Source organism: Meles meles, chromosome 21 (genome assembly GCF_922984935.1).
Source record: "Meles meles chromosome 21, mMelMel3.1 paternal haplotype, whole genome shotgun sequence".
NCBI classification, from domain to species: domain Eukaryota; kingdom Metazoa; phylum Chordata; class Mammalia; order Carnivora; family Mustelidae; genus Meles; species Meles meles.
Window position 1 is genome coordinate 20,601,510 of NC_060086.1, and position 101,813 is coordinate 20,703,322.

A 101,813-nucleotide genomic window follows, 5' to 3' on the forward strand; every position below is an offset into this window, starting at 1 on the left:
CGGCGGGTGGGAGGGAAACGGGTAACCGTGAGCACTGCTGCCACCTAGTGGGACAAGCCTGTTATTTCTCCTGGCTCCCAACTCCAGGGTCGTCCTCAGAGGAGCACTAAGGGACACCCCCTATGCCCTTGAATCTGGGGACACAGGCAGGGGGTTGCCTCAGAGGGGAAAATGCACAGCCCTGGGAAGTGTGCGTCGCCCACGTTACTTTGCTCCTCTGTACCTTGGTTCTCTTTTCTGTATATTGAGGACAGGCTAGCTGTGATGGGTAACGGAGTCCATGTAGAGAGTGGATGGGGGTGGGTGGGGGTACCTGGAAGTGTTTATCTCCGCCCCTCACCCCAGGAAAGACGGTGGCTGCTACATAAAGGCACCTCTCCTTAGTCCCAGCTTCCAGCAAGCTTGTCGCAGGTCCCTCCTATTTCTAAATGTTGGGGCTGCCCCGTTACTGTTTTATCATTGGCATCACCCCAACGATGAAGGCCCTGGGCGAAGGGGGTCCTAAAGCGTCTTCTGATGTGGGGACTTGGGGGAAGGGTCCCAGCTCTCAGTGCTTTCTCTCTCCCCTCCCCCCAGAGCTCATGCTCAGAATGACCCCAGGCTGTGACATCACAGAGCCCCCAACCCTGTCACAGGAGTGGAAGTGTCATGAGGCTGTGGCAGTGGGCGCGGGCATGGGTGTGGCTGGTTGGGCTGGGGGCCGTAGAAACAGGTGGGAAGCTGTCCTGGGAGCAGTGGGGAGGAGGAAGTCTTGGGGTGAAGGGTCCATCTGCCTTAGGAGCTGGGAGGCTGAGGAAGGGCCTTCCTCTCCCTCCACATGTCTCTCCCACCCTCCTCAGCCTTCGCATGGAGAGCTCAGTTGATCCCTGAGAAGTTCCTGGAACAAAATCAAGCCCCTCCCCAGCCACGCTAAGGCTGTGTGGCCTGGCAGGGCCCTGGGTCAGCCACAGCTTCCTGGGATGGAGGGCAGGGGTCTGCTTGATTCTTGACATAGACTTTGTTCCCTAGCACCCAGCCAGGAGAGCACCAACACCTTGGCTCGGGGAGCAGAGTCTTTGTACTTCATAGACAGACCCGACTTCTTTGATTACCCAGACTCAGACCAAGCCAGGCTCCTGGCTGTGGCCCAGTTTATTGGAGAGAAACCGGTCATCTTTGTTAACTCAGGTATGAACCCACTTGAGAAGGGGCTGCCTTCCTTCCCAGGGCCCAGAGAAGAGCTGCCCTTGGCCCTTCCATTGGAGAGGAGACCAGGTCCCCATCTCCTCCTCCTCTGACAGGATCCAACTCCGAGTTCTTCCATCACATCTTGGTGGGCGCTCTGGTAGTGGCCTTCTTCTTCCTGCTTTACCAGTTCTGCACACACATGTAAGGTCCCCCCCAACCACCACACTCCCCGTCCGCTGGCCCCTCCCACCTCAGCCTCCTACCCCCCCCCTCCGCCGGCCACCCCCAACCTCGGCCAGCCCCTCCCATCTCCGCCGGCCCCTCCTACCTCAGCCGGCCTTGGGCGAGGCTGAAGGACCTAAAAATCCTAGGGAGGCAGGGGTGAGGCCTCCCACTTCTGTCTCCATCCCATAGGAGCTGTGAGAGAGGGGCCTGAGGAGCCGCACAAGGGCCCGGGACTCTGCCCTGAGTGCCCAAACCCACCCTCCTCTCCTGCTGATGAATAAAAGTCTACTTTTTTCTTCCCTGACTGCTCGGTAACTAGCAGGGCTTCCTGCCCCGTCCTGGGGTCATCCGTGCTTTCTACCCCCAGACCCCCCACCCTTCCCCGCACCAAACAACTGGGTGAAGAGGGCCTTGCTGGCGTTCACGCAGATCAGATCGTCTTTATTAGCGGTCTGGAAAGCACCTCCCAGGGTCCCCTGACCCCAGACTGGAGGAAGCCTTGAGAGGTCTGTAGCACCAGGGACATGCCAGGGCCCGAGGGCAAGATGTGCAGCCTAAAGGGGAAGGGACGGGTGCCCCCTCACCTGCCCCCGGGATTGCTCAGCACTGGGAAGGTGGGGGAGTAGCAGCCACCTCCCTCCCCCCACCCCCAGAGACTAGTATGGATTTGGGCGAATAAATAAAATAAGATTCCTCAGGCTGGCCTCCCGGAGAGAGGAGCAGTGGAGGCAGGTAACCCCAAGCAAGGCCTGCGTGGGGGGAGGTTGGTTAGGGTGTCCCCTCCCTCCCGGATGGTGGGGAACTGAGTGGAGTCTGCAGCAGGGGTTCTGGCTGGGATGGCCTTGGCAGCAGGGCCTCCCCCACATTCTCTGAGTCCTGGTCTCCTTGAGTCAGTTTCCCCGCGGCCCTCTAGCCCTCGGTGGATGGGAAGTGATGGCCCCTTCCTCTGTCCTTCGCTTCCCCAGGGCCCCAGGTTTGGTGATGGGAGAAGGGGTGCGCAGGAAGGGTTAGCTACCTTCGGCTCAGGCACTGCTGGGAGATGAGGGTCCCCTCCCTGCCTGTCACTGGTCCCTGTCCCTCGGCCCCTGAGGGGAGATGTCCTACCCCTTTGCTGTCCACCTGTCAGTCCCGGGGCTGTCCGGGCAAGAGACTCCTGGCTCCCACCCTCTGCCCGGCAGCCCCAAAGCCCCGTCCCCAAGGTAGGGGGTGGGATGGGGCAGTGGAGCGCCCCACCCCTGGGCCCCACCCTCAGTCCTGGGTCTGACAAGGAGAGGGCGGTCGGGAGCCCCGGGGCCGGAAGAGGCGGCAGGCCCCGCGGCAGATGAGGAAGAACCAGTAGAGCTGGGGGGCCAGGAGCAGCGCGGCGCCCAGGTTGATGTGGGCCGGGATGGCGAGGGGCACGGCGAGCAGCGGCAGGCCGGCGTGCCGCCCGTAGGCCCAGTACAGGTAGGGGAAGAGCAGCACCCGGCAGCACAGGAAGCTGATCAGCATCAGGGCGCCGTTCACCTTGTGCAGCAGAGTGTGCTGCTGCTTGTACTGCGGGGCGGGCGGGCAGGTGGGCGGGGCGGTCAGAGAGCGGGCGGGGCCCCGACTCCGCCCCCTTCCCCTCCTCCGCCCCCTCCCCGGACCCCGCCTCCCCTGACCCTAGCCTGCAGTCCCTCCCAGACCTGGCCCCTTGAAGAATCCCTGGAGCTCCCTGAAAGTGCCCTCCCCTGAGGCTCACACACCCGCAGGCCCCTCTCACCTGGATGAGGATCTTGCCAAGGCAGACGAAGGGGGTGCTGACCTCAGCCATCAGCAAGCAGCCTAGGAAGAAATCTCCCTTGCCCTGACGCCACACCTGCGGAGGAGAGGGAGGAACTAGCCTGGCCTCACCCTGGACTCCTTCCCTTCTCTTCTCTGGGGCCACTTTTAGAGATGCTCAACTTGGAAAGTCTGAACACCTGTGTTCACCTTATTCACGGGAACTCCCGTATCCCACCAACCATCCTGTTACAGACCTGTTACAGACAAGGGAACTGAGGCCAAGAGACCTGCAACAACGATTCCCAGGCCCCATGGTTGGGCATATCCAGCCCGGGCCAGGGGATTCCAGACCCTCTCAGTGCTTGGGGCTAGCCTGGTGCTCAGGAAACCCTCTCCATCCTGGGACTGTCCTGCTGCTGGGGAACCTGGCCACAGGGTTCCCTGGGCTCCTATAGCGCTGGTGTGAGCAGGACAGGGAGCCCTGGCTCTCAGCACCCCGACTCACCACCGACAGCGGGAAGCACACAAGCACCATGACGGCGTGGTGGAGAACCATGAGGAACTCCTTGTGCAGGTAGCCGCGCGCCACAGCCCAAGTGCTGCCCGGGGCTCTGGGCCCCCCTTCATCCCCTCCATGCCCCTTGACCTGGTGCTTGTGCCAGTGACAGAGGAACATGGCGTAGATGTCATAGATGAAGTAGGGCACGGCGAATTGCGTGTAGGCAGAGGAAAGCCAGTGTCTGTTGGGCAGAGAGAGGGGAGGGGAGATCAGAGAGGAAAGGAGATGGACAGAGCATTGACCAGGTGCCTGGGTCATCCCTGGACATGCCACTGGAGTCAGATCACAAGTGATATTCACACTTGTGGAAGTGTGAGTGGACTCTCGAGATCCGTGGTGTAACCCAGGGGTAGAGGGCAAGAAACTGGCCCAAGGTCAGATGGTCACAACACTGGTAGGTAGGAGTGCTGGGAATCAAATCCAGACTGTCTGACCTCAGAACACACCCATTTTTCATATTCATTCATTCATTCATTCATTCATTCATATTCTCTCTCTCTACAATATGGAGAGAGGGGAGATAGGGAGAAGACACCAAAGGACAGCCATAGACCACAAGGCAGTGACAGAATGCGAAAGCAAGCTCAGGCAAGATCTGAGAGACAGCTGAGGTTAGGACAAATGACAGCAGAAGAGGCAAAAGCAATGGAGACGGATTGTACTGGCGATATCCATTGACACGCAGGCACTGATCTAATACCCAAAACCTTTTACATGCCTAAACATTCACTCCACCACAGAAACCCTATACAAAGTGGGGTTGGTTACCACCCCCATTTTACAGATGAGGAAGCTGAGAGACTAGGTAACTTGGCCAAGGAATAACCAACCATGGGAAGTCTGGCTCCACTGTCCCTAGAAGATTCGAGACAGGTATCACAGAGAAGCCTCACTGGGGACTTGGTGGTACTGTCAATGCTGCCTGTTCTGCCTGAATATGGCCCAACCTCTTGTTGTTGTTGTTGTTTTCAGGTACAGCCAAGCATTATGAAGAAAATGCTGAGCAAAAGGAGCCAAGAAGAGAGAAAGTTCTGTGTACTTTGAGAGTAAACAAAAATGAAAAGTGCATGAATATGCAACATTGCATTTTTCTTCTTGACTCAGCACAATGAGCACTTTCTCTTAAATGCTATAGCCGCATGGCAGGTCTGAGGTGGGAGTGCGAGGTCAGGGAACTGGCCCAGCTAGGTGGCGGGATGAAAGCAAAGTCAGCCGGAGTAATGCAGAGAAGGAGCTGAGACCACATAGGAGGAGCTGCCCAAGGGAGAAGAGGAATGAGGGTCTTGGGGGTGGGAGGCCAGCGAAGGATCGGGTGAGAGGGAGACAGAATGCAAACCCTGGGAAGACCAGCCAGCAAGGGGACAGGTAGCCCACTCCAGGAGAGATGATTTGGGGCAAAGAGAATCTGGGACCCATGTTGGAGCATGGAGAAAGGCAAAAGGGAAAGGGAGCAGCAGTCCAGGTTAGACAAGCAGGGCAGGAAAGCAGGGAGAGCCCTGGTGGAAAGGGGTTCGAATGGCCCAGGGGGAGTTGGAGCAGGAGTGGCTGGGAAAGCTAGCCCCAGGGGCCAGTGTGGCTTGCGGGGGGGGGGGGGGGGGGAGGCGGGGGGGGGGGGCGGGAGGGAGCAGTCCTGGTTTAACCTGAAGAGTTAAACCCATCCCCACACTCTCAGCAGCTAGGTGTTCAGGAGTAGGAACAGCTGTTGTCCCTGGATTAACCCTGATCTTCCCCACCCACCTGAGGATTACAGGGGAAGGGACAAGAACAGACCCGGGGAGGGGGGTAGGAAATATGAGTGGAAAGGTGACCTCTGTGTGAGAAGGCTCCTCTTAGGTCCAGGGGTGGAGGAGAAGGGCAGAAGGGAAGAGGAAGCCAAGTGTTCCAGTGGAATCTGAAGAAAGAGTTAAGTGCCCACTGTGCAAGGGGCAAACTGCTTTGGGCTCATTCAGCTCAATGCCGCCTCAGGGCAGCCCTTCCAAGAAGGGATTGTACCTCACTCCTCAGAGAAGGGAACTCATCTGTGGAGAAAGAGGGGCGCCGCCAGGTCAGGGTCCTCCAGACTGTGCTCCTACCACCCGACAGTCACCAGAAAAGGGGGTCAGGACCAGAAGTTAAGTGCGGGGTGTCTGTCTGCAGCACCCCGCCGGGCAATACTGCAGCAGCCCATGGGTTACCTGGAGCTGGCCTGTCAGCACCACGGACAGGGCCCCTCTCCTTCCACCTCCCGCCCCAACTCTCCGGCCTGGGCTTTTCTGGCAAGCACCCCGCACTGCAGCAGCAGCCAGTGCCAAATTCTGGCCTCTTCACCCTTCCCCTCCCCCCACCCCCCCACGGCCCAACCGTTAGTGGCCTTGTCTCTGTCATCTCGCTCCTCTGTCTCCCTCTTGTGCACGGAGCTGGGACTGGACACCTGGGTTCTGGGAGGGGCACAGGGGTGAGCCTGGCATGGGAGGGAGCCCCCCCGCGTTGGGGTGCTGGTTAGAAAAGGGGTCTGAGGGATGTAAGGGGGGGAGGAAAAGGCACAGAGGACTATGATATGAGAAGCCAGGAAGCCTAGGAGCCGCTCTGACAATCCTTTCTGATCCCCTCTCCTTTTCCCCCTGGCTCTGACCTTTAAGGACAGGACATGGATAAATTTATCCCTGGGTGTTGAGTTGCAGCTAATGCAGTTAACTTGCTCAGTCCCAAGTGAAGGGCTTGGGGACCACTGAAGGAGTCCCCCAGAAGACCTGGGGTCCTCGGGAGTTACACGCACACACGGGCTGCGGGAACCTGGGCAAAGTTGGTCTCGCGGCACTTACTGGTCATCAATGACATGCTTGCAGGAGGTGGAGACGATGTAGCCAGCGGTGGAGGCCATGACCGCTTGGACAGAGGACACTAGCCTGGGGAGAAAGAGGGAGCAGAGGTAGAGGAAGGAGACGCAGCCCTTGGTTTCTCTTGTCTTTACTCTCCAGTTCTTGTGTCTCGGGCCACTGTCTGCCCATCTCTGCCTGAGGCCGGCTTGCCCGGGGCTCGCCCCCCACCTCAGGCTCCGGGACCTGTCCTGCTGCTACTCAGTACACCCCGCTCCTCCTTCCCTTGGTCATTCGTGGACACCGGGTGGTCGTCCTCTCAGGAAGACACCAGGGAGGTCATCTTGAGATGAGACAATGCTGTTAACAAGGTGTTTTCCTTGGTTGGGTCAGGACAGGGACAGCACTGGATGGCGAGGAGATGCCCCAGGGCTGTTCTAGCAGCGCTTGGCCATCCGGTCACCATGACACCCCTTGGTGACCCCAAATTCCCCCAGCCACTTTCCCGCTCACTCTTTCACTGTCCCCATGCTTCCCTCCCCGACTCTGGCCCTCATTCCAGCTTGTACAGAGTTCTACTGTACACTCCTCTGTCCCTTGTACCCCCAAACATGTGCCCTGACTAATACACAGCTCTCTGCCCCTTGCCTTATTCCCTAATATCTTATAGGAATGTTTTAGTCACATGCTGGTCCTGTTTTGGAGGGTGGGAGGGTGAATGGGGGAGAGGAAAGAAAAGCAGTCTGGATACTAGTAGACCAGATGGCTGGGCTTGAACGAGGTCTCCTGGGACAGTGAGTAAGGCAATGAGGGGGGCAGGAAGCTTGGAGGTAAATCCCACCAACCACTTCAGGAACCCCCAGTCCCTAATGGGCCAAGGGTCCAGGAAAGGACTGGGGTACCTTCCACCCCTATAACGCCTGAGAAGGGGAGAGGAGCCGAGGGGAAGGGATGCAGTTTACCTGGCTGAGACAATGACCGCGTCAGCCTCCTCCCAGCGCAGCTGGGGCAGCCGCTGGAGCGTGTTCTTGGAGAGGAGGAAGAGTCCGGGGAATACCACCCCCCCAGCCACCATTGGGGTCAGCATGGTGGCTCAGGCCACGGGCAGGGAGGCTGGCGGCCGTGAGGGGGACAGGGAGGCCAAGCTGAAGGGAGTTAGAGGTGGAGAAGGGACACCAAGCCAGGGAGGGAGAGAGAAAAAGAAAAAGGGGCACAAAGGGGACAGGGCGGGGACGGGATGGGGCAGGCGAGTCAGACCAGAGGAAGGGAGAAAGGGAGTTAAATGAGACTGGGGAAATGGGGAGAGACTGGGTAGCGGGAGGATCCGGGAAAGGGAGCGGGAGGAAGCTGGCTAGAGGGCTGGAAGCGAGGCAGGAGGAGAGGACTTGATAAGAGGACAGACAGGGAGAGGGTACCGGAGGAGGAAGAAGATGTGGGTGGGGGAGGGGAGGGAGAGAAGAGGCAGGTGGGGAGGGGGGGCTTACGTGGAGAGGCTGGGAGGACCCGAGAAGGCGGGGTGGGACTGTGGTGCCAGCCCTGGGAGGGAAGGAGAGAGGGAGGGAGGGAGGAAGGAGGGAGGGAGACAAGAGGAGCGAGCGGCCGGGCAAGTGGTCAGCGGTCAGCACTGCTCTCCCGCCTCTCACTGTCTCCACGGTCCCCGCCGCCCGGCCCGGAGGCTGTACGGGGCATTATAGAGAGTTCCTGCCCAGCCCCCTGCCCCCTCGATGGGGAGGGGGAGGGGGAGGGGGAGCCACCAGCTTGGGGAGGGCGGGGGAGGGGTGGGGAATGATGGCACCGACCAGACACCAAGAAACCGGACCTGCAGCAGCGTCTCCCCATGCAGCTCTGAGCCACAGCAGCGGCTGCGACAGAGATGGGGGGGAGCAGAGAAAGAGGGAGGGGGAGGCCCTTAAAGAGACAGCAGCTGCGGCACAGGGGGCTGCTGGGGACATGGGCCAAGGGAGGGTTGGTTCTCCTGTTGGGGAGGAAGGTGTCCCTGGGATCCCTGGCCAGCTGGGAGGGGGCTTGGAGCCCCCAGATGGGGGCTGGACCCTGTTTCCCACCAGCACATTTCACATGCCTGCCATTTCTTCCTCCACCAGTGCCTCCCAACGCTTGCCCCTCAGTGGTCCGCTGGGGTCCCAGGTCAGGGGCGCTGCTCCAGCAGAGAGAAAAAGGGTTCCTTGGAGGAGGGAGTGAGACAAAGTGGTGCAGCTTGCTGTCTCTGAAGGATGAGTTTAAGGACTGGAGGAGAATAAAAACACCTCAACACAGCCTCCTTCAGGCTCAGAGACCCCTCACATCTTTACTGCAATGGGAAGGGGGAAAACGGGAAGGTACGGGTGAGGTGCCCCTAGGTCCCATCTTGGCTGCAAGCCTGTCCTGTGATCTTGTCTAACATTTGCAAAGCACCTCTCCCGCTTTAACAGGCCAAGGAGTGGTCTTGAAGCCTTCGGTGGCCCTCCCCAAGGCCACATAGTTAGGAGAGGCAGGAGCCCTCCCATGCTGGGTATCTGAGTGGCTGCGGGGTTTGAAGAGGGTGAGGAAAACTTGCCTCTCTGAAAACCCACCTGGAATGGGAGGATGTTCCTGCCCCTGTCCCTCAGGCTGCCTGGCCTTTCCTGGCCTCCCCTAAGCACTGGTCACATTCTTTTCCTTCAGGTTTATTACCTTCCAGTCTCCCCTTCTGGGCAGGAGGGGGGGTGGGGCTTCAAAGAACAGTAGTTTCCAGGGACTTGCTGGTTCAAATCTCTCATTCAACCGTGAGGAAAGTGAGGCACAGTGACTTAGCCAGGGTCATGCTGGATGTCCGTCCAAGGCCCTGCTGGAACCCCACTGGGGCTCTGAGCTGCTGCTTGGAATTTGGCCTTCCTGTCATGAACCCCACTGTCCTCCTGACTTCTGCATGATGTGGGGCCTGTATCTAAAACGTACTTTGGTTTCCAGGCCTATCCTATGGTACATTTCAATAAGCAACCCTGCGGGGGTGCCTGGGTGGCTCAGTAGGTTAAAGCCTCTGCCTGCCCCTCAGGTCATGATCCCAGGGTCCTAACATTGAGCCTGCATCAGGCTCTCTGCTCAGCAGGGAGCCTGCTTCCCTCTCTCTCTCTCTGCCTGCCTCTCTGCCTACTTGTGATCTCCGTCAAATAAATAAATAAAATCCTTAAAAAATAAAAAAAAAGCAACCCCGCAATTTGTCTTTGCCTGTCCAAAGACCTTTCCCTTTGCTCCCCAAAAAGAGGTGCAAAAGGCTGGATTTGCAATTTTGTGCTGCCCTCTAGTGGCACGCAGAAGGAACAGACCCTAAGAGGTCTCTAGCCTTTGGCGGAAGAAGTTAGGGACAACTTAGGGATAATAGTGGCCCTAGCTTCTTGACCTCAGGGCTTCCCCTAAGAGCGGGGGTGGGGGGGAAGGACCCAACTTCTTCTTTTCTAAAAAAGATTTATTTTTTTATTTATTTGACAGAGATCACAAGTAGGCAGACAGGCAGGCAGAGAGGAGGAACCAAGCTCCCTGCTGAGTAGAGAGCCCAATGTGGTGCTTGATCCCAGGACCCTGGGATCATGACCCGAGCTGAAGGCAGAGGCCTTAACCCACTGAGCCACCCAGGCGCCACAGGACCCAACTTCTTAAGTGTTTACTATGTGCTGGGCAAGAGGCAAGGTAGTTTATGTTCATTCTTAATTTAATTTTCCCAGATGGTAATACCTGTTTTATAGACAAGAAACGGGCTCAGAGATTTAAGGGAGGGGGGAAAAAAAGATTTAAAAAAACTTGCCCAAGACAACACAGCTATGAGAACTGGCAAAACTGGATAGCTCCAAAGAACAAAGTTGAGTTTGGGGGGAGGATGGGAGATCGTAGGGCTCCTTGTCTACTTGATTCAGGACTACAAACCTGGTCAAGTCATGGCTTCTCTTTGGATGACATGAATTACAGCAGACAGAGACACTTTCCTGTCTTCCAGGAATCCACCTAGGCACCCACGTAAACTCTGCCTTCTGCCTGCTCCCCCTCCCGCAGGTTTCCATAATAGCTCATGTATATATTAAGCTATGGCGAACAGGTCAAAAATTGGCAGCAGAAGGGCCCAATCCAGTCCACAAACATGCTTTGTTTAGCCGTATGGTGCTGCCAGGATAGTATTTTCTTAAATTCAACTTATTTGTCAGTGTTTGAAAATTAGGAGATCTCACATCAAAGCTCAACTTCTTTTAAGAAAGAATCAAGTCATGGGGCACCTGGGTGGCTCAGTGGGTTAAAGCCTCTGCCTTTCGCTCAGGTCATGATCCCAGGGTCCTGGGATCGAGCCCCGCATCGGGCTCTCTGCTTGGCAGGGAGCCTGCTTCCTCCTCTCTCTCTCTCTCTCTCTGCCTGTCTCTCTCCCTACTTGTGATCTCTATCTGTCAAATAAATAAAATCTTAAAAAAAAAAAAGAAAGAAAGAATCAGGTCAGACAACATGGAGCCCCCATTCTAGTTCCGTAATATTTGGTTGGAGTCGACCAGCTGCTGCCCCATGGATGGGCTAAGTGTGGAGTCCTCAAGCTCACCAGGCATCCCCACAGAGCCTACAGCCTTGTTCCTGCTTCTGCTCTCACCACTAACTCTTCCTGAGAGCAGGAGCCCAGCTCCACCAGCCCTGGCCCAGGAAGGTTGCCCTCACCCTGCCCTCTTACTTGGACGCCACTGAAACAGCCTCCGCTCTCTTCATCCGCAGGTTGGAGTGGCTCTGCAGGCCCCAGCAGAGGACAGTGAAGCTCAGTGGGAAGAAAATGCAGCCCAGCACAAAGAACAGGGCCATGTCTGTCTGGGGTAGAGAAGGTGAGAAAAGATGAGCATGAGAACACACAGTGTCCCTCAGACCCGAAGACTCCCTTCACCCTGATTACTCAACGCCCCATGGGATCTATCCATCTGTAAGCCATCAGGCATTGCTCTCCCCTAATCTCTTTGGGATCTTTTTTTTTTCTTTTAAAGATTTTATTTATTTATTTGAGAGGGAGAGAGGAAGCATGACCAGGTAGGGGGGAAAGCAGAAGGAGAGGGAGAAGCAGACTCCCCATTGAGTCAGAAGCCCAAGGTGGGGCTCAATCCCAAGATCCCAGGACTGGGAAATCATGATCTCAACTCAAGGCAGATGGTTAACTGACTGAGCCATCCATGCACTCCTCTTTGGGACCTTTATTTCACTTTAAATATCCCTCATCCAGGACAGTTGGACATCCTGATTTCTTTTTTTAAACAACCGATTCCGACAATTTCATTTCCCCCCTGTAATCCCTGGAGCTGGTCTACACTTCCCAATCCATCTCACACCTTAAAATTTCTTCTCTTCATCCTTCAACCCTAAAGATGTGTGCCTGCTCCTTCTTAGGAACTCCACCCTACCCCATCCTCTGACGTCCCCCAAGCTCTTCCCTTCACTTTTCCCTTCTCCTGGGTTCTCACCTCGAGAGGCAAAGTGGAGGCTACAGAGGGAGGCTGGTGATTCTCCCCAGCATCCAGAACTCAGAAAAAGGAAAGAAGGTGTTCAAATTATAAAGATACTTGAAATTTTAAAATAATGCTTCTTAAAAAAGAAAAACCAAGGCATTATCCCATTAACAAAGGGAAGAAAAAAAAACAAGAAACAACACAACCCCTGAAAACATACATATTTACATATATGTTATTTTTGTCTGGAAGAGCCTCCCCTCCCATCCACTGCAGGGAGGGGAGGGGTGGAGAAGGCCCAGGGGTAATGCAGGGAGTTGGGGCCCGCCATCCTGCATCTCTTAGGCAGCTTTGAGGGGACCTTCTTTCAGGACACAAGGAAGGTGTCAAACTGCAAGGGCACGAGGCTGAGGCAGCTGGGCGGAGGCAGTTGAAGGGGGCGGGAACACCTTGCTCCCATTCATTGGTGGGCGGGTGGACGGTTTAGAACAGGCTCTCCTCCCATTGGCCAACCTCTTGAAACATGTGCCCTATCAAATGCTTCCTGGCAGAACGGCCTCTTCTGGCGGGGGTGGGCCTTGCGGGGCTTTCTAACGCAGAACTGACCAATTAGAATTCGTCGCTGGCTCGATGGACAGCTTCGTTTCAGGCAGAGCTGAAAAAGGAGTGAGGAAAGGGGCGGGGCGGGGGGGGGGAGGGATACGAACACCCTAGGACTCGTGGCTTTAAAAGGCAGTACAGTATAGGATAATAGTTAAGATGGCAGTTTCTAGGGTGGGACCATCTGGGCTTCAAAAGCAGACTGCGGATAATAAAAGAAACTGACTGTATGCCTCCATTTGGATCAAGTTCAAAATGGGCAGAAAATCTTTGGTGGAAAATCAGACTAGCACTTAACTTGGTGGGGAGCTACTGACTGAGAGGAGACCCCAGCGAGCCTTCTGAAGTGTTGGGAATGCCCTTATTTTGATCACGAGTGTACACATAGGTAAGCGTGCCCAAGGCGTACCCTTAGAATGCGTGCATTTGATTTAAATGAAGCTGGAATTAATTTTTAAAATGCTAAATAAATTTAGGCTCTTCTATTCCCAGAATGATGGTGGGCCAATCTCTGTGGACCTCAATTCTTCATCTGTGAAGCTGGTATAAAATGAAACCAGGTCATTAAATGATACTTACAGAACATTTACTATGGGCCAGACACTGATCTGAGTGCTTACAAATAACTCATTTCCCCATTAGCAGAGGAACAGCTTTGCGGGTTGTGTATTATTGTGCCTATTTTAAAGAGATGGGAAAACAGGCACAGAGAGATTTCATACCTTGTCCAAGGTTACACAGGAAGAGAATGAGGATTTTTAAAATCCTCTTTTCTGACTGCATTGTTCTCTATAATTTTTAAACTCTTTTAAAGATACTTTTTAAAAAAGATTTTATTTCTTTGACAGAGAGAGATCACAAGTAGACAGAGAGGCAGGCAGAGAGAGAGGGGGAATCAGGCTCCCTGCTGAGCAGAAAGCCCCATGAGGGGCTCGATCCCAGAACCCCGATCCCATGACCGGAGCCAAAGGCAGAGGCTTTAACCCACTGAGTCACCTAGGTGCCCCTGTTTTTGTTTTTTGTTTTTAAGATTTTATTTATTTATTTGAGAGAGAAAGAGAGCACAAGCAGGGGGGAGGGGCAGACAGAAGGGAGCAGAGGGAGAGGGAGAAGCCGACTCCCCACTGAGCAGGGAGCTTGACCCCAGGATCCTGCCACAAGATAAGATTGTTAAAGATGAAGCCTTTAATGGCCTAATTAAACATTCTCCCAACCATCTTCTCCTCACCATCTGATGAGGACCCCTTGCCCTGACTGCATAACCCATCGTAGATAACAACTCAAGTTGGAAAAATTTGGTTTAGAGCAGTGTTTCTCCACCTTTTTCCCGCCAGTGTTCTCCCCTACGCAGCCTTTTTGAGACATTTTGTTTCCTAATCACCACTCATCATGAAATTTTGGTAACACAGATAAACTGCATATCTGTGCTTAGTATACTAAAAAGAGGTTTTTTTGGTTTGGTTTGGTTTGGTTTTTTTTGCCACCGAGAATCTATTTGTGTCCCCATGGGGGCGATATTAGCCCTGTGAAGATCCATTAGAGACACCATACCCACTCAGATTCTGAGCCGGAACACCTGAACACACCATCTCAACCTCCAATAAAACACTGTTGGTCCCATTTCACAGACGCACGCGGCGAGACGTTGCATTAATTATCGAGGACTGAAATGGCTGGTAAATGCATTAGGAATCCAGAGACCTACGGAGATCCTAGCTAAGCCACTTAATTATCTTCTTCAAAATTGCACTTTGTCACACGGAACATGGTGGGATTGGTCCAAAGAGGTCTTCTCTAAACCTCAGGGTTTGGTTTGTCCATTTGTTTTTGCCCTATATGACCGGATAATAGCAAACGTCTGTACAGTGCACACTAGCCCTATACAGAAACTAGCTAATGGGGCCGTCACAATAGCCTGAGGAGGAGATACTAAAGATTATATAACCTAAATATTATTACTTTCCGTTTACAGAGAGAAAATCGAGGCACAGAGAGGTTGCGTGATTTGCTCAAGGTCACACAGGCAGTTAAGTGGCATAGCTAGGATTTGAACCTAGTAGTCTGATTGGCAGAGTACCCACTCCTAACCACGCCCTTGAAAAGGAAACTCTTTATCACTACCGAAAATAGAATACCAGCATCACTTGCGTAAATAGAAAGTAACAAAAAAAATTAATACAATGGAAAAAAAAGTGTTCTAACCTTCTAGCTAGATACTTTCACCTGCTAGGAATTCTAAGCTGGAGGCCTGCACTGTGTTTGTTAAAGACAAGACAGGGCAAGATAAGCACGGATAGAGAGGTGTTAAAGGGCTTCTGGCAGCAAAATGAGACATGCTCCTGGAATAATCAGAAGTGTTGAAGAGGAATTGGAAAGAGGATAGCTTGCGCGCGCACATGCGCGCGGCACGCTGTCCTGCAGATGGGTGTGGAGTGTAAAATAAACCCCAGATCGGACGCGTTCCACGCACCGTGATCCCTCGTCAGGGCGTTCTAGGGGTACCTGAACTCCCCGGAGGAGGAGGGGAGGCCGCGCCGCCCGTTCTGGCCTGCGGAGCAGTTGGGAGGGGGGAGCAGCCCTTGGGACCGCGCCCAAGGAGAGGGGCCCTGTGGGTGGCCCTCCCCCGGATGCCCGTCCAGGGACTCGCTGTTTTCCGCCCCAGCCTGGCTCGCCAGAGGCGTCTCTCACCCCCGCCGTCCTAATACACCTGTCACACAATTCACGGCAGGGGGCGGGGAGGGGGGCTGCAGTTTACCGGTTCCTGCTACTCCAGGCTCCTATGTCCAAATGCTGTCTTGGGCATCCTCTCCGCCTGGGTGCTCAGAGCCTTGGCCCTGGGAGGCGGGCGTGCAGGTGTATCACCGAAGGCCGTGAATAAGTAAACAATAAGCAGCCAGAAGTGGCCTGTTTCCCACATGATACCCAGGGAAGGGTCCAATTCCCCCTACCCGCGCTCTGGGGAGAGTCGCACCCAGTGTGCCAGAGCATTTATTATTTAGTACCTTTATTGTACCTGTGGCAGGCTAGGCACTGTTCTAAGCGAGTCCAGTCCCACCCTTTACCTGTGCAGTAGAAAAAGCGGAGGGGCCCCATAGGTGAGTGGAATGAGAAAAGGAAGAGTCTGGCGAGGCCCTTTTGTCTCCCATAGACCGGCTGTGTGATCTTGGTCAAGTGTCAGAACCTCTCTGAGCCTCAATTGCATACACACCAAGTTCTGTTGCCGGGGTCAAATCCTAGCTTTGCATGAGAACTCATGCAAGTGATTTATGGCTTCTTAAAATAAGGATAGGGACAGGAGCAGTCTCCTCTCTCCCTCGGGCTGCTAGGATGAGTGAATGAGATGTGTGTAAAGCACAGTTCCTATGTGGGCCCTTGTAAATCTGTGATACGCATTTCAAGTTGTTCTGGTTCTTTTTTTTTTTCATGAGCCCTTGTTCTATGCTGGGGACTCCACGTACCTTTCCTCCGATCATCACGAGCCCTTCTGGATCTTAGGTGATCCCTGCTTTCCGGATGAGCGAGACTCAGGCTCGGTGAGATCAGCTGACTTGCCCAGGGTCACATGGATACACAGTGGCACAATTAGAATCCATTGCCTGTCCTAAAATTCTTTTTCAACCGGGTCAGGATTCTTTTCCATCCATAAAATGGGAGTAATGAGGGGCACCTGGGTGGTTCTGTCTCTTAAGTGTCTGCCTTCGGCTCTAGTCATGATGGAGCCCTGGGATGGAGCCCTGCATTAGGCTCCCTGCTCAGTAGGGAGTCTCCTTCTTCCTCTCCCTCTGCCTCTCCCCCACCCCGTGCTCCTACTCTCTCTCTCTCAAATAAATAAATAAAACCTTTTAAAAATTAAAATAAAATTAAAGTAAGATGGAAATAATGGTTCATGCCACTCAGGTCTGCTGTTAGGATTAAGTAAGAAAAGGGAGAAGGGCTTGATTGATGCTTACTCTGGCTCTGGTCACCCTGACTTCTTATTCCCTGGGAGTGACTACCTGAGCACAGGCCTTTCATTTTCCTGAAAGGATGCTGATAACCTCCTCTTAGTCCCTGGCAGGCAATATCTGCTGATGTCCACAGGATGGGTGGAAAGTCTAAGATCAAAATCCGAGCAGCCAGGTTCCGATCCCATGCCTGCGGGCAGGCCTGGCCGGGTGTCTCTTACCTCCTGGGTGTTGGGCGGGTCTCAGATCTCCCGCCCGCCCCATAAGGACTGAGAGCCCGTCATCTTTTTCTCTCCATCCTGGGGGCTGTGCAAAACGCCACGTAGTCCTATCTGACATCTCTAGCTTTAACCGGTGGGAGAGGGAGACCTTGTGGTTGTGCGGCCATCATGAAGTCAGTTTCTCCCTGCCTCCAGCAAATGGTGTGATGTGGGCAGAAGTGGCCTTGGCAAAGTGGGTGTGTACGTCACTCGTCCTATTGGTTTGTCTCGCCCAGAGGAGACCCGGCGTGCTGTCCACCATCCTACATAATGTATGAGCCGTGGTAGGAACAGAGTACCATCAGCAGCGAGTCTGACCACTGCAGGCCGTGGACGTGTCCAGAGGCCTTGCCAAGGCTGACGTCTCTTTGTTGGCAGGAACAGCACAGAGGGAGGGAGTCTGTGTCACCTGAGGCCTTTCCTGGGGCTGGGGTGGGAACTGGCCTGGTCTTGGGCCTCAGGATTCTGCAAAGAATACAGGGCAGGCAAGACGGCCCCAAGAAGCCAGTCTGGCTCTAGAGGCAACAGCGGTGACAGTGGGGACAGCTAGCCTCCGGTCTCCTGGCCGGAAGCTCCCTCTGAGTGGGCTGGGGGTGGCGGCGCCATGGTGGGTGGGACTCTGCTAGTGTGGCAAGGAGAGAAGGGAGATTTGGCACAAACCCTGGCAATTTCTGGGGTTGCCTCGTGGTGCCAGAAATCCCCAGGGAGAGCAGCAGAGACGAGGTACGTAGGGGTGGAGGCCATGGACAAAGGTGGGTATATGGTGTTAACTGCTGATGTGGGAAACAAAGGCGGAAGAAAAATTATTAAATTTCCTATAGCCTGTCGACAAGTCCTTGAAACTGGCAGAGTGACATTCCTCTCGGGACTCAACTGCCTCGAGGGCAAAAGGCAATCCCAGCCCACCCCCCACCTCCCGGGATCCTGTAAGCCTACTTTAACATTCAAAAATTCTTCGGGAAACTTCCTTTATCTCTGAGTCCCCCAAGATGCATGTTGGCAATCATCCTCCAAGCATATCGCCCATGGGTATACAGCTGAAGGGTCTCCTGCCTAAGGTTTTATTAGACGGCATAAATGACCTTTTCCCAACAACAGCTGGCTCCCTCAAGGTCCTGGAAACCTTGCTTCCAAAATTCCTTAGAGACTTAAGCTATCTCAGACCCCCTCCCAACTTCAAAGTATACAATGGGCCACTCCTCATCACCCCAGTGTAGCTCTTTCTGCCCATAGGTCCTGTCCCCTGCTTGAATAAAATCACTTTTTTGCACTAAAGACGCCTCAAGAATTCTTTCTTGGCCATAGGCTTGGAACTCTAACGTTTTTTTCCTACATCACTGTTTTCAGGGGACATGCCCACAGGCAGGAATTGTAGATGAAGCCTGAGTCCTCTGTGTGCTTACGTGAGCATGCAGAGTGCAATCATGTATGTGTAGATCCCAAAAGGGCAGGAATGCAAGTGGGGAGTCCAGGTGGCTTGTGAGCCAGGGGAGGACTAGGGCATCTCGGGAATAACCCTTCCTTGGTGGATGGCACCAGATTTGATTCATTCATGGAATCAGTTGAGTACTTGCTGGAGGCCCCCAAGATCCTACCAACCGCCAGGGCTTGGGATATGGGAATGAATCGGATCCAGGCGCTTGCCATCCAACCGTCCGTCTAACGGGGAGCCAGGCACCAAAGGGGAGAATTCAAAAACCTTGTCATCAGGGCTGGAATAAGCTTGTATATAAATTAGGTGCCCAAAGCAGCCGCTTCCACCTGTGGTTGGCAGTAGGTGGGGAGTCCTCCCTGAAACAAAATCCCACAGAGGCTTGAGGGATGAGGGAGTTCCTCAGGGGAAAACCAAGGAAGGGTGTTGTTCTAGCAGAGGGAACAGTATCTGCAAATGCGGGGAGCTAGGGAAACCTTTGCACTGGCTCAGGAGCCTCGCCCAGATCCTATCAAGAAAGACTGGAAAAATGGGGAACACAGAACTGTCTGACTTGTTTACAGATCATCAGATCCTACTCCCCCAGGGGAATGTGCGCATGATGTGGGCAGGAAATTTGCTTTATTCTCTACTGGAGGCCCAGAGCCTAGAGGAGATATGCGGTTAATGAACAAAGGGAAGATAGGAGTGGCCCAGATTGGTTGAGGTTGGCCCAGACTGGTTGAGGTAGACAGTCCATTAAGCATTTGGACTTTGTCCTTTGGAGGTTTAAAATAGAAAAGACGCGGGATCTGAGCTGGGTGGGGGGAAGTCCCTTTGCCTGGGACCTGAAGGTTGAGGAGACCCCCCCAAGTCTTTAACTGGAGCACTGCCAAAAAAAACTGAGTGGGGTAAAGTCGACGGAAAAAAAAAAAAAGTAGAATGCGCTACGATTGACAAGTTAGCTTTTTTACAACATCCCCGTAAGGCAGGAGGTTTACAGGGGCGGAAATGGATTCCACGAGGTTCGGTGACTGCGTCAAAGTCACGCAGCCCCTTGGTGTGTAGCCCCGGGCTCGGTCCGCCCTTCGCGGCGCCGCAGGACCCAGCACGACATGAGGGCTCGACCCCGGCAGCTGGCAGCGGGAAATCGCCTTTTCCGTGCAGCAGCGGCGGGAAAACCCGGCCAACCGCAACTAAGAGGGGCGGCGGCCGCCCAGGATCTAGCGGGGAAAGAGCGACGTGCGGCGGCGAGAAGGAATTTGGGTCTCGGCGGCCGCCGTAGGAGCGGCGCTCGGATCGCCATGGCTACGGCCAGAAGCCGCGGGAGCTTCTGGGCGGTGCAGCCGCCGCGGCCCATTGGACGAGCACTGCGCGGAATCCGCGAACTGCCCCCGGCCCCGAGGGTGCAGGTGCTGGGGACCGGTCCCTGGAGGGAGCCAGGGTGTGGGGACAGCCGGGGGTGTGGCCAGGGTTAGCCTGGGGCCTGCGAGGGGGACGCCTCCCCGGGCCCCTGATCCCCACTGTGTGCACCAGGACGATGTTCGGCCTCAGTTTCTCCAAGTGGGAGTTGGGGGGCTGGGTAGTGGGCACCCCCAATCCGATGGCCCCTCTCAGCCTCCGAGACCCGGACTTTCTCTTCTTGCAGGTCCTGGACTGACGGCGTTGTCCTGACCCATGGACGTGAGTCCCGGACCCCTCACCCTTTTTTGGAGCAGCCCCCTCAGGGCCTTAAGCTCCACTTCGAGCCCCAGCCCAGACTGGAGAGGGGACTGTTTACCCAACAGAGACCCTTTCGAGCTTAGAGCTCAGGACCCGCTGTGAGAGCATGCCTGGAATACACAGACCTCACGTGGAGAGCACATTTCCGCTCTTCCTGGCAAGATGAGAACCTTGCCAAGGAATCAAGGAGGAAAGGCATCATGGGCTGAGGGAACAGCTTGGGCAGAGACTCGGGGGTGGGAGAGAGCATAGACCTTTGGGGAGCTGCTAGGACTTCAGTCTGGTTGGAGTACAGAGGAGGAGGGAGGGAGAAGTAGGCAGGGTTGGATTGGGGCTTAGTCACTGAGATAAGTTTGGACTGAGTCAGTGGGAGCCATTGATGGATTGTAAGGAAGGGAGGAATGCGCAACAGAGCTGGTGTGGAAAGGGGCAAAATTGCAAGTCGGAAAACACTTAGAAGTAACGTAGCCTGAGGGGTGGCACACTAGAGCCGAGGAATCAGAGATAATAGATACATATGGAGAGGCATTTTGAGAGCAAGATCAACAAGTCCTGGAAAATTCTTAAATGACCAACAGGTACTGATGGTCCTGAGAAGGGGATGGGAGGGAAAAGTCCCATTTGGTAAACAGGAGAGTGTAGCCCTAATGAATCAATCCCCGCCATCCAGTGACTGTTCCTGCCCTCATCCCAACCACCTCTGGCTGGGTTGTCCCTCCTGGTATTTTTGTGTTCCCCACAGCCCCTCCCACCTCCTTGTCACCCCTTCCTCCTGTGCTTGTCCAGGCCTCCTCTAGCCCGTGGAATCCAACCCCGGCTCCCGTCAGCAGTCCTTCCCTGCTACTCCCCATCCCTGCCATTGTGTTCATCGCTGTGGGCATCTATTTGTTGCTGCTGGGCGTCGTGCTGCTGACTAGGCACTGCCTGCTGGTGAGGGGCCTGGTGGAGGCCGAGGGGTGGGCTCCGGGAAGAGGAAACGGTCCGTCAGTGCCCTCATCTGCAGGCCTTTACCCTGAGGCTCCTTTGCTGTTTAGTCCCTGCATCTATCCTTAGCAGTTGTGTCTCCCCACCCCCCACGTCCCCCCACCATCTGGCTCAGATCCTAACCCCCTTCCCATCTCCTCCCTAGGCCCAGGGCTGCTGTGCCGACTGCAGCTCCCCCTGCAGGAAGCAAGGGGCCTCTAGGCCCCAGGACTATTGCTGGACCTGTGCAGAAGCCTGCGACTTCCCTCTGCCCAGCGCAGCCCACTGCCTGGATGCCTGCTGCCCCCAGCCCACGGAAGCTGTGAGTTCTCATCCCAGCCCTGACCTGGGCCCTCTCTGGGCATTCTTTTGTTGGTGGTGTTCAACAGACGTGGATTGCTGGGCATCTGCTTCGGGCTGGGCTCAGTTCTGGGGACTGGGTCAGTTGGGAGACAGCCAAAGACACCTCAAACGGCAGTATGTTACATACTTTCTTGTGCCAAAAGCTACTTGGAGAAAAGAACACAAGGGTGGCAGCTGGGGGCAGGTGTGTAACCTGAAGGGCATACTGGGTTCTGAAAATGGTGGTTACAAGAAAAATCAGCCCAGCCCAGAAGCTCCTTCTGTTCACTGAGTGAGTACGATGCCCCGGATCCTATGCCACTTTATTGACATTATCATTTACTCAGCAACCCTGAGAGCTCGGTATTTTTAAAAACCTGGATGTATATAGTTCTGAGTATGAAAAGCGTTGATTACAAAGTGTGCATGTAGAAATACATAGAAAGCACTGGCGTAGAAAACAGCTCACTAACCAAGGCCGCTACATTTTGTGTGTGCCCCTCGTATACTAAGAGACTGCTGTCACTGCTCTGGTCCCTGCCAGTATTTGGCAAAGATAGGGTCCTGCCACAGATACTCTTTCGTCCCTTCTGCTACTTGCCCTTTTTTGACTTGACATCACACCTTGACACCCCCCCACACACGCCCCCCACCCACCGCCACCAACCATCCTGTGCCTGTGTATGTAGACAGGTAAGTATTTCTGTCCTTCTTTTGTGGGGCAGGGAGGCGTTGGCTGCGGGAGGTTTGGTCACTTCTACAATGTTACATAGTAGAGTCTGGCACAGCAAATTGCTCCATTGTGTGTCAAAACAGAATCCTCGGGGAGAAGCCTGGCTCCCGGGGAAGAGGCCATTTTCGTTTTTGTGGGTTGAAAGACGGTAAATGGAATTGACCACCTTCCTATTTTGGGCTCTGATTTAGGCAGCGACGCTGTTGTCCTTGAAGTGGTGACCTTGCCCAGGAGGAAAGAGGGAGCATAAAAGATCAAGCAAATTCATAACTTGGGCTCACTGTAGTTGGTCAGATTCCTAGGAGATGTTTTGAGTTTTGACGGAAATTATGGGGCCAGAGGCTCTTCTCTTTAAAAAAAAAAAAAAAAAAAGTTTTCTTCTGTTTTCCTGGGGTGGCTTGGAAAGGGAGCCCAGGATGAGGATAAGGGGGCAAAGGGGGAAAGAAGACAACCCTGGGTCCTAAAAACTCCCTATTTTATAGGAAATGCTCAATTGCAAGACGATTTCTGGCCCCTTGTCCAGGGGATGCTGTCCCTTGCCCCCTCTTGTCAGTCCGGGCCTCTTCTCGGGCAGCGTGACGATAGAATAAGGTGCAGGGAATTCCAGACCTGCACACTCCAGGACCTGATCTACCCGGCTTCTGCCAGCACCAGGAAGGAAGGATTCTAGAATGGCCACAGGGCAGGGCAGGATCGTCGGTCCTTGAGCTGTCTTTGCACAAAGTACAGTAAGATGTCTGTTCTTCAGTTTCCTTGTAGTAACAGTAAGAACCACAAATACGACAAGGCTCTTGCCTACTTGACAGCTGTTAGAAATGGGCTTCCAGGGGCTGGAGTGACTTAACTGAGGCCCAGGCTAGGACGCAAACCCAAGTTTCTCTTCCTCTCTGGGGGAGACACCTGCCTGCCCTGCTCTTTTCGCCAAGCAAGTGGCAGAGATCTGCGCTCATTCCCCCACTCCTTCACCTACTTAAGGATCTACGCAGTCATCGCCAAGGCCCTGTGCCAGGCCTAGGGGCTCTGCAAAACAAGCTGGACTGGGCCCCAACCCACATAGGGCTTCCATGGCAGCAAAGGACAGAGAGGAAGAAGTGGGCAGTTACACGGGAGCAGGAGAAATGAGGTGATACGTAGTACGATGGCTGGTTCTCAGCCCTGTGTGTGATCAGAGACGTGGAGGAGACAGGCACAAAGCCAGGTCTCCGGGCCCCACACCCAGGAGGTCTGGCTGGGGCAAGGGGGGCACGGAGAGCTGTGGCAAGAATCCCTGCCTTTTCTCGAGTGCTCAGTATGTACTAGGCAGCAGGCTTAGTTCCTTCCACTGATTCCCCACCGTGAGCCTCTGAAGCAGGCATTCTTACTTGTTTCAGAGATGACCAAACGGAGGCTCAAAACAAAATGGAGTAGCCCCAAGGTGGGCGTGCATTTGGTTCAAATCCAGGCCTGAGCTCTGGACAGCACAGTGTTGCAAAAATCCGGGGAAAGGGAATCGAAGCCGAAGCTGTAGGGTCTCAAGAGGCACACAAGGGTTAACAGGCTTGTGGCATTCTTGTTTATGTACTGAAGTAGCAGATTCCTTCCAGAAGCCACATGGCTGCTTGTGAGAAATCCATTAGACAGTTATTAATGACTCGCTCTAACCCCTTCCAGTGGACAGAGCCCAGAAATGCTTTTAACACCCTGTCTCCGAGGTGGGGGTGGCAGAGCACACAGCGCTGCACACAGAATGACGGTGTGGGCCCCCCCAAACCCACAGAGCCCACTTCTTCCCAAACTGGGACTCCCCAGGGATGCCCCAAATCACCCCCTCATCAGATACAAGGAAACCGCTTCACTCCTCCTTCTGCCATGGGGCTTCCAGTCTCCTCCTCCTGAGACAATCCTGCTGACCGCAGCGCCAGCCCAGTTCAGACCCCTGTCCCTGCCGCCAGCAGATCCCCTTCCCTCACTGGAGCCCCTAGTGATACCTGATCTCCCCAGTCATCCGACACCGCACCCCCAAACCTCAGCTGTTGCAAAGGTCATTCCCCTATTCCTGGCTTGGCCTGGCATCTGATTGAGCCTTGCAACTGCGGCTGTCAGCTAGCTGGGCCTCAGGCCGCAAGGAGCCAATCTCCTGGCACATCCTGTGTGTGTCCCACTCCAGCCGCTTGGCCGGGCTCCAGTCCATGCGTGAAGCAGTCGCGGATCACCCCTGTCGCTGGGCAGGAGAGGAGTAGGTTGAAATAGACCAGTTCTCTCTTGTCATGAAGGGCATGCAGTCCCATTCCCCAAGAGACAGACCTTTCTTTTTCCCCTGGGAGCTGAGGAGTGCTCTCTTTTCCCAAAGAGGGGAAAATGCTTTGATTGATCCACTCATTGAGCATTCACTTGTGCCTCACATACCTGCAGAGGATGAGTCCTCGTGCTTGCTCAACGGGGACAGGAGATGAACTGTCCCCTGTCCCTGCAGGAGCTGATCGTTCTGGGCCTGGGAGGCAGTGGGGTCAAGGGGGATATCCATCTCCGAGTCTCCACTCCCTCTTTTATAAAGAGGCCTCCATGCAAGGTTCTGATAAATAAGAGAGTTGTGGCTCTTGGAAACATTTTTTTAAAAATTTGCCAATTACCATTTTCAAAGACAACTGAGATTTTTCAGAATCATTCATGATTACAGTCTGTGCCTTGCAGGGAGCAGACGCTCAGAAATAATGGACGGGGTCCTGCAGTTTGGTCTCACACCAAGGAAGAAAACAGAACCAGGTTATTTTTGTCATGGAAGGAAAATGTGTGTGTGCTCTCCCTCATCCCCTCCCTTGGAACTGAGTGAGGCCACAAGGATATAGCAGAACCAACTTTGAGCTGAATGTCAGTACTTCATGGAACAGGATTACTTGATTTTTCAGTCTCCTTGCCTATAAAAGGGGAAGAAGGAAAGAAACCCCCCCCCCCCCCCCGAATAATTTCTTCCAGCTCCTGGACTCAGTTGTTTGGAACGCTGCCTCCCTATTCATTTCTCAACAGCGCAGGGAATTGATTTGTTCCCAAGAATAGTAGATGGTACCCTCTGTTCCACTGGGCAAATGCGGCTTCCCAGGCCTCTCTGTTTTTCTCCCTGAAGAGGGAAACAGCTTAGGGGACTGGTTGCCCTTCTCTCTGCCCACCTCCCTCACCCATCTCTCCTCTCCCTCAGGGTTGGGCCCCTCGCTGTCCTCGCTGCTGTCCGCTCTGTGACTGTGCCTGTGCGTGCCAGCTGCCTGACTGCCAGAGCCTCAACTGTCTCTGCTTCGAGATCAAGCTCCGATGAGGACCCGGAGTCCTTGCCCCTTGGAGAGTGGCCAACCCCCAGGGCCCCCACGCCCTGTTCCCTGACAGGGTCTCCAGGCACCTTTTTCCAGGCCCCTGGAACCACGTATGGCCTGCCCAGCTCATTGGGCTGCGCAGAGCCTGGCTCCCAGCAGAGCAGGACTCAGAGAGCCCTTGGCCATTTGGACTGTCATTTGGAGGGCCAGGAGGGAGAGAGGCTAGCGCTCTGGCAGGGGACCCTGCCTGCCTCTCCTCCTCTCCATGTAAACCGTTATCATTGAAGGTGAGGGTGGGAGACACTGCTCACCACAGACCACCTATGGGACAAACTTGAACCTGGAGTATGAGGATATAGGGCTGCCCCAGCCACACCTTGGCTGTGGATTCTTGGTTATCTTGAGGTGAGTGTGGTGCCTGCATCTGCTCTCCCGCCAAAGGAATGGTCTGCCCAGAATCAGAAGAGCCTCCTTCAGGGCCCAGAGGGGAGAGAGGATAGAGGAGGAGGCCGGGAGAGCCACAGATCCCAGTCTCCTTTCCTCTTCTCCCTTCCCACAGATACCTGTGCAGAGATCGATTTCTCTTGACCACCTCTGAGGGCTTCAGGCTGGATTTCCAAGAAAATTTCCTCTAAGGTACTGGTGAGTGGGCAGGACCCACCCCTGCCCCGCAACTAGGGCAGCCCCAAGGCTTCCTCCCTTTTCTCACTGTAGGCCCCACGCTGGCATGAATGTCAGGGGCTTCAGGTTTCCCTAAATATAGGTCCCTGCCAGGGGATCCGTGGCAAGGAAAGGGCAGAGGTCACCGGAGGAAGTTGGGGACATGGGCTGGGGGGAGGGCAGGAGCTGCCTTATAACCCAGCCCCGGAGTGGCCTGGCTCACTCGCTGCTGACCAGGCTCTGCCCGCTCCTTCTGCCTCCTCGCAGGTGGGCGCCTCCGACGGGACACAGCAGGGATGGGGTCGGGGTCGGGCTTAATGGGTCCGGTTTAGGAAGGGAAACCTGGCCGATAGGATGAGGGGTTCAAAATGCATCGGGGGCTAACCAGCTAGGGACAGATTTTATTTGGACGGGGAAGTCAGATTCCAGGGAGGCATCTTCACAGGCACTCTGGCGCCGCATCCCCAGACTTGCTGGGGCGAGCGGTGGCTGCTGCGGGCCGGTCCGTGCCGGCCGCGGGCGGAGAGCGCCTACGCACGCGTGGCGAGGCTGGCGGGACGGGCGCGGCCGCGCCACCGGGATCCACGGCCCCGCCGCCCAGTACGAGAGCAGCCACTCTTCCGCCGGGGCTGGTGACCCTGGGAGGGGCGGCCCCGCGCCGCTGAGCCCTCAAGGGCAGCCTGCGGGCGAGGCCGGCAGACGCCCGACCTCTGGGCCCGCCCCCGCGTGACACACGCGGCCATCAGCGCAGGCCGGAAGCGGGGACTGCCCCGCGCCACCCGGCTGGGCCTGGGAGGGGAGGCTGAGCCTCCGTCTTTCCAGGCTCTTGTACCCGCTTCCCCCACTCCCCATTTCCTCCAGTGCCCCAAATCGGCTGAGTCACGGTGCCCCAGAACGCGCCAACTGGTGGGGGGGTGAAGGAGGAGGGGGGAGGAAGAGGGAGGGTGGGGAAGGAGAGGGACGGGAGGGCTCAGGCAACCCGCAGGATGTGGCCCGAGTCACGTCCTAGGGGGGCCGGGGGAGGGATCGTGTTCTCGCCGTGCTGTCCCCGCCCAAGCGCCGCCTCCGGGCTTCGCCTTTCGGGGGCGGCCTCTGCACAGTTCCTCGCCTGCAATTGGACGCCAGGGCGCCTCCGGCCCCCTTCAAGGGAAAGTAACCGGCGGAGGCTGGCGCGGTGCCTTTATAAAGCCCGGCGCCACCTCCCTCCTGCCCGCCCCCTGCGCCGCCCCCTCGGGAGCTGAATAGGCTGTGTTCCTCCTGGAACGCGCCGCAGAACCAGAGTCCTGGTGACGACGGTCGCGTTCCCTCCGTTAGTCTGCTCGCCCGCGCGCCGCCGTCCACCGCCGCACCCCGCAGATCCGCCCCTTCCCGTGCCAGGTGAGCGCCCCTCGCCAAGTGCGAAGGTCAGGGACCGTGGAGAAGGATTCTGGGGGTAGTAGGCAGCCTGACCCCATCTACCCCACCACAGTTCGGGCCCAGCATCTCGTCCTTCTCACTACCACCTACACCTAGGCTCCTGGCCCGGACTCCGCAACCTTCTCCAGCTTGAGCGCGCTCGGTTTGCTGCGCAATGCAGTGGCTCCGCGCGCTGAGTCATGGCGGGGGGAGGAAGCCGGACGAGATGGAGGGCCATTCTCTCTCTCCGCTTGCTGGGACCCCAGGTGCAAAGCATTATGGCTCCTTCGCCTCTGCGGGGGTCCTAAGAGGCAGCGAGGGGAGGGGGCCAGGCCCTATACTGCCTCAGCGTTCGGGAGAGCGTGGTTGGGCCCTGCGCTGGGAGGTGGGCGCCCCCGACGAGGGGGGAAACCCCATGGAGGCGCCTGATGCCCCATTAACACTTCTCGTGTCTTTCCTTATTGGGTGACCTTGATTGTGAGCCTGGAGCAGCTGCGGCCGTGGAAGGGGTGGGCCGCTTGCGTCTCTACAATTTTCTCAACCTCTATGAGCAGTGAGATGGATAAACCTTATTCCTAACACCACCCTGGGCTGGTTTCCCTCTGCTGCCCTTCCCTGGGCTTCTGATTATTCTCCTGTCCTTTCTTTTAACATTATTTAACACTTTCCTCCAACCCTGGGGGGAGAAGCTTGACCTTGGGATGTCCTTGAGGCTTCGGAGCCTGGGCCAGCCCTGGGATCTTGGGTGGATTGGAAGGCCCTGACAGAGGATCTGGGTTCTAATCTCAGCGCTGGCCCTTGTGCTTGTGGGACTTGAAGCACCGAACTTTTCCTTTTCTGGGCCCTTGGGTTGGGCCCTCTGCCTGTGTGTCCTTCTAAATTCTAAAATACTCCGGTTCGGTTCTGCTTCTAGGCAAGGTGACCCCATGGCAGAGCGCATGCAAGAAGGGTCCGGCTTCTACATGACCCGTCTGTCTATGGCTCTGGCCTATTGCATTGCCCCAGATGCCAGTATGCAACCCCACCCACAGCTGGGAAACACCCAGCAGCAAACAGAGTTAGGAAAGGTATTGGAGGCAGGCCTAGTATAGGGAAGTTGGGTGCAGGGGAGGGCTGGGGACAGGAAGTGGCCAGAAACCTGCTAGTGTGGAGCAGGGGAGGTAGGGAACCTTTGTCTCGATTTCCAGGAGAGGGGTCCTGCTGGTGGGGAGACCATGTGAGACCCAGCTAAGCAGTTTTCCCCGTCTGCTGCCTCTGCCCAGGAACCGACCGGCACCATGCCTTACCAATACCCAGCGCTGACCCCGGAGCAGAAGAAGGAGCTTTCTGACATTGCTCACCGCATCGTGGCTCCGGGCAAGGGCATCCTGGCTGCAGATGAGTCCACTGGTACGGGCAGAACACAGGAGGAGGAGTGCCTAGGGTCAAGGATGACCGGCTGATACCCTTATTTCCGCGTGCTGCCCCTTTGCAGGGAGCATTGCCAAGCGGCTGCAGTCCATCGGCACTGAGAACACAGAGGAGAACCGCCGCTTCTACCGCCAGTTGCTGCTGACCGCTGATGACCGCGTGAACCCCTGCATCGGGGGCGTCATCCTCTTCCACGAGACACTGTACCAGAAGACAGATGATGGGCGTCCCTTCCCCCAAGTTATCAAATCCAAGGGCGGTGTTGTGGGCATCAAGGTGAGGGGGCGGGGTCTTGAGATGTGAGAGGTGAGGTAGATCAGGGGGAGAGAAGGCCAGAGTTGTGTTGTAGGGTGGGGTGGGGTGGGGTGGGCATTGGGTTGGGAGTCTGTCCCAGGTCACTGCCAAAGCGTATGTGAGAAGAGCTAGAAAACTTCGGGGACCTGCTTGGCTTTTTTTTTTTAAAGTAAGCCCTACATTCTTTGTGGGGCTCAAACTCCCAGCCAGCTCTGAGATCAGAAGACACAGGCTCCACTGAGCCAGATAACGTGCCCCTGCTTGGCACTTTCAATCCTTGTAATTCTCAGAGCCCAGTATTCTTTTCGTCGTACAGACGGAAACCAGAAACTCAAGGCAGTGACGTGTGTGGCTCACCGGGGTGGTAATGGCGAGGAGCCCAGGCTTGCTCTGATCACATCCCCATGTATTTTCCCCTCCGGGATCAAGTATTGTGACTGAAAACATTTGCAAAGCGAGGTACCTGCTGCTCGAGAGGTTGAGGAAGGTTGAGGGCAGAGTGGAGTGCTAGAGGGCACTTGGCCCATCTCACATTGTTGGGCACTCCCCCGTAACCCCAATAGGTGGACAAGGGCGTGGTACCCCTGGCAGGAACAAACGGCGAGACTACCACCCAAGGTGAGAACTCTGCTCCCCCCCCCTGCACCAACCCATTCCAGGCCTGACCCCCCTGGGTGCTACCTGTCCCCTCCTCTGCCATGCTCTGACTTCTCTGTTCCCCTTCCAGGGCTGGATGGGCTGTCTGAGCGCTGTGCCCAGTACAAGAAGGATGGAGCTGACTTCGCCAAGTGGCGCTGTGTGCTGAAGATTGGGGAACACACCCCCTCAGCCCTTGCCATCATGGAAAATGCCAATGTTCTGGCCCGGTACGCCAGCATCTGCCAGCAGGTGGGCTGGTGGGTCCCCAGCAGGCCACCTCCCACTTCCTTTGGTTCCAGAATGTCAGCTAGCCTGCTGCTCATCTGTCAGGATACATACCACACTCGTGTACAAGACAGCTGTTCTGGAGCCTCAGCAGGCGTCCGGCTTGGGCCCATGGAGGAGGATACCCAAGGGCTCTGTGGCTGAGGGTGGGGGTGGTTCAGAGGAGATCCCTGTCTTCTGAGGTCCACTGTGGGCTATGAAGCCATGAGTTTCTGTTGTCACGGACAAAAGGTCTTGGCTGATGGCTGTGGAGAGCGGTAGGTGGGCTCTGGGTTAGGCGGCCTCGTGGCTCCCCTGTCCTCCCCACAGAATGGCATCGTGCCCATCGTGGAGCCTGAGATCCTCCCGGATGGGGACCACGACTTGAAACGCTGTCAGTATGTAACCGAGAAGGTAAGGTGCCTGCCTGGTGGTGTGGTGGCTAGACAGCTGGGCTGAGGGCCTTGGGGCTGACCTCTGTCCCCACCCTGCCCCCAGCTCCACCCCAATTCCCCTGTGGCCCTGCTCTGCTCTAGGTGCTGGCTGCCGTTTACAAGGCTCTGAGTGACCACCACATCTACCTGGAAGGCACTCTGCTGAAGCCCAACATGGTAACCCCAGGCCACGCCTGCACCCAGAAATACTCCCACGAGGAGATTGCCATGGCAACTGTCACAGCACTGCGCCGCACAGTGCCCCCTGCTGTCACTGGTGAGACCCATATCCTCTTGACCTGTGGGAGGTAGACGAACTGCACCCACAGTCCTTAGGCCCATTGGGTCAGATTTCCAGGTCAGATTCTAGAAGCTTCCACCAAAACCCAGGTTTTTGCCTACAACCACTTACTGCACTTTATTCTTTGTTGGGTAGGGATCACCTTCCTGTCTGGAGGCCAGAGTGAGGAGGAGGCATCCATCAACCTCAACGCCATCAACAAGTGCCCCCTGCTGAAGCCGTGGGCCCTGACCTTCTCCTATGGCCGAGCGCTCCAGGCTTCTGCCCTGAAGGCCTGGGGTGGGAAGAAGGAGAATCTGAAGGCTGCCCAGGAGGAGTACATCAAGCGAGCCCTGGTAAGGATGGGACTGTGTGGAGGTGGGCAGGGTACCAGGGCAACTGGAATTCTGATGAGACCTCACTCTGGCTCCTCTCCTCTCTTAGGCCAACAGCCTTGCCTGCCAAGGAAAGTACACCCCGAGTGGTCAGGCTGGGGCTGCAGCCAGCGAGTCCCTCTTCATCTCTAACCATGCCTACTAAGCGGCGGTGTCCTAAGGCTACCCCCTCAACACTCCAGCCCCTGCCCCCTCCACCCTCACTCTTGAAGAGGGGGGCCTCAGCGGGGCTCCAGGCTGCTGTTTCCCATCACTTTGCCTCCCACGTGACATTGGTGTGTGGTGTTGTCTGTATATGCTAACTCTGTCGCTCTTTCCAGCCCACTGCCAATAAACAAGTATTTAAGGGGGAGTCTGCTATCTGTGTCTGGTGTTTGGGTCAGGGGAGGGCCAGGAGGTGGCAGAGCCTAGAAGAGTCCTTGTTCTCCGTTTGTCCTTGAGAGGCAGGAGAAAATCGAATGGGTTTGGGAGAGGACCTTCCTGCTTTGTTTCTACCCTTGCCCCAGGGCTTCAAGAAGAGACCTTGTGTAATTTCCTCCGCCATCAAGGGCTTTTGCCCCTTTTTCCCAGCAGCACCCAATAAGGCTCACAGTTGGGGACTACGTGTGAGCTGTTAGGCTCAGCTGTGCTCTCAGACCCAGAAATTACAGATGCAGAAAGGCTCCTGTGAGAAAGACAGTCACTGACTAAAGCTAACGTTTCCTGAGTGCTGTGAGCCAGGCCACACAAGTCTCTCTGAGTAGGTGTTCATGCTTAAAGGCTATACTGCTTGAGATGGCACTTTCTTGATGAAGACAAGATTATTAATACATATGTCCTTCATCTACACTGTTGGCTGTTTTGTTTTCCCATCTTAACAGGAGATGAGATTAGAACTGGCTTGCTTAATCTTCTTTGGGGTGGGGAAGCCCTTGAGAAACCCAGAGTCCCTTTCCGACAGTGACCTCAGCAACACATACAGAACTGCGGGGCTCAGGTTCCAGGTTAAGCCCTGAGCCAATGCAGCTGCTGTATTACATGAAACCAGAGTGAAGGTCCTGCGCTTGACCGGTGCCATGCCCTGAACCCTTCCCGCTGGGGGGGAGCAGTTAACCTACATCGGATCTGACCTGTTAGGTTAGGTTCTGGTCATAACAAGGGACCTCATGAGTGAGTCTGCCATTTCCTGAATTTCTTGATAACCGGCCCTTTACTGTGTCAGCTTCCCTCGAGAGAAAAAATCTTGACTTTTGTGGTCTCTCTCGACCTAGCAGAATCCCTGTACTGATGCTCGTAGAACTGACTAGGACCTTGTAGGAGTTCAGGGACTCTGTCCGTCCTTCAATGCACGTTTGCATGTTGCCTACATAGAAAACCAAACCCACGCTTAGTGCTCCTCTAAACTTCTGCCTCACTTCTGTGCCTGGCTTCACTTCAGCTCTCTGTGAAACAAAGTCAAGAAAAGCAAATAGAAATTGAAGGTCAACAGAAGATAGCAAAAAGGACTTTGCTATACTTTTTTTTAAGAAGATTTTATTTATTTGACAGACATCACAAGTAGGCAGAGAGGCGGCAGAGAGAGGAGGAAGCAGGCTCCCCGCTGAGCAGAGAGACCAACATGAGGCTCGATCCCAGCACCCCGGGATCATGACCCGAGCCCAAGGCAGAGGCTTTAACCCACTGAGCCACCCAGGTCCCCCAAAAGGACTTTTCTAAAGGGAGCAGCCTGTGCAAAGGCTCAGACACCACGGAGTAGGCTTAACAGACAAGCCGTTTCCTTCAAATGTCAGTTTGGGGTTTGGGGACCTTTTGTAATAACAGTGAATTCCAGAACGTGTAAGTGATAGATGGAGGAGAAACTAGAACGAATTCCTTAAAACGGACTACAGCTTCCAGACAAGAAGAAGCAACGGAGGGATGGATGTCTGGGACTATTCTGGAATCGGGTCACGTTGACTGAGACGTAAGCTAAGTGTGAGCAAGGTGGCCTTTCTGCCTCTCACTAAGAGGTCCTCCATGGCAGGGATTTCTCCGCGGCCGTGGAAGGAGGTTTGGGCAGGATTCCTCTATCCATTGAACTTACACTGAGCTTATGCGTGCTGTGCTCGTCCGTGTTCTAAGCACTGGGGCTGCAAGGGCGACCCTCCGGGATTGTAACGGGGGAGGCCGACTCAGATAAAACGTGCAACGAAGTTAAACGCGGAGCCGCAGCTCAGCTTGCTTCCCTCACTGAGACTGGAGCGGAGCAGACTGAGGTGTCCACTTGCCTGAGCAGCACCTGCCCGCTCCGCCCGCGGTCACCCCCGACCGGAGGCAGCAGACATCCGGTTCCTCAGCTCATTTCCATTCTTAGGCTCGGGAGGTGGGGTTAGGGGCGCGGCGCGGGAGGGGGAGGGTGTGTATGACGCCACATCCGGCGTGCGGCGGAACTGATCCCCCCTTGCTTCCGCGGCGGGGCCGGAAGTAGAAGCGGCGGTGGCGGTGGCCCAAAGCGAAGGGAAGGAGGAAGGCAGGGAGCCCGGGAGCGGGAGCCAGAGTCGCGGCGGCGGTAATAGTCTGAGACCCCTGTAGGCCACCGTCCCGAACGCGGGATCGCCGGGTTCGACGGGAGTTAGCGGGGAGCAGCCAGGGCCTTGGGACTTCGGGGGATCGGGGGCCGATGTGAGAGGAGGCGGGGGTGGGGGGGTCGAGCCAGCTCCAGGATCGAGTTGCCTCCTTACCTCCACCCCCGGCGCCCCCTACGGACAGTCTGATCAACGGGCTCGTCTTCGCCTTTCTCAGGAGACCCCTGTGCGGTGCGGAGGGGGCGGCGGCCCCGGCTCTGACCCGCGCCGGGGGGGTGGGCCATGGCGGAGATCAGCGACCTGGACCGGCAGATCGAGCAGCTGCGGCGCTGCGAGCTCATCAAAGAGAGCGAAGTCAAGGCCCTGTGCGCTAAGGCCAGGTGAGCCCAGTGGTTCCACTCTTCCGGGGTTCCGGCCTGGGGCAGACCCAGCTGAGAACTTGGGGCCTCGCTCATCCTGGAATCTTTCCCAGAGAGGAGCAGAATAGGGTCACTTCCCTCGAGGAGCAAGCAGCCTGTTGGGAGAAGACAGACCTGGAGAAAGACGCTTAAAGTATTAGGTGATGTGTTTTCAGTGGTGTTAGAGAGTTTTAATAAAAAGTATTTAAGAAGCTCAGGGAGACAGCCCTACTTGGGGGGAACAGAGGTTTCTTGGAAGAACTGAACTTTGGGGACAGGCCTTGAAGAGTAAGATGATAAAAGGGAATGTCCACGAGGATAAAAGTTCAAGGCGGAAAAGCTAAAGACTCTGGTTTATAAAATTCTTTTAACTCTAAAAACAACTCCTAAAGGCGGGTGGTACTGTCCCCGTGTTGCAGGTGAGGACTCACGTCCAGAGTCAACCAGCAAGTAAGGGATGGAGTCTGAAGCCAGCGCTCCACGTCCTGTCTCTTTCCAGGCCTTAATGCGAGACCGTGGAGTTGGGTCACCTCGTGTTCTGTGTGAAGTGGTAGCAAATGAGCCAGAGTAGAGTCAAACCTGACGTGGCGGGAGACCCCTGGGAAGAAGGATGACGTGGTGGTTAAGAGCTCAGGCTTCGGAATGCGATGGTTCTAGGTTGGAATGTGAGTGCCGCCACTTACTGGCTCTTTCGGTGATCGTGAGGTCTCTGCACGGTTTCTTCATTTGTCAGGAGGGAGTAATAGTATTTAAGAAGATGGTGGTGAAGTACCAGTAAACTGGCGCTTGGGACGAGCTCGGTACCGCGCGTTGGTACAACGTAAGCGCTCAGTAGTCTTCAGATGTTGGTGTTAGTACCGAGTAGGACGAGGCTACTGCCCATAAGGACTGACGTCACCAGGGAAGGCCTCCAAGAGCAGGTGGAGTGGAGGCTCTGAGATGTGTGGGCACCAGTGAGAAGACCACTTACCCGCCTCCTCTGAGGTACTCTTCGTGGCTTGTAGCACACTGGGGATGATGGGGAAAGGGCCAGCAGAATGACCCTACATTTGTTGAACAACAGGCCCGCTGTTATACAACAGGCCTCACACTGACACGCAACTTCTGTCTTCCTCACAGCAGTCTTTTTGAGGTTGGAACTATTTGCTCCCTTTTACATGACTCCTAGAGGCCTTGTGACTTGACTGAGGTCACCCAGAGAGAAAGTGGCCGCTTGACCTCTGAACTGTGGCTCTCAGCCCCTTGCTTGGCTTTACCTCAGACAGACCCACAGCGGCCAGACCAGGCCTGTTTGACGAACAGGCAAGGCCTCGTTTTAAATGCGTGTCTGCAACTCTGTGTTTTGCCAGCTCAAGAAAATTTCCCTGACTGGACCGGCCCCGAGGTGTTTTTAGTCATCCCTGTTCCCTCAGCCTTGAGAGGCATTTTTAGGAACTCAAACCAATTGTTGCTTGGCACCCTTTTTTTTCCTGTAAGACTCACCTTGCCTGAGGGCCTGAATTGACTTGGTGGTGCTGGTAGCTAGTGCTTGCATCTAGAGAGCTAGTCGCCACGTTCTCTGTATGGATTAGCGTAGTAAGAGAGCAGAGGGTTTTTTTTTTAAAGATCTTACTTACTTGAAAGAGTGAAACAGAGGGAGAGACCACCAGTAGGGGGAGAGGGAGACTCCCTGCTGAGCAGGGAGCCTGACGTAGGGCTCAATCCCAGGACCCTGAGATCATGACCTGCGCTGAAGCAGATGCTTAATGGACTGAGCCACACCAGTGCCCCAGAGCGGAGGGTTTGAATCAAGTGGTCTCCAGTGAATTCCAGCTTTGTCACTTGTAAACAGTGTGACCCTAGTCAAGTCACTTTACCTCTTCAAAACTTTGATGTCATTATGGAGCTCAAATGGGATTCTGGGTATGCAGGGACAGGGACTGGGATTTCGGCAGGCACTTCCTAAAGGTGGCATTTGTTGTGGAAGTAAAGGTGGGCAGGTGTGAGCCCTGAGAGGGCAGATGATGTGCTGTGAGTGACAGAGCTGGGGTCGGAGGCTGGCCCCTGTTCCCAGAGTGTGCTGGGCCCTGCCAGCCCCGGGTCGGTGGGGGCGTTAGACCCGGAATCTGTGGATGAGACTGGCACGGATTCTTAGTCAGTTAGGCTTCTGAGTTCTACTTCTTTCACTCTCCAGCTTTGTGACCTTGATCCTGCCCTTTTTTTCGCTAAGCTTCGGTTTCTCTGTCAGATGAGGACGAAAAGAACCTCAGCTGGTCAGCTGGGAAGGTCGTCACAAGCAGTTGATGTGGAAAGATGCTGGACACAAGAGCCAGTCCCGGTGGGAGGGCCTGGTTGCCAGATGGGCCCTCAGACCCAGGCCAGGGCTTCTTCCTGTTCTCAGAAAGCCAAGCAAGCACACTTCCTTCCAGCTGCCTTTGTCAGAGAGCGTACGCTCGGGGACGTAGGTAAAACCACCTGAGCTCGGGGGGCTCCTAGTCTGCTAGGAGGGCTGGCAGGGAAAGGTAGGCAAGTGCCCTGGGCCCTCCCATACCAGAGCAGTTTGATAACAGCGCCAGACCCCAGAGCCAGGCGTCCTGGTTCAGGTCCGCCCTGTTGGACTGTGGCCAGTTTACTCATCTGAGCAGTGGGCGGCACCACAGTGTCTGCCTTTGGGGTGGGCTCTTCCATCGTGTCATGGACGCAAAGCTCTTACTACGGTCCCAGGGCAGGGCGTGATCTAGAGTGGTCGCTGCTGCTGTCATCAAGGTGGAAACCCGGAAGCATGGCGCCTCTTCTGTTGGCTGTTACTGACCGAGTGGTGTTCTGTCACGAACTCCCAAGTAGTAATAGACTCCACTGCAGGGAGAAATGAAAGAACAAAGTTGTCATCCCCCTCTAAATAAGGAAAAAGCACAACGCAGGTCTTTGACGGTGTGTCTGATGACTGGGTGCCTTCGGACGGTCTGGGCGAAGCCTCCGTGATGGGCAGAGAGGGACTGTCAGCTCAGCGGGGGACACGGTCTCAGAGTGCTCCAGGCCGAGAGAGCGGCATGAGCAGAGGGCTCTGTGCGCAGAGGAGGTCTGTTTTCTGGAATGAGCCCTGGATGTGTGAAAGAGGGCAGCAAGGAGGGTCAAGGCTCAGAAAGCCACTGCCTCCTTGGAAGGGCTTTGGATGCAGTAAGAGTCTGGGCTCTGGCCTTGGGGAAGCACGGCCAGCCCATCGTGGTTCAAGGACTACCTCTTAGCCTCCCCTCAAAGAGATGAGGAATCGGGCTGGGCTGGCCTGGCTGTGGTGACCCTGGTCTTCTCCTGTCTCCAGAGAGATCTTGGTAGAGGAGAGCAACGTGCAGAGAGTGGACTCGCCAGTCACAGTGAGTACCGTCTGTCCTTTCAGAGCCCAGCTTGGGCTTTCAGGTGCGTGGGCATTCCCCTTAATCTTGGCGGCTGCCGAGATCTACCCCTCATCCCTGAGAGCCCCGAAGGCTGTGTGTCTGCTCCCTCTCATGTCTTCAAGGGAGCTTTGCTATTCGAAATGGATGTTACGGGAAGGCTCTTTTGATTCGTTGGGGGGATGCGCTTGGCCTGAGCAGAAGGCCTCTTAATATGGGAGTGATTCTGCTGCACACGTTCACGTAGTAGCTTTCGTCTGTCTGGGTTCTTTGAGGGGAAGAGGGAGAGGAGAGGCCCAGGTCCTCCAGAAGCTGTGGGTCTGGCTGGAAAGACCCGGCTCTAGCTCTTCCCCTCCCAGAGCAGTTGGCACTCCATGTGGGATGGGGTATGATTCTGGACCAGGCGAAGTCAGGGTAGGAGAGTAGATTTTTGGCCCTGAGAAGTCGAGACTTGGCCAGGAGTGGTGAGGAGCTCCCAAAGCCGCGGGTGTTTTAAAGGCTGGTCTCCGGGAGCAGAGCTTTCAGACTCTTGAGTTCCGACCCACCTCTCCTCACCTCCCAGGTGTGTGGCGACATCCACGGGCAATTCTATGACCTCAAGGAGCTGTTCAGAGTAAGTGTGGGGCGACTTGGGGACAGATGACCTGGGGGCTGGCTGGGAGCCCTCCCCCCCCATTGAGAGCGGAAGCTTTGAGTTTGGCGCATGGCGGGCAGGTGAGGGGCTCTGGTTAGGTGGGCCATCGGAAGGGGGCTGCCGCTTGATTGGCAAACAGGCCACCATGGTGTGGGACATTTTGGAACCAACCAGAATTTTCCTACCTCCCCCCAAGGTGGGTGGCGACGTCCCTGAGACCAACTACCTCTTCATGGGGGACTTTGTGGATCGCGGTTTCTACAGTGTCGAAACGTTCCTCCTGCTGCTGGCACTTAAGGTGGGAACCCAGGCTTCGGGTGCTCATAGCTGGGCCCTCGGGCCTGACCTGTCTCCTTTCTGCCCTTGTCTCCTGACCCATCCGTCCCCAGCTCTGAGCTGTGCTGCTGGGGTCCGGCTTGCCAGGGGGTGGGCAAAGCCACTTTCCTTGCCTCGAGGGGCCCCTGGAGGAGAAGCAGGAGCTGTGCATTGGAGGGGAGGGAAGAGAAGACCCCCGTGTTCAGGCAGTGGCAGGGCATGGAGTTCGCCTAGGTGTGGTGTCCATTGGTGGGCGAGATGACAGGGCACCGGGGGGTCTGGGTAGGGACCTGTTGGTGATAGAGGAGCCAGTGAGTACATGGTTGATGGAGTGGGGTAAGCCTCAAATCCCCCAGAGGAGGGACATGGGCCTGTGAGGTGGGTGCAGCAGGATTCCCGGCGGTGGCGGGGGTGAGGAGGACTGGGAGGGTGGTGGTGTGTGGCTGACACACGTGGGGAGCTCTGGGAGGGGTGCATGAGCTGACATGGGAGGGACCGAGCCCAGCCCCCAGCCCCGTGTGGGTGGCTTCCCGCAGGTTCGCTATCCTGACCGCATTACCCTGATCCGGGGCAACCATGAGAGCCGCCAGATCACGCAGGTCTATGGCTTCTACGACGAGTGTCTACGCAAATACGGCTCAGTGACTGTGTGGCGCTACTGTACTGAGATCTTTGACTACCTCAGCCTGTCGGCCATCATCGATGGCAAGGTAGGCCAGCCACCAGGCCCTGCGGGGATGGGACGGCGAGGAGAGGCACAGGGAGAGGCATGGGGCTCAGCTCGCCTCTGCTCCATTCTTGTCTTCCTGTAGATCTTCTGCGTGCACGGAGGCCTGTCCCCCTCTATCCAGACCCTGGACCAGATCCGGACGATTGACCGGAAGCAAGAGGTGCCCCATGATGGGCCCATGTGTGACCTGCTCTGGTCTGACCCCGAAGGTGAGGGCAGGCTGGTCGGCAGGAGGGCGGGTCCCCTTCAGTTTGGCAGGAGACCGAGGAGGTCCTGTGGTTAAAGGGACAGTTAAAGGTGACAGTGTGGAACGGACAGTCAGGCGAGGCGGTGGGGAAGAGAGGAGCGGGGCCGGGTCTTCATCAGTACCCTCGGTGGGGACGGGGAGCATGGGCTGAGCTCAATCTCCGAGAGGGGTTGGGCGTGTGTCTCATCGCTCAGAGGCTTGTTTGGGACAAAATCATCTGAGCTCTCAGTGTGGAGGGGCTTCTGCAGCGGGTGGACTCCCGGAACACTGGCCCTGTGAGGACCCCTCATTTTGTGGGGTTCCCCGGCCTGTCTGGAGCAGAGCTGAGACTGAAAGCCGAGTCTTCTGAATCCCAGTCCAGAACTCCTGTGGTCACACAGCTTCCGCTCCCTCACTGCCCTGCCCGCGTGCCCGACCAGCCCTCCCAGGGGGGCGGGAAAAACCTCTTCACACCGACTGGACGCGCACGGTCATCATCAGCACTTCCTTTTACTTTCGGGTACACCTGTTATGGCCAGTAAATCACATGGTCACTCTGATTATGGGGTAGCTCCAACTATCCGAACATCTGTCTCCTTTGGGTCTTATCTGCTCCAGCACTTGCTGCCCTGTCCCCAGGATCCCCCAGAACACACTCGGGCCCTGGGCACTGGCCCCATGGACCTGATTGGGAGAAGGGGATGGGATGTTCTCTGTTGAAGGGCGGTGGGTACTGGAGAAGCCTTGAGGACACCCTTTCCCCTCATCCCTACCTTCCTTTGCCTCAGACACAACAGGCTGGGGCGTGAGCCCCCGCGGGGCTGGCTACCTGTTCGGCAGTGACGTGGTAGCCCAGTTCAATGCGGCCAACGACATTGACATGATCTGCCGTGCCCACCAACTGGTGATGGAAGGTTACAAGTGGCACTTCAATGAGACTGTGCTCACTGTGTGGTCGGCACCCAACTATTGCTACCGGTGAGCCGCCCGGGGCCAGGCGGTCGGGGTGGGGGTGGGGAGCCGGGCCGAGCCACGTCACTGACCCACCGCCCTCCCGCTTCCAGCTGTGGGAATGTGGCAGCCATCCTGGAGCTGGATGAGCATCTCCAGAAAGATTTCATCATCTTCGAGGCTGCTCCCCAGGAGACCCGGGGCATCCCCTCCAAGAAGCCCGTGGCCGATTACTTCCTGTGATCCCTCCAGCCCCCTGGCCCTCGGACCACTGTGACTCTGCCCTCTTCTCCAGACGGAGGCTGGGCATCGGGGGGCTGTCTCGGCTCTGCTCTCCCCCCGGAGAGGGCACTTCGAGGGTGAGGACTTTTCTCTGGAGAGGCTCGGAGCCTCAGCTCCATGCTCCTCTCCTTTCTCCCCACTTGAACCATGGAGTTTCCAATAATTTTCTGGTTTTCTTTTTTTCCTTTTTCCTTTTTTTTTTTTTTTGTTTGTTTTTAGATAAAAAATTTTGAGAGAAAACAAAAATTCTAATAAAAGGAGAAAAATGGCCTTTGGGTTTGTGTCAGACTTAATCTGTCACAAGCAGCAACGCCAGCCTAGGACTTGGGGGGCACAGAGGACCTTGACTGCCCCGGAGACTCCTGGTCTATATCTAGTGACAGTGACTGTTCCCAGAAGACTTGCCACATGCTAGGTAGAGGGCTGGGTTCTCAGAAGCAGCCTCATTTAATTCTCAAAACAAGTGAGCATCAGGACATTCTGATTTCCCCACTTCCCTGAAAAGGAAATAGCCCCAGAGCTGTTGATTCACACGCATGAGGTCAAGCAGCTGGAAACTGGCAAGTCAAAATCGGGGCCCAGGTCTCCCCACAAAACCTTCACTCACCCAGCCCCGCCCAGGGCTAAATAGCATTAGCTGATGTTTTTAGAGCACCGAGGTCTTTGGAGTTTTATTAACAAAAATACTCTGGTCCTGAGAGCAGACCGGTGTGGCTTGCACTGGGGCGAGGGGGTAGAACTTGCAGAGCCCAAGGGTGAGGCCCAAGAGGTGGGAGTGTTGGGCAATGGCCCCATTTGGCCAGGCAGAGCCTCCCTCCATTCACACCGAGGTGAGAGCCTGGAAGGGGAAGCTGGCCCCAGCTGGACTCCCAGCAGCTTAGCCAGAGCTTTGAAGCTGGGGTGGGTGGGAGTGAAATCAAAGTGTGAAGTGGGGTGGGGGAGGCCCCAGGCAGCCATTTGGCAGGGGGGATGGGGCCAGTGGAAGGGATGGGGCCACAGGCCTGGGGGAAGGGCAGCAGAGGTCCGTGATGGAAGATGGGGTGGGGTGGGGGGAGGCAGAGGGCCCAGGGAGACCTCAGTACATTGGTTTGGAGCCCACATCCAGGTAAGCCCCAGGGCTGGGGTAGGCAAGGGGGAAGGGGCCCCCCTGGAGGAAGTGTGAGGCAAAGGGTGCTGGGGGAGCAGTGGCTGGGTAACCCGAGCCCCCTGGCCCAGGCTGCAGCTCCAGGAACGCAGCTGAGTAGGGTGCTGGATGCCCCGAGTCTGGAGCCTCAGGGAAGCTGGGGTTCCTGAAGTAAAGAGACGTGTCAGAATGGGGGAAAGGCACCCCCAACCTGGAGGAGCCGAGCTCTTGTGCCCTTGTCCAACTCGCCTGGTTGGAAGGTGACTGGGGGCTCCGTGAAAAGCCGCAGGGTGCAGCAGGTAGGCTTCAGCGCTGGAGCCGCCGCACGGAGGAGCTGGGGCCGGGGCAGCTTTGCGGGGGGCCGGGGCCTGCTCTGGATCTGACTCACGGACGTCCCCACCCAGTGTGGAGTCGCAGGGACCGCCTGGTGCATCTGGGCAGATGGAGGGGACAGACCGGGCTAAGGAGGACTGGCACCTGAGGACCGGCCCCCGTCACTACTGAGACTATGCTCACCTCCGCTCCCATAGGCCTCTGCGGCTCCAGGCTCTGGACCCCGCAGTTTCCTCTTCACACGGGCATCTCGCTCCCTGGAGAACAGTGATGATGATGATGATGATGATGATGATGGTGGTAATAATAGCACCTGCGAGGTGCCAAGCATTTCACCCTCCCAGGGACCCTGTCGGGCAGGTGCCATAATTATACCCATTTTACAGATGAAGGAACCGAAGGCCAGAGAACTAAGTGACTAGAAAGTGGCAGAGTCGGGTTCGATTTCCCCCTTAAAACTTTCCAGTGGTTTCCTGCTGCGTGTATTGCATTTGGGAAACGGTTTCCCAAGCTAGAAGGCCAGGGCATGGTCTGAACCCAGCTCACCCCGCCCGGCTTGCCGAGTCACCCTTAGCTGGCGTCCTCTTCCGTCTGCCCCTCCTCACCTCTTAGCTCATCCTTGTCTCATTCCCCTTCTTGTCTCACTTCCTCAGGGAAGTCCTCCCGACCTCCCATGGCATGACACAACCTCCCTCACGACATCTGTCCACGGTTTACATTTGTAAGGGTGACCCTTTGATGGATGGCTCCCTGTCTGTACCCGCCTTGAGGGCAAAGGATGGCTCTGAGGGAGCTGAACTCTACTCAGAATAGAAGCCGAGTCCTAAATAAACCTCCACTATCCAACGTAACGTGGCTCCCCTTCACCTCTGACTTGCCTCTTCCTCTCCAGTCGCGCTGCAGGCGCGCTCCTCCCTCATGGCCCTCGCACAGGCTGTTCCCACTTCTTGGCCCACTCTTCCTCAGATACCCACTCTACGTCCTCCAGGACTTGACCAGGCCTCTTAAACTAATACAGACCTCACTCCGGTCCTTCCTATCTTCCTTCCTGCCTTTATTTCTTTTCTCTTTAGAACCCATCCCTGGCATATTATATTTTACTTATTTCTCTCTGTTGACCTGCCTGCTCTGTCCCCTAGAGGACCAGTCCCATCAGGGCAGGGCCCTTGGTTTTGTTCACGGATGGGTCTCCAGCGTCTGGAACTGTGCCTGGCACACAGCAGGTGCTAAATGGGAAGCCGCGAGGGAATAAATGTCTTTACTTACGGCTGTGTCCCTGGCACACGGTGGTCGGCTCACAAGCATTTGTTGAACGAACGAGGGAATGAATGAACAGTGCCCACCTCTTACAGTTTCTGCCGTTCTCCCGGAAGCCCTTGGCAAAGGGATTGGCGGCGATCTTCAGTTGTGTGATCTGGAGACACACATCCAGGGTCAAAGCTCCCACCGCCCAGGGCAGAGCCCACCCCTCCATCCCCTCCCCACCCACCCACCCACACTCCCCGAAGCTGGGTCACTCACCCGCGGGTTCTGGTAGGCTGTCACAGAGATGAATGCCGTCTCAGGGAAGCGGAAGGAGGCGACGCCCCCCCAGTGCTGGCTGCAGAGCTGGGCGGCCCGCACCAGGTGGATGCGGGGCTGGTACTTGTGCATGGAGTGCAAGATCAGCTGGGAGAGAAGGACCGAGGTGACTCCCTGCCCGCCCAGGGGGGCCCCCACACCCACCCCTCAACTTGTCCTCCCCGCCAGCTGGGGCCTCACATGGCCATGGGGGTCCAGGGTGCTGTTGGTGAGCTTGACACGATGGAAGGACACAGGCTGCCGCATCCAGTGGGCACCCGTGGCAGGAGAGTCGGGGTGAATATAGACGCGGTCAGGCAGGCGGGGCTCCGCCTTGCCGCTGGGCTCCCAGCGCCGGCCCTGCCAGCGGTAGCGAGCCCCGTCCACTGGAACCACATCCAGAAGAAACAGGTAGCGGGCCTCGGGGTCCAGGCCAGTGACTGAGACTCGGCAAGCAGGGAACATGCGCCTGGACAGGGGAGGGGATGGGAGAGGCCTGGCACTACCGGCTGGGGCTGGGAGGGGACACAGCGCCGGCAGGGGGCACAGCCGCCGTGGGCTCACCCAGCTTTGGCAGAGAAATGTCCACGGAGGTGGAATTAGAATTCAGAGGGCAAGGTCTTGGAGCTGGAGGCATGTCTCATCCCATTTTACACTTGGGAAACAGAACAGACAGGAGATCTGACCAGGGTCACAGGGCAGATTAGGACCAGAGCCAGGACCCCTGACTCCTGGCCCCTTCCAACTCCATCCACAGAAGCAATAGTGACACACTTCTGTCCCTATAATCTTGCCAGGAGTCTGCTGCTCTCCACTCTGGTCTCCTCACCTAATCTCCAGCACCAGAGTCTACACTGCTGGCCAAACCTGGTTCAGGAAAAAAAAAATGTCCTGCCCGCATTGGGACAGAGGACTTAGCATGCTCGGGCCTGAGTTCCCGGCCTGGAAAGACACAGGCCACACACTGGCCACATCCCTGCCTCCAGGGTGACCCCAGACCTAGTCACATACTGACTCTGATTCCGGCCAGACTTCCCTGAATGCTGGTCACTGGCTGGCCCTTGACCCTAGTGGTAGTGTCCATGCTGGCCCTGGCCGCAGGCTGACCCCCGATTTGGGCCACAAATGAACCTATCACCCAGCCAGACTTTCTGACCCAGGCCCAGACCGACCTAGGACCCGTGCTATATAGGTTGGTCCCTAAACCATCTACAGATTCCACAGACTGACCCTCAGTCCTTGCCACCAAATGACCCCGATCCAGCCCTAGAGTAACCCTTGACCCAGGCCACACTCACACCCTGAACTTAGGCAGAGCTCTAGACCCTCTAGCAACCCCTAGACCTAGCCCCATCACCAGGAACTCTGCCTTTCCCAGAAGACCCCCCAACCAGGCACACACTGGGCCCTTTGACCCTGGCCCAGTCCCTCACCTCCCAGCTTTGGTGATGATCATCTCTGTTCCCACAGAATTGAACTCTTTCCACAGCTCCCGGTTCTCCAGGCTCAGGCTGACTCCGGGGAGTGAATGAAGGGCCTCGGGGGCTGGGGGGGCTGGCTCGGTGCCCAGGGCTGGGGGCAGCGGGGGCAGGGGTGGGGCAGCGCCCAGGGTGCAGGGAGCAGCCTCAATCCCTGAGAGGAAGCAATCCAACTTGGGAGTGTCCAGATCTGGAGAAGGGGTGGGGGGCAGAATGAGGAGCCAGCAGAGGGCCACAGCCCCCAGCGGTCCCAACACAGGAGCTGGTCCCCATGCTCACCAGGGTAGCGGTAGCCCTCTGCCAGGGCAGGCGGGAAGCTGGAATCTGTCCCCGGCTGGGGGGGCCCAAGGCGGTAGCCTGTCCCCAGAGAGGGGTACAACTCTCGTGGATGGTACATGGTGTACTCCCGTCTGGCCTCAGGTCACGCTGCCTAGAGTCAGTCCCCCGGTGCTGAGAAATGCCCCCTTTATAGCTCACAGCTCAGCCCCTTCCAGACCCAGGATCACAGCCCCTCCCCTATTTGGGGCCCTGGAGCTGGGCTGGGGTGGAGACCCCTGGGGCCTGGAAGGGGTCTAAGAGGGGGCCGGATACCTGGGTACCCTCCCCTTCTCTCCCCCCACTCCAGGCTTCATTAGCTCCGACCCCCTGCCCCCTCATTACATAATTAACTCCTCGGCCTGATTGATCCCCGGGGCTCGACAGGGACGCAGTTTGGCGCTTCCGGCCAGCTGGTCCCCGTTCCCACGGGGGGAGCCCCGGCTAGGGATAAGCTACTGAGGGGCGGGGCCTCGACCCTGGGATGGAGCCTAGAGTCCTGGGGCAGACCTTGGCGCCCCAGACTTTTCTAGCAGGTACCCCCTGCCCCCTTCACTTGGAAGCCAGGGCTCAGAGGGATGAAGCATGACTGGAGGAAAAGAGCAGGGCTGGAGGAACTCGGCATGAGCTTGTTGTTACGCGGGGCACTGGGGACCTCGAGGAGTCCGCAGCCGAGGCCCGAACCCCTGGAGTCCTTCCTTCCTGTTTCCCGTTCTGCAAAACCTCTACCCTCCGCAGAAACTCCGAGGTGCAAACGCACGCACAGCTCGACAGTCTCTGACTGCTGGCGCCGGGATTTCCCAGAAGGTCCCGCGCGGGGGAACCCTCGGAACTACACTTCCCAGCAGGCCCAACGCGGAGATTCGGAAGAGGGACGACTGGACAGATGCCGCTGGGGCCGCTGGAATGTGTAGTCGAGACGAGAAGGGCGGTGGAAACTGGTGGCGCGCTCGCCTCCCAGGAGAGCTTGCCTCTAGGCGGCGGCAAAACGCTAAAGCTGAGAAGGCGCAGATCAGCCGAGGTCAAGGCCTCAGTAGGCCTAGTGGGGTCGGGAAGATCCGGGGCTGTGGGATCGGTCCTGGTTCTCAGGTGGCTGAGCTCCCGGAGCGCAGACTCCCGACTTTGACCGCAGTGCCTACCCCATGCCATGTGGGGCCTAGAAAAGAACAGGTCTATAGAGGCAGGAATCTGCATTTGAGTCCCCTGTTCCAGGATTCCACGTGAGCCTGGGGCTGTCTCCACTCCATTGTTTTATTATGTACAAACGCTACAGAACGAGGGGAGCAGACAGGCGTGGGGTAAGAGGGGCCTGGTGGGAGGAGTTCACAGGGCAGACAGTGCACTGGGGCCGGGGGAGCAGCACATAGGCCATATCTATAGGGCAGGCGGGGCACGAAGGGGTTAAAAACGAGATCCAAGCCAGCCAGATCGCAGGGAGGTGCGGGGGTGTCTTCCACCTTCTGATCGCCCCCCAAGGTCACAGTGCATGCAATAAAATATATGTACAGGAGCTGGATCCTTCCTCTGCAGGGGCCCTGAGGGTCCAGAGCTCCCTTCTCGTGGAGGGAAGCCAGTGGCGCCCCCTGGCGGCCAGGCCGGGCTCGAGCCACATGCGGCAGGAGCAGGGGTCAGTCCCAGCCGTTGTCTTTGATCATGTGGTTGAGTTCAATGATGTACTTCCCCTCTTTGTACTTCTGGCTGCTCTCGAAGGCCTGTTCCTGAAAAGAGGGGAAAGGACGTCATCTCTGGAGCAAGGGCTTTACCAAAAGGGATCAGGGTTGAGGAGCAGGTATGACCATGCAGAGAAGCCAAACCACCTGGCCACAAGACACAGAGCTAGTAACTGACAGAGCCAGTCTCTCACTAATGGGACAGACTGAACTTTCTGAATTACCGGTAGTTTTTAAGTACCAATGCTGGTTCCAATAGAGAGACTATGGAAGTTTCTAAAAGGTCCAGGGATTACAGACTGGTAGCTAAAGGCCAGTTTTGACCTATGCATGTGTTTTGTTTGGCCAGCAGAGTTTAGAAAAAATGACTTTGAAATACTAAAATACAGGTGGGCTGGGTTCACTCCATTTTTGCTACAGACTGCCCCGTCCCTCCCCAGGGCTATGTTGTCCCTTTTGCAGACCCAAAGTATGCAAGCTTGCATACTTGCTTAGACCTGCGAGCCCTTGAGTTTTTGACCCCTGGACTGGGCCATCTCTTTATCTGTCAGCGGTCCAGAGAGGTTGAGCCATCTGTCTTGGGGCACAGAGCAAATCTGTGGCTAGGCCGAGGGTGAACTCGGGTTAGGTGAACTGTCTCCACCTGCGACATCCACCCCACAGAGGGCCCACAGCTCCAAGTAGTGCCTGAGGAGTCCCGGCTCTTGCCATTTCCCAAGAGCGTCTTCTTCTGTGGCATCTAATCTGATCCCCATAACAATTTTGGGTGCCAGGTTGTGGCCTTTTCCTCCACTGCCAGATAAGGAAATGAGATGCAGGTAGTGAAATTAGACCCTGGACAGCAGCTGTGGCGATGAGGGCAGTGAAAAGGAGGCTCATGGACCCAAGCTCCATGTTGCTGTGGGGTCCTGGGCAACTTCTCTGAACCTCTGAATGGCAGTGGAAGATGGCCATCAAGGATGTGGAGTTAAAAACAAACACACCACCAGGATTCTGGTCCCTATGCTGTTCCTTACGGCTGTGTGACCTTGAGAAAATTACTTAACATCTCTGGGCCTTCTTTGCTTCTGTAAAGTGGAGTTAACAATAGACCCTACCTATAGGATTGTTATAATGATGGAATGAGAGAAAGTGTGCCAAGCACACACAACAGTGCATGGCCCATAAGCCCTCAATAAATGGTCACTCGGATGATGGCCTCATCTGTAAAATGGGCATGCGTGTGTCTGTGAGGAGAGGAATGGGTAGAGAGAAAAATTCTAAAAGCCCTTGCAGGATGTGACAGAAGAGAGCATGGTCAGGGGATAAAAAGACAGCCTGACTTGTGGGAGCTGGTCCTGTGGGCTCTGAAAGATTACTGCGTGACTGCTTGTGAAGAGGAGGTGATGGGAGGTTGGGTCAAGGGGAGCCTGGGGTCAGAGGTCATGGACTCACATATTTCCAGCCCAAAGTCGTCTTGCAGTTCTCGCAGTGGATGTCAGCGACGGCATGGAGGCCTGTCAGCAGCACCCGCTCCTCGGCTGGCCCGCAGCCCACGTTCACCCTGCGGGGACATGGGGGGAGTGCCAGGGAGGGTCCCGCCATCACAAAGCCCCCCTTTAGCTTGTATCCAACTGTGTCTGTCCTTAGCATCCAAGAGAAGGGCGATCGCATCTTCCAACTAGAATCAGGAGACTCTGGGAGTCTCAGCGTGATGCCGGGGGTCACAGGTCCCAACAGAGGTCACGGAAAGAAAGAAGGGGAACCGAATACTCACACAGAGTTGAAGAGGTAGGCACGCCCCTGACTGCCCTGGAAAGACTAAAGGGTGGGAGGGAGAAAGGAAGGGAGTCAGGGCCATTGGTGGAGAGCTGCCAGGTAGCCCTTCTAGTCTCTCATTCTAGCCCCAACGGTGACCTGGTTACCTTGGAGATGAGGTCGTCGTGGTTGGCCAGGTGAGCGCGGCAGTGGGCACAGCTATACCTCCGGTGACAATCATCCAAGTAGGCCTGAAACGTCTTGGGCTTTGAAATCCGCACCATGGCGGGGGCCGGGGGCAGTGGCCCCACGCGGGGAGCAGCCCACGGGGAGCAGAGGGAGCCCAGTGCCTGCCAGGGAGGGAGTGAGTGGGCTGTCAGGACCGGGGCCACGCACTCGCAGGCACACCCAGGGCCATGGGGATGCTCTGTCACACTTGGCTGCTGTCTCCTCTCCCCAGAGCCAGCAGCTTCTCCGGGGGCCAGAGCCAGCTCAGTCTTGACTCACTGAGGAGGCCTCAAGTTGCATCATGGGGAAACTGAGGCTTGGAGGAGCCTGAGGTGAGTCACCCATCTACTTCCGGCCTCACCCCTGCTGACCTGACAGCTAAAGCTGGAGGAAGGGGCTTCAGAGTGGATGAGCTGTCGGTTCTGGTTTAGGGGTAAAGTATGGAGGGATTAGGAACTGGATGGTCCTTAGGACCTCACCTGAACTGCCAAGGGCGGGGGTAGGGTGGGGTGACGCGGCTCCACTCGAGGTACAGGGAATTCACCTGGGAAGAGGGTACCTCACCTGGAGAAGGCAGAGGCCCTCACTGAAGGTGGAGGGTGTCACCTAGGAGGGGAGGGGCTCTTACCTGGGGGGGGGGGGCGCTGAGGCCTTGTCTGTGCCGAGGGGCTCTTACCTGCATCGCGGAGCCTTACCTGAGACCCTGGGGCTCACCTGGGGCGCTGGGGTGGGGGACGGGCGCCGGGGGAAGGGGTCAGTCCTCACTGGCTGGGCGGGGGCGCGGGGCGACGCGCAGCCCTGATGATGCGGGCCTCACCTCGCCTGGGCGCGCGGGGGCCCGGTCCGCCGGGGTGGCCTGGCCTGGGAGTGGGGGGCGCTCCTGGTGGGCGCCGTGCCCCCCGGCCCGGGTTCGCAGCCGCCGCGACTTGTTTACACCGAGACCAGCTGCTGCCGCCGCTGCGGCGGGAGGGGGAGGGGGCCGGCCTCTGGTCCCGGCGGTCGCCGTGGCCAATCGGCGCGCCGCATGCAAATGAGGGGGCGCGTCACACAGCGGCCAGCGCAGGCCGGGCCTGCCCTTCCCCCTGCTCCTCGCTCCGGCCCGCCCGGAAATGCGGCTGCTGCCCCGCAACCCAGCCGGTCGGCCCCGCGGCCTGGGTCCGGTGGCGCGTCCGGCCTCCCGCGGTCTTCGAAGGGGCCCGGCTCTGCGGTGCCAGACCCGGCGCGGGGTTAGGAGGGGAATGGTGTCCGGACGCGCGCCCCCGGGGAAATAATAGCCGTAATTATCCGCGTTTAACCACCGCCCGTGCCCCACTCTCTTAATCCCCGCAGCGATCCTATGAGGCAGCTTTCGTTATTGTTCCCATTTTCCGGGGAGCGGAGGTCAAAGAGGTCCAGCAGCTCTCCCGAGGTATCCAGCTGGGAAGGGACAAAGTTGGGATTCACTTTGGTCGGATTCCACGGTCTTCGCCCTAGCAAAAGGCACTGGGGAAAGCCTCTCGGAACAGAAGAGCTAACCGTGCCCACCTGCGCTAGGCCTCTGGGAGCCAGAGCCTCGGAGCAAGCCAGTTCCTGCTGCTAAGCATCCTCCCTTCCAGGAAGCCTTCTTTGATGCCCTTGCCTCTGCAGGCTGGGTTAGTTTACCCAGGCGTCTACCCTACAAGACTCGTCTTACTCCCTGCCATGGCCCCAGGATGCTGCCTGGCCTAGAGCAGTCAACAAATGGTTGTGAGATGCGATCTGGTCAGTGAATTAGGTACTAGGGCTGGAGAGGGCTGAGGAGTTTGGGGCCGCTTTTGGCTTAGACCCAGGAGTGGAAGGCTGGACCGGCTGAGGCAGGAACCAGGCACCGAGGACTCAGCCACTGAGGCCATGTCTACCTTCCGCAGCCTGGTGAGGAGCTCCGCAGGCCCAGATGAAGTCCCTTGCTGTGCGCCTGGGATTCTTCATGTCCTCAGGAGAATGGAACTCATGGCTCTGAAGGGACATTCCTGAGGAAAGTGGAGGCCAGATTGGCACAGGGTGTGGCATTACTCTGGGTCTGGAATGTGGTGGAACCAGTGGGTCAGGCTGGTGAGGGCCCCAAACTCTGGCCCTCGGCTGGCCTCTTCGGCCCTCAATTGCCATCTTGCAGTGGGCTAGGATCTCCTCCCACCTGTGCCCCACCAAACACCAAGACGTGACTCTGAAGATGACCTTTATTGGGGAAGAGACACAGAGGAGAGGGTGAGGGCCTCCGAGGCCTGGGCAGCTCCTCTGTGGTTGTCCAGGTAGCGCCTCAGGGCTGTGGGGTAATCCGTGATGACGCCAGTGGCCCCCAGGCCATAGGCTGCCTCAAAATCCGACTCTTCATTAAGGCACCAAAAGATCACCTGGGTGGGACGGAGGGGCTCACAGTCTGACACAGTTTACCTGGAACTTCCCCTTGCATCTGATGGTGGGGGAGCTCTCCTCTGTGGGGAGCTCCCGGCACTGGGACACTGGGGTGGATTGTGAGACCGCCAGGAATTTTGCAAGCTGGTTATTAAACACAGCCATGATGAAATACTAAATTCTATAAACTTGTAACTCAATAATGATCTTAAAAACGAAGGTAATAAATACTCCAAACTCTTCCCTTCCTAATTATTTTACTGCATGTTACCATTACGTACTGGTAATGGTAATAATCTCTGGAGGTTACTCGCGTCTGTTGAGCGTGTCAGGTGGAAATACCACCCAAACTCTGCTCCGTGATTTCACGCTGGCTGTCGGAAACTGGGCAAGGTGAAAACACATGCGCCTTGCTCTAGGGAAATCATCTGTTGCTCAAACCCAAGCCCCTCTCTTCCTCTCCGCGGCAAAGCTGGCTGCGGCACGTCTTCCAGCACGCTGGCATCTCCCAGCCTGCCCGAATCGGTTGCTGCTCAGTGTCTTCCCTGTCGCCCGAGTCCGCTCTTGTGGGCATGGAGGTGGGAACAGATGGTATTTGTACCCGGGCAAGTCACTGGACTGCTCGGTTTCTTAACGTAACAAATGGGAATGATGGCGCAACCTTCGGAGTCGGGGGGAAAGGGGTTGCTAATCACCTTCACGTAGACGGTGGAGTCCCGGCCTGTCTGCCAACTCCCCCACCTGTCCTCCTGCTTGCCACCTACACCCAACACCTGGAGGTGACAGCACCTGCCTCCTGAGGCTCTGCTTTGCCACATGGTGGCCAGAGTGACCCTTAATGGGGTCACCCAACTAGATCAGGCCTGTCCCCTGTTTCAGGCCCTCAGAAGCTTCCCTTCCTTGAGGCTGAAGTCCGGGCTCCTTGTTGATGCTCCCAGGCCGCTTGCCACACCCTTTGCTGCCTTCTCCAGCCTTCACACTGCGGCCTGCTGGAACCCCTCTCGGTGCCTCCGATGGCCCTGGCCTCCAGCTTCTCCCAGCCCTCCCACATGCCCAGCTTCTCGCTGGAGATGCTCTCCCTCTCCTCTCCCTGTGAGCCAGCTCCTCACTTCTTCCGGAAGGCCTCCTTTGACCCTACTGACCACAGCACTGTTTCCTTTCCGTCCACTCGGTGCCCTGCAATTGTCTGCCTCACTTCCTTCCTCTGCCCCTGATTTGATGGTAAGTTCTCGGGGAGGGGAGGGCCTGCAACATAGTGCATTCTCAACAAAGGTCTGCTAATTCAGTGACCTGGTCAAAGTGGATGCCCGGGGAGGGGCGGGGAGCAAGCCGGGCTGGTTTTTCCCTTCCCCACTCCCCCTCTCATCAGGAATGGGGACAGTAGGTTCAATACACCACCACCATCATCATCATGATAATGGCTAGCACCTACCAAACCATCAGGAGGTACTAGATAAATACACCGTTACCCCCACTTCACAGATCAAGAGACTAAGACTTCCAGGTGACCGGTTAGTTGGTGGCAGAACTGTGACCGGGATGCGAACCACCCACTTGCTAAGGGTGTGGCCTTCCAGCCTCACCTGCACTCCTCGCTGTTCCAGGTGCTGGATCAGACTCTTCCTCATGATTAACCTGGTAGGGAGAGGGAGGTGGAGGCCATGACGAGAGGGGACCAGGCAGGGCACTGGGAGGTCTCCATAGGGACATGCCACCCAGCATTCTCGCCCCTCACCATTTGGAAACCACAGCTGCCAACTTGTTCAGCCCAGGGCGGGAAAATGGGAAGTAGGTCCTGCAGAGAGGTGGTGTCATGGTCAGTGCCCTGCATCTCACTCTGTCACAGGGGTGGGGTGGTAGTGACCCCTGACCAGGGTTACCCTGGCCCCTCTAGAAGAACCTTTGCAGGTGCCCCGAAGAACAGGTCCCTCGTTGATCCGTGAGAGTCTACACCCATGTCCGTGCCTCCATACTTTGCGAGCGCCCCCCTCCTGTTGTTTTACAGAAGTGGAAACTGAGTCTGGGGGAGCTGAAGGGACCTGCCCAAGGTGTCACAGCCCACCGGTGGTGGCCCCAGGGCCAAGGCCAGAATGCAGCTTGAGTCTCAAGCTGGCTGCACAGTCTGAAGGTCCCCTGACTGGGCCCGCTGACTTCCCGTGGCCAGACAATACTCAAGGGGTCTGCTACCTGCCCTGATCGGCCCACTTCAGGGATGACTTTAGAGGCCCTTTATATAACGACCCAGCGCAGGCTCTGGAGTTGGACCCAGGCAACCTCAGGCCCTGCGCTTCCAGCTGTGTGACTGGGAGCAGATTACAGAGCCTCTTTGAGCCTCAGATTCTCCGTGGGTACTGTGGGGGTCCTCTAGACCTAACTTCTAGAGGAAGTTAGATTCCTCTAACTTCCGGGTTGCCACAAGGTAAAGCTCTTATCAACTAAAGGATGTGAAGACACTTTGCAAACCCGGTATAAAAGTTACGTAGACCAAGATCTGTGGTCTAATGATGACCATTATCATCAGGCCAGCAGAGGGGAGAAGGAAGCACTCAGAGCTGCCACAGAGTTCTCAGAAAGCCTGGGGGCGGGGGGCACAGGCTTAAGAGCTGGTGAAGTCTCCAAATTGCCGGACTTTACCCAGCTGTTACTTTGTTAACTCTGGTCCCCCAGCAGGAGGAGGCTTGCTTTTCCTTTAGAGAATCGGAGAATGATACTATAATGGGTTAATACTTGTCTCCCAGCCAGATTGTAAGCTCAGGGGGGCCTTACCCCACCCACATCTTACTTGCTAGTGTAACTGCACCTAGCACAGAGTAGACATTCGATAAAAATTTGTTGGATGAATGGATGAACAAGTGAATACTTTGTCTTAAGACTCCTTCCACCTCAACACACATTCACATAGAATTTCCAGGGGTTTGTGCCCCCCCCGGCTCCCCCACCTTGGTATTCCTGAATGCTCGCTGAGAACCAGTCTTCAAAGGACCCTGGGGGTCATCCCTGAGGATGTCCAGGGAGATGGGGACCCAGCGTCATGAGGCCTGAGGTGTGTGTGTGGGGGGGTCTTTATCTGAGGAAAGAAGCATCTGGGGGACTGGGGTGGAGGGGAGATGCAGAAGGGAAACGGGGACACTGTGAGTACCTATTGATGATGGTGGGCAGGAAGCAGATGAAAAACCTCTCCGGGATGTGGACGAAGGGCAGCAACCCCAGATAATACACCAGCATCAACCACAATCCTCGGCTTATCGTGAAGGCAAACGGCATCTCGGGGTTCTAGGAGGCAAGGAGAAGTGGCGGGTGGGGGGGGGGGTCTGTTCCTGGGAAAGCAGATGGGAGCCTCAGGCTGCAGGGGGGAACAGTGCTGGGCATTCAGGAAGCTCTAGTACCCGCAGGATCAAAAGTGTGAGCTTGGCCCAGTATTTAGGCCTAACTGCACCGCACCCTCCGTGCGCGCCGCCCCCCACCATTTCCCACCAGCATGCCTTTGCTCACACTTCCCTCAGCACCTCTCCTCTCCAAATCCGCCCCTTTGAGACCCTGCTCAGGGCCAGTTCCTCCACAACCCCCCAGACCTGTCCAGCCTAGGCCCCTGGAGCCTCCGGCTCTTGGGAGGAGAGGCCGCTGGAGCAGCGAAGGCATAGGGACTCACGGCAGCCCTGCACTTCCTCATGACCGAGCTCTTCTCTGAGGCCCAGATGGTGATTTCATTGCGGTCAAAGTGCCTCACCAGGCCCGCTACCTGCGAGGAGGAGGAAGAGATGAAAGGGAGCCAGGCCTCTCTCCAGCCCCAAGCCCCAAGCCACCGGTCTGCAGCCTCACCTTGTTAATGAGCTCTTCGTTTACCGATTTGATCTCGACACTCATGGGCAACGGAGGGAACCTCTGGAACACATCCTCCAGACTCACCATGTGCCGGTCTGTCCCGTGTGCAAAGTGGCCTAGGTGGGTTGTGCAAGAGGGGTCAGAAGGGGATGGGTGGGGTGGGGTGGGAACCCAGCAGGAGAGTCAGAGTTCCCGAGAAGAAGAGAGGGCAGGAGGCTGAGGCCATGACCCCCACCTTGGTAAGATCACGCTCTCACCTGGTGAGAAGTAAACCTCCAGCTCCTCCTTGTAGAGGGGCAGCTCCTGGGGAGAACAGGGGGGAAGTCACCAGAAGGCACGTGTGGAGGCGTGGTGGTTCTCTGAGTACAGTCGTGGGGCTAGGGCGAGGCCCACCTCAAAGTTCAGGCTGCTCACGTCCCTGTTCACGCCTGATTGGCGAGACAGGTTCTCGTCGTGTGATACCACGACCACACCATCCCGGGTCAGCTGGCAGTCGAGCTCCAGGAAGTCGGATCGCTGGGCCATGGAGCTATGGGAGTGAAGGTCAGTGCGGGGGAGGGAGGCCCAGGGAAAGGGGCAGGCCAGCCCACAGGGTGGTGGGGAGGTGGAGGGGAGCGTGGGGCATAATTCACTGCGGGACGTGCAGGCTCTGCGCTGCACACCTCCAGGGGGCCCCAGTCACTTGGACCAGGGAGTGGTGCCCCTGGTGTCACACCGTGCACCACTGGGCCCACCTCACTGGGCAGCCTGGGTGGCCGGTGCACACTCACTTCTCCATGGCCTCCAAGGTGTGCTCCAGCCGCTCTCCGGATCCTGTGTGGGGCAACTGGGTGGGTCCCGGGGGCCTCCCTCCTCTCCCCGCACCCCCTGCCTCTTCTTCCCCCTTCCACATCCAGCCCTGCCACCCTGCTCTCCTCCTCCCTCAGGCTCTGCCTCTGTAACAGCCTGCCACCCCGGACCTCTCCCACTGCCGTCCACCCTGGCATCTTGCTTCCCGACTCCACCCGCCGTGGCCGCCATCGCCATCCTCTCTTTCTCCCTGTGCCCAGCTCACCTGCTCGGTGGGCCCCCAGGCGCGGCAGGAAGGCTGGCGCCCAGGGTGTGTGCAGCAGGCGAGGCCGGCGCAGGAAGAAGAGGGAGAGCATGACATAGCTGCCCAGGGCGGGCAGGGCATAATACAGCACAGAGCTCATGGCCACGCCGCCTCTCCGGGCTCCCGCCGCAGGAGCGCTGCTGTTCCTGATGGCCTGTACCACCTCCGCGGACTGTCTGGCCGGGGTAGGTGGCTGTGTGTCGCCACCACACCCCTGGGACCTGCTGAGCCTGCTCCTGGCCTCAGGCCAGGCTGCAGGGCTCGGCTGGGGATGGGGGAGAGGCGGGAGGAGAAGTTTCCGGCAGCTCTGGCTCTCCCACCCACCTTGAGACCCTTCCCAGCTCCCAGCACCCCTGCTTCCCCTGGGCCACACTGCGGGGAAACAAGGTCCCCACTGCCCCTGGGGCTGGTACAAGCTTCCCCCCCCTCCCCCGCCACAGGGGCTTGTGGCTGGGGTATATGACAGGCTGCCACAAGCCATTTCCAGAGAATCCGGGGGTGTGGAGGATGTCCCTGAGTCACCCCCGAATCACCCCCAGCCAGTTGGACGGGAAGCCATTAGGGAGGGGAGAGGACAGTGACTAAGGGCAAAATGGACCCCACGCTGTCCAGGAGTGTGGCGCTCCTGACAATCCCATCTTCAACCCTGGCCAGCTGGGGAGCCAATGGTCACCAGAAGTGTGTAAAGCCACACAGCTGGGAAGTGGCCAGGCAGGTGCGGCAGTCCTCACAGCAACGATCAAGGTGGGGGCGTCGGCGGACACAGACGGAGCCACGGCCATCATAATCACATCTCTATATTTATATATTAGATACAGGCGCGGGGTGGGTGAGGGCGCTGGGCTCTCCTCGTGTCCCCGCTCCACTTCTGGTCACCCACACACAGAGGCAGCAGGGGTGTTAGACAGGGGGGGCTTTGGGGGAAGGGGTTTAGGCCTGGGCCCTGCTCCTCAGGGGCTTTAGCCCTTGAGCCTTAGGAATATTCCTTCAGGGAAAATGGGGTGGGGTGTTCATGGGTCAGGGCTGCCCCGAGTCCCTACTCAGTATTCCCCACCCCCCTCCCCCGCCCCGGGGACCTACAGTAGATCCCGGGCTGGCCAGATCCCTTCCATTCCAGAACTACCAGAGGCTGGGACAGCAGGGGTAGACGAAGGCAAGCAGCAGAGGGCAATCCGCTTTGGAGCCACCCAAGCCCCTCAGGTCCTGGGAGGGGAGGCGGGGCACAGGGAGCCTCGGCCCGGCCTGAGGCAGGAGGCCAGAGTGAAGCTGGGGAAGGTGGCCGGGCACACCCTCTGCCCTGCCCAGGGCGCTGGGGGTGGGGGGGGGGGTGGGGGGGGGTGTCGGGGCGGGGCACGGGGTCCGTTTCCTAACAGTCCGGCAGGAGAGGGGCAGGCAAGGCCTAAACGAAAAGGCAGGTGGGAAAGAACTGTCAGCACCCACCAGAGGGCTTGCCAGAGCCCTGACCTCTGCCTCCATCATCTCCTCCTCATGACTGCCCAGGACAAGCCTTGTCTTCCATTAAGTGTACATGGCAGGTGGGGTCTCAGTGCCTATCTCAGGGGACAGCTGGAGAACGCAGAGTTCACGCATATAAACCCCTGCCAACAGTGCTTAAGGCTGTGTCTGCTCTCATCCTCAGGGCTCTCCCCAGGAAACTGAGGCACAGAGAGCTGAGCGGTCTTATGCAATGTTGCACGGGTCTTACTAAGTGTCAGGGCTGGAGCTGGAGCGCAGGGATGTCTCTGCCTTCCTTTCATTGGGCTGTAGCTGGCCGGGAGGACAGAACAGAGACTCGAGGAAGGAAAGCTGTGTGGGCGGGTGTGTGAACCACTGACCCGGGCACCAGGTGCGAGGGAACTTGGCATCTGGGTCAGGCTGGGGACTGCTGGCTCCTCCCACAGCAGTTACTGCCCCGCCTGCCTCTCTGCCCACACTGGGGAGCCAAAACCTGGCTCTGGTCTTCAGATCGGGGAGGGACCCTCAGGGGCCTCTGGCCATAGGGCCCGGAGGATGAAGAGGTGCAGCCACGTGGGGGACTTCCGGAGGCGGGGGAGAGGAAGAGGATGTGAAGAACCAGGGGCCCACAGCTGTTGCCTGGGCAGGCTCTAGCCTGTCTGCAGCCACCATGCACCTGCCTCGTGGGCGTGAACAAGCCGATGACTGTACGGGGGTGTGCTGGTCACACTGGTATCGGGGTGAACCCGTGCACTGGCAGTGAGGAGCACTCACCAGGCCCCCGGGAACAGAGGTGTCTGTCCAGATTAGGGAGCCTCCAGTGCCCCAGGCTGGAAGCGGGCTGTCTCCTGGAAGATGAGCTCCTTCAGCCGCTCCTTGGGTAGGTCATCCAGCTCCATGTCAAAGGTGAAAGGCTCCTCGGCCACTGGCTGGGGTGGCAGAGGTCAGACTCAGGCCAGGACCGAGGGCCGCCCCCCCCCCCGCCCCTGCCAGCGCCCCCTGCTGACGGCTGGCCCACCTCATCACTTGGGTCGTAGTACTGCTCCAAGTAGGGGTGAGCCAGGGCTTCTTCCACTGTGATTCGTTTGTTGGGGTTGAAGGTCAACATCCGGTCTAGCAGGTCAAGGGCTAGGGAAGGGCAGGAGTCAGGGGTCAGAGAGAAGGCTGGAGGAACTCCCAGCGGAGTTCCAAGTGGAGGAACTCACTTCACTTCTCGTGCCTGGGGTCCTGTCTATTGAGGCAGTAGCTTGGCCCATGGGCCCTCTTCCACCCCAAGCTTTTATCCAGTACCAGCCCCCGTGTCTTGCTCACCTTTGGAGTCTGACTTGGGGAAAAGCTTGGCCCAGGCCACCTTGGTCTTGGAGGGCAGAGATTGCAGGTAGTTCCGGGCCTTAATGTTGATGATACAGTTCAAGTCCTCCTGGGATGGGGAGCCCAGGATACCTGTGGGTAAGGCAGGGGGCTTGGTGAGAGCCCTCCTCTCTGGTCCAGGAACGGGAGGGACCCAAACCGAGAGTCCGCACCGATGAGCTCTGAGCCCTGACCATTATCACCCAGACTGTACTATTGTGATGCAAGGGGTCTGGATGTGGGCAGCCCCCGGTTCAAATCCTGATGTGAGCCCTTCAAAGTGTGCGGTGTAGCCATGCTATCTCCTATGTATTGAAGGGGGTTCGTGTCTGTGTCTCACTGAAATCCTGTGAGATGCCGGAGGGGCTCCGCACGAGGGCTCTAAAGAAACCTCACCTCCCACTGGTCTCCCCTCCCCACACAGCTGGCCAGGCCTCCCCTCACCCAGAATGTGGTTGAGCTGGTCCAGGTAGTGCTTGCCAGGGAAGATGGGCCGGTTGGAGAGCATCTCAGCCAGAATGCAGCCCACAGACCAGATGTCGATGGACTTGGTGTAGCCCTGGGGAGGAGGAGAAAGCAGTGGGCTCCTGGGCCGGCCTCAACAGGGCCCTGCTAGGCAAAGCCACTACTCCATCTAGACTCAAAACCACCAGGAAGGAAGAGGGCATAAGGCTCGGCCTCCTTCCAGAGCGTAACAGCTGGAGTCTTGTGACAAGGCCTGGATCGTGGGGGTCATGCCTGGCTCAGAGGTGGCTCCAGGGCTTCCTGGGACCTGGCCCCTCCCCTTCAGGCGTGGGTGGCCCCCCTACCTTAGAGTTAAGCATGATTTCTGGAGCCCGGTACCAGCGCGTGGCCACATACTCTGTCAGGAAGCCAGTGTGGTCGTGCTCGGGATCGGCAATCCGGGCCAGGCCAAAATCGCAGATCTGCAAGCCAACCCCGGTGGCTAAGGTCGCTGCCCAAGGCCCAAGGCCCAAGCAGACCTATCGCCACATCTCAGCCCGCGCTGGTCCCTTTGAGCGTGAGTTCTACTCAAGGGGGCTCCCGGTCACCTGGAAGCCCCCGAGCCCTGGGAGGAGGGGACAGGCACCCAGTGCTCTGACCTTAAGGTCGCAGGTGGTGTTGATGAGCAGGTTAGAGGGCTTTAAATCCCGGTGGAGCACGTTGGCCGAGTGGATATACTTAAGGCCCCGCAGGATCTGGTAGAGGAAGTAGCAAATATGGTCGTTGCTCAGCTGCTGGCTTTTGAGCAGTTTGTAGAGGTCGGTCTCCATCAGGTCCTGCACAATGTAGCTGAGGGTGGCACCGGAGACCCCCCGGGGCGGGGGGCATGGGGGGCACTTGGTTAAGAAGAACAGGCTCTGCTGGCTAGCCTCCACGCCCCCTTCCAGCCGCTGCCCCTGAGACTCGATGGATCTGCCAGCCCGTCCCATGACTGTACACGGCCCAGACTCGGCCCCTGGGCTCGGGGCCTCTGCCACACCTCGGCTGGTGGCACTGAATGAAAGTACTTCAGTTCTGTGGCCTCAGTTTCCCTACTGGGAAAACTGTAGGAGGCAAGAGAGCTTCACAATTAAGAGCAACAGCTCTGGGGTTTATTCTGCCGCTGTCTGAGCTGCCCCCCTCCCCCCGCCAATCACTGCTCACTGGCCTTAGGACCTCAACCTGTCTACACCTCCACTGCCCCATGTGGAAGCAGGGGAAAGCATGGTTCTTTGGAGAGCAGTCCTGAAGATTCGGTGAGATGACCCATGTATGTCCGCCAGCCTGGTCCAGGGCTTGGCACCTTTGAAGTACTCAGCAATCACGGACTAGTGTTGCTGTTAGAAATGCCTGAGCCACACGGCTGCGGAGAGGGTTCAATGAGATAGTGCGAACGCCATCTGGCATGCAATAAATGTTTGCTTAAAAATAAACGCCTGCCTTATGGGGATGCTTTGGGCAAGACAAATGAGGAGAAAACTCCCAACAGCACGCTCCTCCTTCAAGAGGGCTTGGCCACACATCAGAAGATGGAGGAGTAAATGTCCTTTTGTATTTTAGGAGAAAACAAAGATTAAACATACGTTAAGTAAGTGAGTAAGTAAGTAAATAAATAAATGCCATTTGTTGGGTCTCTGAAACGGTGCGTCTGGACTGTCTTTTAGAATCTGCCCCGGAAAGGGCCTTCTGAAGAGTTTGGACCAATCCTGCTTGTTTCAGAGGAGAGGAGGCCCAGCGAGATTCAGTGACTCGCTTCAGGTCCCGTGGCAAGCTGGGGGCGAGTGTGGAGATTTCCTGCCCACAGCCTGCGGTGGGGGCTCGCAGACCGTGCTGCACAAATCCTCACGTCTGGGAGGAGAACTGGGACTGCCTGGGGGCGGGTCCGGTGGGGAGACGTGATGGGTGCTGCAAGCCACTGACAACAAGGCCTGGCAGGAAGTGGACAACCAGCCCCGCTAGGGAGGTACTGTCGGGTGGGAGGTGGGGAGAGGGTGACAAAGGCAAGGCTGTCCCTCCCTGGGCAAAGTGCAAGTCCACAGGTGACTGGGGTGAGGCCCTGAGCAGGAAGTGTCAAAGAAAGGACAGTTTTCATCTGGGGGAGGGTGAGAGGAGGCAGCCACAGCAGCCAATGAGTTCAGGCTTTCTGAGCCTCGGTGTCCTCATCTTTGAAATGGAGCTGGTGAGACCGCTCTCCTACAGCAGCTGGGAGAGAGAATAAGAAATGCCAAAGCACTTGGCATTCGTTGGCCCTCACTCATAGTAGGCCCTCGGAAACGGTCAGTCTTCTTCCTCTCTGCCTTCCTTCCAGTCTGGGGACCCGGAGAGGAAAGAATCATCGTCTGTTAAACAAGGGCTGTGGGCAGAGGCCGGGGTCATGTCACAGAACTGCCGATGTCAAAAGACAAAGGTCCCATAGAACCCCTCCCCACCCTCCCCCCAAAAGAGGCACAGCACAGAGAACAGACTCGCCCAAGGGCACATGGCCTGGCTGCCGCAGGCCAGGATTCACCAAGCCAGGATTCACCTCGGGCCTCCCAGCCCTCTTACACCCTGTGGTCTCTTTCCTGCTGGAAAGTTTCATTTACTGGGTTTGTTTTGGAGTGTGGCAGGGAAGAAGGAAACAGAAAGCAAGCCAGCACTCTCTCCCAGCCCAGCTCTGAGGCCATGCCTGGCCAGCCATCTGGCCAAGGTGAAGGATACACATCCCTCATGGCTTCCAGGGTGGGCGCCCGCAGAATATCCCGAATGCCAATGACGTTCTCATGGCGGAAGCGCAGTAAGATCTGGATCTCGCGCAGTGTGCGCTGGCAGTAGGTCTGATGCTCAAAGGGGCTGATTTTCTTGATGGCCACGCGAATCTTGCGCACGTGGTCGTAAGCTGAGCTGAGAGGGCCAGAGAGGAGAGGTTGGTGTGGCCTTATGTGTGTGTGTGTGGGGGGGGGGGGAGTCCAGGCCTGGTGGCCCCACCCAGGCCTGAGCAGGGAGGGGAGGGAGCAGGAGAGGACTCTGGCCAAGTCATAAACAATGCTGGTTCCTTCCTGCTGTGAAGGCCTGGATCTCCAGGGAGAAAGCTGGGCCAGGCGGCCCTTCAGTGACTTCACAAACAGAGGAAGAGACTGACCGCTCACTGACTTCCCCTCTCCTCAACCCTGTCCATTCTAGCTGCCCTGACCTCTCAGCCTCCCCTGTCCAGGATGGGCTCTCTCAACCCAAGACAGGTCCAGGGAGTGGGAGGTGAATGGAAGAGGTACAGTGAGGCAGACACATTGAGGAGGGAGTCAGGAGGGACAGGATAGGAGGGATGAGGTGGACACCGGTGTTAGGGCGAGGCACCTGGGCAAGACAGCTGTTCCCAGATGAACAAAGGCCCAGAGCACACAGTGGGCATGAGAGAGAGCTCATAGACCCCTCCTAAAAGTTGTAAGGACACATTCCTGGACCCCTCATGGCTCACTGGGCCCCTGGCCCCAGGCCCAAAGCCCTGCCCTACCCTGCCCAGCCCTGAGCTCTGCTCTTCTCTCCTAAACTCCTTGGCAGGCCTCACTGGGAGAATCCAAGGCATCCTCTCCCCAGAGTAGGGTCCTTCACTCCGTCCTCACTAAGGATATCACCTCCCTAAGAATACTCAGTGTCTCCGCCTCATCCCGTGTTCTAAGGTCCCCAAGGGCCCCTCAGCTCCCCCGCAGACACTTAGATGTCCCTCCCCGCTTTACAGAATGGTCGCTTCTCGGGCCTCCAAGCCCCCTCCCTTAGAACGTACGAGGCGCTGCTCCTCTAGAAAGCACCCCAAGGCCCCCTCCGTGGAACGCCCCCCCAGTCCCGTGAAGCCCCCGTCTCCTCAGGGCACTGGAAGTCTCCCCGGCCCAGAAGGCACTCATCATCCCTCCCGGCACCCACCCCCCGGAGCCCCCTCCTCCGGAACGCCCCCTCACCTGACCATGCCGTACGCGCCCTCGCCGATGTAATGCAGCTCCGTGTAGCGCGGGCCCACGTCGAACGGCTGCCCCTTCACTACCTCCACCTCCCCCGAGACCCCCGGGCCGACCCCATCAGCTCTCCGGGGCTCCCCGCCCCCGCCCCCCTGAGCCGCCGCCGCCGCCATCTCCACTCCTCCCCTCTAGCCCGCCCGCCTCCCCCCCTCGGCGGCCCCGCCCGAGGCTCCGCCCCTTCCCGCCCGCCCCTCCACCAGCAGAGCTGTGCGCACCAGGCTCCGCCCCCGCGCGCCCCCGCGCCCGCCACGTGACCTGCGCCCGCGCGCTCCCGGCTCTCCCTCTGCTGTTGCAGCCGTGGTTCCCGGTACCTTGCCCGTTCCGTCTGCTCCAGGCTGTCTAGGGGCTTCCAGGGCGGTGGGGAGACGGTCCACGCCCTCCCGTCGAATGCAGAACAGCCGGCAGGGCCGCTCGGTGACCTTCCCCAGAGCCACCCAGCAAGTGTGTGCGAGAGTGGGGACCAGGACAGAGTCTCCTGGCTGGGCCCCCGGCTCTGCTGCAGCCCGAGTTGTGGCCCCGGGGCTCCACGTGGAACCCCAAGGGAACCCTCAGTAGCCCTCTGGAGTGTGGCCGCCCTGAGCCAGGCCCGGCCCGATGATAAAGCAGTCCCGTCGGTATTTCCCAGTGGCGTTGGAGATAGCTTCTTTACCGATGTGGCCTGCCTTTTCACAGATGAGGACAGTGAATGAAGCCTAAGCCTGGGCTGGTGACTTAGAGCTGGAGAACTTACAGGTCCAGACCCTCAGCCTCAGTGGCTTTCTGACAGAGGCCTGCAAGACTAGGCTAGGGACTTGGCCTCCGCCAGCAACCGGACAGTGCCCGAAGTGAGGACAGATAACCTCTGCCCACCTTTCCGTGGAACTGTAGCAGAAAGGTGGGAAAGCTGCCCACAGGGCTGACTAGGTTTGGCTAAAGTACACTATCAGCCTTTTCTCAAAAACAGCAAAATACGTAACATTTTTGTTGTCATGGACTTGGCAAAACTGGAATCCTGGCAAGATCTCATCTTTTGATTGGGTACTAGACCTTGTAGTTTACACCATGCTTGGACCCACTGCGTTTCTTAGGTAGGACAACCCGGTATAGGTGTCATGGGATTTTCTTACCAGAATAAGCAGGGGCCGCATCTATCTTGCTCATTACTCTATCCCCCCTGTACCTGGCACCCAGACATTCAGACTTTTGACTAGATGAATCAAATTTTACAGATGGGGAACCTGTGTTGGGGAGTTGAGACTCAAAACGGTATCTTCTGACACAGAGGCAGAGGCTCTTTGTAATTCCATTCACTCTCCCAGAGTCGTAGACTGTTAGCCACTGAAGAAAGGGCCCTCCGAGACCATCCAGTCCATCTCCCTCACTTCACAGAGAAAGATGTGAGCTTCACAAAACATACCTAATAGGCTTCAGTAAGGAATTATGGTTTGTTTTTTGGGGTTTTTTTTTTTGTTTGTTTGTTTGTTTTTTTAATCCATTAGAAGCTAGGAGTGGATCCTTATATGCATTACAGATCAAGAGACCAAATGGAACAGTAATTATAATTCTGAAATTACTCATAATTAGATCTACAGCCAGGCACTCTAATGCAGATTAATGAGACCAAGTTGCTGCTGGTTTCCAATAGCCTCCAAGTCAGTGAAGGTTTAAAAGATGCTAATTAGATCAATGCTTGAGGTTTTGGGTTTCATTTTTTTGTTTTGTTTTTAGTTATTCATTTGATAAGCTGTCGAGTAGAACTGTGTGCAAAGCTCTGAGCTAGGCACTGTGGCTGATGAAAGACTTCTATGTAGTTGTGAATTAGTGGGTAAGAGCGGGAGCTCTCTGGATTTCCTGGGTTAGAATCCTGTCTTTACTACTTACTCGCTCCGTTACCCTGGACAGATTACCCTCTGGTCTCTACCCATGATGTTTCTTTCTTTCTTTTTTTTTTTAAGATTTTATTTATTTATTTGACAGAGAGAGAGATCACAAGTAGGCAGAGAGGCAGGCAGAGAGAGAGGAGGAAGCAGGCTCCCCGCGGAGCAGAGAGCCCGATGCGGGGCTCGATCCCAGGACCCTGAGATCACGACCTGAGCGGAAGGCAGCGGCTTAATCCACTGAGCCACCCAGGCGCCCCACCCATGGTGTTTCTAATCTATTTGAATGAAAAGATGCACGTGTACACTGAATACATCAATGTAATACAAGATAAATGGATGTCCTGTGTGGTGGGTGAGCTCAGGGTTGGTGAGATCACTCTTTCTTTTTTTTTTTAAGATTTTATTTATTTATTTGACAGACAGAGATCACATGTAGGCAGAGAGAGAGAGAGGAAGAGAAGCAGGCTTCCCGCTGAGCAGAGAGCCCAGATGCGGGGTTTGATCCCAGGAGCCAAAGGCAGAGGCTTTAACCCACTGAGCCACCCAGACGCCCCCAGATCACTCTTTCTTAAAGAAGTGAGAAGAGAGTTAAGGAGGAGATAGCATTTGCATGATGGAGAAAGCAGTAGGGTTTGGGAAGGTCGGCATAGAGGGAAGGCATCAAGAAGGAGGAGCAGCGTGAGTCCCGGCATAGAGAACAGAGCATGCTTGCCCCGCGCGGCTGCAGGATAAAGGATTAAAGGGAGTTCAGGCGGGAGGGGCAGCTTGGGGCCAGATTGAGGGAGGCCCAGGGAGTTTGGATGTTACTCAGTAAGCAGTAAAAGCCTTTGAGGGACTTTTGCCAGATCATTTTGCAACTGTGGGAGAATATACTGACTCAGAGAAAGCACCGTGGAGTTCAGCATGGAGCCAGGTTTTCTGAGCGGACCGAGTTTCCCGGCAGAGGAAAGGCTGGTGGAGAGTCAGGAGGAGTGGTGCCTCCCACGTCAAGCTGCGTCTGTCTGTTTCAAAGGAAGTGTGATGCGGATCCCCCTCTAGTGGCTGAGGCTGGTACTTCCTTGGGATTTCTTGGTCTATTTCACGGTGTGATACTCGACTGATAAAAGACCGGAACAGTTCTTCATCGTTAGGCACTTTTATGTACTTTGTCGCCCGTCATCCTCACAGCAGCCATATGAAATAAATGCTATGAACATTTAACAGAAAAAAAAACAAACAACAACCCAGAAGCTTAGTGAAATACTGAGTTGGAAGGAGCTTTCAGAATACTTTTCTTCTCACAGCTCACTGCACTGTTTTTCTAATTGGCTGCCATTGGCTTAGTTCTGTCCTCTGGATCTACCCAGACTAAGGCTTAACCCAGTTCTTATCTGTGACGTCAAGGTCACAAGAGAGGCCAATGGGTAGTTAGCCCAGGGTAACAAGTGCGTAACATCTAAAGAGCACAAGGGAACATTCCCATTTCAGCAGCTTCAACCGGTCAACACAACCTGAGAAGGCAGCAAATGTGCATGGAACACGGGTCAGAACGCTTTTAATCATTTATGGGGAGCCTGCTTTGGCTGGCCTTGTGGTCCCAGGGTCCTGGGATCGAGTCCCTCCTCAGGCTCCCTGCTCAGCGGGGAGTCTGCTTCTCCCTCTGGCACCAGCCCTCTGCTTGTGTTCTCTCTCTCTCTCTCTCAAAAATAAATAAATAAAATCTTTTAAAAAATAATTTATGGGGGTGGCTTAGTGGGTTAAAGCCTCTGCCTTCAGCTCAGGTCATGATCTCAGGGTCCTGGGATTGAGCCCCACATTGGGCTCTCTGCTCAGCAGGGAGCCTGCTTCCCCCTCTCTCTCTGCCTGCCTCTCTGCCTACTTGTGATCTCTGTCTGTCAAATAAATAAATAAAATCTTTAAAAAAATAAAAAAATAATGTATGAAGATTTAAGAACTGACTGTTTTTTTTAAACCCCAAAAAACCCTCTGAAGCAGTTTTTTGTCGTTGTTGTTTTCATCACTTCTTCCTGTCTTAGAGATGAGCTCTACTCAGACATCTCTCCTCTGCATAACCATTCTGCAGATGACCCCTTCTCTGAAATCTTTACTCAATTTGTTTAATTAATTAATTAATTATAGAGAGAGAGCCTACGTGCGAGGGCATGGGGGAGCAGGAGAGGGAGAGAACCTACACGGGGCTCGATCCCACGATCCTGAGATCATAGCCTGAGCCAAAACCAAGAGTCAGACTCTCAACCAATTGAGCCAATCCAGGCTCTGTAACTTCTTGGAAATCTTTGAGGTCAGCACGGCCTGCCCCACTGGAGTCCTTTCTCTAGGGCGTCACCCTTGGTTACGTCATACTCCGGTGGTATCAGCTGTTTCCTTTTTTTTTTTTTTTAAGATTTTTATTTATTTATTTGACAGAGAGAGATCACAAGTAGGCAGAGAGGCAGGCAGAGAGAGAAGGGAAAGCAGGCTCCCTACTGAGCAGAGCCAGATGCAGGGCTCGATCCCAGGACCCTGAGATCATGACCTGAGCTGAAGGCAGAGGCTTAACCCACTGAGCCACCCAGGTGCCCCCAGCTGTTTCCTTTATGGAAATCTCTGCCCTGAGCTATTGCCTTTCTCTTTAGCTCCCTTTGCAAAGTTTCAGCTTTTGCCAGACAGCTTCACCTGGAGGCTCACGGAGGCTTGCTTTCACATCCAGTGAAATTTGTCCTTGTTACTTCGAACCTGTTTGTCTTCCAGATTGCTTGCTGCAGTCTTGTTGATCCAGCCAACTCATAGTTCCTGTGGCCATCATCGCTACCTTGGCGCAAACCCTAATTGCGTATTTTAATTTTTTTCCTTTTTAACTTTTTAGATAATTTCAGAATTTACCAAAAAGTTGCAAAAATATTTCAAAGATTTTCTGTATATCCCTTCATCAATGCTCCCTAAATGTTAATGTTTTATTTTATTTTAAAAAAATATTTTATTTATTTATTTGACAGAGAGAGAGATCACAAGTAGGCAGAGAGGCAGGCAGAGACAGAGAGAAGGGGAAGCAGGCTCCCCGCTGAGCAGAGAGCCAGGTGCAGGGCTGGATCCCAGGACCCTGGGATCATGGCCTGAGCCAAAGGCAGAGGCTTTAGCCCACTGAGCCACCCAGGCGCCCCAATGTTAACGTTTTAAATTAACAGTGCAATTATTAAAATCAAGACATAACCTCAGTAGGGTTAACCTATAGTTTTGTTTTGTGTGTGTGGTTTGTTTTTTTTTTTTTTTTTGGTCTTTCATGACCTTGACACTTTGGAGGATTATAAGCCAGTTATTTTGTAGAATGTCCCTTGATTTGGGTTTGGGGTTTGTCTTATGTTTCTTTGGGATTCCTCATTTCATTTTGCCTTCACTATTGTATTGTCCCATATACCACGGTAGGGACTACTCTCCTTTCTTCCGCCCTTATGGGGTTTGTATTAAGCAGGAATCTTTCAGAAGCAAGAGGTCAGACACTCAGTTCAAACCGACTTAAACCAGAGAGGAAATTCATTGGCTTACTGAAAAATTTTGGGGTACACATCAAGGTCCAGCTGGCTCCAGGAGGGGAAAAAGCTTACCTCTGTCTACCTCTGTCTCCTTGTCACTAAAACTCCAAATTTGACTCCCCTTGGTTATTACGAATCCCTAAACCAGTCAGTGCTGAATAGGGGGTTCAGTCATCTCTACCAGTGTGACATGAACTAGGCGGGGAGAGGGCTGGTTTTTCATGGAAAATCGGGGTGCTAGCCCCAGAAAGCATTGACGGGGCAAAACAGCAGTATCTATTACAATGTTTCTGATTAGAAATTTATTATTTTTTTATTTATTTTAAATTTAGATTCAGTGTATTTCTACCTTGGCTAATTGATTAGAAATTCTTTTTTTTTAAGCTTTTATTTATTTATTTCACAGAGAGAGAGGAGAGATCACAAGCATGCAGAGAGAGAGGGAGAAGCAGGCTGAGCCAAGAGCCCCATACGGAGCTCGATCCCAAGACCTCAGGATCCTGACCAGAGCCGAAGACAGACGCTTCGCGATGGAGCCACCCAGGTGCCCCTGATTAGAACTTCTTAATTCCTCCCATTAGGTACCAAATAAAGTCCAAATTCCTTGACCAACTTCCAAGGGCCGACTCAGTTTGACCCGAATCTATCTTTCTGGACTAATTTTCTAGATGAACCTCTTGCTCTAGCCAAACTGGATTTCTCCCTGGCCTGAAAACCATACACATTCCCGGCACCGCGGCTCACGCTGGTTTCCACTCTTAGGGACGCTTCTTCTGCAGCACGGCCTTTTCAGTAAAAGGAATCCTTTCCAGTTCCAGAATTAGCTCAAAGACCACCCTTTCCTGAGGCGTTTCCTGGGATCCTCCCTCTGCTGTGTGCGGTATCTCTGCTTCTTCTGTCTTCGACCAAATGTCAGATTTGCATTATATTGATTGATGTACCCATTCCTCCCTCTTTACTAAGTCATATAATGTCCTGACGGTCGCCGTGCGGGCGTCTCTACTTTCCAACTGTCTCCAGCATCCAGCAGTGTTTTGGTCTCGGTGGACAATTTTTGAACGAGGGGCCTGAGTATTTATGGCACGCTGCCCATAGCCTTCAGCAGCTGGGATAGCGCGTTTCTAGATGAGCTCAGGGTTGACTGTGTTCCTGTTAAAATGAAGCATCCAAAATAGAATATGCCATTTTCTATATGTAGCCTATCCCGTGGGAGTGTAGTGGGAGTTATCACTTTCCTTGTATTGGGCCAATATTTTATTTTCCTCAATGCAGAGCCTTTCTCCCAACTCCCAGTCTGAAATATCTGCTCTCCATAGGCCTCCCTTGAGGTGTCCTTTTCTCGAGGGGAACTTGCCACAATTCCTCGTTGCAGATTTCATTGTGAGGGGATGGAGAGTGGTGATGAGCCGGGTGAGGGCTGTCAGGGTCCCTTCTCTTTCTGCTTCTGTGAATTCACGTCCCAGAACTGTGGAGAGATGAGGTGTACGCCTATTACCTGCAGACGCTTGGATTATATGATTTCAACACAAATTTATTGAGTTCCTTTGTGCTGGGGGTGGGGGGGCAATGGCCAAATTGGATGGGGAACGGAGTGTCTCCCAAGGGCTAGTTTTCCCCTCCCTGCTTGTGTGCTCTGTGTGTGTGTGTGTGTGTGTGTGTGTGAGAAATAAACAAGACAAAACAAAAAAGAAAAACACACGTTCTGGAATCAGCCTACCCAAGTTCGAACACTGTCACCAGTTATCGGTTTGAGTGCTTCCTTGGTTTTGTCATTTGGAAAAGAAGATACAGTCCTTGCTTCATAGGGGTGCTGAGTTTTTTGTTCTTTTTAAAAAGATTTTATTTATTTGAGAGAGAGAGAGACAGAGCACAAGCAGGGAGAAGGAGGCAGAGGGAGGAGGAGAAGCAGACTCCCCACTGAGCAGGGAGCCCGACAGGGCTGGATCCCAGGACCCTGAGGTCATAACCGGAGCTGAAGGCAGATGCTTAACCGACTGAGCCACCCAGGCGCCCCTCTGACACTCTAGTTTTGCTTTATCTAGGATTTCCTATAAATGGAATTATACACTGTGAGTGTCTGACTTCTTTGAGATTCATCTGTGTTCTGTATATTAATAGACTTCATTCCTTGAAACCCGCTTTTTATCCAGTTATAATTTATATATCATAAAATTCAACATTTTAAAATGTACAATTCACTAATTTTTAGTATATTTGCAAAGTTGTGCCACCACCATGTTATCTAATTCCAGAACATTCTCATCACCCCAGAAAGAAACCCCGTACCCATTAGCAGTCACTGCCTGCCCGCCCCCCCCAACTCTCTCCAGCTCCTGCCAACCACTAATCTGCTTTTTGTCTCTATGGACTTGCCTCTTCTGGGCATTGCCTACACATGGAATAATGTAGTATGTGGCTTTTTCCACCTGGCTTGGCTTTACTTAGCATGTTATCGAGATTCATCCAGACTGGGGCTCCATCCCACAGCCCACAAGATCCCCACCCCAGCAGAAACCAGGAACCCCGCCCCTCCACTTTTTGAGTGTTACAAATAATGTTGCTGTAACATTTCTGTACAAGTTTTTGTGTGAACATATAAGTTCTCTGGAGTATATATTCAGGAGAATTGCTAGATCACACGGTAACTTTATGTTTAACTTTTTTTTTTTATGTGTTTAACTTTTGGAAGAACTGCCACAGTGTTTTTCGTGGGGACTGTACCCTTTTATATTATCATCAACACTGTTTGGGAACTTCAGTTTCTCTTCTCACCTCTTATTATTTGTCTTTTTTATTATACCCATCTCGGTGGGTGTGAAGTGGTGGCTTGTGGTTTTTATTTGCATTTTCCTAATGGCTGTGTGCTCACGGGCCATTTGTACATCTTCTTTGGAGAAATGCTTCTTCAAGTCCTTTGCCCATTTTAAAATTGGGAGGTTAGGCCACCTGGGTGACTCAGTTGGTTTAAGGGTCTGCCTTTGGCTCTGGTTGATCTCTGGGTCCTGGGATTGAGCCCGTGTTAGGGTCCTGCTCAACGGGAAGCCTGCTTCTCCCTCTCCCTCTGGCCCGCCGCCCCCCCCACCCCGTGCGTGCTCTCTCTCTCTGTCAAATAAATAAATAAAATCTTAAAAAAAAACAAAAAGAAACAAAACAGGATGTTAGTCTTCTTGTTGTTGAGTTGTTAAAGTTCTTTATATATTCTGGTGGTAAATTTTTTTTTAAAGATTTTATTTATTTATTTGTCAGAGAAAGAGAGAGACAGAGGGCATAAGCAGGCAGAGCGGCAGGCAGAGGCAGAGAGAAAAGCAGGCTCCCCACTGAGCCAGGAACCTGATGTGGGACTCGATCCCAGGACCCTGGGATCATGACCTGAACGGAAGGTGGCTCAACCAACTGAGCCACCCAGGTGTGTCCTGGTGGTAGATTTTTATCAGGTGAGTTGGCTTTCAACAAGGGTGCCAAGACAGTTCAATGGGAAAAGAATATTATTTTCAAATATTTTCTCCCATTTAGTAGATTGCCTTTTTCATTTACTTAAAGTACAAAGTGTTTTGGGATGCCTAGGTGGCTCAGTCGGTTAACTGGCTGCTTTCAGCTCAGGTCATGATGCCAGGGTCCTGGGATTGAGCCCCGTGTCAGGCTCCCTGGTCTGCGGGAAGCTGGCTTCTTCCTCTCCCACTCCCTCTACTTGTGTTCCCTCTCTTGTTTAAGTAGGATTTAAGTAAAATCTTAAAAAAAAAAAAGAAAGTACAAAATGTTTCGATTTTGATGAAATCAAATTTAATTTTTTTCTTTTATGGCTTGTGCTTAGGTTTCATATCTAAGAAACTGTCAGTTACTCCAAGGTCATGAAGATTTATGTCTGTGTTTTCTTTTCTTTTTTTTTTTTAAGATTTTATTTATTTGTTTGACAGAGATCACAAGTAGGCAGAGAGGCAGGCAGAGAAAGAGTGGGGGGTGGGGGGAAGCAGGTTCTCTGTTGAGCAGAGAGCCCAAATGTGGGGCTCGATCCCAGGACCCTGAGATTACGACCTGAGCCGAAGGCAGATGCTTAACCTACTGAGCCACCCAGGCTCCTCTCTGTTTTCTTTTTTATTTATTTGACAGAGATGGAGAGACAGAGCACAAGCAGATGGAGCAGCAGGCAGAGGGAGAGGGAGAAGTAGGCTCCCCACTGAGGAAGGAGTCCAATGTGAGGCTCGATCCCAGGGTCTGGGATCATGACCTGAGCTGAAGGCAGACGCTTAACCAACTGAACCACCCAAGCACCCCAGTGTCTGTGTTTTCTTCTGAGAGTTTTATGGGTTTAGTTCTTATATTTGGATCTTGGATCCACTTTTAGGTATTTTGTATATGGTGTGAAGTAGGGGTCCAAGCTTATTCCTTTGCCTGTGGATATCCAGTTATCCCATCATCATCATTTGTTGATTAAGACGATTCTTTCCCCATTGAACTGTCTTGGCGCCCTTGTTGAAAACCAGCTCGCCATAGATATATGCCGCTCCTTCAGTCTAATCATTGTTTCTTTCTGCTTGCTTTGGGCTTAGCTTGTGCTTCTTTTTCCAGTGTCTTAGGGTGGATAATTAGGTTGTTGTTTAGAGATCTTTCCTTGGGGCACCTGGGTGGCTCAGTGGGTTGAGCCTCTGCCTTTGGCTCAGGTCATGATTCCAGGGTCCTGGGATGGAGTCCCACATTGGCCTCTCTGCTTGGCGGGGAGCCTGCTTCCTCCCCTCTCTCTGCCTACTTGTGATCTCTCTCTCTGTCAAATAAATAAATAAAATCTTAAAAAAAAAAAAGATTTTAGAGATCTTTCCTCCTTTCTAGTATGGGCATTTCTTTTATAGGCTCAAATTTATAGTTATTCCTCTCTAAGCACTCTCAGATACACACTGTAAATTTTTTAAAAAATTTAAAAAGAGGGACGCCTGGGTGGCTCAGTTCGTTAAGCAGCTGCCTTCGGCTCAGGTCATGATCCCAGCATCCTGGGATCGAGTCCCACATCAGGCTCCTTGCTCAGCCGGGAGCCTGCTTCTCCCTCTGACTCTGCCTGCCACTCTGTCTGCCTGTGATCCCTCTCTCCCTCTCTCTCTCTCTGACAAATAAAAAAATAAAATAAAAAAAAATTTAAAAAGATTTTATTTGTTTATTTGACACAGAGAGAGAGGCAGTGAGATAGGGAACACAAGCAGGGAGAGTGGGAGAGGGGGAAGCAGGCTCCGCACTGAGCAAGGAGCCGAATGAATGTGGGGCTTGATCCCAGGACTATGGCATCACGACCTGAGCCAAAGGCAGATGCTTAACGACTGAGCCACCTAGGTGCCCCACACCATAAATTTTTATATGTTGTATCTTCATTTTCATTCATCTCAAAGTATTTTTTTTCTTTTTTGTTCAAAGTATTTTCTGATTTCCCTCTTGATTTCTTTTTTGACTCATTGATAATTTAAATATTGTTTGATTCCCACAGATTTGTGAATTTCCCAAATTTCTTTTTCTAAAAAGATATCCCATAACAGAGTTTCTAAGAGATTGGGCTTCTACTTTTTTTTTTCCCTAAGGAATCTCTGTGCCTCACGTGGGGCTCAAACTCACCAGGCTGAGATCACGAGTTGCACACTCTACTGACTGAGACAGCCAGGTGCCCCCCAGAATTTCTTTTTGTTATTAATTTCCCATTTTGATGAGAGAACATAATTTGTATGACTTTAATCCTCTTAAATCTATGGAGGCTTGTTCTATGGCCTAGCAAAAGGTCTATCCTGGAGAACGTTCCCTGTGCGCTTGAGAAGATACGTACGTGCTGCTGGTCTATAGATGCCTGTTAAGTCTGTTTTGTGTTTGGTGTTGTTTGGGTCTTCATTGTTTCACTACTGCCTAGTTATTCTATTCATTAGCAAAAGTGCAGATATCTCCAGTTTCCAATCATCTCCATCATGGTTGCTGAATGTATATTTTCCCCCGTAATTTTGTCTGCCTTTGCTTCATTCACTTCTTTATTAGGTAGGCATCTGATTACAATTGCTACCTCTTCCTGGTGGGTTGACCTTTTAATTACAAAATGTCCCTCTTTATCTGGAGTACCATTTTTTTTTGGTTTGTATTAAAGTCTATTTCGAGGGCCCCTGGATGGCTCAGTTGGTTCAGGCTCCTACTCTTGGTTTCGGCTCAAGTCATGATCTCGGGGTCCTGTGATCGAGCTGTGTCGGGCTCCATGCTCAGTAGGGAGCCTGCTTGAAACTTCTCTCCCTCTTCTCCTTCCCCTACTCTCTTTCTCTAATAAATAAATCTTTAAAAAAGTCTATTTTGTCTGAGACTAGGGTAGCCACTACAACTTTCTTAGGGTTGCTTTTTTTAAAGATTTTATTTATTTATTTGACACAGAGAGAGAGAGAGAGAGAGATCAAGAGTAGGCAGAGAGGCAGACAGAGAGAGAGGGGGAAGCAGGCTCCCCACTGAGCAGAAAGCCTGATGCAGGGCTCAATCCCAGGACTCTGGGATCATGACATGAGCCGAAGGCAGATACTTAACCCACTGAGCCACCCAGGCGTCCCTTTAGGGTTGCTTTTTGCATGATGCATCTTTTTCCATCAGTTACTTTCAACCTATTTGTATCTTTCGAACTAAATTTCCTTTATTGCTTTCTTTTGCATTGAGTACATATTTTCATGTGCCATTTTTTTCTATTAATGTTTTTATTGTATTTTTCACTTATTTTCTTAATGGTTGCTCTAGCACTTACCATATACATATTAACTAATCAGAATCTACATCAAATTTATGCTACCTTAATTCCATTGAGGTATACAGGGTTACTCCTATGTCACTCTATTCCCCCTGCCCCTTGTGCTGTTATTGTTATATATGTTACTACATGTTTCAAACTTGACAGTACATTGTTATAAGTCTACATAATCTTATGTTACTAAGGAAGTTGAGAAAAGAAAGGAAGGCAAGTGTATACTTAGAGTTTCTTTTACTTATTCCACCATTCATGGTTTTCTTAGTTTGTTTCCATGGATTCAGATGGGTTACCATCTGTTGTAATTTACGTACACCAGTACAACTTTGGTCCCACCTACCTCTGAGCTGTTGTCAAATATATTAGATTCTTATAAGGCATAGACCCAATGATACAATTGTGTGTGTATTGTTTTATAAATTGCTTCTAAAATCACTTAAGAGAAGAAAAAAATATGCATTCATACTGACCTAATAACACAGTTACTTTATTTTTATTTTTATTTTTTAAAGATTTTATTTATTTATTTGACAGACAGAGATCACAAGAAGGCAGAGAGGCAGGCAGAGAGAGAGGAAGGGAAGCAGGCTCCCTGCTGAGCAGAGAGCCCGATCCAGGACTCCATCCCAGGACCCTGAGATCATGACCTGAGCTGAAGGAAGACTAACCCACTGAGCCACCCAGGTGCCCCAAATAACACAGTTACTTTAATTGGTACTTTTGTTTTTCTGTGTGTGAATTTGAATTTCCATCTGGGTTTACTCACATTCACACAACGCAGAGTACTAACCACTATATGATCACAGCTTTACTCACATTCAGCTTGACACATTTCTTAGTAATTCTTGTAAGGCAGGTCTGCTGACAACACAATTTTTTCAGTTTTGTTTATCTGAGAACATTTTTATTTTGCCTTCAGTTGTGAAAGGTAGTTTTGCTGGGTATCAGATTTATTGGTTGATATTTTTTTCTTTCAGGGCAGCTGATCTTGATTTTTCACAGATTCTATATTTGCACATTGGCTTACTTGCTAAATTTTATTTGTAATCACAGACTGAGTACTCGTGGTGCTTTCGTGGTCATTTGTGAGCATGTGCAGAACAGCAAAAAATTTTAGATCACCAGGGGCGTCTGGGTGACTCAGTGGGTAAACCTGTGCCTTCAGCTAGGTCATGGTCTCAGGGTCCTGGGATCGAGCCCCATATCGGGCTCTCTGCTCAGCGAGGAGCCTGCTTCTCCCTCTCTCTCTGCCTGCCTCTCTGCCTACTTGTGATCTCTGTCTGTCAAATAAATAAATAAAATCTTAAAAAAAATTTTTTTTAAATACTTTTCACCAGCTTTATTTTTGGAGGGATTGGGTATACAGAGCTCCTCACATCATCATCTCAAAGTATTTGATCTCCACCTCCCCCCCATAACTTTTTGGTCAGTCTATTGTTTTTCTGACCAGTTGTCCACCACCTCCAGCACCCGCAAAGTTAAAACACTTGCCTGTAAATGGTTTCAGCAAATTACTCCTGGGGAGAAGTTTTTTCACTCTGGGCAAGCTCCAGCTGAAGTCAAATACAGACAACCTTATAAGTGTGGTGTTCTACAGAACCACAAGACAGTGCCAGTAATGACAGTTCTTTTTTTTTTTAAATTTATTTAAATATTTTATTTATTTGACAGACAGAGATCACAAGTAGGCAGAGAGGCAGGCAGAGAGAGAGAGAGAGGAGGAAGCAGGCTCCCCACTGAGCAGAGAGCCTGATGTGGGGCTCGATCCCAGGACCCTAGAATCATGACCCGAGCCGAAGGCAGAGGCTTTAACCCACTGAGCCACCCAGGCACCCCAGTAATGACAATTCTTTGGGAGTAAGAACTGGAAAGAGCTTCAGCTCTGTGCTGTTTTCTTCATTGGCTGCCAGGTTGCACTGGGGATGTGGGCTATTCTTCACGGTTGCAACAGAGCTGGAAAGTGGGAACAGGACTAGGGCAAGTTAAAATAAAAATGCCTGTTCCTACCAAAATTCAGCCATTTTTCTGGAATGAGCATTCTTCAAGTTGCCACAGGCCTTTGGTTAGTTTCCCAAGGTTTGAAAAAAGTTGATCCTGGCCATTTTTTTAAAAGATTTTATTTATTTATTTATTTGACAGAGATCACCAGAGAGACAGAGAGGCAGACAGAGAGAGAGAGGTGGAGGATGCCTCTCTGCTGAGCAGAGAGCCCTATGTTGGGCTCAATCCCAGGACCCTGAGATCATGACCTGAGCTGAAGGCAGAGGCTTAACCCACTGAGCCACCCAGGTGCTCCGATACTGGCCATTTTTTTTAAAAAAAGATTTTATTTATTTATTTGACAGAGATCACAAGTAGGCAGAGAGGCAGGCAGAGGGAGAGGAAGGGAAGCAGGGTCCCCAGTGAGCAGGGAGCCCGATGCGGGGCTCGATCTCGATCCCAGGACTCTGAGATCATGACCTGAGCTGAAGGCAGAGGCTTTAACCCACTGAGCCACGCAGGTGCCCTGATCCTGGCCATTTTTGTGGGGGTTTTCATTGCTTTTGTGTAGGAGCGATTTGCATAGGTCCTTTCTTTACTGTTTTTGAGGACATCATCAAAATCAACATTTCATTAATATTAATGTGTAAACTACTATACATCCACTAAATTCCTGTACCTGTGCTCAGGTTTCTTTATAGGATCTATAATGATGTCCTAAAGACTGTGTTTCTTCCTTGATATCAAGGCAGAAAACAAGTGAAGTCATGCAGGTTCCCCTGTCTAACAGTGTTGTAACCCTATTGTAACACAATAAAAAAGGGAAATGAGGTTTATTCAGCCCAGCTAGATCTCACTGCTTCTGGCACTTGGTGTTCACAAATGATCTGAAGAACATGGTATCTAGAAACTTGCCAGTGCGACTAATACCAAAGTCATTGGTAAATGGTTTTATGAATTACTTTTTCAAATTTCTTAGGAGTCAGAATATTTGCCTCTCCCCGGTCCTTTTCATATTTTCTGAAATTTCTCAGAGTTTGTCTGCAGTGTTTCCAAAACCGTATCTTTCAGCATCTTGGAGGGATGGGTTACATCCAAATCTGAGGTCTTGAACATTTCAATTGAGTTAATGTTCTCGTTTCATTCTTCACTTCTTTGGGACGTCATTTTCTTCCTAAATACAACCTTTGGCAATTTTATTTTATTTTTTAAAGATTTTATTCATTTATTTCACAGACAGAGATCACAAGTAGGCAGAGAGGTAGGCAGAGAGAGAAGAGGAAGCAGGCTCCCCGCTGAGCAGAGAGCCTGATGTGAGGCTCGATCCCAGGCCCCTGGGATCATGACCTGAGCCAAAGGCAGAGGCTTTAACCCACTGAGCCACCCAGGCACCCCAACCTTTGGCAATTTTAGTTTTGAGCATCATTCTTCTTATAGAAGACAAACCAAATGAAAGTTGAGAGGTTCTGCTTTCTCTTGGTCATCTGTTAATATTACACCATCTGCTCTAAGCAATGGGCCCATTTCTTCCTTTTTCTTGCTCCAAATATAGCTATAAATATAGCTATAAAAACCCTTTTTGTTGTCTATCGTATGTTTCTCAACCTCAGCCCATTCCGAGTTATAGACATATTGACACTAGATCCTACAGGTTAATACCCATCTGTGTTTATCCATGAGTAGGTGGCTCTTCTTCTAGCCTCTGTCATAGAGTCCCCTATGCAGTCACTCTTGTTCCTTGATATGTTCCCCCATTGCTGCTTCTTTGTTCTTTTTTTTTTTTTAAGATTTTATTTATTTAGGGGCACTCTCTGTCTGTCAAATAAATAAATAAATAAAATCTTAAAAAAATCTTAAAAAAAAGATTTTATTTATTTATTTGACAGAGATCACAAGTAGGCAGAGAGGCAGGCAGAGAGAGAGGGGGAAGCAGGCTCCCCGCTGAACAGGGAGCCCGATGCAGGGCTCCATCCCAGGACCCCGGGATCATGACCTGAGCCGAAGGCAGACACTTAACCAACTGAGCCACCTGTGCATCCCTGGAAATATTTATTTTCAACAAATTTCTTCTTTTGACCAATTAAAACACCTTTGTATATTTTGTATAAAAAAATAAATCTAGGGGCACCTGGGTGGCTCCCCTAGATTTATCTTTTTTAAAGATTTTAAATAAAATCTTAAAAAAAATCTGTGCTTCTTATAAAAATGCAGACATATGGCAAGGGAGAAAAATTCTCCTCCGTTTCAAGGGAGTTTTTTACTTCTTTATTTTCCCAAGTTACATATGATTGTGTTTAGGAATTCTGTGTGGCTTATTATGAAAAACCAGGGTCCTCCATCCTTTGTTTCCTGTTCCCCGGAAGCACCACATTCAACCTCGATAGCCAATCCTTTGTAGTCTCCGTATATCTAAATAGCAAGTTCAGGGCGCCTGGGAAGCTCAGTTAGTTATACATCTGCCTGTGGCTCAGGTCATGATCCCAGGCTCCTGGGATCCATTCCCAGGTCCGGCTCTCTGCTCAGTGGGGAGCCTACTTCTCTTAACCTCTGCTCCCCCCCCAACATAAACAAACAAACAAACAAATAAATAAAATCTTTAAAAAAAAATAGCAAGCTCAGGGCCCCTGGGTGGCACAGTGGGTTGAGCCTCTGCCTTTGGCTCAGGTCATGATCCTGGGGTCCTGGGATCGAGCCCTGCATCGGGCTCTTGCTCAGCGGGGAGCCTGTCCCCCCCCCACCCCGTCTCTGCCTGACTCTCTGCCTACTTGTGATCTCTTTCTGTCAAATAAATAAATAAAATCTTTTTAAAAAATTAGCACGCTCCTATTGCTGCTTCTTGATTTTTTTGGTTCTAGACATTATCTCTGATTATCTTGGAAGCTGAGGCTTTAACGATTTTATCTTTCCTACGTTTCCTATCTTCACTGCCTACTGTATCACACACTGTTTTGGTTACATAGATATTCCCAGTTCCCATCACTGTTAATATGCAAATGCTCTTCACCTCCGAACCATGCTGTTACTTTTTGTTCCCCCTTTCCCGGCCACTGAGTTAACACTTATGTTCTGTTCTTGTTGTGTTTGTTCACTTTGTGTGTACAACACTAGTTCCATCTTGAACTCTGCTTTGAGGTGTAACTATCTCATTACATTCAAACACATTAGATTTGCTATTGGTTTTATTTTCTTAAGGACGCCTCTCTGTAGCCTTCTGGCCTGCTTCCAGCTGGTTATTCTTCAGGCCCACTGCATGGCGGTCTCCTGGAGAATTCTATTCACCACCTACTGGAAGGTCCTGGTTTTCTTTCTTTTTTTTTTAAAGATTTTATTTTTTATTTGTCAGAGAGAGAGAGAGAGGGAGAGAGGGATCACAGGCAGACAGAGTGGCAGGCAGAGTCAGAGGGAGAAGCAGGCTCCCCGCTGAGCAAGGAGCCCAATGTGGGACTCGATCCCAGGACGCTGGGATCATGACCTGAGCCGAAGGCAGCTGCTTAACCAACTGAGCCACCCAGGCGTCCCAGGTCCTGGTTTTCTTAAGTTGGATCTCTCCTTTACTGGATTCTGTATCTTCCCCTTTCTTGCTTTATCCCTTGTTTTGGTGGGTACATTCCCTAGTACTTTGATAAGTCGGGGTGCATTTTTAGGAGACTTTATTTTACTTTCACATTTAATAGCTTGGGTAGAGAATTCAAGATTGGAAATCAGTTGTCCTCGGTATTTTGAACACACAGCTGTTCTTCTGGCTCCTGTTGTCAGTGTTGAGAAATACAGTTCCATTCTGGTTCGTGACAGTTAGAAAACTTTGTTTCTCAGGAAGAATGCCAGGGTCTTCCCCAGTGTGCCAGTGTTCCAAGCTTCTTGGTCCAGAGCACCTGGCTGGCTCAGTTGGTAGAACATGTGACTCTTGATCTCAGAGCCTTGAGACCCAGAGCCTAGAGATTATAAAAAAAAAACAAAACAAAGAATCTCTTTCCATTCACCCTGTTGCGCCCCATCAGTCTGAAAATTCATCCTGTATGTATTAGTCCTTCTTTTTCTTTTTCTTTTTTTTGAAAGACACCATCCATTCATCTCAGAGAGAGAGAGAGTGTGTGAGAGCACAAGCAGGGGGCAGAGGGAGAAGCAGACTCCCCGCTGAGCAGGGACCCTGATGCAGGACTCGATTCCTGGACCCTGGGATCATGATCTGAGCCCAAGGTAGACACTCAACCAATTGAGCCACCCAGGCACCCCTAGTTTTTCTTCTTTTACAGTAAAATGTGTACTCTCACCTAGATCAAGAAATAAGATTGCCAACATCCCCAGTAGCCCACTTCCAATTCCAGGTGGGTCCATCCCTTGAGGTCCAATGACCATTGTGACTATTGTGATGACCACTTTCTTGCTTCTCTTGGTAGTTCTCCCTTCCGCAGATAGATGTCTAAACAATCAGTTTAGTTCTGCCTATTTGGGACTTTATAGAGCGACTACACATAACATAAAATTTCCCATCTCAGACATCTCCCAGTGTATAGCTCAGTGCTGTTAAGTCTGTTCTGGTTGTTGGGCAGCCCATTCCCAGGACTCCTTTCATCTTCCCTGACTCAAACTCTGTACCCATTAAACAGCAACTCTCCATTCCCTTGTCTGCCCAACCCCCACCCCCCGCCCCAGCTCCTGGAAACCACTTTTCTACTTCCTGTCTCTGAATTTGACTGCTCTAGGTGAATCACGTAGCATCTGCCTTTTTGTGACTGGTTTATTTTCCTTAGTATGAGGTCCTCAAGGTCCATCCATATTGTAGGATGTGCCTGAGTTTCCTTCTTTCTTGAGGAAGAATAGTATTTCATTATTTGTGTGTGCGTCTCATATTTTGTTTATCCACTCAAGCATTTGGCCTCTGTCTTTTTATCGATTGGGTGCTTTCCTCAAATGTCTGGTGAATCCTGAGTGTCTGTTCATACGTAAGTAAGGGCTAGTTACAAGCCAAACGGAAGCTCTGCATGTGTGGGCAGCCTCCTTCTGGGGCCTTCACCACAGGGACCCAGCTGGCCATGAGGAAGCTCCTGATGTCACTGTCTTCACGTCTTTATTCTTGGTTTGGCCAGATTCCCTGCAGAAGTCTCTTCCAATTTCCTGCCCGAAGGTGCCGATCTCTGTGTCCTTTGTGGCTTCTGCAAAAGATATCTCTTGACTTATTTTTTCCATTGCCAGCTCCAGATTCTTTTTTCTCAGTCCTGGTAAACCAGTTGCCACATATCCATGTATTAACTGGCTTTAAAAATGGTGTTCTACCATCTTCTCTCCCATTCTTACTGAGCTTGGAGGTTTGTGGCATTCAAAAAACCTTCTCACTGGCTGCTATGTTATTATCTGGTAGGAACAGAGGTAAATACCTGTATTTATTTATTTATTTTTTATTTTTTTAAAAGATTTTATTTATTTATTTACAGACAAAGATCACAAGTAGGCAAAGAGGCAGGCAGAGAGGGGGTAGGGGGAAGCAGGCTTCCCGCTGAGCAGAGAGCCCGATGTGGGGCTTGATCCCAGGACCCTGGGATCATGACCTGAGCTGAAGGCAGAGACTTAACCCACTGAGCCACCCAGGTGCCCCAAATACCTGTATTTAACATAGCATTTTAATTTTGATTCATTTTTTAAAGATTTTATTTATTTATTTATTTTTGACAGACAGCGAAAGAGGGAACACAAGCAGGGGGAGTGGGAGAGGGAGAAGCAGGCTTCCCATCGAGCAGGGAGCCTGATGGGGGGGCTCAATCCCAGGACCCTGGGGGACCCGAAGGCAGACGCTTAACGACTGAGCCACCCAGGCGCCCCAAACAGCAAATCATTTCTTGAAGTATAAGGGAGAGACCTCTAGTCTGTGACTAAATTGTCTGATTCTGGGTATTTCGAAGTTCAGAAGAGGAATAGCTTTAGGGAAAAATTGGGACCTCTGGGATATGGGCTGGGTTTGAATAGGTATGATGAGAAACCCAAAAGCCAGAGACAGTGCATTTGCCTGAAGTGAAGGGGTCAAGAAAAGAGTTGTGTGGAAAGGAGCCCAAGGGGCAGATTTTTTAAGAAATCTGGAGGCCTAGGGTAAGAAGACTGGCTTTCCTGCCAGAAGAAAATATTCTCTCCTGTTCCTCAGCTTCGGAGTGTCGCAGGAAAACGTTTACACATCGGGATGTTGATGAGGACATTTACAAAAATAGATAAAATGTGACTATTTGTACTGTTTCCCGATAACATCCCTGGTTGGTGTTAGTGATGTCAAATGATTTCCCCCAGGTATAGTGTGGGTGAAGTTGACGGGATGTCAGGATTGTAGCTGGTGTTTGGGCACTGTGAGTGGATGTGAAGGAAGAGGACGGTGTTGCCAAGGGCTCAGTAATGCTGGTGACACAAATCTGAAATCCAACACACAGTCAACACACAGCCACCTCTAGGTTACAGGACAGATTTGAGACGGAGGTTATCCGGTGTTTGTATATGGCAGAGGGGAGATTCAGAGAGAAAGCACAGCAAACAAAATGCTTGTCAGGTTGGGATTTATCCTTCTCAACAATCTGTGGAAGCTCGTGGTGAACATTTGGAACGTTTGCCTCTAAATGTGCGTGCTATGACATGATAACACAATTTTAATTTCAAGTCGAGATACAAACTTTTCACCACTTGTTCAGCTTCTAAGCCTTTATGGGAAAAACCAAGCTGTACCCGGGAAAAGGTACGTGCCAGCTCTGCTCCAACCAACAGATGGAATTAGTGGTTGTGTGCGAGCATTTTCGCATTACTCAGCATCAGTATTATCTCTGGTGTATTTCCTGGGTTTTTGCTCAGTTTGGAGGTGTTTTACAAACGTTGTGAACCCTGCCATCCCTCATCAGGGTTAGAAGTACTAAGGAGAATGGGGCGCCTGGGTGGCTCAGTGGGTTAAAGCCTCTGCCTTCGGCTCAGGTCATGATCCCAGGGTCCTGGGATCGAGCCCCGCATCGGGCTCTCTGCTCGGCAGGGAGCCTGCTTCCTCCTCTCTCTCTCTGCCTACTTGTAATTTCTGTCTTTCAAATAAATGAATAAAATCTTTAAAAAAAAAAAGTACTAAGGAGAAAGTGTGCCGCTAGCAATAAGTCATCATAAGTCATAAGAAAATGGTGAAGAGTCGTGTGTGTGTAGGATTCATTTCTCCCCAATAAAAGTCCATCCTGAAAAACAAAGATCCAATGACACAACCTGAAGAAATGAGTCATTGACATTCATCATCGAGAGAAGAGGAAAAGCAATCGCCAAATGCCTCCAAGGACGATCCTCTTGGTACGAGTTAGGAAAACTTAACAGGTTCGGCTTGGTGAAGGTTGTGTGTGGAAATTTAAGTCCCCCAACTGGTAGGTTCATATGCCAAGGCCCTTCTGACACAGACAGCACCCGATGGACAACCAGGAGACTGTGGATGGGCGTGGCTTCGTCCTGATGAATAACTAGGAGGAGACTATGGGTGGGCTTCGTCCAGATGAATAACTACGTGGCAACCATGGATGGGTATGGCTTCGAGGAGGTACATCTGACCTCGAGATAGAAAGGAAGCAGGCTGGCTTCTGCCACAGTTGTCGACAACAGTGTTCTGTAAAACATCTGTAGGGAGGATAAGAGGAGCTTGTTCTAAAAAAGCTCATAGTCGGGTTTCATGTTTTCTTGGGGATGCACGCGCAACCCCCCCTTGCTTCCTTACAAATGAACGGACATGTGAATAGCACTTCAGGATCTAAACTGTTTGTAGAATAATGAGCTGCTTTATTAGTTACCCAGACTTCTTCTTACAAATGGGACATGTACATAATGTTTATCGAGCATCCATTGTGTACCGGGCCTTGGGGGAAGCAAAGATGAGTAGGACTTGATCCTGCCCTGAAGGAAATTACAGCCTAGTGGGGAGGACATGCACATAAAAAGTTCATTGAATACTTTGTAAGTGTAATTATACACTATATTATTATCATACTGTATTATAATGATGGAACTATCCAGAAGGTGCTACGGGACACAGAAGAGTCTTCCTGGAAGAGGTGAGGCTTGAGCTGGTCCAAAAGAAGGACAACGTGCAGGAGGGAACAGAACGGAGAGGAGAAGAAGCAGAGCAGGTGCCACAACTTTTGGCTAATGAGTGACTCGGGTCAGGACACGAGGGCCAACGGTGCTGCCCTAAGGGGATTAGACTCCATCTGGTTTTAGGCAACAAAGGTTTGAAATGGGGTATGCCATCAGATTTATAGTTTAGGTATCCTACTAGCTTTCTACTGCTGTCCTAACAAGCCACTATGAACTTAGAGACTTAAAAACACACGTATTTACTGTCTCACGAGTTCTGTAGTTCAGAAGTCAAGGTTGGCTTAACCGGTCTCCCTGCTCTGGGATTCACCAGGCTGGAAGCAAGATGGCGGCTGGCTGGAATCTGGAGGTTCTGTGGAAATCCCCTTATTCAGGTTGTCAACGGCATCTAGGTCATCATGCTTGTAAGTAGGACTGAGGGCCCCATTTCCTGGCTGCTGTCTGCTGCCCCCTCCACCCCCTGCCCCCAGCTCCAGGAGGCCTCACTCCTATGCTTGCCCACAGCTCCCCATCCCAGAGCTGGTGGCAACCTGTTGAATCTCTGACTTCCTCTTTCTGGCTTCCAGCTGGGAAAGTGCTCTTCCAGGCTTATGTGGTTAGATTGGCCTCACCTGGATAATCCAGGATTCTCTCTGTCTTTTAAGTTCTGCAGGCTTAGTTACATCTGCAAAGCCCTTTTACAGTCATTGGTTCTAGGGCGTTGGTGTGGACATCCCTGAAGGGGCACGATTCTGTAGCTTCCAAAGGGCCGAGTCCTTCTCTCACACCCATGCTGGTTTTCCTTCTATCCATCTCCCTGGTTGCTTTAAAAACCAAAACCCAAAACAGCTTCATTGAGGCATAATTTACATTCACCCATTTTGTGCTCGAATAATGACTTTGGGCACTTTGTGAAGTCCTACAACCATTACCTCAATCTGCTTTTAGAGTATTTCCATCTCCTCGGAAAGATTTTCCGCACCCTTACCAGTCCATTGGCATTCTCTCTCTCTCTCTCTTTTTTTTTTTTAAGATTTTATTTATTTATTTGACAGACAGAGATCACAAGTAGGCGGAGAGAGAGGGGGAAGCAGACTCCCCGCTGAGCCAAGAGCCCAATGCGGGGCTCCATCCCAGGACCCTGAGATCATGACCTGAGCCGAAGGCAGAGGCTTAACCCACTGAGCCACCCAGGCGCCCCTGGCATTCTCTTTTTATTCTCTTGTTTAGGCTCTTTCTTCCTTGGAATGCTTACGTTGGCCAGGACCTTGTTTTGCTGTCTGGGCAATACCCACATTTGGGATATTTTTTTACCAGGTGTGTAGGAATACACGGGAAGCTGCTGTCATCTCACTTGAAACTAACATTGTGTGTCCACTGTATTAAAAGCAAACAAACAAACATTGTTATTGTTGTTGTTGTAGAAAAAAAATTGTTCACACTCGTTGCCCCAGGGCAATTAGAGTGTAGGACTGGTGGTGAAATGACTGACTTTTCCTGTATGGATCTTTCAGGATTTAATATACAATAAGCAGATGTTGCTTTTATTGAAAATATTTTTTTAATGTATTTATTTGTGAGAGAGAGTGAGAGAGCACAGAGGGAGAATGAGAGGGAGAAGTAGACCCCGCCGCCAAGCAGGGAGCCGGGTGTGGGGCTCGATCCCAGGACCCTAAGATCATGACCTGAGCTGAAGGCAAATACTTAACCAATTGAGCCACCCAAGTGCCCCGGTATTGCTTTTGAGATTAAAAAGTCTTCATTGTGTGGGCGCCTGGGTGGCTCAGTGGGTTAAGCCGCTGCCTTCCGCTCAGGTCATGATCTCAGGGTCCTGGCATCGAGTCCCACATCAGGCTCTCTGCCCTGCAGGGAGCCTGCTTCCTCCTCTCTCTCTGCCTGCCTCTCTGCCTGCTTGTGATCTTTCTCTGTCAAATAAATAAATAAAATCTTTAAAAAAATAAAAAAATAAAAAGTCTTCATTGTGAAAACATTGAAAAATTAATTCTTTCCTATTCTCTGACTGGACAATAAAAGGGATGCTTCAAATGCAAAGAAACAGGAATACCAGGTGTTATGTGAAAGGTCCCTCAACTCAGAGAGATGCCAAGACCCCCCATTCTTACATTTCTAGGGCTGTCATCCTGACCCTGAGGGGGAGATATCTAAGGTTAGCACCATACTCAGTCATGGCACCAGAAGGTCAAGGCCAGACTTCGGGGACATACTCCCTCTCTTCAGCTGAGTCTTTGAAATAGAAGCTTCAAGAGAAAAACCAGTTTTAGGAATGTTGGCAAGGCCAATACAAAATTTTGCAATGGAGTAATTGTGAAGTAAAAGTTCCAAGATATGGGGGCGCCTGGGTGGCTCACTGGGTTAAGCCTCTGCCTTCGGCTCAGGTCATGATCCCAGGGTCCTGGGATCGAGCCCTGCATCGGGCTCTCTGCTCAGCAGGGAGCCTGCTTCCTCCCCTCTCTCTCCCTGCCTGCCTCTTTGCCTACTTGTGATCTCTGTCAAATAAATAAAAAATTAGGGGCGCCTGGGTGGCTCAGTGGTTTAAGCCTCTGCCTTCGGCTCAGATCATGATCCCAGAGTCCTGGGATCGAGTCCCGCATCAGGCTCTCTGCTTGGCGGGGAGCCTGCTTCCTCCTCCTCTCTCTCTCTCTCTGCTTGCCTCTCTGCCTACTTGTGATCTCTCTCTGTCAAATAAATAAATAAAATCTTAAAAAAAATTAAAAAAAAGTTCCAAGATATGTTTAGGTCTAGAAACTGCTGTAAGTACTGTTTTTGTTGTTTTAATTTAAGCTTGTTTTTTAACTTCTGCAGAAGGAAGATAGAAAGTTGTGTTGGCTGTCTCAGAAACTAAAAGCTGTACCAGCTTTTTACAGTTTGAAGGAATAAAATAAATTTTGAATGAGAAATCTCATAAATTTCACTGTAAATCAGGTTAATTTAAAATGCTGACTGAGTAAAATAGAAGAAATATCATTAAACTCCCACACCACACATAATTAATCATTTCTCATAATTATTAAAATATATTTCATAATTCTCATAAAAAGGGTTTATACATATATTTTTTAAAGATTTTATTTATTATTTATTTGACAGACAGAGATCACAAGTAGGCAGAGAGGCAGGCAGAGCGAGAGGAAGGGAAGCAGGCTCGCTGCCGAGCAGAGAGCCCAATGCAGGGCTCGATCCCAGGACCCTGAGATCATGACCTGAGCTAAAGGAAGAGGCTTTAACCCACTGAGCCACCCAGGTGCCCCAAGGGTTTATATTTTAAAATGATAAAATAAATTGACAGCAAGAGAGCTCTTAATGTCTTTTCATTGAATGGTAGGAAAACAAAACATTTACTTCCTTAAAATTAAGAACAGTAAATTTAAGAACAATATAATCTTTTTTTTTAAAAGATTTTATTTATTTATTTGACAGGGAGAGAGATCACAAGTAGCCAGAGAGGCAGGCAGAGAGAGAGGGGAAGCAGGCTCCCTGCTGAGCAGAGAGCCTGATGCGGGGCTCAATCCCAGAACCCTGAGATCATGACCAGAGCTCGAAGGCCTCTGCTTTCTGAGCCACCCAGGCACCCCAAGAACAATGTAATCTTTAAAAAAAAATAGTTTTATCAAAATATAATACATATCATATAAGGTTTATCTTTTTAAATATTTTATTTATTTATTTGAGAAAGAGAGCCCTAGAGAGAGAGAGAGCAAGCATGAGTAGGGGGCAGAGGGAGAGAAAGAAGCAGCCTCCCCGATGAACAAGGGGCCTGACAAGGGGCTCGATCCCAAGACTGTGAGATCATGATCTGAGCCAAAGGCTTCACCCAGGTGCCCCTAAAGTGTGCCTTTTTAAAGTGTACAGTTCAGTGGTTTCATTCTTCACTGTATTCACAAAGTTGTGTATCAATCACTACTACCTAGTTTCAGAAGATTTTTATCACCCCAAGAACAAAACCCTGCACTCATTAACAGTAACTCACTGTCTCCTTCCTACACCCCTCATCCCTGGCAACCACGAACCTAATTTTTGTCTCCATAGATTTGCCTATTCTGGACAACCCACATGTGAAGTTTTTGCTAAACCTGATGAGTAATTTCTGGAGTCTATTTTTACAGATGGCTTTTCTTATCAGCAAAATGAAAGAGGTTTTTTAAAAAATATTTATCTGAAAGAGAGAGAGAACACAGCAGGGAGGAGGGGCAGAGGGAGAGGGAGAAGCCCATCACCCACTGAGCAGGGAGCCTGATGCGGGGCTCCATCCCTTGTCCCTGGGATCATGACCTGAGCTGAAGGCAGATGCCCAGCCCACTGAGACACCCAGGTGTCCCAGTGAAAGAGATTTAAAACATAGTACCTGACCCCCCAAAAGTTATTTGAGGTTCAACAGATTTATTGCAGCTTCTATTTATTTATTTATTTATTAAAGATTTTTATATATTTATTTGACAGGCAGAGATCACAAGTAGGCAGAGAGAGAGAGGAGGAAGCAGGCTCCCTGCTGAGCAGAGAGCCCAATGTGGGACTCGATCCCAGCACCCTGGGATCATGACCCAAGCCTAAGGCAGAGGCTTTAACCCACTGAGCCACCAAGGCGCCCTTGTAGCTTCTATTTAATTAAAGCCAATTCCTTATTAGATACCTTGGGGACATTTCTACCAACCATAGTAAACCCTATGAAAGACTGTATGCCAGTAATTTAGGTAACTTAGATGGAATGGACAAAATCCTAGAAAGATAAAGACTGCCAAATTTCAAGAAGAAATAGAGAATCTGAATAGATCTATAGCAAGTAAAGGAATTGAATTAGTAACAAAAAGAGCTTTCCAGAAAAAGAAGCCCAGGCCCAAATGGCTTCACGGTGAATTTGACCAAACATTTAAAGAAGAATTAAAACCATTTCTTTATAAACTCTTCGAAGAAATAGAAGAGGGAACACTTGCCAACTCTAAAAAGCCAGTATCAGCCTGACACCAAAACTAGACAAAGACATCACAAGAAAAACGAAACTATACATTAATGTTGTTTATGAATTTAGAGGTGAAAATACCAACAGATATTAGCAAACAAAATCCAGGAACTATAAAAAAGATAACAGACTATGACCAAGTGAGGTTTAGCTCAGGAATGCAAGGTTGGTTTAACGTCTGAAATTAAATTCATGTCACATATTATATTATTAGAATAAAGAAGAAAAAAATTTTTTTAAAAGAATAAAGAAGACAACTCCACATAATCATCTTAGTATATGCAGAGAAAGCCTTTGACAAAATCCAACACTTTCTCATAATAAAAACATGTAACAAACTAGAAATAGAAGAGAACTTCCTCTAGCTGATAAACGTCTATGAAAATCCTACAGCCAGCATCATACTTAATGGTGAAAGTTCAGGAACTCTTGCCACTTCTATTCGATATTGTACTGTGTATTCTAGCCAGGAAAATTCAGCAAGAAAATGAATTAAAGGCATCCAGATAGGAAAGGAGGAAGTAAAACCATCTGTGTTTGCAGATGACATTATCTTGTATATAAAAAATCCTAAGGTATCTATTAAAAATGAGAACCACATCACTAATATCAGGAAAATGCAAATCAAAACCACAGTGAGGCATCATCTCATACCTATTAGGATGGTCATTATGAAAAACAAAATGAAGCTGGAAATAATAAGTGTTGGTGAGGATGAAGAAAAAATAGAACCCTTGTGCACTGTTGGGGGGAATGTAAAATGGAGCAGCCACTATGAAAACGGCATGGAAGTTACTTAAAAAACAAAAGGCCAAATGATCTGGCACTCCAACTTCTGGATACTTATCCAAAAGAATTTAAATCTGGAACTCGAAGAGAAGTTTGCACACCCAAGTCCATTTACAGTATTATTTGCAAGAGCCAAGATATGGAATCAACCTGAGTGTCCACTGATGGATGAAAGGAAAAAGAAAACGTGGTATATACATACAGTGGAATATTATTCAGCCGTAAAAAGACAGTCCTGTCATATGCTACAACATGCCCTTGAGTCCATTATAGCCAGTGAAGCAAACCAGTCACAAAAAGACAAATACCACGTGATTCCACTAAATGCAGTATCTAAAGTAGTCAAATTCATAGAAACGAAAATTAAAATGGTGGTTGCTAAGGGCTGAGGGAGAAGAAAATGGGGAGTTGCTGTTGAATGGTGTGGAATTTCAGTCATGCAAGATGGAAAGAGATGCTGTATGACACTGTGCTTACAGTTGACAAGATTGTACTATATACTTAAAATTGTTGACAGTAGATCCTTTATGTATTTTTCACCATAATAAGAAAAAAACCTGGAACTCATTAATGAGTTCGGCAAAGTTGTAGGATAGAAGGTCAATAGGCAAAAATCAGTTATGGTATGGTCACTTGCAATGAATAATGCAAAAAGGATATTAAGGAAACAATCAATTTATAGTAGCACCAAAAAGAATATAGTAATTGAGAATAAATTTAACAAAAGAAATATAAAACATATGCTCTGGAAACTTCAAATAATTGTTAAAAGATATTAAGGAAGACCCAAATAAATGGAAAGACATTCTGTGCTCATGGATCAGAAGACATATATTGTTAAACTGACATACAGATTAAACAAAAACCCTAACAGAACCCCAGTGGCTTTTAAAAAAAAAAGATTTTATTTATTTATTTGAGAGAGAGAGAGAAAGAACACAAGGGGTGAGGGTCAGAGGAGAAGTAGACTCCCTGCTGAGCAGGAACCACCCTTCCTCCCTCCAATGTGGGACTCCAACCTGGGACTCTGGGATCATGACCTGAGCCAAAAGCAGTCGCTTAACCGACTGAGACACTCAGGTACACCCCACCCCCACCCCCGCAGTGGCTTTTAAAAATAAAAATTGGCAAGTGTATTCTAAAATTCACATAGGAACTCAGGGGTCCCAGAGTACCAAAATAATCTTGGAAAAGAACAAATTTTGAGGACTCAAAATTTGAGGACTCAAATACTGTACCAAGTTAACAGTAATCAAGACAAGTGTAGTACTGGTATAAGGATAGGCACATGGGCCAATGGAATAGAATATAGAGTCTTCTTTTTTTTTAAGATTTTATTTATTTATTTGACAGAGAGAGATCACAAGTAGGCAGAGAGGCAGGCAGAGAGAGAGGGGGAAGCAGGCTTCCTGCCGAGCAGAGAGCCCGATGTGGGGCTCGATGTGGGGCTCAATCCCAGGACTCTGGGATCATGCCCTGAGCCGAAAGCAGAGGTTTTAACCCACCGAGCCACCCAGGCACCCCTAGAATACAGAGTCTTGAAATAAACCCATCTATCTATGGTCAGTTGGCTTTTCACAAGGATGTCAAGACAATTCAATGGAGGAAAAGTAGTGGTTCTAGCATAGTTGTATACACACATGCGAGAGTGAATTTGGACTTCCTACCTCACACCATATACAAAAATTAAGTCAAAATCGATCAAAAGCCTACATGTAAAAGCTGAAACTATAAAACTCTTGGAGAAACACATAGGGATAAGTCTCCATGGCTTCCATGTGGCAGTAGTTCCTTAGATATGTCACCAGAAGCCCAAGAAACAAAAGAAAAAAAAATAGATAAATTAGAATTCAGCAAAATTGAAAACTTCTGTTCTTCAAAGGACACCAATAAGAAAGTGAAAAAAACAACCCACAGAATAGAAAATATCTGTAAATTTGCATCTTATGAGGACTTCTATCCAAAATATGTTTTAAAAAACCTTACAATTCAGTATTAAGAAACAACCCAGTTGAGAGTGGACAAAGGATCTGAATAGACATTGCCCCAAAGAAGATCTACAGATGGCCAATAAACACACGAGAAGGTGCTCAACTCAGTTAGTCATTAGGGAAATGCACATGAAAAGCCTAATGAGATTCCATTTCATACCTACTAAAGTGACTATAATTAAAGAGTGGGATAACAACAAGTTTTGGAAGGAAGGGATCACCAGTGTATCCTTTTTGTGAGCAAGGAAACCTTTACATGAAGCCACCGCTCATGACTTCTGCTGGTCTCATTGGCCAGTTTGAGACAAAAATGATCATTTCTGAACCAATCTTCAGCACAAGGAATACGATTTCCATGATGGAATTAAATCAATCATTTGGAGCGAAATGGAGGTTTGGGTAGGCAACTATCATTGCGTCACTACAGACTTCCAAAGGAAATTCTGGTTCCTATTACAAGAGTTGAGAATAGATGATGGTCAGGGAAAACCAACACTTGTCTCCTGACCCACCAGAAACAGCTGGGATGTGGTAAGAAAATCATTAACTTGGATACTGGACTCTGCTACAACTTATTGGTGATTTTAGAGGTTACTTCACTCTTTAGTCCTCAGTATTTTCAAGTGGGATGATTCTTTCTAGCTGTACTGCAATTGTGTGTATGTGTGTGTATTTATGTGTATGTATATATATATTTAAATTAACACATAATGTATTATTTGTTTCAGGGGTACAGGTCTGTGAATCATCACTCTTACATAATTCACAGCATTCACCATAGCACATACCCCCCCAAATGTCCATCCCCCACCACCCCATCCCTCCCATTTCTCCCCTCCAGCAACCCTCAGTCTGTTTCCTGAGGGTAAGGGTCTCTTATGGTTTGTCTCCCTCTCTGGTTTCATCTTGTTTCATTTTCCCCTCCCTTCCCCTATGAGCCTCTTGTTTCTCAAATTCCTCATATCAGAGAGATCATATGATAGTTGTCTTTTTCTGATTGACTTGTTATGTTCAGCATAATACACTCTAGTTCTATCCACGTCGTTGCAAATGGCACGATTTTGGGTTTTTTGATGGCTGCATAATACTCCATTGTATATATGGACCACATCTTCTTTGTCCATTCATCTGTTGATGGACATTTGGGCTCTTTCCATAGTTTGGCTATTGTGGACATTGCTGCTGTAAACAATCGGGTGCAGGTACCCCTTCAGATCACTACATTTGTATCTCTAGGGTAATTACCCAGTAGTGTGATTGCTGGGTCATAGAGTAGCTCTATTTTCAACTTTCCATACTGTTTTCCAAAGTGGCTGTACCAGCTTGCATTGCACCAAGTGTGTGTGTGTGTGTGTGTGTGTGTGTGTGTGTGTGTGTGAATATGGCAATATAAAAGCAATGAAAAATATACACATGCTTTTCTGCAACTCTGATAACAACATAAGAACAACTTTTATAACTACCATTCAAAATCTCATTACCCCAGGGCACCTGGGTGGCTCAGTCATTAACTGTCTGCCTTCTGCTCAGGTCATGATCCCAGGGTCCTGGGATTGAGCCCCACATTGGGCTCCCTGCTCAGTGGAGAGCCTGCTTCTCCCTCTTCCACTCCCCCTGCTTATTGTCCCTCTCTCCCTGTCTGTCTTTCTCTGTCAAATAAATAAATAAATAAAATCTTTAAAAAACAAAACAAAACAAAATCGCATTCCCCTATTTTTTATGTATTATGAGACTCCTATATCATCAGAAATGTAGGTGATTCAGTGAGTATATCTACCCAAATCATGGAGTTTAGGGCATGTTTTTGCCTGCCAAGCACTACTCTTTCTTCCACCCTGATTTTACTTGGTGGAAAATTTTGTTCAAACTCTGTCTGCCTCATTGGTCTTTGGGTCTTGGTTTCACCACCCATAAAAAGAGGGAGCTGGACAAAGGTCTCTTTTGGTGTTAATGTCCCAAGATTTTATTGAAGAATTCCCAAGAGAGGCAGCAGGAGGGATTTGTGTCATTTGGGAGAGACCCTACCTGGGGCTGACAAGGCTTTGGGATAACGTTCTCCCTAGAACTCACGCGTGGTGAATTTGACTTGTCAATTTCGAAATGAAAGTTGATCCATGGTGGGTCTGAAAATGCAGCACGTTGAAAATAAATCAAAATGGAGTCTTCTTTGTAGAGTATCCTTTGTTTGATGTGAATATCACTTCCACTTAAGTCTGGAATGTATTTGTCTTCAGGCACAGTGCGATCAAGGGGTTCAGCAAGGTCATCACATCAACCTGTATCTTTTTCTTTCCCCAGTCCTCACTCCCACTTGGTTTTCCTTTGATGGCCTCATTCTCACCTAGTGACAGAAATGATTCCAGAAAAAGACCCAAGGCTGACGTTGATTGGTGCAACTTCCACTCCTGGACCAGTTATAATGGACAGGCACCAAAACCTAGATGTACTAACCAGTCCCTGGAGTGGATTCTGTTCTGAAGAATAAAGGAGGAATCTTGAAATGTGGTTAGGGAGAAGGAGTCTGGCTAAGGGACAGGGGTTGGGGGTAACGGAGGAGACTAGAACTGGGGAGACTTGCTAGCAGACTCTTGGAATCATTCTGGGCAGAAGTGACGAGGGGGCGAACTGGGGTGATGGCAGTGGGATGGAGGATGGACCGGCCAGGAAAGAACATGGTGAAGGTGGGGCGCCTGGGTGGCTCAGTGGGTTAAGCCTCTGCCTTCGGCTCAGGTCAAGATCCCAGGGTCCTGGGGTCGAGCCCCGCATCAGGCTCTCTGCTCACAGGGAGCCTGCTTCCTCCTCTCTCTCTCTGCCTGCTTCTCTTCCTACTTGTGATCTCTGTCTGTCAAATAAGTAAATAAAATCTAAAAAAAAAAAAAAAAAGAACATGGTGAAGGAAGAGTGTATGTGAGTTGGTGGTTGACTAGCAGTGTTAGGAAAGAAAGAAGGATTTTTGTTTATTGAATGTTGGGCCGTGCACTGGGGAAATAAAACGCAGTCTGGTCGAAGAGTCGGGGCTGCAAACAATTGTTATCCAGTGTATGAATTCCCACGTTAGAGGAAGGCACCAGGGGTCACTAGCCCTGGGGAGAAAAGAAACCACTCTGGGAGCGGCTGTGTGGGGGAGGGGGTGTAAGGGAAGGGCTCACAGAGAAGGGAGTCTTGACCCTAGTCTTAATGAATAAGTAGGGTACATGAGAGCTTTGGAAACGAACACAGAGTAAAAGATTTCAGGCCTTTGCCAAGGGCAAAGAATAGAGTCCAAAAATTGTTGGCCAGAAAAATCACATCCAAACCAAAGACATATTTAGTTTTTGCTCATATAACATTTTTAGACAGTTTTGAATTAGCTGCCAACATTGAAAGATCTGGAGTTTTCATATAAAAATCCCTATTTCTAACGTGTCTTGAAAAATCAGGCTTCGCTTCACAGAGCCCCCATTTCTGAGTAGTGACAAAGGGCTAGCGCAGCCACAGCCGTCTGCTCCCTTTTGTAACTCACCTGGCCCACACCAACTGTTCCTATTCCCTGCCCAGTCCTCAGCGTCCGATTAGGATGGCTGCAAACTCTTTGTAACTTTCCACATGAAAAGGAGGCGCCAATTTCTCCTCCCGTGGAATATGGGCTGGTCATATGACAGCTTAACCAGTAGAATGTGGTAGAAGGACCCTTGTCCATCACCTGGCTTACCATCTTGGAGTGCTCTCTTTCGGCACGCTCCCTCTCAAAACCCTAGAACGATGAGAGAGACTAATACTAATACACATAATACCAGTTTTGGAGTGGTTCACTCTGCACCAGGTGAATGGACCAGCCCTGCCCCCTCCTCTCCTCCCCGTGTAGGCCTCTGAGGATCTGGCCTCTGGACCAGAGGAGTGAGGGAGCATGTGGAGTTGGGTAATGGTGAATAAACAAGGCCAGAAGGGGAAGATCAGGAAGTGCTTTAGACACCATGCCTGGGGAGCTTCAACTTTTTTGCTTGAGGAGTTGGTAGGGTTTTGTAGGGTAGGCTTATGATGATCTGGAAGGGCATAAGTGTCCTTAAAGAGGAATGAGAGGCTGGTCACTCGTCAGAGAACTAGTGCAATGGTCCGATCAACACAACTCAGGTGGGGATCAGGGCACAGAGCGAAAGGGAGAGATTTAAGGTCAAGACTACTTCTTCTGGGAGTCCCTCCTGATACACAGGTTGAGCCCTCCAGTTGGCAGTCGGCACTAGGGAGCCCAGGAGGCAGGCTTGGGCCACAGAGACAGGTTGGGGGGGGGTTATCCAAGTTTGTAGTTGAAGCTATAGCCGTGGATGAGATAGTGTGGGGGGAGTTTGGGAGCCAGGAGAAAAAGGGGAGTCCTGGGAGCACCTTGCAAGCTAAGCAAAGGGAGCTGCTCTGGGGTGGAGAGAGAAAGCTGCAGAGAAGCAGGAGAGGCATGCCAAGGGAAGATTCCAGAGGAAGGGGAAGTCAGGAGCATCAGATGGCTACCAACACGTTTGATTTCACGATCAGGAGGTTATCGGTGGCCTTGGTGAGGGCAAGTCTGTGTCTGATGGTGGGAGCCGGAGCAAGACTCGCGTAGGTGGAAGAGTCAATAAGAGATGCGGAAGTGAGGGCAGTGAGCGTAAACAACTCTTTCAAGAAACTTGATGGCGAAGGGCAAGAGTGAGCTAGGGAAGTGGTTTGAGGCTGCCAAGTGGGGAGAGGTTCCCCCAAAGGCACAGGGCATTTAAGCGTGTTTATACACACCCAAGAGAGGGGGTCTGTGGCGAGTAGAACTTGGCAGTGCAGGGGAAAGGGGGTGAGGGACAGAGTGAGGTCACTGAGGAAATGGGATGTGTCCCAAGAAGGAGGAGTCAGCCCAGGGCCCAAGGAGGACATCTCTGTGATTACAATCTGCGGCTTTTTATAGGGACTGGAGGTGCTGTTGCTGGTGGGAGCGGAGGGACTGAAAGAGTTCTCACCTCTTTTCTCCATAAAATAGGAGCGATGATCACTTACCAATGTGAGGAAGGCAGCCTGAGCAGACGGCCAGCCAGAAGCGTCTGGCAAGGCTGGCTTAGGCCCGAGCCTATGGAAACGGCATCTTTATACGCTTCCTTCCAGGACCGCTTCTCGAATGTGGGTCAGGGCTGAGCCTGCAGGCAGCTAGAGGACCAGCTGAGAGGAGACCTGGGGGACCCTCACTTCTCACACATGAGACCCCTCGCTTCTTTGCTTGGAGACTTGTGTGCCCTTCTCCTTGTCTTAGGAGCAGACTCCTTGAGAAGAGATCCTTCTTGCTGATCCTGCCAACTTAACCACCTTCCCCTTCACCCCAGGCGCCTGAGGCTCTGGCCATGGCAAAGAGCTCACCATTTCCTAAAATGTCCTCATCTCTGTCTTGCCTTTACTGGAATTGGTTCCCCCCCCCGCCACCCGTTCTCTGCTTGGCAAACTTTTATTCACGACCCAGTTTTAATGTGACGTCATACATCCATTATGCCACCCGTGGTGTGTCTACCATGCTTTGTTCCTAGCTTGCCGCCCCGACCTCACTCTAGTTTGTAAACCCATCTGCTCTGAGCAGTGGCCTGGACAGGTTGAATGGGCTCCTGGGTTCCAGAGTCAGGTAGATTTGTATCTGAATCCCAGTTTTTGTGACCTTGGGTAGGTCATTTATGTCCTCCAAGCCTCGATTTCATCATCTGGAAAAGTGGGACAGTAAAATAGCTCACAGGGCTCCTGAGACCCCAGGGATGGAATATTAGTGCTGCACTGAGGACCTGGTGCTGCCTGGAGCAGTCAGGACTCTTGGTTGTAGGGACGCCTGGGGGGCTCAGTCTGTTAAGCCTCTACCTTCCGCTCAGGTCATGATCCTGGGGTCCTGGGATCGAGTCCCGCCTCGGGCTCCTTGCTCAGTAGAGAGTCTGCTCCTCTCTCTCTCTACCACTCCCCCTGCTTGTGCTCTCTCTGACAAATAAATAAAATCTTTAAAAAAAAAAAAAGATTCTTGGTTGTAAGCGACAGAAACTAATTTTAGAAATTTACTTTTACAGTTGATTTGTTTGGATCAGAATCCAAGGAAAGCCCAAATATGACAGTTGATTGATTGATAAAAAGATTTTATTTTATTTATTTGACAGAGGGAGAGGGGGAGGGAGGGGGAGAGAGAATAAGCAAGGGGAGCAGCAGAGGGAGAGGAGGAAGCAGGCTACCCACGGAGCAGGGAGCCCCACGTGGGTCTTGATCCTGGGACCCTGGAATCATGACTTGAGCTGAAGGCAGATGCTCAACTGACTGAGCCACCCAGATGCCCTGATTGATATTTTTTCAAACTCTTTGACTGTTTTTCCTCTTTTTTCTTTTAGTGTCATTTATTTATTGAAACTGGGTAATTTGTCCTATAAAATTTCCCCACATTTCTAGATTCACACATTTTCACGTTCTAGATTTACATAACTACTTTTCATGGTATTGTTTAACCTGTTCTTCCATCCCCCTTATCTCGCCCAAACTAATCTAGCTGGAGGCTTGATTAGATTTAGGATGCTGGTGATGATTATAATGATGATTTTGACGAGGATACTGGAAAGGTGCTACAAGTTTATTGCATCATTTTATAGGAGGTACAGAATGGTCGTCCTAGTGATTTTAGTGATGTTAAGATTGACTGCTGAGTCCTTTTGCCTGGGGGATAATCATGTAAAGTCAAACATAAGAAATTATTACTAACTTTTTGGTGTAATTATGTATTACATAAGGGTATTGTGTAAAATAAAAGTCCTTATCTGACATACAATAGCATGGACGAATCTCAAAACATGCTTCAAGAAAAAAGCCAGACACTGTGATTTCATTTGTATGGAAAATTCTATACTGACAAAAAACAGATCCATGGTTGCCTGGGGCTAAGGATAAGGATTGGGTTGTAGATGGGCATGAGGTAACTTTGAGGGGAGTTGAAAATATTTCATATCTTGATTGTGGTGCTTATTACAGTTGTCAGACTAATGGAACCATGCACTTAAAATGAGTGTGTTTTATTGTATGGAAATAAAGATGTATTTTATTGGAAATAAAGGTGATTTTAGAAGGAAAGAAAACAAGGTCACAACTAGAATAAGAAGAATCCATTCAAAATAGCCACAAAACCATAATATGCCAATGGGGGGGGGAATCTAATGGTATATAAGACTTTTACAGAGAAAATTATAAGAGTATATTAAAGAACATAATCTTTAAATTATGAATCTGGGGGATGGGTACACATTCTAGAGAGTGACCGATGCTGTGCATGGTTTACAGGTGAGGAAATGTCACTTTGCTGGGGCAGCAGGACATGGTGAAGCTGTAGTTCTTTGGGCTTCTCTGACTCCATCATGCCCTACAGCCTCTTAAGGGCGGTCCTGTCTCTCCCCATAACGGATGCACCCATAGTGGATGTGCCCATCCATTACAACTTTTTCAGTTGTAAGCGCCAGAAATCCAACTCAAACTTATTGGCGTATGTGGAAAAAGGAACCTATGTCTTACGTGACAGAAAGGTTAAAGGGTTCAGGCACGGCTTGATCCAGATACTCAAAGGATGTCAAGAATACGTCAGTCTTCCTATCTTGATTCTGCAATTGTCTGCGTGCGCTGATTCCAGCCAACTTTTCCTATGTGGTGACAAAATAGTCACTACGAGTGCCGACCTTATAGCCTATCAACTTACTAACCCCCAGTGGAAAGAGGGCTCTTTTTCCTAGCAGCTCCAACGAATCAGCTTCTGGTTACATAGCCTTGAGTCAAGTGCCTGTCCCTGAACCAAGCAGAAAAGATTGCTTTGACTGGGGAACTGAGGCCCTGGGCCCACCTTGGATCCCCTCTTGAACTTCAGGGACTGCCAGTGAGGGAAGATTGGTCCCCCCAAGGAAAATCCAGATGCGGCCACCAGTAAAGAGGGTCTGGTAAGACGCTGGGCCAGCAGCACCCAACAGGTACCCTGTCCCAACACCCCTCATCGGGAGCAGTCAGCCCCTTCTTAGACACAAGAGGAGCCTCAGGGCAGGGCCCTCGCCACCCAATGGACGCTCAGCCTTGTGTTCTCCAGGCATCAGCTTGCAGAGAAGCGGAAACATAACTTTCACCACTGGCCTCCCACTGGCCTCTATGGCGGCCCCATACCCATCCGCCCCACCCCACACTGGGATGTGAAAGCAGCCTCTGTGCTTCCCTGCTTGGCCCTCTGCACTGCTGTCCAGCTCTTGCTTCTGGGCCATGGTTTTCAGGTCTCTTGCCAATGTACTCATCCTCTGCTGGGCAAGGAGGCGCTCGAGGATGGAAGGCAGTGTGTGCCTATTTCCTTTGCACAATGGAGGGGGTATCTGCCCCCTAGAGGTGTTGCGCGGACTAAAGGAGCGGGGCATATCACAGCTGACACAGCGCCCTGCACCTGGTCGGCGCGCAGTAAACGCCACTTGTTGTTCTTACCACTTCCGGTGGGCACTATCCATCCCCATCCAGTCCACTCCAGTCCTGCGGTGGG

The 101,813-nt window shown here is 52.3% G+C and overlaps 8 protein-coding genes across 13 annotated transcripts; 3 read left to right on the forward strand and 5 right to left on the reverse strand.

Moving 5' to 3' along the window:
• Positions 1-1,807: 1,807 nt before the first annotated feature.
• TLCD3B (TLC domain containing 3B) lies at positions 1,808-8,250 on the reverse strand. The gene is made up of 5 exons (XM_045993654.1): positions 7,455-8,250; positions 6,499-6,582; positions 3,644-3,878; positions 3,137-3,232; positions 1,808-2,928 (listed from the first exon to the last, which is right to left on the reverse strand). Exons 1-5 carry the CDS (start codon positions 7,577-7,579, stop codon positions 2,641-2,643), a joined length of 828 nt encoding a protein of 275 aa, XP_045849610.1. The 5' UTR covers positions 7,580-8,250; the 3' UTR covers positions 1,808-2,640.
• A 10,923-nt stretch (positions 8,251-19,173) lies between these two features.
• On the forward strand, positions 19,174-28,493 carry LOC123934015 (keratin-associated protein 10-11). The gene is made up of 7 exons (XM_045993870.1): positions 19,174-19,554; positions 19,791-19,825; positions 20,651-20,794; positions 20,994-21,149; positions 25,075-25,588; positions 25,743-25,819; positions 28,426-28,493. The coding sequence occupies exons 2-5, from the start codon at positions 19,820-19,822 to the stop codon at positions 25,186-25,188; spliced, it is 420 nt and encodes a 139-aa protein (XP_045849826.1). The 5' UTR covers positions 19,174-19,554; positions 19,791-19,819; the 3' UTR covers positions 25,189-25,588; positions 25,743-25,819; positions 28,426-28,493.
• ALDOA (aldolase, fructose-bisphosphate A) lies at positions 27,030-31,306 on the forward strand. 2 transcript variants are annotated; one of them, XM_045993868.1, is made up of 10 exons: positions 27,030-27,220; positions 28,152-28,305; positions 28,501-28,627; positions 28,713-28,924; positions 29,506-29,560; positions 29,670-29,830; positions 30,176-30,259; positions 30,382-30,556; positions 30,716-30,915; positions 31,004-31,306. In XM_045993868.1, the coding sequence occupies exons 2-10, from the start codon at positions 28,165-28,167 to the stop codon at positions 31,097-31,099; spliced, it is 1,251 nt and encodes a 416-aa protein (XP_045849824.1). In that variant the 5' UTR covers positions 27,030-27,220; positions 28,152-28,164; the 3' UTR covers positions 31,100-31,306. The 2 variants fall into 2 exon arrangements, with proteins under 2 accessions (XP_045849824.1, XP_045849825.1); XM_045993869.1 differs by lacking the exon at positions 28,152-28,305 and having other exon boundaries at positions 27,033-27,220.
• A 2,051-nt stretch (positions 31,307-33,357) lies between these two features.
• PPP4C (protein phosphatase 4 catalytic subunit) lies at positions 33,358-40,670 on the forward strand. Of its 2 annotated transcripts, none has more exons than XM_045994072.1 (9): positions 33,358-33,481; positions 33,715-33,877; positions 37,194-37,245; positions 37,826-37,876; positions 38,094-38,195; positions 38,749-38,922; positions 39,025-39,151; positions 39,957-40,146; positions 40,233-40,670. In XM_045994072.1, the coding sequence occupies exons 2-9, from the start codon at positions 33,780-33,782 to the stop codon at positions 40,360-40,362; spliced, it is 924 nt and encodes a 307-aa protein (XP_045850028.1). In that variant the 5' UTR covers positions 33,358-33,481; positions 33,715-33,779; the 3' UTR covers positions 40,363-40,670. The 2 variants fall into 2 exon arrangements, with proteins under 2 accessions (XP_045850028.1, XP_045850026.1); XM_045994070.1 differs by having other exon boundaries at positions 33,391-33,500.
• An 806-nt stretch (positions 40,671-41,476) lies between these two features.
• TBX6 (T-box transcription factor 6) lies at positions 41,477-45,485 on the reverse strand. The gene is made up of 8 exons (XM_045993817.1): positions 45,175-45,485; positions 44,851-45,085; positions 43,619-43,886; positions 43,379-43,525; positions 43,201-43,271; positions 42,041-42,114; positions 41,774-41,957; positions 41,477-41,690 (listed from the first exon to the last, which is right to left on the reverse strand). Exons 1-8 carry the CDS (start codon positions 45,290-45,292, stop codon positions 41,477-41,479), a joined length of 1,311 nt encoding a protein of 436 aa, XP_045849773.1. The 5' UTR covers positions 45,293-45,485.
• A 958-nt stretch (positions 45,486-46,443) lies between these two features.
• YPEL3 (yippee like 3) lies at positions 46,444-49,808 on the reverse strand. Of its 2 annotated transcripts, XM_045992808.1 has the most exons (5): positions 49,560-49,808; positions 48,785-48,967; positions 48,637-48,680; positions 48,315-48,423; positions 46,444-46,928 (listed from the first exon to the last, which is right to left on the reverse strand). In XM_045992808.1, exons 2-5 carry the CDS (start codon positions 48,899-48,901, stop codon positions 46,839-46,841), a joined length of 360 nt encoding a protein of 119 aa, XP_045848764.1. In that variant the 5' UTR covers positions 48,902-48,967; positions 49,560-49,808; the 3' UTR covers positions 46,444-46,838. The 2 variants fall into 2 exon arrangements, with proteins under 2 accessions (XP_045848764.1, XP_045848765.1); XM_045992809.1 differs by lacking the exon at positions 49,560-49,808 and having other exon boundaries at positions 48,785-49,210.
• A 1,218-nt stretch (positions 49,809-51,026) lies between these two features.
• Positions 51,027-56,611, reverse strand: GDPD3 (glycerophosphodiester phosphodiesterase domain containing 3). 2 transcript variants are annotated; one of them, XM_045992803.1, is made up of 10 exons: positions 56,092-56,611; positions 55,808-55,850; positions 55,431-55,566; positions 55,295-55,340; positions 55,035-55,153; positions 54,865-54,954; positions 54,355-54,488; positions 52,951-53,010; positions 52,799-52,850; positions 51,027-51,214 (listed from the first exon to the last, which is right to left on the reverse strand). In XM_045992803.1, the coding sequence occupies exons 1-10, from the start codon at positions 56,609-56,611 to the stop codon at positions 51,041-51,043; spliced, it is 1,374 nt and encodes a 457-aa protein (XP_045848759.1). In that variant the 3' UTR covers positions 51,027-51,040. The 2 variants fall into 2 exon arrangements, with proteins under 2 accessions (XP_045848759.1, XP_045848760.1); XM_045992804.1 differs by lacking the exon at positions 52,951-53,010.
• Positions 56,612-56,792: 181 nt separating this feature from the next.
• Positions 56,793-63,536, reverse strand: MAPK3 (mitogen-activated protein kinase 3). 2 transcript variants are annotated; one of them, XM_045992807.1, is made up of 9 exons: positions 63,351-63,536; positions 62,119-62,301; positions 60,039-60,228; positions 59,745-59,861; positions 59,380-59,494; positions 58,897-59,028; positions 58,604-58,713; positions 58,360-58,514; positions 56,793-56,925 (listed from the first exon to the last, which is right to left on the reverse strand). In XM_045992807.1, the coding sequence occupies exons 1-8, from the start codon at positions 63,518-63,520 to the stop codon at positions 58,392-58,394; spliced, it is 1,140 nt and encodes a 379-aa protein (XP_045848763.1). In that variant the 5' UTR covers positions 63,521-63,536; the 3' UTR covers positions 56,793-56,925; positions 58,360-58,391. The 2 variants fall into 2 exon arrangements, with proteins under 2 accessions (XP_045848763.1, XP_045848762.1); XM_045992806.1 differs by lacking the exon at positions 56,793-56,925 and adding an exon at positions 56,932-57,529.
• Positions 63,537-101,813: the final 38,277 nt, after the last annotated feature.

Bases quoted from the DNA above. Each gene is read 5' to 3' on its own strand.
- ALDOA (XM_045993868.1), top strand. From the start codon at position 28,165: ATGGCAGAGCGCATGCAAGAAGGGTCCGGCTTCTACATGACCCGTCTG. The intron at 30,260-30,381 runs GTAAGGTGCCTG...GCTCTGCTCTAG, and splicing joins GTCAGTATGTAACCGAGAAG to GTGCTGGCTGCCGTTTACAA. The intron at 30,557-30,715 runs GTGAGACCCATA...TTTGTTGGGTAG, and splicing joins AGTGCCCCCTGCTGTCACTG to GGATCACCTTCCTGTCTGGA.
- MAPK3 (XM_045992807.1), bottom strand. From the start codon at position 63,520: ATGGCGGCGGCGGCGGCTCAGGGGGGCGGGGGCGGGGAGCCCCGGAGA. The intron at 62,302-63,350 runs GTGAGGGGGCGT...TGGCCCTCTCAG, and splicing joins GGCGCGTACGGCATGGTCAG to CTCAGCTTACGACCACGTGC. The intron at 59,495-59,744 runs GTAGGGGGGCCA...CCTCCTCCCCAG, and splicing joins AAATCATGCTTAACTCTAAG to GGCTACACCAAGTCCATCGA.
- TLCD3B (XM_045993654.1), bottom strand. From the start codon at position 7,579: ATGCTGACCCCAATGGTGGCTGGGGGGGTGGTATTCCCCGGACTCTTC. The intron at 6,583-7,454 runs GTAAACTGCATC...CTTTCTCCCCAG, and splicing joins GCGGTCATTGTCTCAGCCAG to GCTAGTGTCCTCTGTCCAAG. The intron at 3,233-3,643 runs GTGAGTCGGGGT...TCTCCTCCGCAG, and splicing joins TGTGCTTCCCGCTGTCGGTG to GTGTGGCGTCAGGGCAAGGG.
- GDPD3 (XM_045992803.1), bottom strand. From the start codon at position 56,611: ATGGCTTGTGGCAGCCTGTCATATACCCCAGCCACAAGCCCCTGTGGC. The intron at 55,341-55,430 runs GTGGGCCTCGCC...TGTTCTCCCCAG, and splicing joins TGAGCAGCCTGAACTTTGAG to GAGCTGCCCCTCTACAAGGA. The intron at 54,489-54,864 runs GTGAGTCCCTAT...CTTGCCTCCTAG, and splicing joins TGAGGAAGTGCAGGGCTGCC to AACCCCGAGATGCCGTTTGC.
- YPEL3 (XM_045992808.1), bottom strand. From the start codon at position 48,901: ATGGTGCGGATTTCAAAGCCCAAGACGTTTCAGGCCTACTTGGATGAT. The intron at 48,424-48,636 runs GTGAGTATTCGG...ATGTCCCCGCAG, and splicing joins GCCTACCTCTTCAACTCTGT to GGTGAACGTGGGCTGCGGGC. The intron at 46,929-48,314 runs GTGAGTCCATGA...CCCTCTTTTCAG, and splicing joins CGACTTTGGGCTGGAAATAT to GAACAGGCCTTCGAGAGCAG.
- PPP4C (XM_045994072.1), top strand. From the start codon at position 33,780: ATGGCGGAGATCAGCGACCTGGACCGGCAGATCGAGCAGCTGCGGCGC. The intron at 37,246-37,825 runs GTGAGTACCGTC...CTCACCTCCCAG, and splicing joins GAGTGGACTCGCCAGTCACA to GTGTGTGGCGACATCCACGG. The intron at 38,923-39,024 runs GTAGGCCAGCCA...GTCTTCCTGTAG, and splicing joins CGGCCATCATCGATGGCAAG to ATCTTCTGCGTGCACGGAGG.
- TBX6 (XM_045993817.1), bottom strand. From the start codon at position 45,292: ATGTACCATCCACGAGAGTTGTACCCCTCTCTGGGGACAGGCTACCGC. The intron at 43,272-43,378 runs GTGAGTGACCCA...GTGTGTCTCCAG, and splicing joins CAGCCTACCAGAACCCGCGG to ATCACACAACTGAAGATCGC. The intron at 41,958-42,040 runs GTGAGCATAGTC...CCATCTGCCCAG, and splicing joins AGAGGCCTATGGGAGCGGAG to ATGCACCAGGCGGTCCCTGC.
- LOC123934015 (XM_045993870.1), top strand. The intron at 20,795-20,993 runs GTGAGGGGCCTG...TCTCCTCCCTAG, and splicing joins TGACTAGGCACTGCCTGCTG to GCCCAGGGCTGCTGTGCCGA. The intron at 21,150-25,074 runs GTGAGTTCTCAT...CCTCTCCCTCAG, and splicing joins GCCCCCAGCCCACGGAAGCT to GGTTGGGCCCCTCGCTGTCC.